General features: G+C 47.5%; 1 protein-coding gene and 1 pseudogene across 1 annotated transcript; one reads left to right on the top strand and one right to left on the bottom strand.

Annotated features, from left to right (window-relative positions):
• Positions 1–24,331: 24,331 nt before the first annotated feature.
• LOC144890820 (repressor of RNA polymerase III transcription MAF1 homolog) lies at positions 24,332–31,174 on the bottom strand (annotated as a pseudogene).
• Positions 31,175–35,316: 4,142 nt separating this feature from the next.
• On the top strand, positions 35,317–108,582 carry LOC137417405 (disabled homolog 2-interacting protein-like; the record flags this gene model as incomplete). The annotated part of the gene is made up of 13 exons (XM_078772662.1): positions 35,317–35,585; positions 79,287–79,339; positions 80,364–80,461; positions 85,615–85,752; positions 85,977–86,195; positions 87,441–87,594; positions 87,655–87,845; positions 92,219–92,363; positions 96,762–96,906; positions 102,422–102,658; positions 102,916–103,117; positions 106,900–107,141; positions 108,390–108,582. Coding segments are annotated over exons 1-13 (2,286 nt in total), but the record flags the coding sequence as incomplete, so codon positions are not given.
• Positions 108,583–144,179: the final 35,597 nt, after the last annotated feature.

Genomic DNA, 144,179 nt, shown 5'->3' with positions numbered 1-144,179 from the left:
TGGTGAGCTCCATTCTCTGCTGCTTGGTTCGATGATGTCATTCTCCAACATATACTGAACCTCCTTCCAAAGATAATCCATCTTCACAGGGTTCATCCGATAGGGGTACAGGAATTTTTCACAGGAGTGGCTTCCCCCACCTCAATATCATGATATACCAAGTCAGTACGACCAGGTACATCTGCGAACAAATGTGCAAACTCAAAAATTAGGCTGGATAGTTGTCCTTGTTGTTCCCTCGTAAAATGACCTAATTTCTCGTCTAAACTACTCAACACTTCCGTGTTCGTCAATCTGGGACAAGCCTGGTCATCAATGTTATCAAACTTCACACCGGCCTCAACCTCTGGATTCTCTTGCACCCCGACTACAGGCACGACAGGTGAGACAAAAACCATTTTTCCCACAGGCTTCCTCTCATAATATTTCTTCAGTCGGTTGACGTGACACAGCTCCCGCTTTTTCCGTCGGTCGGGAGTTGTCACCACGTAATCTGTTTCATTAACCCTCCTTTCGATTGCATAGGGACCAAAATACCTAGCCTGTAGTGGCTGACCTGAAACAGGAAGCAACACTAACACCCGGTCCTCAGGACTGAAATTTCTTATCTGAGATTTCTTGTCATGTCTCACTTTCATTTTATCCTGTGTCACTTTCAAGTTTCCTCTCGCAACTTCACAAGCCTTTGCCAATCTGTGCCTATCCGTTGACACATACTCTCCCACTGTTGACTGCGACTCCTCCTGTAGCCACTGTTCTTTCACCAATTTCAATGGTCCTCGAACGGTGTGTCCAAACACAAGTTCAAAAGGACTGAATCCCAATAACTCCTGAACAGATTCACTCGTAGCAAACAACAATAAGGGTATTCCCTCATCCCAATCCTTGTCACATTCAAAACAGTACGTTCTGATCATATTCTTCATTGTCTGGTGAAACCTTTCCAAGGCCCCTTGGCTCTCGGGATGGTAAGTACTTGATCTTACTTGCTCCACTCCCAACAGGTGTACCACTTGCTGAAAAAGCATTGACATGAAATTGGAACTCTGATCAGACTGGACGACCTTAGGTAAGCCAACCAAAGTGAAAAATTTAATCAAGGCCTTCGCAATAACTGCCGCAGTAATTTTCCTAAGAGGCACTGCTTCTGGGAACCTTGTGGAAGCGCACATGATGGTCAGCAGATACTGATGTCCAGCCTTAGTTTTAGGTCAAGGGCCTACACAGTCAATAATGACACAGCTGAATGGCTCTTCAAAAGCTGGAATTGGTTTTAAATGTGCAGAAGGGACTTTCTGATTAGGTTTTCCCACCAGCTGGCAAGAATGGCAAGATTTACAGAACTCCGCCACATCACGTCACAATCCTGGCCAGAAAAAATGTACCAAAATTCTGTCACATGTCTTGTTCACTCCAAGGTGCCCGGCCAAAGGTGTCTCAATATCTCCTTCCGGTACGGCGGTGGCACCACAATTTGGTAATGAAGTTTCCACTCGTCATTTGCTGGCACCTCCGGTGGTCTCCATTTTCTCATGAGTATTTCCCCTTTCATGAGTAACCAACAGGTACCTTCATAGCCTCTTCCTCTGTAATGGCTTTACCAATCAAACTCCGGAGCTCCGAATCTCTGTGTTGTTCTTCAACAAGTCTCTTTCGGACAAGCACCGTTTGTTCAGCCTCGTTCCCAGATGTCTCCGACGGACACTCCATTTTCTCTTTTGGTCCAGATGGCACCTTTTCCTTAAGTTCCTTGATGTCACTCCCTTTCCTATTACCTCTTCCAGACTTTTCCTCCAATATCTCTATGGAACCCATATCCGCATCACCTTCCGTCTCCTTCTCTTCAGAGCACTTCCTACCCATAGCACGAGTCACTGCACAGGATGGAAAGATACCCGGAATCTCCTGCTCTAACTGTGCTGTGTTATTTTCCATACTGGGCTTTTCAACCAACATCGGATTTTCCAGAAACTCTACCCCTGGCCAAATCATTCCCGATAATAAGATATTCCCTCTATAGGAAGAGTGGCTTGTAACCCCACAGTGACCGGTCTTGACACCAACTCAGACTTTAAATGGATGACATGAAGAGGAGCTTTAACATAGCCACCAACCCCCTGAAAGAGAACACTAACCCCCGTTGCCGTCTTCTCCGACAATGGCAAAATGCCCTCAAGCATCAAAGATTGATGTGCTCCTGTGTCCCTCAATACCCTAACCCTCTTGGACAAGGTCGTTCTGTGATGCCGTAACTTTGGCACGGGAACCTTCACAAGGCACTGTCCTCCAAGGACGATTTCTCGCATTGGCCAACGCATTCGGAGTTGCACTAGTCTGACTCCGCTCCTGATTTTTCCTTTTCAGGGCGTAACATTGGGGCATCAAATGCCCAGGTTTCTTGCAAAAAGTGCAAGTAGGCCCGGAGGAAAAACTCGTGGTCTGCCTCGGGCCCCCCGGAAGATAGGTCTGCCTTGGAACTGCAGTCTTCTGATCCCTAAAAGTCGCGGTATCAGATTTTTCCCCATAGTCCTCTCCAGGCCGCCTCCATGAAAATTTGTTCTCTGAACGTGATTTACCGTAACTCCCCTGGCTAACTCTAGGCGGGAAGTTAGGTTTGTGGAACCCCATCCGGTGTGTCAAGGCATAGTCATCTGCCACTGTTGCTGCCTCATACAACTCCGGTACCTTTTTTTCATCCAGATGCACTTTAATGTCCATGTGGACACACTGTTTGAATTCCTCCACCAATACAAATTGTCGAAAACGGTTGAAGTCTTTCCCAATATCCTTCGAGTCACACCACCTATCAAACATAGTTTCCTTCATTCTGGCAAACTCCACATGGGTCTCACTCTCCCTCTTCCTGGCATTCCTACATTTTTGTCGGTAAGCTTCAGGGACCAATTCATAGGCCTTGAGAATGGCTTTCTTCACTATCTCATAATCTGCACATTGGTCAATCGGTTAGGCCGAATAGATATCTTGAGCTTTACCCACCAGAACACTTTGTACTAACATAGTCCATGACCCCACAGGCCATTTTAACATTTGAGCCACCTTCTCAAAGTGTAAAAAGAACTTGGCTACCTCCTTTTCATTAAAGGGTGGAACCAGCCTCACATGCCTACCAACATCCCAAGAGTTCTGACTGGTTGTCGAACTAGCCGGCATGGATAATACTTCTCTCCGTTCCCCCAGTAATTCAAGCTCCTTGAGTTTCAGTTCCCTCTGATACTCCATGTCTCGTTCCCTTAACTCCCTTTCGGCTCTCCTTTCCTCTGCTCTTTCCTCTGCTCTTCTCTCCTCGAGTTCGAGTTCCTGTTCTGCTCTTTCCTTTTCGGCTCTCCTTTCCTCTGCTCTTTCCTTTGCTCTTTCCTTTTCTGCTTTCCATTCCAACTCTTTTAACCTTTCCTGGCTCTGCAGTTGCATCTCCATTTTCCAGAGCTCCATATTTCCTTTTTCCTCTGGTAACCAATCCAAGGCTACCTCTTCCCATGCTCCTTGTCCCACCAGAGATTCTACCACCAATGTCTGAATCTCTGCTTTCTTCATACTAACTCGGACCTCCAAGTTACAATATTTGGCCAATATCGTGAGTTCCGATATTTTTAACGCCTGGAACTGTGCCTCGTTAGGGACGTCGCAAACTTTTCTACTTGAAACACCATGGTGACTATTAGTTAACACCTGTTAACCTTCACACAAAAAATTCCAAATTTTCAGAAATACAAATTTGGGAATGTTAGAAAATTCCAAATTTTGGGAATGTGAGGGAATTCTATCCCGGACGAGCCCCCAATTTCTGTTACGTGCTCCTCCCCAAACCCCGGTCACGGTGTACCTCCGAGCCCCGAAAGGAGTCACGGCAGAAAGATGTGCTATTATGTGTGCCAATGACCAATGGTGAAACCACACCAATCAGTTGTTACAAAACCCACGTATTGTATTAACATCACACAATAATAACAACTTGCGCAAGTACAAGAACCTCAATTGCACAGCAAACACCATATAATTCCTATGATGGTACCACCAGTTTCTTAACTCAATAACTCACGGTACTCCACGTGAGCGAACTGTAACACCCCCAAAGTCACTGTCACGACACCAGGTCAAAGTCAATCCACGCTCTGGGGATCACAAGAAAAAAGGTCGCACCGAGACCTGAACCCAGGACGGCCGACAGTCGACGCTGCAGAAGAGCCGCTGGGTGCGGTGTCGGGCCGACATCGGTCAGGCAAAAGTTCACCCAAAAGGCGACTGGGAATTCACACCTTCGGTTCACCAGACAATGACGCTGACATGAACGAACAGCAGTTCCCAAGCGGAGAACCGTGAATTCCCAAGCGAAATCCACGACACACACGAGCACCAGGCTAACGGCTGGTGCGAGGTGAAATGGCTGGTGCGAGGTGAAATGACGTACCGGCTCTCCCGCGATGATTCACTTTCGGAACCAACAGCAAAACCCATCACGCAGGTTTATCTGCCCCAGCAATAACGACACTGTCACAGGAATCCCTTTCCTGGGGAAACCAATATTCGCTCGTGACCAGCGTCCGCTCGACACCTCAAAGCAGATCGGCCTTTCTTTCCTGATCTCACTTGATCCGCTCCAGCCTCTTCTTCCTCCTCTTCCGGTTTCTCCCGATCCATTTCGTTTTTCTTTTGAAACACTAATTTTACCTTTGAAGACAGTTATCTCCATTTCACACCGAAACTGTAACAATAATAATACATGAAACTAAAAATGCTTCAAGTGGATGACAACCACAAAGATGGAAGTGACGAATCCGTAACAATATATATATATATATATACTATTATACGAGTGGGGTCACCCGTGGGAATTCCATGGGCATGGGCGTGTGTGACATTTGGACGTCTTGATTTAGATGCTGCACATTAAATTTTACAAAATGGTTACTGGCAATTCATCAGATCCAGAAATGGTGCAATGAACACAATTTATTTATTTCACATCATATGTGATCCCCTCACTCCTCTCCACCTGACACTCTCCTCTCTCCACCCTCACGCCTCTCCAATCCCTCTCCTCCTCACACTCCCCTCCCATACCTCCTCACACTCCTCTCCAATCCCTCACACTCCTCTCCAGTCCCTCACTCCTCTCCAATCGCTCCTCACTCTCCTCTCCAATCGCTCCTCACTCTCCTCTCCAAACGCTCCTCACTCTCCTCTCCAAACGCTCCTCACTCTCCTCTCCAAACGCTCCTCACTCTCCTCTCCAAACGCTCCTCACTCTCCTCTCCAAACGCTCCTCACTCTCCATCTCCTTGCTCCTCACTCTCCAACCCCTAGCCCCTCGCCCTCCAACCCCTCGCTCCTCGCTCTCCAACCCCTAGATCCTCGCTCTCCAACCCCTCGCTCTCCAATCCCTCACTCCTCACTCTCCAACCCCTCACTCCTCTCCAATTTCTCGCTCCTCTCCAACCCCTAGCTCCTCACTCTCCAACCCCTAGCTCATCACTCTCCAACCCCTAGCTCCTCGCTCTCCAACCCCTAGCTCCTCACTCTCCAACCCCTAGCTCCTCGCTCTAAAACCCCGAGCTCCTCGCTGTCCAACCCCTAGCTTCTCGCTGTCCAACCCCGAGCACCTTGCTCTCCAACCCCTCGCTCCTCGCTCTCCAACCCCTAGCTCCTCGCTCTCCAACCCCTCACTCCTCGCTCTCCAACCCCTCGCTCCTCGCTCTCCAACCCCTAGCTCCTCGCTCTCCAACCCCTCGCTCCTCGCTCTCCATCCCCTCGCTCCTCGCTCTCCAACTCCTCGCTCCTCTCCCGTCTCATTCATTTTGGAAATGGAAGTTTCCACACAATGCATGAATTGTCACAATCCTCAAGAGGAAGTGTCTCGTAATCATCAAATGGCAAGTAAATTACATTGTGAAAATTAAAGATTTAAAATAAGCCTATTTAAAGTGTATGCGCACAAAACTAATTAAAAAAACGAAGAAATATCTCTCGGTAATTTCCTGAAGCATATTTTAGTTTTTACTTCCGGATAATAATGTTGAATGAAATAAGAACGAAGAAATATATGTCGTTTTGTGACGACTGTCATCAAAAGTAAAAGTAATATATCTTAATGGAAAAGAAAAAGCGAATTTTTAATATTTGTCGACATTTTCCCCGACTGTTATTTTAGGCGGTGTATTATCGTGTATAATCGTGGCGCGATTTTAAAAAATATATCTCGGCAATTTCCCGTGTGTGCGTGAATGTTCTCAATTATTTTTGACACCGAGTCTAAAACCATCGATAAAAATTAAAGCAGATGATGAATTCGAGATAAAATCGTGAGGGTGACTCAATGAATGGGCTTTATTTTACAGGCCTTTGAGAAATCATTTCGTTCTATAAACGGAAACTTTCATGGGATTCTCTTCCCGTTTTTTTTCAACCGAGTCGAAAACTATGTTAGCGACTGTTAAAAATGAAATGATATATCGAATTAGAGTTGAAATAAACCTGTGTGAGAGAGAAAGACAGCACGGGCCTAACTAAACAGGCCTCAAAGCTATTTGAGGTAATAAAATGGTGGATATTTGTTTACATGAAGCCTCTCCAAGAATGGGTGGAGCTACTGTCTAAACGGAGTAAGCCACACCCCCGGACAGACAGACAGAATCACCTTCGCCTAATATATATATGTATGTATGTATGTGTATAGATATATATATATATATATATATATATATATATATATATATATATATCGATATATATATATATATATATAGTTAACAAATCGGTCATAGAACGAATTAAACTCGTAAGTCAAGGTTTCACTGTATATATATATACAGTGAAACCTTGACTTACGAGTTTAATTCGTTCTGTGACCGAGCTTGTAACTCAATTTGCTCGTTTCTCAAATTAAATTTCCCCATTAAAATGAATTGAAATGCTATTAATCCGTTCCAGCCCGCCAAAAACCACACCAATTTTTTTTTAAATATACAGTATATATATAAATATCTCGTGCTTTATATTTCACCTGTATGCAGCATACAAGTTGGCAGGATGGCCTGGACTGGAGGTACGCACACTTGACTCTAAACTGTCCAGCCTGGGTTTGAATCCCGACCCAGCTATAACCTGTCATGGGTGAATCACAGGCAGGGTGATTCATCAATGTGTGTACCGCTAAACTGGGCGCCCCGTTTGCGTCCCATTAGTTGTTGGATGTTAAGGATCTCACCGTGTTTTCCACAAAGAGAAGGCGAGCTATCGCCGGCACTCTGAACAAGTTGTGGCCTGGCATGCTCTTCTCCTCTGCCGTTATATACGTCCTCCTCGGCATCTTTTTCCAGAAGAGCCCTGTCTCGTCACAGTTGAAGATTTGCTGGGGGATGTATCGTTCGGCTTCTATCAGTTCGGCAAAAGTTATAATAAAATCTTCAGCTGCCTTCACATCCGCCTCACCAAGTCGACAACACGCACACCTCGCTCATGTTTTTCGACGATTGCGTGTTTTATATCCAAGCACATCATCCTCTTCTTCTTCTCAGTACTGCCCTTGGCATTCAATTTCTTAGAACCCATGGTTAAAACTAAGAAATTTTCCAAAATAACCAAAATGCGAAAACAAAGCAGCAGCTATATATGGCAGAGCTGCTTGCACGGCAAGATAACCACGTGACCGGAACCCACCTGGTGGCGGGTGACGTAAGCTCCAAAATAACCAAAATGCGAAAACAAAGCAGCAGCTATATACGGCAGAGCTGCTTGCACGGCAAGATAACCACGTGACCGGAACCCACCTGGTGGCGGTGACGTAAGCTCCAAAATAACCAAAATGCGAAAACAAAGCAGCAGCGATATACGGCAGAGCTGCTTGCACGGCAAGATAACCACGTGACCGGAACCCACTTGGTGGCAGGTGGCGTAAGCTCGTAACTCAGATCTCGGCTCGCATCTCAAAGCAATAAACCGCCCGAGCGACGGCTCGTATCTCGGAAAACTCGTAAGTTGGTGCACTCGTAAGTCAAGGTTTCACTGTATATATATATATAATATATATATATGTATGTATGTATGTATGTATGTATGTATGTATGTATGTATGTATGTATATATATATTGTTGCGGATTCGGGGGTCGGCACTCCCCTTATCAAGGGGGGGGGGGGGTTAATCCCCTTGTCCGTGACTGACCGACCCGAGTCCTTTGAAGTTATAACGCTCCTTCCGGTCGGTATTAGCTAGGGTCATTGGTCAAGGAAGTCCCAAATACCTACTTACTAACCCGACGTAAAGCAGGAATATAACTCCTGCTCGAACCACGGACGTGATGGTAAATGCCGAGCGGTTAGCAATCCGCGGTCCGAGCCGTTAACAAATGACTAAACCCGATTCTGAGCGGTTTCCAAATCATGCCACAGGTACTCAATTGAGAAAAGACGAAATCGATCAGGTAAGAAGAAACCAGAGTATAGGAAGAACAGGTGAATTTATTTACAATCAAGAAGAAGAGGAAACGAAAGGAATATACAGGAGGAAGAAGAAGAAGAAGGACACAGGGCAATCTTATCTATGCAATCTTAACTTAACGACCCCAGGACAAACAGACACACTCACACGGGATGGTAGCTGGTAGGGGAGGAAGGTCCAAGCAGATGTCCAGGCTCCTCGTCCAGTCCCGACTCGTGCAGTGGTGGTGATGGAAGCAGGCCGGCAGCGCGTCGTTGTCGTTGACCGCGAGCGGACCTTACGTATATCGGGGGGACTGGGAGGCTACGGACGTTATACGTATTTCATGCCAACACTCTCTCTCTCCCGATTAATGTTTGTCAAAAAGGGCAGTTCGTATCAGAGGCAGTTCGTATCAAACGCAGTTCGTATCACAGGCAGTTCGTATCAAACGAGCTCCCTCACGCAGTTCCTCAAGTCCCCAAGTTCGTGCAAAAGGAGCCCGCCGAATGAGGTCCGTGGAAAGAAGTCCGTCAAAGGGCTTTGCGCGCGCGCTTATATAATGCGCTCACAGATCAATGCGCGCTTCATCAAACCACGCCTGCCAGTGAGCTCACCTCAGCCCTGGTTGGTTGGCGAGGGCTCACCAGCTCCACCCTTGACGGCGAGTTGACAGGGCCACGCCTCGTTCTTGTGTCCCGCCCCCTTTTTCCTCGGCCTGAGACCCCATGTTCAATGGCGTTTGGAGCGAGCGCTAAGGCGACGAAGGCTCAATGCAGCGAACGCTGCTAATCAAACCACGTGACAATTTGGGGAGAGACAAGCCCCGACTGTAGGGGCGCATAATGGCGTAGCTTGGAGAGAGCAGCTACAAAATGAACGGAAGGGCCTATTCTTATTTAATTGACACAATGCAGATTCAACTATTGGGAACACGGCCTTATCTGACACATAATAAGGAAATAACTAAAGTTCCTATGGTGGCCTTCGTGTTGCATATGGACTAATTAAGGGTGCAACCTTTAACCTTTTAAATGATGGAATATTTACAAGAATTATTTACAAGTGTGGGTTCTAAAAACTGCAACACTGCACCCTCCTTTCCTCCAGGCCTGTCCCGGGCCGAAACAACTTTAACTTAGTGTGACACTTAGGTGTGGTTACCCTCTACTTTTAACCTCACCCTGAGTGCGACAGTTTTAACACTAAATATGTCCCACCTGCTGCATTGCATCCTATCTAACTGACTCATGCCCACAGACTAACCGAATTGCGGAATTATTTCGAAACTACACATTTAGCCGGTGGGGAGCATTATTTACAAAAACACTAATTATTTACAAACTGTCACCCAGGACCTGTCTTTTGTGGGAAACAAGAACAAGATGTTTTGAGAAGAGGAAAATCATTGCACTGCACTGCACTGCACTGATACACCATACCATATGCACCAAAAATAATGAATGCACCAAAAGCACCATAAATGAAAAAGGCACAAAAACAAACATTTTAAAAATAATAAATGATGCCTTGTGATGTCTTCTCTGCTGGGCCGCTGCTTCTGGTTGTCTTCTTGCTTGATGTTGTTTATTAAAAGGGCACACACCGCGTCCGCTTTTTATTACTCAGGGCCAGCAGGGCCACCTCCGGAGGTCCACCTGCATGGCATGGAGGCCACTTTGAAAACAGTGGTCCGCAACCAGATACCGCTGGCAACAATGGTTGGTCCCAGCAGAGGTGCCAGGCCACAGTACGCGTGGTCCATAAGGTGGTGCTAGGCCACAGAACGTGTGGTCCATAAGGTGGTGCTAGGCCACAGAACGTGTGGTCCATATGGTGCATCAGTGCAGGCCGGAGGCAGCAAAGGTGCGGGCACACAACTGTGGTCACCTGCACACTCCCCACCCCCACCCACCCCCCCGCCCCCCCCGCCGGGCTCAAAATAACAATGGTCCGTGAGTGGGGAAGGAAGGACAAGCAGATCAGCGGGCAGGGGCGCAAGGGTACACATCAATACAAAGCAATGCAACATGAAGGGCGCGGGAGAGCGAGCCGAGAAAGCCCGTCCCTATCCGTTCGTCACCCCCCATGTCACCTACTCTACCCTTGCCCCTACCCCGTATTTACACAATTTACAAATTACAAATTCGTCTCTAACGTCTTGTCTTTCCCATCCCCTCTAAACCGAATCCGTCATCAATCCCTCCTAAGGAGGAAGAGATGGAATATCGAACAATGTCTCACCCACGTCGAGATGTGTCTTTCATTCCAAATGCTTGCAAAAACATGGTGTGGAGTCTCATCACCTTAGTTGAGTGGATGCGGATGGTGCGAAGAGATTTTCTCCTATCTACCTTCTAAATGACATTAACACTTTATACTACCCGGGGTCTTGCCCTGCCAAACCATTGGCCACTTTACACTATGTGGTTCTAAAAACCAATTCCCATTGACCAAACTGTGGTGCCTCCCAATTTGGGGTCTCACTCCCCCGATTTTCTACCTGTGCCCTCGCACAATTTCTGGGCTGGGTCGTGTGGCTCACCAGCAGGTCCGCTCACCTGCACACCTCTGCCACTGCAGTTGCCACCCGAGCTTACCTGCTCCTCACCCTAACCTGGGGAAGGCCCTCTGGCTCTCTCACCCCGCTACCGCCTTCTCTGGCGTCGGGCTACCCGGGTCCTTCTCTGGATCCTCGGGCCCCATTGAACTCTAGCTGGCTCCCAGAGTCTACCTGCGGCCTCACCTGGCCGACAGACTACCAGTGGCGGAGTGCTCAACCAATCACACACACTAACAGGCCACACGCCCAGCCATTCCATACACTCCTGCACCCATTCAAGCAGTACTCTGCTACTTCCGCACTACAGATGTCAATATCCAACCACAATTTACCTACTCCCTCTACCTACCTTTACACTACCCTCCCCGGGTACTCATGAAGGGGTCCATCCTTCCCCCATCCACTCCTTCGCACCATACACTCCACTCCACTCATTCCACAATACTCACTCCACACCATTCATTCCACACACCTGTACTGCACTTGCACACCAAGCAAGCCAATGCACTCAATGTCATCAATACACACACATCTTTAATAAGCATTGCCTCTCAATTCCTCATGTCATCCAAAACTTAAAGCTCATACACACCGCATCATCTGGCTATCTATTGCCCTTCTAAGATTAATGCTTCCCTGTCACCCCTTATACTATTGCACATCCCTCGTCGTTATCAACCATCTAACCTGGCTACGTCCCCACTACCTATACAATGTTACTATTTAAATCTTGGTCACCTATAGTCATCTCTAGTTCCCTATACATTATCCTAACCCTCCCGAGCTAGTTTGGTACTGCCAATCCCCATAAATCTATAGCTCCTTTGCCCAAATTAGTGGAGGTGAGGGATGGTAGAGCCACCATCCCTCTACCTCGGGCATCTCCCACTATCACCCCCCAGTCCTCTCACACTACGAGCCTCCTTCGTTAGAGGTACTGGGTCCCACCTCGGCATCTAAAGCCGAGGCGATCCATGAGGGCGCCTGCTCACCGGTGTAGGGTCTTATCTGGTCAGCATGGACGATCCGAGGGAGGGCTCATGGCCCCATCTTGATCTTAACGACCACGTCACAGACTTGCGACAGGACGACCCCCGGGCCTTGCCAGGGAGAGGTGAGTTTGGGGCACCTACCCTTCCACCTCCGGGGATTGAAGAACCAAATCTTCATCCCCGGAGCGTACTGACTCCCCTGGCTCCGGTGGTCGTACTTGTGCCTCATCCTGGCCCCCACCAGCTGGAGCTGGCGGCGGGCGAAGGCATGGACCCTCTCCATGCCTTCCTCTTAAGTGACGTGCATAGCCCTCCCTCGGCGGGATATCCGTGGTGTCTGGCACGGGACCGCAGTGCAAGTCGGCGGGAGCCCCAACTCCCGCCCATACATAAGCAACGCCGGACTGCATGCGGTGGCCCCATGCTGGCTGGTTCGGTAGGCCATTAACAAATACGGGAGATGTTCGTCCCAGTCATCCTGACGGGTGGTGGTGAACAATGCCAGTTGTTGGATCAATGTTCGATTAAACCGATCCACCATCCCATCAGATTGTGGTATTGAGGGCGTTGTTCTAGTCTTTCTAATTGACAGGAGTCTGCACACATCTTTTAGCAATTGGCTCTCAAATTTTCGACCCTGATCGGTGTGCAGCTCCTGTGGAATCCCATGCCGGCATGCAAATCCTTCCACGAAGGCCTGTGCCACCACCCTGGCTTCTTGGTTGGGGAGGGCGTAGGCCTCCGGCCACTTGGTGAAATAGTCCATTACAACGAGGATGTACTTATTACCTTGGCGGGTGTGTGGTAGCCGTCCTAGAATATCCATGGCCACCCGCTCAAGGGGGACCCCCACCTGGTGTAATTGAAGGGGGGCCCTCATCCTCCGTGCTGGTCCATTTTTAGCAGTACAGGCGTCGCATCTCCGACACCAGTCCTGTATGTCGCGCCCTATATTTACCCAATAGAACCTCCGGCGGACCCGAGATGTTGTCTTTGTCCTGCCCAAATGGCCGCCGGAGCGGGTACCATGCACCTGCTGTAATATTGTGTTCTTAAATTTGTCAGGGACTATTACCAACCAGGAAGTTCTCTCAGAGGGAACCTCCATCCATTTGCGATACAAGATGTTGCCTTTCAATTCCAGGGTCTGCCACTGAGCCCAATATGCCTTTGTTGGCGCCCCGAGGGGGGTGACCTCTTCCCCATTAGGTCTTTGTCCCAATCGAACCCATTCGTACACCGGGTCCAGGACGGGATCCTCCCGCTGGGCCGTGCTCCAAGCCATTGTTCCAAATTCTTCATCTGCGGTTAGTGGCAAAATTGGCCCTCTCACCCGGGTTGCACGGACGACGAGGATAGGGGTGGAATCGCCCAATTGTTCCTTCTCCTCGTGTCTCACACAAAATTTGCAGTTTTCCCCCAAACAAGGACGCCGAGAGAGTGCATCAGCATTCCCATGGGCCCTCCCGGCCCTATGGGTCACACTAAAATCGTACTGCTGCAACTTTTCCAACCACCTTGCAATTTGGCCCTCCGGTTCCTTGAACCGAAGGAGCCATTGCAAAGAGGAATGGTCAGTTCGAACCAAAAATTTCCGCCCGTACAAGTCAGGGTGGAAATGGCTCACAGCAGCCAGCATAGCCAATAACTCTTTGCGAGTGACGCAATAATTTCGCTTGGGCCTACTCATGGCCCGACTATAATACGCGATCACTCTCTCCACGCCCTCCTGTGTCTGAGACAAAACTGCGCCCAATCCCTCCTGGCTTGCATCCGTGTCCAGGGTAAATGTCCCGTCACTAGTGGGGTAATCTAAAACGGGTGCAGTATCACACACCCTTTCAATGCTAGGAAGGCCTCTTGGCACTCCCTTGTCCAATTAAATCTCGTCCCCTTCTCCGTAAGCCGGTGAAGGTGCCGGGCCAACTCTGCAAATTTCGCCACAAAACGCCGGTAATAGGAGCAGAGTCCCAAAAATCCCCGCACGTCCTTGATGGTACGTGGTGCGGGCCACTCCTCCACCGCTGTAATTTTGCCTGGGTCTGTTTTTACCCCCTCGCGACCGATAACGTGACCTAGATAGGCCACCTCTCTTGCAAACAAAGTGCACTTACTCGGGCTAAACTTCAACCCTGTCTGTCTGAGGCACCCAAACACCTGGTCCAAATTAGCTATGGCTTGGGGAAATGTTTTAGCATGCACCAGGACGTCATCCCGGTACACCCGGCATGACTGCCATGGCATGCCGCCCAGTACATGCTCCATCAATCGTTCAAAGGTGGCGGGGGAGTTACACAAACCAAACGGCATCACAGTGAACTGATACAGCCCCTTACCTGTGGAAAATGCCGTTTTCTCCTTCCCTGCCCTATCCATCTCCACCTGCCAATACCCACTGTTGAGTTCCAAGGTTGAGAACCAATTTGAGCCCGCAACGGCATCGAGGGTATCGTCAATTCTTGGCAGGGGATATGAGTCCTTGAGTGTCAAGTTGTTTAGCTGGCGATAGTCCACACAGAAACGCGTGGTCCCATTCTTCTTTTTGACCAGCACAACAGGTGACATCCAAGGACTTCCCGAGGGCTCGATGACACCTGCATCGAACATTTTTTCTACCTGCTCGTCAGCTTCCTCCCTCTTGCTCCAAGGGAGCCGTCAGGTGGGCTGACGAATAGGCCGGGCCTCACCGGTGTGGATCTGATGTTTCACCAGGCCCGTACGTCCAATATCCTCGGAGGACAAGGAGAAGATATCCAAATGGGATTCAATTAATTTGTGTAACGCCTCCCTCTGGGTACCTCCAACTCTACACTACTACGATTTACCATCTCACAAATGCGATCGGGCCAATTCCTAATACTTTTTGAAGGTTCCCTCTGGGGCCGACTCGGCTGGACGTTCTCGCCCCTCACTGGCGCGACTTCGTTAACTGGGGTGCAGCCGGCTGTATTCGTGCCCCTTACGATGGTGCATGGTTCTGTACTAATATTAATTACCCGGACGGCCACCACCGGCCCGTCCGTTTTTACGAGGGTGTGGCCCACGATTAAACCAGGTATGGATTGCGCTGCCACCGGTTCGACTAGGCCGCAGGACTCCTGCCATGTTGGGCGAGCTGACCACCGGGCCGGCACTATGGCCTCGGCCCTCGGAGGGATGGTCACGGCCTCAGGAGCCTCCAGCTCCGCCCTTTCGGCCGTGCTCACCCCTCCAATGGTAGCTCCTCGACTCCCACTTGCAGGGTCCCCGGCACAAATCGATTTTACAACCGCTAGCAGTCAACAAATCCAACCCTATTAGGCATGGGTCGCACACCTCCGCCACCCAAACCTCTATCTCGCTCTTTACTGACCCCAACTTGAGGGTCACAAAACCACGCCCTATGATCGGAGCCGTTACCCCGGTAGCCAGCTGCAAACTATGATTTTCCAGACGCTGGATTTTATCCCAGCCGTCTGCACTCGAATTAAGGATCACAGGGCTGATGATCGTGGCGCCAGCTCCTGTGTCCACCGACGGCGTCACATGGCGAGCTGTTGTCGGAGCTTCGGATCCGGAAAAGCCTGGATAAAGTGATCCAGCGCCAGGCTTTCCTGGGAACGCGCTGCCATGTCAGCGTGTGCGATTCCTACTGTGCGGCGAATTCCATGGGCAAGTTCCCCGATGGTCTCCTGGGGCTTGCATTTTCGCTGAGCAAGCTGAGCTTTAACAAGCTCGCTTTGCTGTTCAATGCCGAAACGATTAATTAAGGCTGCGCGGAGGGCTGACAGGGTGAGAGCACCCCGTGGTAAAGCTGTCAGCACCTCCGCCGCCGCGCCGCGCAGTGCCCCCACAAGGTGTACTCCACCTTCGTCTGGATTCCAACCGTTGCCTCCACATACATATTCGAACTGCGCCAGGTACGCCCTCAGATCACTCTTGCTGTCATATGGCGCGAGTAGGACCTTGTGGGTGCCCGAAGGCCGGACCCCGTGCGTCGCTCCTTGCGGGGTTAGCGCGGGGCCGAACCGTTCGGGCCCCCACAGTACACTATTCCCGGGGGGCTCTCGTGCATCCCCCGTCCCTCTGAACACTACCCCTGTCAGTGTCGATGCCTGGGTCGCCCCTCCGCAACCCGCTACCCACTCCATACCCGCACACCCTTGCTCACCAATACCTCTCGCACTCCCCATGGTCGGACATCCTTGCACACACCCTCTTTCCACGCACTCTGCACCAGTCGCACAACTCACCAGCGGCCCCTCACGAACGCCCGGGTCTAGACCAACACCCAAGCTCGCTGAATCTCCCCTCACACCATATACATTGCCGAGCATATCGCCACTCACCTCGGCACCTCTTCTCCTTCGCTTCTCCTCCGCCACCTGCAAACTCTTTATTTGGTCAGTAAGCACATCATCACTCTGTGAGCACAGACCTTGCACCAATTCCATCACCTCCTCCTTTATCGCTTTCTTAGTCTCCCTCCGTCTCTTCTTAATTTCACTTACCCCCTCTTCCACTTCCTCTAGCTTCTGCTTCACCTCCTTTATTTCCCGGTGCGCCCCCTCAATTTCTTCTTCTAAGCCCTAAGGCCACCTTGGTCGTTTCTATATGCATCCTGACTTCCCGTTCTTTTGTCTCCATTGCCTCTACCACCCCCTCTAACCTCTTCGTCAGTCCCTCATGTACCATCTGACATTCCCTCTTCGTCGCTATTAATTCTTTCTTTATTTCCTTCTGGGTCGCTTTCAACCCTCCTATCACCGCCGTGTTCTTTTCCACCTTCTCCCCAAGCTCCTTCTGTCCCACTGTCAGCTGCCCTACTCCCTGCGTCAACTCCTCGATACCCCCCTGTAACCTAGCCGTGCTGTTCCTCACCTCTCTCTCCATGCGCTCCTCACCCCGCTTCACCTCGTCGCGTACTCCCGCGACCTCTTCGCTCACTCCGCGCCTTATATCCTCTCCCATCTCTTTGGTAGATGCCGCCCTCATCTGCTCCAAATCATTCCTTTGGGCATCCAATTTACTTTCCAACCCATTTTTTACCTACTCTATCTGATTCCCCATCTGTTTAATTTCCCGGGTGGATTGCTCCCCTATTTCCCTCAATTTGCCTTCCATATTGTTTTCTAGCCCCTCTAACCCATTCTTCACCCTTTCCATTTGGTTCTCCTGGGTGGCCATTCTATTTTCCAACCCCGTTAACCCATCCTTCATTTCCCCAATTTGATTACCCACGTCCTCCAATTGGCCCCCTAATTTGCCTTTGAGCCCCCCTATTTGGCTTCCCATGTCATTTCTCAATTCCCCGATTTGGCTTCCCATCTCATTTCTCAATTCCCCGATTTGGTTTCCCACTCGTTCCAATTGTTCTCCCACCTTATCCATACTGTCGTTCTTTTTCTGCATTTCCGCCATGAATTGGGCCATGAAGGCTTGCATTTCGCCCACCCCCATTGGTGCAGCGGGTGCGGCCCTCGTCGCCGCCATGTGCGAGGCGCCGCCATCTTGTGCGCCTGCAACCCCCGCTACCGCCTACTCATTGCTCTTCTCCTCCCTGGGGTCCTGGATTGCCTCTAACTCCTCATTCTCCCCTACCGGCACCCGATCACCTTGACTATCCATGGCACGATTTTAATTTAGGACATTAAATAAAATTTCGGCCGCTCAAAATTTCGACCAAATTTTTAGATGGTTTTTTTTTTTTGGGGGGGGGGGGGGGGGGTTCGGGTCCAAATCCACTCCACGACACCAATTGTTACGGATCTCAGAGACGGCACTCCCCTTAGCAAGGGGGGGGGGGTTAATCCCCTTGGCCTGTTAAGCTGGCCGTCTCTAGTCCTGGTACTTATAACGCTCTTTTGCGGGTGAAATTGGTCAGGGTTATTGGTCAAGGTGTTCTCCCGAATACCTTTACCAATCCCTCCGCAAAACAGGGAGACAAGTACCGCTCGAACCACGGACAAGATGGTATTTGCCGAGTGGTTTAGCAATCCGCGATTCGAGCCGTTAGCAATTGACCAACCCGATTCCGAGCGTTGGCCAAATCGTGCCACAGGTACTCAATTGGAGACAGGACGAAAGCGATCGGGGGAAAGAAGAAACCAAAGGTAAGAAATAACAGACATTTATTAACTATATACAAAACCAGAACCAAAGAAGAAACGAAAGTAATATACAGAAGAAGAAGAAGAAGATACACAGGGCAGCCTTAAACAGTCTTATATTATCAATGCCCAAGACAGACAGACAGACAGACAAACAGACTTACATGAAAGGGGAATAGCAGGCAGGAATGACTGGAAGAAGGAGAAGGGTCCAGGTGGGACAGCAGGGCTGGAAGGTTTGGCAGAGGCACAGCAAGGAGGTCCGCTCCAGGTCCATGCTCCGGGCTGGAAGCGAACAGCCAGCGGCAGCTTCACGTATTCGTTCACGCGGTAGGGCTTTCCAAAGCAGCTTGGCAAAGGGCTCCGCGCAGCTTCGTCTCTCTCAGCCAGACCTCACCACGTGCCGTCTCCAACCCAAGTCGACTCTCGTTCATCTCCGTTCATCTCCGTAAAAAGGCTTCGCGCTGGCGCTTATATTACGTGCTTCTAAATCAATGTGCGCTTCATAGAGCCACGCCCGTGATGGTCTTTCGTCAGCCCTGGTTGGCTGGTGGGGGCTCGCTGGCCCTGCCTCTGGTGGTGCGTCGGCGTGCCATGCCCGTGACCTGGCGGCTCCGCCCCCTTCCTCCTCGGCTTGACCGCATGGCTAATGGCGGTTTGGGGCCCACAACCGAATCAAGGCAAGGAGCAGCGAACGCCGCCCGACTGTTACTTTGCGGAGACGATTGGGGGAATTGAAAGGGACCTATCTTATTTGATTAATGCAACGCAGATTCAACTATTGGGAACAGGTCCTTAACTGAAACACATAATAATGAAATAACCACGGAGAGGTCCTATGGTTCGCTGCGTGTTGTACATGGACTAACTCAGGTGCGATCTTTAACAAGCCAATTGATGGGGATATTTACAGGGGAACATTTATAAGGGAAACATTTACTAAAATTTACTACTCGTGAAGGTTCTAAAAACTGTAACAGTGTGTGTGTGTGTATGTGTGTGTGTGTGTGTGTGTGTGTGTGTGTGTGTGTGTGTGTGTGTGTGTGTGTGTGTGTGTGTGTGTGTGTGTGTGTGTGTGTGTGTGTCGTTCTGCTTGATTCATGTTCTCACTCTACCAGCATGACATGCTAACAAATATTAAATTTTGTCCTTTTTTGACACATTTAGATGTCCTTGCCTTGCGTGTACCAGAAGAAGGCAGTGGCTGAAGCTGAGGAGCCACAGACAGAGACACTTGAGCACCACTGGATCGTAGAGGACATGTATACATTTGAAAATGTGGGTTTCACAAAAGCCGCAAATGGAGCTGCAGTTGGTTCGGAAACCATGCTCCGCTACTTGGCTTGTGGAGATTGTGGGACCGGGCCCATTGGCTGGCATTCCCCCTCCATTGTACCACACGAATTTTTCGTGGCCCTGAGTCGAGTCAAGCACGAATGAGGGCTTTAAGATATATTGTGGGTCATTAAATGTGTACACAATGGAGCCAACTAACCCTTATAACAGCCCGAGGATGAATGTTCCAATGTGAGAGCCTGGTGTTTCACTGACCACCGCTAGATTTGTACTCGACGTGGAACTCGGACTTGTATACTTTGCAACTTTAATAACATTTGAGCATTGTCGGTCCATTGAGCGTGGCAAAGCCGTGTGGCCACGATCTCATCACACCATTACCGAGTCATCTTCCGCCATTTGTAAAAGACCTGTACGTGACACCCTCTGCTTAACTCTGCATAATAATTTGATGGCATGCACACAAAGTTGATAAATGTTTTGTTTTTTAATCATATGAAAATAATAAATGTGCACACATTTATATAATTGTCAGACAAATGTCAATGCTCTTCAAAAGAATGCAACTATTTGACACAAGTCACTCGGGGAAAAAAGGAATCCATTTTTGAGAAGAACAAAGATTGGAGGTCTTAGGTCGGGTCGGGAGAAATAGGTTTAAGGGAGGAAATATTGCCAAGGCAGCGTTGGGGACTGTCCAGTATTTTTGTGGTACCAACTAGGCCATCAAAACACTTACACACGCTATTTGTACTGAGTCCACTATGCCCCACTTGAATACGACTGCCATTGGCTAGTTTTCTCGAATTGCGTGGGACGTTGTTACTGCATCGAGAATGAGTTTAAAAATCAAGACCGTTACCTCCTAATGTAAGAAAAGTGCACTGTGACATGTTTAAATTCGTACAACGTTACGCATACCTGCTCGGTCCATCAATAGAGGAGGGTGCAGATTGTGGTATTCAATTTGAAGCGAAGAAATAAACGATCGATTTATTGTCCCCGTCGCACCGCGGAGCGAAAGGGGGACTATGGTTTTCCCCTCCGTCCGTGCGTGCGTGCGTGCGGGCATGTGTGCGTGCGTAAGTGAAGGACCGAATTCTAATTTTGTGTGTGGGTGCAACCCACGTCAAAATCCAAGATGGCCGCCGCCATGTATGTCTGAACCTTGTGAGCGGAATATCTTGAAAAATAAGCGAAGTACCAACTTCTAATCTGGTGTGTGGGTGTATCTAGGCATAAGGAAGAACGCTATTGAAAATTGGGTCGCCACGTCAAAATCCAAGATGGCCGCCACAATATATATGTCTGAACCTTGTGAGCGAAATATCTTGAAAAATAAACGATCGACTAACTTCTAATCTGGTGTGTGGGTGTATCTACGCATAAGTGAACGCTATTGAAAATTGGGTCGCCACGTCAAAATCCAAGAAGGCCGCCTTGCGTCTTCCACTTTGTCAACTCACATCACTTCACCGACGGGGGACCTAGGCGTAACGCTTGTTTGTTTGAATCTGGGGAGCCTCCGCCAAGACCCTACGAATATCCACGCAAGCCCTGGTCTTCTCTGCAGCCGAATACTGCACCCCAGCTTGGAGCAGAAGCCCACACGTGAGAAAGGTTGATGTTGCCATGAACAACACCCTCCGCATTGTAGCTGGTTGCTTGAAGCCTGCCCCGGCATTCCACCTGCCAGTCCTAGCGGGACTCGCCCTGGCCGGCCTCCGACGGGAGGCTGCTACCCTCGCCCTGGCAAGGAATGCCCAGAAACACGACTGGCACATCCTGCACAACACCACAACGATAGTGGCGCCTCCAAGCAGACTCAAGTCCCGCCATTCCTACAACAAGGCGGCACAAGAGATGCTCAGTTCTATCCCCGAGGACCTGTCTAGAAGCGCATGGCTTGCGGCATCTTGGAAGCAGGTGTGGGAAACGGCCGGGCCCACCCGCATCCACCGCTACATCTGGGACCCAGGGAGGTGGTGTCATAGGAGAAGACCTACCACGCCTGCAATGGACCTTGCTGAACCGTCTACGTACGGGGGTCGGCCGCTTCAAATCATCGCTGAAGATGTGGGGCCTGGCAGACAGCGCCGCGTGCGAGTGCGGCGAGCCTGAGCAGACTGCCGAACACATAATTACCACCTGCCCCCTATACAGACCACATTCAGAAGCCGGCCTCTTCGACGTAGGACCAGAGACGAGGGCATGGCTGCACGACACTGAGCTGGCCATCTGATGATACACGAAAGAAGAAGAAGTTTGAATCTGCTTCCCTTGCCGGAACGGTCGACTCATCCAAAGGAAACCTTTTTTTTTTTTTTTTTTTTTTAATGTCCTGGAACCAGCTAACGAATCACTGGAAATTCCAAACAAGAATGTCTGATGACGTTTTAAAGCTAGCGAATTCTCTCAAAGGATAAAAGTTTTACGGACGGCGCGACGCTGGGCTTCACAATTTGTCGGTGGTCGTGGCTTCAATGGCAGGAGGATCAGAGGATCCTCGCCGAGCTGGAGACACTTTAAAGCAGTTAATATCAAATCAAACAAAATGCACATTTTTTTAAAAAAAACTCAACAACTTGCGGTCTGACACCACTATGCCTGCATTAGCTGCATCACCAAACAATTGCCTGTTCTCATTCACGAGTAACTGTTTCCTGGAAGCTGGACTAGTCTGGAGCAAGTGTCTAAAATTACAGTGCGGAGGACGGGTTCTGATCTGAAATTAGCACGGACGATCAATTTGTTCATTAAAATAATGTTGCCAAAACAACATTTGTAAATCCAGTACCATAACCCCAGCTGCACATGTCGCGGCGACAACAGAGGTGCATCCTCACTATCACGTGGCTGAAACAAGCTGCTTATAAAAGGAAAACAACCTAACAGTACTAGTACCCCACTGCAAAGCCGCAATGAGCCGGCGAAGCCAAAGCCTCTTGCCACTATTTTACCCATCACTATGGCTTACATAGGTTAGGTAGTAGGTAGGTGTAGTAGGTACCGTACCTTGTTCAAAATTACACCATTTGCATTCTGGGTGAGATTAAAATTTATAAAATTTCCTTCTTGATTAATTCGGTGAATTCCGTCTCAACTTCGGATATTTCTGGCCGTGAAAAATTACCCCCTACGGCCGCGAGATTTCGAAAAAATATTTCTTCGTCAATTTTAGAATATTTGACGCCGTTTTCAGCCTCCGAAACGCGGTACCGGTAAGCTTTTTTGAAATGTTTTTTCAAATGCTCGAATCTCATTTGTTCCGGTGTTTGGTGACGATTTTCGTTGAAAATAACCAGGGCCCATGCGGGCCAGTGGAACTAGGTTGGTCTTAAAGTATTTTAATTACAAATTAGAGGTGCATAAGATTGTGAATCAAAAAAAGATGGGTGAAACAAACTCCTATTGAACTTTTTCTCAATTTTTATGCATAATTCTGCATCCGCAAGATGGCGTCCTCCATGGAGTGATTTGGTTTTTGAAATATTTTTTCAAATGCTCGAATCTCATTGGTTCCTGTGATGGGTGACGATTTTCGTTGAAGATAACCAGGGCCCATGCGGGCCCGGGAACGAGGTTGGTCTTAAAGTATTTTAATTACAAATTAGAGGTGCATAATATGGTGAATCAAACAAAGACGGGTGAAACTGAAACAAACTCCTATTGAATTTTTTCGCAATTTTTTATGCACACTTCCGCATCCGCAAGATGGCGGCCTCCATCGAGTGATTTGGTGCGTCAAAGCTTGGAATTCTCAAAGGATCCAGCAAAATCTGGCTTTTCAACATAATACGTACGCGTTCATTCACAACACCGGCTTAGCCGGCTACAAACCCAAGCGGTATTCAAACAATTTGCTGAAGGTAAGTGTTAGAGATACCCAGACAGCACTACTTTAAGATTGCACGCGGTCACTCAATGGGTGAGGAAGAGTCGTGTTGGAACATCGGCCCGGCTCCACTCCTGGACTGCTGGGGAAAAACAGTCTGTTAGCTGCTGCACAAACGAACCCGATGAAGAGCGAAGTTACATGCACAGGGCGACGATTTAAAAGTTCACGTGATGGAGGAAAATCGAAAAAGGTTCATGCGGGTTTTTGTCCCCCATCGCACCGTGGAGCGAAAGGGGGACTATGGTTTTTCCGTCCGTGTGTGCGTCCGTGCGTAAGCGAAGGACCGAATTCTAATTTGGTGTGTGGGTGAAACCCACATCAAAATCCAAGATGGCCACCGCCATATATGTCTGACGCCATCCATGTATGTCTGAACATTGTGAGCGGAATATCTTGAAAAATAAGCGAAGTACCAACTTCTAATCTGGTGTGTGGGTGTATCTAGGCATAAGGAAGAACGCTATTGAAAATTGGGTCGCCACGTCAAAATCCAAGATGGCCACCACCATATATATGTCTGAACCTTGTGAGCGAAATATCTTGAAAAATAAACGAACTACTAACGTCTAATCTGGTGTTTGGGTGTATCTACGCATAAGTGAGAACGCTATGGAAAATTGGGTCGTCACGTCAAAATCCAAGATGGCCGCCTTGCGTCTTCCACTTTGTCAACTCATCATTTCACCGACGCGGGACCTCGGCGTAACGCTTGTCCCTAGTCCTCGTGGATAATCGTCTGCCTCCATTTCCTGTACTACTACAACTAATGATCCTCCACACCCCCCAAAAAATACCAAAAATCATTTTGTTTTGCAAATCATGCTTGAATAAATCTAACGGTCAACCTGGACAGGTGCAATATAGGTAATCTCTACATTGTTGACTTCCTGTGGCAGAGTGGACCGAGAGGTGCAAAAGGTAAATACTCAAAACGAGGCCAGTTTCGAGTCAAAAGGTCACGTAGTCATTTGACTTCTGATATTCAAAACAAACGGTATAATGCTCTCCAAATGTAAAACCAGGAAGTAGAACATCGTCCGGTGAAGGTGAACGATGAGAGGCCATGCCAGAATGGGGAGCAGTTGGGTGGAGTACGAGGGGAAGCACATCCTGCGGTGAAAGCACAAGTCAATGGGCATCTTACACGGCAAGGCCTGTCAACTTCACTTTCATTTAGCAACCGCATTCACCCAATAAATAAATAGATATGGATATACAAACAAACATTCTTCGACAGACGAAATTGGGTGCGAGCATTCACCTCCACAACATTCGTTAAATACAAGGACGCTACTTACCATTAAACTACCCTTCACATTGTAAGTAGTCTTCCTCGTCCAATACCATGTCGAGACTCCAGGGTAGACGAGAGTCACACAGCAATGAGAAACTGCTGCACACGATCATTCGCGCATCCAGGTGTGATGGAACATCCGCACGTCTCATGAAAAGACGGACTACACTTGCAGTGTCACAACGCATTTCAAAATGGCGTGCCTACCCGACGGAGCGGCAGGTCAGGAAAACGATCCTCTTCAACTTTTTGTTGTAAAAAAAAAGTAGTTGAAGGACCAGAGGCTACCCTCTTCACCATAGCGGTCAGAAGCCAAGTCAGGATTGTAGCTGGATGGGGTGGGAGCACAGGTGATGCAAGCCAAATCACGACCGACAATCAGTCCAAAGCACAGGGGAAGATGTCATCAGTTCCAAAATGAACATCCTCCATGAACCTCTAAACTTGGAGGCAGAGGGTTAAAAAAAATTGCTCTCACCTGTAGATGTCACACTCAGACAGCACAATCTCATCGTCGATAGCCTTCCAAAGCGCAGGTCCGAGCTCGGTGAAGCGGGAGCCAGCAGCAGAGCCAAGGGGACTATTCACTGCATTCTCCACCTGCAGACACGGCCCACAAGCGCCGACACATTACCTTTCACTACTTTGTCCCATCTTACTCGTGATGCCCAAAAATCAAACTGCACACAAACCCAGGACAGCGACGGTTCACGGCTGAACACGTGCGAGCGGGCATGGCTGAAGTCGTGCGAGCGGGCATGGCTGAACTCGTGCGAGCGGGCATGGCTGAACTCATGCGAGCGGGTATGGCTGAACTCGTGCGAGCGGGCATGGCTGAACTCGTGCGAGCGGGCATGGCTGAACTCGTGCGAGCGGGCATGGCTGAACTCGTGCGAGCGGGCATGGCTGAACTCGTGCGAGCGGGCATGGCTGAACTCTTGCGAGCGGGCATGGCTGAACTCGTGCGAGCGGGCATGGCTGAACTCGTGCGAGCGGGCATGGCTGAAGTCGTAATGTGGTCGAAAGGCGGAATTCAGAGTCGACATCAGGTAGTACAACGTCTTTCGACTGCAAGTGTCACACAAGGGGCCGTCTCCACCTTCCTCTGCACTCTGACACGCGACAAAAAGTGGGGAATATTTTTGTGTCGAGCGAACAAAAGCTTGAATACGCATCAAAGGAAGCAGGACATTGCATTATGGGAACATTTTAGCTCTGATTGTGCACAATAATTAGGTATTGTAGCGGCTGCCGCTGGGGTTACACAATCGCCTTGCACCTATCAAGGACGCGGAGCGATCACCAGGCCGGGCTCGTCCAGGACGCCCGGGCAGGCCCGCGCTCGACTTGCCAGGCCTCGGTCGGGACGCCCGGGCAGGCTCGCCCTCGGCTTGCCAGGCCGCAGCCGGCCCGCGGGGCCACGCCCCCTGGCGCCAGGCCTGGGCAAACCCCCTGGCGGAATAGATATATATTGCCGACCGTAAAACGTTTTTCCCAGAGTGCCTGAGTGTTTGATTCTAATAAAGCAGCTCAGATGAATTCAAGCTTTTTGTCGCGTCCATTCTTTCGATCGACGTGGGAGCCACAGCTCCTTCATTGGTGACCTATCGACATGGACACGGCAGTCGCCCTTAAACTGCCTACCTTCTGGGAGGCTCACGCGGCGGTTTGGTTCGCACAAGCGGAGTCCCTGTTCGCCCTGCGAGGCATCACGGCGGACGACACCCGCTTCCACCACGTGGTCGCTGCGCTCGGTTCAGCCACCGCAGCCCGCGCCCTGAGCCTCCTCGAGAGACCGCCAGCCGCGGACAAATACGGCGCGATTAAGAAGCTTCTCCTCGATGCTTTCGCCCTCCCAGCGGCGGAACGCGCACGGCGCCTGCTCGATTTGCCGGAGCTCGGCGACACGCGCCCTTCCGAGCGAATGGACTACATGCTTTCGCTGCTCGGCGAGCACTCTCCGGCATTCCTGTTCCGGGAGCTGTTCCTCCGTCAGCTGCCTAACCCGGTACGCCTCGCCCTGGCAAGCACGACGATCACAGATCCCCGGGCCCTTGCCAGAGAAGCCGACAAAATCTCCGCCGCGGGACAGCGCATCGCAGCGGCGACATGGGACCCGCCGCCGCCTGATGCACCATCCATGGCGCCCGAGCACCCGGCGCGTTCGACGGCCGAACTGCCGACGCAATTGGCGGCCGCTATACCGAGCCGACCACGTTCAGCACGACGTCCGAAGCCTCCACCCGACCAAGCGTGGTGTTCCTATCATGCCAGGTTCGGACAGAAGGCCCGGACATGCCGACCCCCGTGCACCTTCGGCGGGTCGGGAAACGGCCAGGCCGGCGTTCATTACCTGCCATGAACGCCGGCCACAGTCACACGGGCAACTTACTGTTCATCACGGATAAAGCGTCCGGACGGCGCTTCCTGTGCGACACCGGCGCCCAAGTGAGCGTCATGCCCGCCTCTGACCAGGACAGGCAATCCGCGGTTTGCGGCCCCTCCTTGGTTGCGGCCAACGGATCGACTATCCGCACCTTCGGCCCGCGCAACGTCACCCTCTGCTTCGGCGGCCAACGCTTCGCTTGGACGTTTGTAACCGCCAACGTGCCCATGGCTCTGCTCGGCGCCGACTTCCTCTGCGCACACGGACTGCTGGTGGACGTCCAACGGCGTCGTTTAATCAACGCTGAAACCTTCAGCTCCCTGGTATGCACATTGAGCAGCTCCGCGCCGACCGAGCTGGCATGCACCGTCCCGGCGGCGAACGAGTTTGCTCGCCTGCTCGCGGAGTTCCCGGCCCTCACGCGGCCGACGTTTTCGGCCGTCGCAGTACGGCATGGGATCGAGCACCACATACCAACCACGGGCCCGCCGGTCTACGCCAGGGCCCGCCGCCTCGACCCAGCCAAGCTTGCCGTTGCGAAGGCCGAATTCGACGCGTTGGAGCACCTCGGCATCGTGCGGCGCTCCGATAGCGCGTGGGCCTCGCCACTGCACATCGTGCCAAAGCCGGGGGGTGGATGGCGCCCGTGTGGCGACTACCGCCGTCTTAATGACGCTACAACACCCGACAGGTACCCGATCCCGCATATCCAAGACTTCTCCGCCCGTCTGGCGGGACGGGTCATTTTTTCAAAAATTGATCTCATACGGGGATATCACCAGGTACCTGTCAGGGCGGCCGACGTCCCTAAAACGGCAGTCATCACGCCGTTCGGCTTATTCGAGTTCTTGCGGATGCCGTTTGGTCTCAAGAACGCGGCTCAGGCGTTCCAGCGCTTGATGGACGGCGTGCTGCGTGACCTGCCGTTCCTTTTCGTTTACCTGGACGACATCCTCGTCGCCAGCACGTCCCGGGCCGAGCACCTCCTCCACCTCCGAACACTGTTCGGGCGCCTCAGCGAGCACGGCCTCATCGTCAACCCGGCCAAATGCCACTTCGGCACGACGGCCGTTGATTTTTTGGGCCACCACATCACCAAGAACGGGGCTGTGCCACTGCCAACCAAGGTCGAGGCCATCACCACTTTCCCGCGTCCCCGCACCATAAAGGCCCTGCAGGAATTCCTGGGAATGGTGAATTTTTATCACCGCTTCGTGCCCCGCGCTGCTCAACTCATGCGGCCCCTCTACGAAGCCCTCCGGGGCAAGCCGGCCAAGCACGACATCGCCTGGTCCGCAGCAATGGATGCGGCCTTCCAAAGCTCAAAGCGGGCCCTCGCCGACGCAACACTGCTCGCTCACCCGGTGCTCAACGCTCCCATCGCCCTCACCACGGATGCCTCCGACTACGCGGTGGGCGCCGTACATGAGCAATGGGTGAACGGGGTTTGGCAGCCACTCGCTTTTTTCAGCCGGCAGCTCCGGCCGAACGAGCTCAAATACAGCACGTTTGACCGGGAGCTCCTCGGTCTACACCTGGCCGTCCGCCATTTCCGCCACCTCCTGGAGGGCCGACCTTTCACGGCGTTCGTCGACCACAAGCCGTTGGTTTACGCCATGGCCAAGGTCACGGAGCCATGGTCGGCCCGCCAACAGCGCCACCTCTCCGCCGTGTCGGAGTTTACCACGGACATCCGGCACGTCGCCGGCAAAAACAACGCCGTGGCCGACTGTCTTTCCCGGGCCAGCGCGAACGCGGTCCACCTGGGCGTGGATTTTGCGCTCATGGCGGCGGACCAAACCACCGACACCACGGTGCAAGCCCTCCGGGCGGCGGACACGGGCCTCCGCCTGGCCGACATCCCCTGCGCGGACACTGTCCTGCTCTGCGACGTCTCCCAAGGCCGGCCTCGCCCCATCGTGCCCGTCACCTGGCAACGCCGCATCTTCGCCTCCCTCCACGGCCTTTCCCACCCGGGCCGGAAAGCTTCCCAGAAGCTGGTGTCGGCGCGTTTCGTCTGGCACGGCCTTCGTCGGGACGTCCGCGATTGGACCAGCGCCTGCACCGCCTGCCAACGGGCCAAGGTCCACCGACACACCCAGGCCCCGCTGGCACCTTTCACCGTGCCCGAACGACGTTTCGACCACGTCAACGTGGATCTGGTGGGCCCCCTTCCCCCATCACGAGGGTTCACACACCTGCTCACCATGGTGGACAGGACCACCAGGTGGCCGGAGGCCGTTCCCCTCGTCTCCACCACCACCGCCGACGTGGCGCAGGCCTTCATCGCCACCTGGGTCGCCCGCTTCGGCGCACCGGCGGACATCTCGTCAGACCGCGGACCACAGTTCACCTCCGAGCTGTGGGGCGCGGTCGCCCGCAACCTGGGGGTCAAGCTCCACCGTACTACGGCCTACCACCCCCAAGCAAACGGGTTGTGCGAGCGATTCCACCGCTCCATGAAGGCCGCGCTCATGGCCGGCCTTCAAGACGGCGGTTGGGCCGACCGGCTGCCGTGGGTCCTTTTGGGCCTTCGCACGGCCCCCAAGGAGGACCTCCAGGCATCCACCGCCGAGCTGGTCTATGGCCAGGTGCTACGCGTCCCGGGCGAATTCGTGCCCGACGCTACCAGCCCCTGGTCCGCAGCTCGCCAGCGCTCGGACCTCCAGGAGGCCGCCCGACGGTTTGCCCCCGTGCCGACATCCCACCACGGTGACCCCCAGTCCTACGTCCCCCCAGCACTCCGCACCGCGGAGTATGTTTTTGTGCGTCACGACGCACATCGGCGGCCACTCCAGCCGCCGTACGACGGGCCCTTCCGGGTGCTGCGACGGGACGACAAGTCGTTCGTCATCGACATCGGCGGCAGGTCGGACCGGATTGCAGTGGACCGCCTCAAGCCGGCGCACGTGGACGTCGACCACCCACCACGGGTGGCCCTCCCGCCGCGGCGAGGCCGCCCCCCGTCCACGGTGCCCCCCACTCGACCGCCCACCACCTCACCGGACCCCCTCCCACGACCCACCAGGGGTCGCTTCGGCCGGGTCATCAGGACCCCCCTCAAGTTGACCCTGTCGGTGCAAGTCGATTCTGGGGGGACGTGTGTAGCGGCTGCCGCTGGGGTTACACAATCGCCTTGCACCTATCAAGGACGCGGAGCGATCACCAGGCCGGGCTCGTCCAGGACGCCCGGGCAGGCCCGCGCTCGACTTGCCAGGCCTCGGTCGGGACGCCCGGGCAGGCTCGCCCTCGGCTTGCCAGGCCGCAGCCGGCCCGCGGGGCCACGCCCCCTGGCGCCAGGCCTGGGCAAACCCCCTGGCGGAATAGATATATATTGCCGACCGTAAAACGTTTTTCCCAGAGTGCCTGAGTGTTTGATTCTAATAAAGCAGCTCAGATGAATTCAAGCTTTTTGTCGCGTCCATTCTTTCGATCGACGTGGGAGCCACAGCTCCTTCATTGGTTAAACTGCACACAAACCCAGGACAGCGACGGTTCACGGCTGAACACGTGCGAGCGGGCATGGCTGAAGTCGTGCGAGCGGGCATGGCTGAACTCGTGCGAGCGGGCATGGCTGAACTCATGCGAGCGGGTATGGCTGAACTCGTGCGAGCGGGCATGGCTGAACTCGTGCGAGCGGGCATGGCTGAACTCGTGCGAGCGGGCATGGCTGAACTCGTGCGAGCGGGCATGGCTGAACTCGTGCGAGCGGGCATGGCTGAACTCTTGCGAGCGGGCATGGCTGAACTCGTGCGAGCGGGCATGGCTGAACTCGTGCGAGCGGGCATGGCTGAAGTCGTAATGTGGTCGAAAGGCGGAATTCAGAGTCGACATCAGGTAGTACAACGTCTTTCGACTGCAAGTGTCACACAAGGGGCCGTCTCCACCTTCCTCTGCACTCTGACACGCGACAAAAAGTGGGGAATATTTTTGTGTCGAGCGAACAAAAGCTTGAATACGCATCAAAGGAAGCAGGACATTGCATTATGGGAACATTTTAGCTCTGATTGTGCACAATAATTAGGTATAACACCTTCCTGGGCTCACGGCCAGAGCCTGTGGTGCAGACAAGGCCTGCATGAGGTGAGGTTCTCCTTCCAGACAAAATTGCTTGAACATCTGCTTGTCATCTCCAGCCATCTTGCAAGAGTAGCTTTCAATCCTGTTAACAGAGACAGACCGTTGGCAGCAATAGCATCCCAGCAGCTTCCGAACAATGTCCATTTCTAAAATGCCGCACAGAACGTGAACCCACGAGCAGATCAGTGCACCGTTTCAAACCCTCCTTTATTACCCTTATTATTATCAAACTTAGTACATAGAAAATGAATTATGGCTTACATATGCACGCCATTGTTTTTCGAGATCAAATCCACGATGGCCGACTGGCGGCCATTTTGTTACTTAAGCATGTCTCCAACAATTTCTCGAACATGCATGGTCCAATTTTGTTCAAACTTGGCACAATCACAGCACATGATGACAAACACGTGCACCTCACTTTATTTTGCAATCTGATGAAAGATGGCTGACTGGTAGACTGGCGGCCATTTTGTTACTTAAGCATGTCTCCAACAATTTCTCGGACATGCATTGTCCAATTTTGTTCAAACTTGGCACAATCACAGCACATGATGACAAACACGTGAACCTCACTTTATTTTGCGATCTGATGAAAGATGGCCGACTGGTAGACTGGCGGCCATTTTGTTACTTAAGCATGCCTCCAGCAATTTCTCGGACATGCATTGTCCAATTTTGTTCAAACTTGGCACAATCACAGCACATGATGACAAACACGTGAACCTCACTTTATTTTGCGATCTGATGAAAGATGGCCGACTGGTAGACTGGCGGCCATTTTGTTACTTAAGCATGTCTCCAGCAATTTCTCGGACATGCATGGTCCAATTTTGTTCAAACTTGGCACAATCACAGCACACGATGACAAACACGTGCACCTCACTTTATTTTGCGATCTGATGAAAGATGGCCGACTGGTAGACTGGTGGCCATTTTGTTACTTAAGCATGTCTCCAACAATTTCTCGGACATGCATGGTCCAATTTTGTTCAAACTTGGCACAATCACAGCACATGATGACAAACACGTGCACCTCACTTTATTTTGCGATCTGATGAAAGATGGCCGACTGGTAGACTGGCGGCCACTTTAGTTGTAAAAAGCCTGATATTGAAGAAGTCCTCAACCATTTCTCGGACATGGATTCACCGATCTTGTTCAAATTTGGCACAGATATTGAATGATGGGTTACATATGCGCGGTGGGTTAGAAAGGCTCTTCTTCATATTTGATGGGTGAATGGCAGGAAGGACAAAGCCAAATATTGAAGCGGTTTATCCGCTTAAATAAATTTAAGGATTTAGACAAAAGAGAGGAAATTTTAAAACAGTTAACCATAATTGTTCTGTTCCTGAATGCAAATCAGACTCACGGAAATAGAGGAAATACAAGAAATATCCATGGATGAGAGGAGTCAATTTCCTATTGGCTAGTTAATACTATTGATACAATTAGATTCGTAAACAGGATTATAAATGAAATTGACATATGTGGGAAAATTACGTGCCAGGACCAGGAATCAACCCAAGGACCTCTGGTGAACCGTACCAGTGCTCTGCCATCTGAGCTATCTGAGCGACCCTGACTGAGCATGTCATTTTCCCCACACATATTTCTCACGTATATCAATTTAATTATGTTCATTAATCAAATAATTGCTTCACTACGCCCCCAGTGGTGTTTACAATAGAGGACATGGATTTCTCGCCCCCCCCCCCACCCCCCCCCCCCCCCATTGGAGGAAGACCCTCTCTTGTTCATCTTGCACGTTGGTTTGGCTGATTCCAGGTATGGATGACGGATTATGCAGAGTTGTGGGTTCAAATCGACATGAAGGTGACAATAATAAATAAATAAATATATATATGTACTAATCTTTTGGAAACCATGCATGGATTCACCTTTACTCTGATTGTTGATGAACACCCACCTGGCTCACCAATGACTAATGTAATACCTGCCCAATTCAAACCACTTACTCAGACTGCAATTCCACCTTTTGTGGTCGACGCTAATGTCACCATCACACGGATCATCGTGTTTAATATTGAACACGTTTCTCAAGATTGCCATTGTTAGATAAAGTTGTGATATGGATGGAGAATTAGCACCGGCTACGTTTATATTTACGGTCGTAGTTTTTCGCCTATTTTTATGTTATTTTGTTTCATTATTTTTTGTGTTTAATTTCATAATCGTAAACATCAGGTGAATTCTTGTTCGTAAACGCAAAGCCATGGACAGCTCCGCATCGCACGGTGACGGATGCTTGTCGATTACAGAATCGTCGTCACAACCCAAGTCATCAATGTGGGTCACATGGTTTACTGTTAGTAAAATGACTAGTGAAACGACATCAGGTGTTAACTTCGTTATGATTATTTTGTTAACAATGTCCTTCTCCAAATTTGGAATTGTTACATCATAAGAACCACACAGAATTCCACGCAGCCAGTTAGTTCATGATAAGGCCAAGATCCAGAAGGATAGGAAACGTGACTTGGCGTATGGCATCGGATGTGGAGACCCATCACACACTGAGCCCTCCGCATGGGAGAACGTTGGCAAAGTCTTCAGGCCCGTATGAATCACCATCGTCGTCCGGCTTATGAAAAGGCTCTGCTGTGAATACCCATTTGAACCTGCACGGTCACAGCTTCGATAACAGTCAAGTCGTCTTCTTGGGTAGAGAAGAAAAGTGCTTTGCTCGTGGTGTAAAAGAATCAATTTGAGAAAGAGTTGAATCACCATCTCTCAACAAAAGGGGCGGTTTGCGATGTAACCTGTCACGGACGTGGGACAAGGCTATTACATCTGTCCCACGTCGTCTACAATCATCACGGGACGCTGGATTGGTCAACAGACCACGTGGCAATGACTTGGAAATTTCCGAGGTTCCTCTTCACTTGAACGTCTGCTGTGAACAAGACGAGTGGATTCTTGCTGAAACGTCGGCTCCTCCAACTTGCAAGTCCAGCTTTTTCAATTATAAACTTTTACTGATTTATTTCCACCGGATGAATCACAACAACGTGCAAGCATTTCCATGCTGTTTCTGCAATTTCCATAATTGGAACGTTTCCATCTTGTCCACCCCATGCCCATTTTCCCCACATCCCTAATTTCCTCCAAGTCCCCCTCGATTTTGTACCCCAACCCTGTTGTTGGTGTTTCCCCTCTCTCCTTCTCCTGTTCCTTTTGCTCCGTTTCGTCCTGATCCATTCTACGTTCGAGCTCCTTCACGAACCTCGTCATTATACACAAAAAAGCATTTGTAACTCGACTCCAAGAAAATAAGTTGATTATATTTTATTATTTTCCAGTTTGTAAAAAGGTTTGGCTTCAGTTTGAAAAATCCCATAGGAAGGTCGCCCTTCCTTTAATTGTCAAATCATTCCTTTCCATTCGATTCAATTCCCTCCCCTCATTCTTTAGCTTCCCCTGCTGGCCCACAGCAGTGGAGTTAGTGATTGGCCTTTTGTATTTTCTGTGTTTCGTTTTCTGTTTGGATGTCGATAATAAGTTATTCATTTATAATCAAGGTGGAGTGACGTGTTCACTTCCATGGTGAAATTAGACTCTAAAGCAAATAAGTTTTGAAGTTAAGAGAACAGGTATCCACCAGACCAGTTTGGCAGGCCAAGCTTGCTGTGCCCTCTGGGTGTTGCAAGAGTTGCTTAATTAACAATAATGTGACGGATCCTGGAACCAACCTCACACAAAATGACCTGCATTCGTCATGGGCGCAAACACCATACGCAGCTTCTCTCACAGCGGGTGGACACATGGAGAAAGTGAGACGGTTACATTCCCCCCCCCCCCCACGCCTCCCCCCACCCCCCCCCCCCCACGCCCCCCCCCCCCAGCCAGTGAGCATCACCATCGATGCTGCGTGGTCCAACTACCTTGAAATATCCGAAGCCCTGGAGCAGCTTCGTGGCAGCAACACCGAGACACAGGACACACAGTCAGATGCAGCTATTTGGTTGAATGGCATGATCACCTGACCGACATTTTCACTGTATACCTATTCTTTTGGAAGCCCTTTCTAACTGAGATGAATGACACCCACAAAAAATTCTTTTATAAATGCACAATAGTCATTGTTGATAATTGCTTTATCTGTGTGTAAACCACGTGATACTAAATTGATAAATAATCATTCTCAGCACTCTTTTGAAGGCTGATAATTATGAAAAGAACATCAGTGAGTGAAAATATGGAGCAGGCAATTTAACAGAGAGGATATCCTGGTCGTGGTCGTGGTCGTCGTAGTCGTGGTCATGCTCGTAGTGGTCGTCGGGGTCATGCTCGTAGTGGTCGTTGTGATCGTGGTCATGGTCGTGGTCGTGGTCGTGGTCGTGGTCGTCGTAGTCGTAGTCGTGGTCGTGCTCGCTGTGGTCGTCGTGGTCATGCTCGTAGTGGTCGTTGTGATCGTGGTCATGGTCGTAGTGGTCGTCGAGGGCATGGTCATGGTGGAGGCAGGGGTCAAGACAATATGTAACAAGAACAAGAAAGAGCAATCAGAGATAGCAAACCTTCACCAGGATGTGTCAGTGGTTTTCAAGGCTTTTGTGTTAAAACAAATATGACGGCCGAACCACGTGACCGATGACGTCATCATTATATTTTTTCTCCACCAATTTATCCCAAGATCATGCTCAAGAAATTTCATCTTGATCGGATGAAGTTTTGTACTTGTCGAATTATGACGTCATAATGGAGGCACCTATGACATCATCATTAACAGATGTTCTTCCAAATGTAGAGTTCTTTACAATGAGTCGTCAATTTTTTTTCTTTTCAGCGCTTTCGGAGATATGGAGGTGCAAAGTTTTTCGGTGTTTCCAAGATGACGGTCGACCCACGTGACCTATGACGTCATAATTATCATTAAAAAATACCGCAGGTGGAGTTGCACCTATGGTGTAAATTTCCTGCCAATCGGACCAACGGTTGTAGAGAAAATCATATTTATTCTGTGCGGACAAACAGACAGACAAACAGACAGACAGACAAACAAACTCAAATGCAACGAGAACGCCACTCAGTAGAGCGCATACTCCCGCCGTGAGTCAAGTTGGAATAGTACAATTTCACAACAGTTTGAGGGAGTAGTTCAGTGACAACACAAGACAACACAAGACAGACACTGCACAGATATATATATCGATATAATATATAGAAGATAATGTTAAAAAAAACAAGGCAATTTCACTTACATTTTCGGATTCAGCGTTCAATTCTACATAAGTGAGTGTATTTTGAGGCATGTGTGACTTCAAATAAAATTGTAAGCCAGGAAAACGTGCGTTTCATTCCTTAGGGATACAATTTAGCGGCTACCGCTGGGTATACACAATCGCCTTGCACCTACCGAGGACGCGGAGCGATCACCATGCCGGGCTCGCCCAGGACGCCCGGGCACGCCCGGTCTCGCCTTTCCAGGGCTCGCCCAGGACGCCCGGGCATGCCCGCTCTCGACTTGCCAGGCCTCGTCCAGGACGCCTGGGCATGTCCAGACTCGCCTTTCCAGGGTTCGCCCAGGACGTCCGGGCACGCCCGGCCTCGCCTTTCCAGGGCTCGTCCAGGACGCCCGGGCATGCCCGCTCTCGACTTGCCAGGCCTCGTCCAGGACGCCCGGGCATGTCCAGACTCGCCTTTCCAGGTTTCGCCCAGGACGCCCGGGCACGCCCGGTCTCGCCTTTCCAGGGTTCGCCCAGGACGCCCGGGCACGCCCAGCCTCGCCTTTCCAGGGCTCGTCCAGGACGCCCGGGCATGCCCGCTCTCGACTTGCCAGGCCTCGTCCAGGACGCCCGGGCATGTCCAGACTCGCCTTTCCAGGGTTCGCCCAGGACGCCCGGGCACGCCCAGCCTCGCCTTTCCAGGGCTCGTCCAGGACGCCCGGGCATGCCCGCTCTCGACTTGCCAGGCCTCGTCCAGGACGCCCGGGCATGTCCAGACTCGCCTTTCCAGGTTTCGCCCAGGACGCCCGGGCACGCCCGGTCTCGCCTTTCCAGGGTTCGCCCAGGACGCCCGGGCACGTCCAGCCTCGCCTTTCCAGGGCTCGTCCAGGACGCCCGGGCATGCCCGCTCTCGACTTGCCAGGCCTCGTCCAGGACGCCCAGGCATGTCCAGACTCGCCTTTCCAGGGTTCGCCCAGGACGCCCGGGCACGCCCAGCCTCGCCTTTCCAGGGCTCGTCCAGGACGCCCGGGCATGCCCGCTCTCGACTTGCCAGGCCTCGTCCAGGACGCCCGGGCATGTCCAGACTCGCCTTTCCAGGTTTCGCCCAGGACGCCCGGGCACGCCCGGTCTCGCCTTTCCCGGGCAAACGCTCCGGGATAATGTGTATATATATTGCTGCCCGATAAACGGGCTTTTCAGAGTACCCGAGTTGATTTGACACAATAAAGAAACTCGGACGAATTCCAGCTTTTTGTCGCGTCCATTCTTCCGATTTACGTTGGAGCCCAGCTCCTACAACAACATGTAAAACTGGCCCAAACGTGAAAACAAAACTCGCTTATTTTAAGTCGTACGAGCTAATGCGACCAGTCATTCTTCTGGGAAGAATCCCGTGCACATGCAGGTCACACTTATAACTCACCTAAGTCTTTATAAGTTCATCAAATACTGACACCGCGATTGACATTCGCTGAGGTAAATGTTGATATCTCTTCTGATGTAAAAAAAAAAAACAGTTTTAAAGCATTATACGTATCAAACGATACATTTTCTGAAACGGGGAAACCTAATACACACTTTGGTGGTTTCAAAATGACAGAATATGTCTTCATTAGAAAGAAAAAAAGAACCTTGAAGATGACGCTGCTAACACAATACACCACTCTAATGCATAACCACGAGTTTAAACTACATTTACAACAAATATGAAAACTATTTTCATAACACAATGTTATATATAGAACACATAGAAGATAATGTTTTTAAAAATGAGCCCTGTCTTCCAATGGTAAAAAAATCCTTCAACAAATTCCTGGATCCGGAATAATATCCTGAGCTTCACCAAAAACTAATCAATTCTTCCTTATCCCAAGGGCAATCATCCCACCAACTTTCATCCAAATCCGTTCAGAACTTTTCCAGATATCCTGTTCACAAACACACGAACACACACGCATGGACACGATCGAATGCATCACTCTCTGGCGGGAGTAATAACCTCTCAGGCGAGGGTAACTAGACGGAGGCTGTCTGCTGTCACTAATGAAATATTAAAGGGCAACAATAGTTATCAGAGGTTTGACCATGAGATAAGCAGGTTGTCATGTATGAAGCTGCAAATATTCATCGTTGTATCCCTACACCGTGACCGCATTGTATCCCTACGCCCATGCTCGGATGGCGCTGAGGTGAATCGGGCCTGTATTGGCAGAGTGAATAAACGTGCATGACAATCGATCGTAGTTTGTCGAGATACCTTCCATAGCGACGAGGATAAACATCTGGACCATGACTTCTTTCGGCCATATCGATGAATTCGCCCCTCATGAGGGGGAGTATTCTGAGCGGTTGTCTTTTTACTTCGAGACGAACGGCATCGCGACCGAAGCCCGGATGAAGGCCGTCTTCCTGTCCGTTTGCGGAGGTGAGACGTTCACACTCGTTAAAAACCTGATTCGGCCTCGGACAATCCAGGAGCTCACGTATGCAGAGCTCAAGGCCGCTTTGAAGGAACATTGTAATCCATCTCCTTCAGTCATCCTGTGTCGGTTTAATTTTTACATGTGCAGACAACAGCAAGGTCAGTCGATCGCAGACTTCATTGCACACCTCAAAAAACTGTCACATCTGTGTGAGTTTGGGGACACGATTGATGACATGCTCCGTGATTTGCTGGTGGTTGGCATGTCCGATGACCGCACTCGTAGACGCCTGCTTGCTGAGAGAAGACTGACGTTCCAAAATGCCAGAGACACCGCCATTTCCATGGAGAGTGCTGAACGCAACGCTACAAGCATCGGTGCCACTCGCTCGTCTGGTACCAGCCCTGCTGTGAATCGGTTGGATCATGTTCAGCCAAAACGTTGGAACAAAGCTCCTCGTCAGAAGCCAGTGCAGTCTCAAACACACAACAAATGTTTTCAGTGCAACGGAAAGCACCCTCCGGAGACGTGTCGGTTCAAAGATGCAACCTGCCATTTCTGTTCGAAAACTGGCCATATTGCTCCAGCTTGCATCACTCGCAAATCGGGAAAAGGGAAAGCTGCTGACAAGATTCATCAGTTTATCGATTCGGAGGAACCTGAGCTTGACCAGGTGAGCTCTGTTTCTGACAACTCAGAATCGTATGACCTGCTTCATATTGATTCTCACCATAGGCGGGACCCTCTTCTTGCCACTGTTGTCGTCAACAATCGACCATTGCAAATGGAGGTCGACACTGGTGCGGCCATCTCGCTCATCAGCCATGCTGTTTTCACAAACCTGTGGAGTGATGCTGACCGACCCCATCTGAAACCTACTACCTATGGACTCTCCACCTATACAGGTGAGAAGATTGTTCCCTGCGGTACATGTGACGTCACGGTGGGCTACGATAACCGTGACTTTCACCTACCCCTGATCGCCATTCCTGGAAAGGGCCCTTCCTTACTCAGCAGGAGCTGGTTGAGCATAATTCGACTGAAGTGGAAAAGCATTCATCAACTCCGGGCAGTCAACGTTTCTGCTACCGCAGCATACACAATCAAAAATGTGCTGGATACGTACCCGGATGTCTTCAAGGATGAGCTTGGAACCTTGAAAGGACATACGGCTAAACTCAGGGTTGACCGGGATGCCAATCCTATATTTTGCAGAGCTCGCCCAGTCCCTTTTGCCCTGCGTGAGCGGATTGACAAGGAACTGGATCATCTTGAAAATCTCCTTTTCTTCTCAATTTGCCCCCTCTCACTCCCTCTCCTCAAAGCGTCCTCCCCGCTTCTTCCCCCTTCCAACTCTCACCTCCATCTCCCCCAACCTTCTGCCTCGCTCTTCTCCCTCCTCAAATAACACCTCATTGTGCCTCACCCAATCACCATCAAACCTTTTGTCCGCCCCATCCTTCCCTTTCTCCGAGCTATTCTGAAATCTCTGACACACCTTCAACAGCTCTCCCTACCTCTTCCACCTCTTCCACATCTTACCCTACCCCTCCTCCCCCCTGTTCTGTATCCGATGCTCCCCCTTCCTCTTCATTAACGGTATGGACCTCAAACATCCGGGCCTTCGTTCAAACTTAACTGATCTCTCCATACAGGTTGCTTCTGTCAAACCAGACGTGATCTGCTTAACAGAAACTTTCCTCCTTCATGATGTCTCTGATTCCTTAGTATCTCTCCCGGGTTACTCCCTCTTCCGGTATGATAGACCTGAGCCTCGTCCTGGAGGTGGGGTTGCTATCTTTATCAAAAACTCTCTTCCTCACTCGCCCTGCACTGCACTCTCTCCACCTCACCCCCAGGAATACCTCTGGCTACGGCTTCCCCTTCGCTCCCACCTCTTGTTCATATGTGTGTTGTACCGTCCACCAAACAGTGATGACTCCATCTACATCTCACTGTCTGATAATATGGACCAACTTCTATCTACTCATCCCAACTCTCTCTTCCTCATATGTGGTGATTTCAACTGTCATCATGCCAGTTGGCTGGGTGTGGGTACCTCTCTCACCAGCCATGGCTCCTCAGCAAAGGACTTCTGCGACTCACTGGGACTGACACAATCTGTCAATTTCCCGACCCGGATCTCAGTCAACGGAGCATCTTCTCTTCTGGACTTGGTTATGACTAACTTCCCTGAAAATGTCTGCTGCTCTTCTTCTGCTCCAATCGGATCATCTGATCATGTCCTTGTTAAAGTGGACATCTCTCTGACCATTCTCAGGGAGCCTGCTCAGCGTCGACGAGCCTGGCATTTCACTCAGGCCAACTGGCACGGTCTTCAAGCAGCCATCAATCATCTGGACTGGTCTCCCATCTCTACCACCTCTGACATCAACTCATCCTGGGAATTCTTCCAAAGTAAATTGCTCTCTCTCATGCACAGATTTATCCCATCTCGTCTTCAGTTGTCATACCCTTCCTCAAGTCCATGGTACACGGAATCTTGTGGTGAGGCTGTTGCCCAGAAACAACTTGCCTTCGTCTCCTGGAAAGCAAATCCAACGGAAGGAAATCTCATTTCCTTTCACAAAGCCCGAAACAAGTGTGTGTCCACCCTCAGGAGAGCCAGGAAACAATATCTCTCCGTTCTCAAGACCGAACTCTCTTATCTGTCTCCCTCTTCCAAATCCTGGTGGCGTCTGGTCAAATCCGTTTCTGGTGTTTGTTCCCCCTCCATCCCCTCCCTTACCTCAAACGGCTACACAGCTGACTCCGCACGTGAAAAAGCTGAATGCCTCAACTCTGTGTTTGCCTCTAAATCTTGTGTCCCAAACCCATCCCTCTCTGTACCCACCATACCCAGTCGTACCCAGCTGCTCCTGGACTCCGTGTCCTTTCCTCCTGACAAGGTGGAAAAGTTTCTGTCAACCCTCGACTCTGATTCTGCAACTGGACCCGACGGCATCAGCCCACGGGTCCTAAAATCCTGCTCTGCCGCTCTATCTCACCCTCTCTCTGTTCTCTTCACCCTCTCTTTTGCTCAAGGTCAACTGCCATCTGCTTGGAAATCAGCCAACATCACCGCTTTGCACAAAAAAGGTGCAAAAACAGATCCTAGCAACTACAGACCAATCAGCCTTCTCCCAATTATCAGCAAAGTCATGGAATCCATCATTGCTTTGGATATGAAATCTTTCCACTTCTCCAATGGCTTGATCTCTGATCATCAATTTGGTTTCAGACCAGGTCACTCTACTCTGGACATGCTGCTTCTGCTGTCTCCACAATGGATGGAGGTCCTCAATGCCAAACAGGATATTAGAGCTGTCTCCCTCGACATATTAGACTGGTTCAATTTCCAGCAAATGTGATTGCATGAGGCATTTTTGAGGAAAAGCAAACAAATAGGTTTTTCTTAAAGGGGATTTTGTGCTGAATATGAATATCTTGTTTGTGTTTCCCAAAATTGCCTAATTAGGTCATTAATTAAGGTCAAAGGTCAATAATCCTCCCCGAATATGAATATCCTCCCCGCTTCTTCCCCCTTCCAACTTTCACCTTCATCTTCCTCAACCTTCTGCCTCACTCTTCCCCCTCCTCAAATAACACCTCACTGCGCCTCACCCAAACACCATCAAACCTTTTGTCCGCCCCATTCTTCCCTTTCTCCAAGCTATTCTGTAATCTCTGACACACCTGCAACAGCTCTCCCTACCTCTTCCTCCTCTTCCACATCCTGCCCTACCGCCCCCCCCCCCCCCCCTGTTCTGTATCCGATGCTCCCCCTTCCTCTTCCTTAACAGTATGGACCTCAAACATCCGGGGCCTTCGCTCAAACTTAACTGATCTCTCCATACAGGTTGCTTCTGACAAACCAGACGTGATCTGCTTAACAGAAACCTTCCTCCTTCATGATGTCTCTGATTCCTTGGTATCTCTCCCAGGTTACTCCCTCCTCTGGTATGATAGACCTGAGCCTCGTCCTGGAGGTGGGGTTGCTATCTTTATAAAAAAACTCTCTTCCTCACTCGCCCTGCACTGCCCTCTCTCCACCTCACCCCCAGGAATACCTTTGGCTACGGCTTCCCCTTCGCTCCCACCTTTTGTTCATATGCGTGTTGTACCGTCCACCAAACAGTGATGACTCCATCTACATCTCGCTGTCTGATAATATGGACCAACTTCTATCTACCCATCCCAACTCTCTCTTCCTCATATGTGGTGATTTCAACTGTCACCATGCCAGTTGGCTGGGGGTGGGTACCTCTCTCACCAGCCATGGCTCTTCAGCAAAGGACTTCTGTGACTCACTGGGACTGACACAATCTGTCAATTTCCCAACCTGGATCTCAGTCAATGGAGAATCTTCTCTTCTGGACTTGGTTATGACTAACTTCCCTGAAAATGTCTGCTGCTCTTCTTCTGCTCCAATCGGCTCTTCTGATCATGTGCTTGTTAAAGTGGACATCTCTCTGACCATTTTCAGAGAGCCTCCTCAGCGTCGACGAGTCTGGCATTTCACTCAGGCCAACTGGCACGGTATTCAAGCAGCCATCAATCATCTGGACTGGTCTCCCATCTCTACTGCCTCTGACATCAACTCATCCTGGGAATTCTTCCAAAGTAAATTGCTCTCTCTCATGCACAGATTTATCCCTTCTCGTCTTCAGTTGTCATACCCTTCCTCCCGTCCATGGTACACGGAATCTTGTGGTGAGGCTATTGCCCAGAAACAACTTGCTTTCGTCTCCTGGAAAGCAAATCCAACGGAAGGAAATCTCATTTCCTTTCACAAAGCCCGAAACAAGTGTGTATCCACCCTCAGGAGAGCCAGGAAACAATATCTCTCCGTCCTCAGGACCGAACTCTCTTGGCTGTCTCCCTCTTCCAAATCCTGGTGGCGTCTGGTGAAATCTGTTTCTGGTGTTTGTTCCCCCTCCATCCCCTCCCTCACCTTAAATGGCCACACGGCTGACTCCGCACGTGAAAAAGCTGAATGCATCAACTCTGTGTTTGCCTCTAAATCTTGTGTCCCAAACCCATCCCTCTCTGTACCCACCGTACCCAGTCGTACCCAGCTGCTCCTGGACTCTGTGTCCTTTCCTCCTGACAAGGTGGAAAAGTTTCTGTCAACCCTCGACTCTGATTCTGCAACTGGACCTGACGGCATCAGCCCACGGGTCCTAAAATCATGTTCTTCTGCTCTTTCACTCCCCCTCTCTGTTCTCTTCACCCTCTCTTTTGCTCAAGGTCATCTTCCATCTGCTTGGAAATCTGCCAACATCACCGCTTTGCACAAAAAAGGTGCAAAAACAGATCCCAGCAACTACAGACCAATCAGCCTTCTCCCAATTATCAGCAAAGTCATGGAATCCATCATTGCTTCAGATATGAAATCTTTCCTCTTCTCCAATGGCTTGATTTCTGATCATCAATTTGGTTTCAGACCTGGACACTCCACTCTGGACATGCTGCTTCTGCTTTCTCAACAATGGATGGAGGTCCTCAATGCCAAACAGGAAATTAGAGCAGTCTCCCTTGACATATCATGTGCCTTCGATACGGTCTGGCACCCCGCTCTGCTCACCAAACTCTCCTCTTTTGGTATCCATGGAAATCTCCACGCATGGCTGGCGCACTTCCCCTCTAGTCGTCGTCAACGTGTGGCCCTGAATGGGTTTCTCTCATCTCCTCTTCCTGTTCAGGCTGGAGTTCCACAAGGCAGTGTTCTGGGCCCTGTGCTTTTTCTGGTCTTCATCAATGATCTCTCTGACTCTCTTGAAAATCCTCTCTATCTCTTTGCTGACGACTCTACTCTCTGTCGCTCCATTCTTCATCCCTCAGATCGGCAGTCTGCAGCCTCCTCACTCTCTGCAGACCTTGACAAAATCACAGACTGGGCAAACAAGTGGAACATGTCTTTCAATCCTGACAAATCTCACACTCTTACGATGCCTCTCCGAAAAGACCGACTGGAAAACCCTCCCATCCACTTTCTGAATAATCCTCTCCAAGAAGTTCTGTCACTCAAGCTTTTGGGTCTCACTATCTGCCATGATCTTTCCTGGAAAACCCACATTTCAAATCTGGCCTCCAAAGCCAGTCGCCGACTGGGCATCCTCCGTCGTGCGAAGTCCTTCCTTGGCACACCTGAGCTCCTCACCACATACAAGGCTTTCATCCGCAGCTCAATGGAATACTGCTCTCCCCTCTGGGCTGGTGCTCCTGCCTCACACCTAGCTCGCCTTCACGCTGTTGAAACCAAAGCATTCAGAATCATTGGAATCTCCCACGATGAAGCTAACTCCAAGGGCCTCTCACTCACTCACCGCAGGCAGGTTGGTGGTCTTTCCGTCTTCTACCGACTCCTCTCTGGCCTTGCCCCCCCAGCTCTCTCTGTGCTCTGTCCCGCAAATATTCCTACAGGTCGCACAAGATCTGCCTGCAACCCTCTTTTGGTTAAACTGCCAAAATCAAGACTCTCTGCTCACCTTCACTCCTTCATTCCTCTTTTCTCCTGCCTCTGGAACAAACTCCCTCACTCTCTTCAATCCCACTCCACCCTCCAAGTCTTTAAAACAGCTGTTCACCACCATCTCTTATCTTCCCCCATCCAAAACCTTGATCTTTTCTACCCCCGCTAATTCACCCCAGATCCACCTTGTTTGGAATTCCAAGTTCTTTCCTGGAAGTCCTGGCAGTGTCCATATGTTTTATACCTCTCCCACCTTCCCATGCCCCCCCCCCCCCACAAAGCCCTCGCCCTCTCTCAGATCTCTCGATGTCTCCACGTCTCTCGGTCCCTGCTCTCAAATGTTGTGTTCGTGTCCTTCCCCCTCTCTCCCCATCTTGTCTACCACTCCCGATGTTATATGTTTTATGTGTCGGTTTGTCTTTCTGTGTGATTAATGTTCGCTCTTTCACGAGCCTCGATTTTGTATACAAGAAAGAAAAAAAAATCTGGGGATCATCGAGCAAATCCAGCATGCCGAATGGGCGGCGCCCATCGTTCCGGTCATAAAATCGGACCAGTCCATCCGCATATGTGGAGATTATAAAATGACCGTGAACAAGTGTTCTTCATTGGATAAATATCCAATCCCGAGGATCGAAGACCTCTATGCTCGTCTCACGGGAGGCAAGACTTTTACGAAACTCGATCTCAAATCCGCCTATCTACAGCTCCGCTTGGACGAGAATTCGAAACAGTATCTTACCATCAACACGCATCGTGGGTTGTACAGGTACCACCGACTCAGTTTTGGAGTGAAATCTGCACCTGGAATTTATCAGCGTGTCATGGACAGTTTGTTTGCCGCCGAACGCAACGTCGTTTGTTACCAGGATGATATTCTGGTTACTGGTCGTACGGACACGGAACATCTACAAAACCTGGATAGAGTTCTGAAGTAGATTTCGGACTCCGGCCTACGTTTGCGTCGAGACAAGTGCAAGTTTATGGTGCCATCAGTCACGTACCTGGGTCATACGATTGATGCCGAGGGTCTACACCCGACAGATGAGAAAGTCCGAGCTATCAAGGATGCTCCTGCTCCACGAGACGTGACCGAATTGAAGTCATACCTCGGTTTGCTTCAGTTCTATGGTCGTTACATCCCGAATGTGACCGGCGTTTTGGGCCCCCTTTATCGGCTTTTGAGGTAAGGAGTCTCCCGGAGCTGGGGGTCTACTGAACAATCAGCATTCCAGACCTCTAAGGATCTGCTCAAATCGTCCAATGTTCTCGTTCATTTTGATCCAGAGAAGGATCTTGTGCTGACATGCGATGCCTGTCGGTATGGAGTGGGGAGTGTATTATCACACGTGATGCCTGATGGTACGGAAAGACCTGTTGCATTTTCATCCAGAACGTTGTCCCTGGCAGAGAAGAACTATTCCCAACTTGACAAGGAAGGATTGGGAATCGTTTTCGGCGTCAGCAAATTTTGCCAGTACCTTCTTGGACATCATTTCACGATTCGCACTGATCACAAGCCGCTGATCAGTCTGTTTGGTCCAACTAAGGCGACATCTGACACACTACCGCCCAGGATCATCCGCTGGTCCCTGTTTCTCGCTGCTTATGACTACACCATATGTCATAAGCCCGGTTCGTCTATCACAAATGCAGATGCCATGAGTCGGTAACCCCTTCCAGAATCCGTTGATGATTCGCCTACACCAGGATCCATTATCGCACTGATGGATCATCTGGAAGATTGTGCTCTCGATTCCAGCCAGATCCGCACTCGTACTCGACGAGACCCCGTTCTGTCCAGAACTGTCCAGGCTGTACAGCTTGGATGGAATTTGCTACCTGAGGGTGACCCAGCTTTTGCGGCTTTTAAAGCACGTAAAAACGAACTCAGCGTGGAAAATGGTTGCCTACTCTGGGGATGTCGTGTCGTGATCCCGGGAAATCTGCGTTCCAGGGTCATGGATGAAATCCATGACTGTCACCCCGGGATTGTGAAGATGAAGTCACTCGCTAGAAACTTTGTGTGGTGGCCGAATCTTGATGCTGATATCGAACATCATGTTCGACATTGTTACCCCTGCCAGAGCACCCGGAATACACCTGCGAAAGCACCACTGCATCCCTGGGAATGGCCCAGCGAATCGTGGCATCGCCTTCATCTCGATTATGCCGGGCCTATTAACGGCAGCATGATTCTAATAATTACGGACGTGCACACAAAATGGATTGATGCCTATGTGACGCGTGGTACTACGTCAGCCATTGTCATCGAAAGATTCAGATGCTGTTTCACCACTCATGGTCTGCCCAGGATGATCGTGAGTGATAACGGTTCGTGTTTTTCCAGTCCCAAGTTTGCTGAGGTCACACGTCGGAACGGCATCAAACATAAGTTTGTCAGCCCAGATCACCAGGCTTCAAATGGCTTGGCCGAACGATCCGTGGGAATCATCAAACCCGGATTGCGGAAACTTCAGGAGGGAATCCTGGAAAGAAAGCTTTCTCGTCTCCTGTTCAAATACCGCATCACGCCACAATCGACAACCAGTGCAGCTCCGTCTGAGTTATTGATGAAATGACACTTGAGATCGACACTTGACAATCTCAAACCAGACATATCATCAAATGTTTATCAGAGCCAGCTTAATCAAAAGTTGGTGCACGATAAGACGTCCAACAGTCGATGTATCAACATCGTAGATCCAGTGTTTGCCCGAAATTTTGGTGCAGGTGCAACGTGGCTACCGGGGGACATCATCGAGAAGCCAGGTCCACTGTCCTGTGTGATTCGCCTGCAGGACGGCCGCGAAATTCGTCGACATCAGGACCACATAACCTACCATCACTGTGAGTCGATAGAGCCTGCAGCATCGTCACAGTCAGGACAACAGTTCGACCCACCACTGCCAGAGATCGTCGTGGCCGCTCCAGCCGGCTCGGATGCCCCGAAAACCTCTGCGAACGCTATACCCTTCGTGGAGACCAAAGGAATCACCTCGGACTCTGTATCCACTGGTACACCGTGACCCAAAGGAATCACCTCGGACTCTGTATCCACTGGCATACCGCGACCCAAAGGGATCACCTCGGACTCTGTATCCACTGGTACACCGCGACCCAAAGGGATCACCTCGGACTCTGTATCCACTGGTACACCGCCACCCAAAGGGATCAGCTCGGACTCTGTATCCACTGGTACACCGCGACCCAAAGGGATCACCTCGGACTCTGTATCCACTGGTACACCGCGACCCAAAGGAATCACCTCGGACTCTGTATCCACTGGTACACCGCCACCCAAAGGGATCACCTCGGACTCTGTATCCACTGGTACACCGCCACCCAAAGGGATCACCTCGGACTCTGTATCCACTGGTACACCGCCACCCAAAGGAATCACCTCGGATTCTGTATCCACTGGTATACCGCCACCCAAAGGGATCACCTCGGACTCTGTATCCACTGGTACACCGCGACCCAAAGGAATCACCTCGGACTCTGTATCCACTGCTACACCGCGACGCTCAATGCGTGAGAGAAAAGCACCCGACCGGTTGAATCTTTGAAGATGTTTTTTTTCACGGTGACACATGTTCTATTTTCACGGTGACACACGTTCTATTTTCACGTTGACACATGTTCTATTTTCACGGTGACACATGTTCTATTTTCATGGTGACACATGTTCTATTTTCACGATGACACATGTTCTATTTTCACATTGACACACGTTCTATTTTCATAGTGACACATGTTCTATTTTCACGATGACACACGTTCTATTTTCACGTTGACACATGTTCTATTTTCACGGTGACACATGTTCTATTTTCACGGTGACACATGTTCTATTTTCACGTATTTTCATGATTCTCATAATCGTTTGCACACATATTTTCACATGTTTTGGAAATGTTGCTTTTGAAATGTCAATTCTTGAAATCTAGCAGGTATTGCTCTTGGTAATTTTGGACTTAAAGGGGAGGATGTCATGTATGAAGCTGCAAATATTCACGATCCCACACCCCCTCTCGCACATTTCCATCCCTCCTCCTCGCACGATCCCACACCCCCTCTCGCACATTTCCATCCCTCCCCCTCGCACATCCTCATCCTCTTGCACATCTCCATTCCCCTCCCCCCTCGCACGATCCCACAATCCCCTCTCGCACATTTCCATCCCTCCTCCTCGCACGATCCCACACCTTCTCTCGCACATTTGCACCTCCTTCCCTTCGCACGATCCCACACCACCTCTCGCACAATTCCATTCCCCTCCCCCCCCCCCCCCCACTCGCACGATCCCACACCCCATCTCGCACATTTCCATTCCCCTCCCCCCTCCTCGCACGATCCCACACATCCTCTCGCACATTTCCACACCTCTCCTCGCACGATCCCACACATCCTCTCGCACATTTCAATCCCTCCACTCGCACGATCCCACACCCCTCTCGCACATTCACACCCCCTCCTCCCTCCTCGCATGACCCCACGCCTCCTCTCGCACATTCCCACCGCCTCCCCCTCGCACGATCCCACACCTCCTTGCACATTTCCATTCCCCTCCTCCTCTTCGCACGATCCCACACCCCCCTCGCACGATCCCACACCCTCCTCGCACATTCCCACACCCCCCGTCGCACATTCCCACACCTCCCCTCGCACGATCCCACAACCCCTCTCGCACATTCCCACACCCTCCTCGCACGATCCCACACCCTCCTCGCACGATCCCACACCCTCCTCGCATGATCCCACACCCTCCTCGCACGATCCCACACCCTCCTCGCACGATCCCACACCCTCGTCGCATTTCAATTATCCTGACGATTCGCCGACTACGTTAATTAGCAACGTTAGTTTTAGTGAGATATATTGAACAACACGTTTGTTACCTCCGCCACCAAAGGTGGATGGATGGAGGTTTTGTCTTCTCCACTGTCTGTTTGTCTGTTTGTCTGACAGTTTGTGAACAAAATATCTCAAAAAGTTGTGATTCGGCCGAAATTTGGGAGAGATGCAGCGTAAGTGACAAGGACGAAATGATTCGATTTTGGTGAAGATCCGGATCCGGATCCGGCTAGTAGAATGTTTTTAGATGATTCTTCACCATTGGGAGATCGGGCCCAAACGATACATCGCAAGATATCACAATAAAAATATGGATGGATTTGGACGAAACTTATTGGACAGGTTGTGTCTGTGATGAGGATGAATCGATTCTATTTTGGTGAAGATCCGGATCCGGCTACTACAATTTTAATAGTGATTCTTCACCATTGAGTGACAGGGCCAAAAACGATAAATAGCAGGATATCACAAAAAGTTGTGGACGGATGATTTTGATTAAATGTGATTCTGTTTTGTGATTTTCTGGTCTACTCTGGGATATAAAACCTAAACTGTTCATCTGGCTGAGGTATGCTCTCCACTGAGGGACGTTCGACTTTCCTGATTGGGGCTTTCTTTCACCATCATTGACACTTTCATTTTGCAATTTATCATTTATTTTCCTTTCAACGTCTGATCTCTGGGAACATAAAACAATTTCATAACATTATTTTTGGCAATAAGTGTGCGGATGACGAAAATTGACACTGAATTGTTGGCAGTAAACATAAACTTCTGGGAGCATGCGAGACAGCACTTTGTTGCCTATACACTGCCCAAACAAAGGGAGGGTTTTCTGTGGAACCCTGTTCTTCGGGTCCCTGCTAGTTTCAACAAAAGTAGAAACGATGATACAATCCACGTGGTTTCGTTTAGTTTGCTGTCCCTGGTAATCAATTATCCTCACGATGTCGCTGGTAAGATGGATCCAACATGGCGGATCGCAAGAATAGTCGGGGGAGGGGTGTTCGTTCGGGAAGGTTGAACTTGATGAGGTTAAATGGAAATAACACCTTCTATTAAAGGAATTATTGTAGCGGCTGCCGCTGGGGTTTCACAATCGCCTTGCACCTATCAAAGACGCGGAGCGATCACCATGCCGGGCTCGTCCAGGACGCCCGGGCAGGCCCGCGCTCAACTTGCCAGGCCTCGGTCGGGACGCCCGGGCATGCCCGGGCATGCCCGGGCAGGCTCGCCCTCAACTTGCCAGGCCGCAGCCAGGACGCTGGGCCACGCCCCCTGGCGCCGGGCCTGGGCAAACCCCCTGGGTTAATAGATATATATTGCTGACCGATAAACGGGTTTTCAGAGTGCCTGAGTGTTTGATTTCAATAAAGCAACTCAGATGAATTCCAGCTTTTTGTCGCGTCCATTCTTCTGATCGACGTGGGAGCCCCAGCTCCTTCATTGGTGACCTATCGACATGGACACGGCAGTCGCCCTTAAACTGCCTACCTTCTGGGAGGCTCACGCTGCGGTTTGGTTCGCACAGGCGGAGTCCCTGTTCGCCCTGCGAGGCATCACGGCCGACGACACCCGCTTCCACCATGTGGTAGCTGCGCTCGAGTCGGCTACCGCAGCCCGCGCCCTGAGCCTCCTCGAAAGCCCGCCAGCCGCTGACAAATACGGCGCGATTAAGCAGCTTCTCCTCGATGCTTTCGCCCTCCCATCGGCGGAACGCGCACGGCGCCTGCTCGAACTGCCTAAGCTCGGCGACACGCGCCCTTCCGAGCGAATGGACTACATGCTTTCACTGCTCGGCGAGCACTCTCCGGCATTCCTGTTCCGGGAGCTGTTCCTCCGTCAGCTGCCTAACCCGGTACGCCTCGCCCTGGCAAGCACGACGATCACAGATCCCCGGGCCCTTGCCAGAGAAGCCGACAAGATCTCCGCTGCAGGACGGCGCATCGCAGCGGCGACATGGGACCCACCGCCGTCCGACGCAACAACCATGGCGCCCGAGCACCCGGCACGGTCGACGGCCGAACTGCCGACGCAATTGGCGGCCGCTCTACCGTGCCGACCACCTCCACCCGACCAAGCGTGGTGTTACTATCATGCCAGGTTCGGACAAAAGGCCCGGACATGCCGACCCCCGTGCACCTTCGGCAGGCCGGGAAACGGCCGGGCCGGCGTTCATTACCAGCCATGAGCGCCGGCCATACGGGCAACTTACTGTTCATCATGGATAAAGCGTCCGGACGGCGCTTCCTGTGCGACACCGGCGCCCAACTGAGCGTCATACCCGCCTCTGACCAGGACAGGCAATCCGCGGTTTGCGGCCCCTCCTTAGTTGCGGCCAACGGATCGACTATCCGCACCTTCGGCCCGCGCAACGTCACCCTCTGCTTCGGCGGCCAATGCTTTGCTTGGACGTTTGTAACCGCCAACGTGCCCGTGGCTCTGCTAGGCGCCGACTTCCTCTGCGCACACGGACTGCTGGTGGACGTCCAACGGCGTCGTTTAATCAACGCTGAAACCTTCAGCTCCCTGGTATGCACATTGAGCAGCTCCGCGCCGACCGAGCTGGCATGCACCGTCCCGGCGGCGAACGAGTTTGCTCGCCTGCTCACGGAGTTCCCGGCCCTCACGCGGCCGACGTTTTCGGCCGTCGCAGTACGGCATGGGATCGAGCACCACATACCAACCACGGGCCCGCCGGTCTACGCCAGGGCCCGCCGCCTCGACCCAGCCAAGCTCGCCGTAGCGAAGGCCGAATTCGACGCGTTGGAACACCTCGGCATCGTGCGGCGCTCTGATAGCGCGTGGGCCTCGCCACTGCACATCGTGCCAAAGCCAGGGGGTGGATGGCGCCCGTGTGGCGACTACCGCCGTCTGAATGACGCTACCACCCCCGACAGGTACCCGATCCCGCATATCCAAGACTTCTCCGCCCGTCTGGCGGGACGGGTCATTTTTTCGAAAATTGATCTCATACGGGGATATCACCAGGTACCTGTCAGGGCGGCCGACGTCCCTAAAACGGCAGTCATCACGCCGTTCGGCTTATTCGAATTCTTGCGGATGCCGTTTGGTCTCAAGAACGCGGCTCAGGCGTTCCAGCGCTTGATGGACGGCGTGCAGCGTGACCTGCCGTCCTTTTCGTTTACCTGGACGACATCCTCGTCGCCAGCACGTCCCGGGCCGAGCACCTCCTCCACCTCCGAACACTGTTCGAGCGCCTCAGCGAGCACGGCCTCATCGTCAACCCGGCCAAATGCCACTTCGGCACGACGGCCGTTGATTTTTTGGGCCACCACATCACCAAGAACGGGGCCGTGCCGCTGCCAACCAAGGTCGAGGCCATCACCACGTTCCCGCGTCCCCGCACCATAAAGGCCCTGCAGGAATTCCTGGGAATGGTGAATTTTTATCACCGCTTCGTGCCCCGCGCTGCTCACCTCATGCGGCCCCTCTACGAAGCCCTCCGGGGCAAGCCGGCCAAGCACGACATCGTCTGGTCCGCAGCAATGGATGCGGCCTTCCAAAGCTCAAAGCGGGCCCTCGCCGACGCAACACTGCTCGCTCACCCGGTGCTCAACGCTCCCATCGCCCTCACCACGGATGCCTCCGACTACGCGGTGGGCGCCGTCCATGAGCAATGGGTGAACGGGGTTTGGCAGCCACTCGCTTTTTTCAGCCGGCAGCTCCGGCCGAACGAGCTCAAATACAGCACGTTTGACCGGGAGCTCCTCGGTCTACACCTGGCCGTCCGCCATTTCCGCCACCTCCTGGAGGGCCGACCTTTCACGGCGTTCGTCGACCACAAGCCGTTGATTTACGCCATGGCCAAGGTCACGGAGCCATGGTCGGCCCGCCAACAGCGCCACCTCTCCGCCGTGTCGGAGTTTACCACGGACATCCGGCACGTCGCCGGCAAAAACAACGCCGTGGCCGACTGTCTTTCCCGGGCCAGCGCGAACGCGGTCCACCTGGGCGTGGACTTTGCGCTTATGGCGGCGGACCAAACCACCGACACCACGGTGCAAGCCCTCCGGGCGGCGGACACGGGCCTCCGCCTGGCCGACATCCCCTGTGCGGACACTGTCCTGCTCTGCGACGTCTCCCAAGGCCAGCCTCGCCCCATCGTGCCCGTCACCTGGCAACGCCGCATCTTCGCCTCCCTCCACGGCCTTTCCCACCCGGGCCGGAAAGCTTCCCAGAAGCTGGTGTCGGCGCGTTTCGTCTGGCACGGCCTTCGTCGGGACGTCCGCGATTGGACCAGCGCCTGCACGGCCTGCCAACGGGCCAAGGTCCACCGACACACCCAGGCCCCGCTGGCACCTTTCACCGTGCCCGAACGACGTTTCGACCACGTCAACGTGGATCTGGTGGGCCCCCTCCCCCCGTCACGGGGGTTCACACACCTGCTCACCATGGTGGACAGGACCACCAGGTGGCCGGAGGCCGTTCCCCTCGTCTCCACCACCACCGCCGACGTGGCGCAGGCTTTCATCGCCACCTGGGTCGCCCGCTTCGGCGCACCGGCGGACATCTCGTCAGACCGCGGACCACAGTTCACCTCCGAGCTGTGGGGCGCGGTCGCCCGCAACCTGGGGGTCAAGCTCCACCGTACTACGGCCTACCACCCCCAAGCAAACGGGTTGTGCGAGCGATTCCACCGCTCCATGAAGGCCGCGCTCATGGCCGGCCTTCAAGACGGCGGTTGGGCCGACCGGCTGCCGTGGGTCCTTTTGGGCCTTCGCACGGCCCCCAAGGAGGACCTCCAGGCATCCACCGCCGAGCTGGTCTATGGCCAGGTGCTACGCGTCCCGGGCGAATTCGTGCCCGACGCTACCAGTCCCTGGTCCGCAGCTCACCAGCGCTCGGACCTCCAGGAGGCCGCCCGACGGTTTGCCCCCGTGCCGACATCCCACCACGGTGACCCCCGGTCCTACGTCCCCCCAGCACTCCGCACAGCGGAGTATGTTTTTGTGCGTCACGACGCACATCGGTGGCCACTCCAGCCGCCGTACGACGGGCCCTTCCGGGTGCTGCGACGGGACGACAAGTCGTTCGTCATCGACATCGGCGGCAGGTCGGACCGGATTGCAGTGGACCGCCTCAAGCCGGGGCACGTGGACGTCGACCACCCACCACGGGTGGCCCTTCCGCCGCGGCGAGGCCGCCCCCCGTCCACGGGGCCCCCCACTCGACCGCCCACCACCTCACCGGACCCCCTCCCACGACCCGCAAGGGGTCGCTTCGGCCGGGTCATCAGGACCCCCCTCAAGTTGACCCTGCCGGTGCAAGTCGATTCTGGGGGGACGTGTGTAGCGGCTGCCGCTGGGGTTTCACAATCGCCTTGCACCTATCAAGGACGCGGAGCGATCACCATGCCGGGCTCGTCCAGGACGCCCGGGCAGGCCCGCGCTCAACTTGCCAGGCCTCGGTCGGGACGCCCGGGCAGGCTCGCCCTCAACTTGCCAGGCCGCAGCCAGGACGCTGGGCCACGCCCCCTGGCGCCGGGCCTGGGCAAACCCCCTGGGTTAATAGATATATATTGCTGACCGATAAACGGGTTTTCAGAGTGCCTGAGTGTTTGATTTCAATAAAGCAACTCAGATGAATTCCAGCTTTTTGTCGCGTCCATTCTTCTGATCGACGTGGGAGCCCCAGCTCCTTCATTATCATGTATTAATTCAAGAAAGGATTTTAAAATCGACATTACGATCATCATCCTGATGATCAAGTTTAACATCGAAATAGTCTCAACACCCTTCAAGTGCCCCAAGCGACCCTGAACGCAACTTCCCCAAAATAAATATATAACGATTGATTTATTTTAAAAACGTAATAAATAACGATGATGAAGATTTAAAATCTACCAATCGGATCGTGTTTAAGCGCCTCAATATTTAACGGCTAGGAAGGCTGACGTCACAAATGTATCATGTGGTAACCATGGAACAACAACATTAAAATCATCTTGATGCAGATATCTCGTGGTGTGGGACGTGTGTTCGGCATCTTGCGAATTGTTTCATAGATATTCTCTCTGCCCTCCCTCCCCCATACGTTTTTTTATTTCCCACGATGCCTCTTTTCAACAAGAGATCGCAACGAAGGTATCGCACACGGGTTTCACAGCATTAAGTGAATTTTATCTTTTCATATCGAGTTGCAGCAGGGGCATTGTCGTGTCAGTTGTTTAAATGGAGAATGTGTATATGTATATGTATATGTATATGTATATGTATGTATATGTATATGTATATGTATATGTATATGTATATGTATATGTATATGTATATGTATATATATCCGGTTCAGCACATTTGCACTCATTTGTCGATTCAAGGGTTCTGTTGTTTTTCAGGGAACTAAATATGAACAAGTTGACTTGTTCGGACGATGACGGCATGAACCATCCTTCGCTGTCAAGTTCCCCGAAGAACACCAATTTATGGAAACGTCTGAAGTAAATAATTTTGTTTTCCTCCTCTCGACTTTTTTAAACTTGTTTTTGACTTCATCTACCACAAGAAATGTCGAAGAAGCTAACATTTGAATGTTTTTCAACCTAGGCAAAAGTTTACCACACAAAAGAAGACCAGGTGTGTTGGTGACATTGCACATGACGTGTAAGTATGAGAAAATATCCCTTTGGAATGCCCTGACATGACCCATGCTCGCAATGGAAATGGTATTCCTTTAAGGAAATTCAAGCTCTCCCTGTCGTATCTCCATCACATTTTGCTCTTGAAATATTTTCTGTGCCATTGTTTGGAAGTTTCAGGGCTGAGGGATTCCACTGAGTTGTTACCTCCACCACCAAAGGTGGATGGAGGTTATGTTTTCACCCCTGTCTGTCTGTCCGTTTGTTTGTGAACAAGATATCTCAAAAGGTTGTGGACAGATTCGGACGAAATTTGGCAGAGATGTAGCGTATGTGACAAGGACAAAATGATGAGATTTTGCTGAAGATCCGGATTCGGATCCGGCTACTAGAATTTTTTTGTTATGTTAGGTTATGGACGGATTTGGAATAAACTTTGTGGACAGTTTGTGTTTGTGACGAGGAAGAATCGATTCAATTTGGGTGAAGATTCGAATCCAGATCGTATAATTTTTGATGTGATTCTTCACCATTGAGTGATGGAGCGAAAACCGATACATCGCACGATATCTCAAAATGTTATGGACGGATTTGGACGAAACCTGATGGACCGGTTGTGTGTGTGACGAGGACGAATCGATTTGATTTTGGTGAAGATCTGAATGTGGATTTGGATTTGACAATTATTTGATTATCAAGTGATTCTTCACCATTGAGAGATCGGGTGAAAAGCGATATAAAACATGATGTTTAAAAAAAGTTATAGACGAGTGATGACGAAACATGGGGGATGAGTTCGTTGGGTGACAAAAAAGGCGATTAGATTTTGGTCCAGGTCCGAATCCAGATCCGGCCCATCGGTGGGATACAAAACGTAACTGGCGGAGGGATGCTCTCTACTGAGTGCAGTTGTAGTTTAACCGGGTTGGCATGTCTCTTGTAAAGAGTTCACAAATTATTGCCGGTACCCTGAACAAATGATGAATTCCTGCCAGTCAACAAAACGATTGGTCAACCGATTCGTGAAAACCTTGTGCTACACCTGTTCCCACTGCCACAACTGTTCCCACAGCCAGACTCCAAAATAAGGGAGAGGTATCTGATGAAGAAGAGAAAGTGTAAGGTGGGGATACGAATGTCTATCGAGAAATGCAAATGAGAAGCGTCATGAGGTACCTGATCTGAGGAGACGGATGTGATACACGGAATACCACTTAAACCAGACGTATCAAAATATTAATATTCGATTGCAAATATTTCATTAACAACGAAGAACGCAACAACTGCTTTGTACAATATTATATCAGAATAATACCAGCAATACTGTCAACCAATACAAGGGACTTTGAGGAGGCCATTTCTCCCGTAATGCCTGCTCTCGATGAACACCGTATTAATTAAATTGATCAGTTCATGTACTTATCACTGAGATGGTGTTGAGGTGGTGTTGGAGTTTATGGATATGAGAAGGTGGTGGAGGAGCTGCAGAAATATCACCTGGCGATGAACAAGCATATGTTATGGGTACATCACCTGGTAACTAGTGGCCTCTCTCGGACCTGCTTCCTGACGTTGGATCCTGAAACCAATGAGTCGTGGATAAATCCGCGACCCGACGGGTTGCGAAGCAACCACGGACGCCGTCTAAGGTGATTAAAATCTGGCAGAGTCCCTGCGGCCAACTTTCACTTTACTTTCCCGGTGACGAACTAGTTACATCAGATCGGACTATGCTCTCGGCTCCCACCTTTATCTTTTTATTACATAAGGCCGAGCAAAACCGTAGGCGGGATTCCGGCTAGACTTGCGTGGTGAATCAGTGGGGTACAACCTCCCTTCTATTTATTGTTTGCTACGTCTAACCAATGAAGGAAAGAGACAATCAAGCAGGTTTGGAAACAACAAATCTAGCATGAAACAGGCACGTATTTACAAGAGAATGCAGTGTCACATGAGAAACAGTCCTATCCCGAGCATTCAACGAAACCCCTTGTACAACTGGCTTTAAACAAAATACAGATAGGTTCCACGTTCATCCTGGGAAATTAGACAGAAGAGGGGACATAAAGTAAGAGGTCGGGGGCGTGTTGGCGACCCATTCCTCACCCTCATGTAAATAGGCTTGGCGCCGTCGGGCTCAACGAGGTGTCAATGCAGGAAGACGAGTGGTGCAAGCGAGAGGTGTGCTGTCGTGGAGTGTATCGTGGGTGTTTAGCGCTGACAAATATTGGAGGTCTTGTGTCGTTCAATGTTGCTCCACAACAGGTGAGCCCTGAGGTGTATGCGCTGAAAAATGTAAGGTTGTGCGGTGCGTGTGCGAAAGCCATGCAAGATGTCAGTCTTACCGGGATGAGGTCATTGCCTGTTCTGCTCGGCAGTTTGGGGAGCACCGTGTGTGGCGCCTTTTGCGTTACCAGGAAATGAGGAGCGAAAAACAGTTACCAGAATGTGAGGAGCTTTTGCGTTACCCAGACGTGAGGAGGTGGAAAGAATGGTGAGGTGATGTGATTTGAGAAGGTGTGTTTGAGAAGGGGGTTTCAAATCCGGGTGTCGGGAAATAACGGTTTGAGAATGGGTGCTTGAAAATGGCGGTCAGTTCAAGTACAGGTGTCGGTAAATACGAGTTTGGAAATGAGGTTCGAATAAAAAGAGGAAAAATGAAGGTTTGGGAAAAATACTGAAGGAAAATGAAGGTTTGGGAAAGAGGATTTAAGGAAAATGAAGGTTTGGGCATGAGGAAGAGAACAATGGGAAAGGCTCAAACCACAATCACAACGCATCTCCCTTTCCCCTGGTACGAGGACGGTAACCTGAAGAAGCAATCACTTTGGAAATATCTGAACTCCAGGCTCATCTTATGTGTTGGATGTTACTCTGCGAGGTCTTTTCCAAATCTGAAACGCATTGATTGCACATTCTCTCGTCTGTCCGCCCATCTTGCCAAAATTGTGGGGTTTTTTTGTTCTCTTTTATACACCGTTGCCCAAATTGTTTTATTTTACATGATGTTTCTGGAGGGGACATTATTATGTCAGTTGTTGAAATGAAGAATGTATGTGATACAGATTCACACATTTATTACCATTATTCACCATTATTACATACCAGCAGAAGTACCCGGCGTTGCTGGGCGGGGGAGGAGTGGGGGAGGGGAAGGGGAAGGAGGGGGGAAGGAAGGGGAGCAGTCAGAATTGGAAGCTCTTTTACAGAGTATTTATATCTTAAAGGGGAGGGGAGGAGAGGAAGGGAAGGGGTGGAGGAAGAGGATTGGGGGAAGGGGAGGGGGGGAAGGAGGGGGGAAGGGGAGTGGCTCACGTTTCTTAGTTGAGTGTGATGCCGATCAGGAAGAAGAAGAAGCCGTACTAATGAATTACTAATACTAATTACGTACTCATTCGTACACTTCCGGAATTGTTTGATTTATTTGTATTCAAATGTCTGGTAATTGTTTTGTATTTATTGATGCGAATGTGTACTTGTATATAACTCTCATTCATTTTAAAAGGCTTCAGCACTATCGAGCGATGTTTTTTAAAAAAAATTATTTTATTTTTGTTAACTCCAAAAAAACGAACTTTATTTTTTCAATTTTTTTTTTGCCTAAAACACTCCCAGGCACTCACTGATGAAAGTTTGATGAAAATGCGTTCAGCCATCTCTGAATAATACGCGGACACACACACACACACACAGACAACTCACGTTTATATACAGACTTGGCATTTAATATGGAATATTTTTTTTGTGGGGGTGAACATACTTTTCAAGATGACTTAGAACCAAAAGTTCATTGGAATTATGTTGAAATTATTCTAGATTTTGTTAATGTGACCTTTAAAAGAAACAAAAACCACATTTGACATTTCGAAACAAATAAATTGATCCTTGAAAGTGATGTAAACTGATATCGAACTCAATTCACGGACAGTACTGTACTGTGTTAAACTTCTGTACGTTTTCCAGAAGTATCTCTTTATTTTGCACATTAGCCAAAAAAAATTTCAACAAAAACAAAAGCGAAATTATGACTGGGATTACGGACAGTAAAATTACAGTTCAGTACTTCGTGTAACCCCCACGAGCATTCAGGAGAGCACGTACACGTCGAGGCATGCTGTTCACGAGATTTGCCAAGGTTTGGACAGGAATCGCTTGCCATGCAGTGACAATAGTCTGCTGCAATTCACGCACAGAGGTAGGCTGCTGGTCCAAGTTGTCGATTTGACGCGTTAATTCTGCCCACAAGTTCTCTATCGGATTCATATCTGGGGACATGGCAGGCCACTCCATATGCTCTACACCACGGTCAGCAAGAAAGTGTTGGATCATGCGAGCACGATGAGGCCGTGCATTGTCATCTTGGAAGACAAAGTCTCCTCGAAAGGCTGCACGAGCAAATGGAAGCAATGTTTCTTCCAGAATGACCCTGTACTTGAACTGGTTCAGGTTTCCATTCAGAACAACCAGGTCAGTTTTGCCCCCTGCATGAAAAGCAGCCCAAATGGTCACCCCACCACCTCCAGCTTGGACTCTTGGCACTATACAATCTTCGTTGTGGGCTTCATGCACTTGTCTCCGCACTCGGACACGGCCATCTTGACGAAAGACCAGAAATCTAGACTCGTCACTGAAGGTCACGTGAATTCCAGTTTCCTGGCTGCCATTGACAGTGCTCTCTGGCCCACTGCAATCGGTGCTGGCTGTGTTGTCTGGTCAGATGTGGCTTTATCAGGGGACGCCTGGCACGATAGCCTGCTTGAACCAGTCGTTGGTTGACTAGCCTTCTGGATACAGGCACATTTGTCAGTTGCTGCCACTCAGCCTGAAGCCGATTAGCTGACTTGGCCACGGCCATTGCAGACTAACCGGTGCAGCTGGCGATCATCTCTTTGTGGTTCTGCGTGGACGTCCTGGCCTCGGTATTGGAGTAGGGACATCCCTCTGAGCATTTCGTTTCAGGATCTTTGACACCTGACCTTGAGTGATGCCATACTGCCGAGCAATAGCACGCTGTTTCATGCCAGAATTTCGTAAAGCCACCACTCCATGACAAACAGCATTGTCAAGTTGACGGACCATCTCCAGAGGAAGCGGCAATAACTTTTGTAGACGTGCAGTAGTTGTTTTCCACTAATACAGAACGCAATAACCCATATATACCCGATTGTGAAGCCAATCGTCAAATGTACCTGTCCTTACATTTTGTCACGCCACCTGTGATATAATCTTGTTATTGACTTCTTGCTGCGAAAGACAATCGGTGACATGGTTCTTTCAGCAAAGACATCACCGAAGGGTAAAATAAACTCACCAGATTGATATACTGAGTTCAGAAAGTAAACTCAAGTTAAGAAAAAATATATATATATTCCATATTAAATGCCAAGTCTGTATATAGATTAGGAGCATTATTACCATTTATTATTATTTATTACCATTATTACATATTTATTTATTTGAATTCATTCATTTATTGATTATTCACCGGTTTAGCACATTTGAACTCGGTTTTGGATGAAGAGATCTGTTCTTTTGCAGGGAACCAAAGATTAACACGTCTTCGTCATCGAAGACGAAGAAAATGAGCTGTTGGAAGCGTCTGAAGTAAATAATTTTGTTTTCCTCCTCTTGACTTTTTTAACTTCTTTTTGACTATATCCACCACAACAAATGTACAAGAAGCTAACATTTCAATCTTTTTCAACCTAGGCAAAAGTTTACAACACATAAAAAGAACAAGTGCGGTGGTGACATTGCACATGACGTGTAAGTATGAGAAAATATCCCTTTGGAATGTCCCGACATGAAACTTGCGCGCAATGGAAATGGTATTCCTTTCAGGAAATTCAAGCTCTGTTTGGAAGTTTCAGGGCTGAAGGATTCCACTGAGTTGTTTAAACTGAGCTGGCATGTCTCTTGTAAAGAGTTGACAAATTATTGCCAGTACCCTGAACAAATGATAAATTCCTGCCAGTCAACAAAACGATATTTTTTTTTTTTTTTTTTTTTTGTATACTGAATCGAAGCTCGTGAAAGAGCTAACATTTATTTCACAAACAAATCAACCAGACAAACAAGATATATAAAAAGAGGGAGCGGAAGACAAGATGGGGAGAGAAGGGGAAGCACACAAACATTACATTTGAGAGCAGGGAGATGTGTGGGAGGGAAGGGCTTGGGGGGAGGAGGCGTGGGAAGGGGGGTGCGGGGGGTGGGAGAAGCATAAAACACAAGGACACCAAGGACTTCCAGGACAGAAGTTGGTATTTCAAAAAAGTGGATTTGGGGTGAAATTAGCAGGGGTAGAAAAGATCAAGGTTTTGGATGGGGGAAGATAAGAGATGGTGGTGAACAGCTGTTTTAAAGACCTGGAGGGTGGAGTGGGATTGAAGAGAGTGAGGGAGTTTGTTCCAGAGGCGGGAGAAAAGAGGAAAGAAGGAGTGAAGGTGAGCAGAGTGTCTTGATTTTGGCAGTTTAACCATAAGAGGGTTGCAGGCAGATCTTGTGCGACCTGCAGGAATATTTGGGGGACAGAGCCCAGAGAGAGCTGGGGGGGGCAAGGCCAGAGAGGAGTCGGTAGAAGACGGAAAGACCACCAACCTGCCTGCGGTGAGTGAGTGAAAGGCCCTTGGAGTTAGCTTCATCGCGGGAGATTCCAATGATTCTGAACGCTTTGGTTTCAACAGCGTGAAGACGAGCTAGGTGTGAGGCAGGAGCACCAGCCCAGAGGGGAGAGCAGTATTCCATTGAGCTGCGGATGAAAGCCTTGTATGTGGTGAGGAGCTCAGGTGTGCGAAGGAAGGACTTCGCACGACTGAGGATGCCCAGTCGGCGACTGGCTTTGGAGGCCAGATTTGAAATGTGGTTTTCCCAGGAAAGATCATGGCAGATAGTGAGCCCCAAAAGCTTGAGTGACGGAACTTCTTGGAGAGGATTATTCAGAAAGTGGATGGGAGGGTTGTCCAGTCGGTCTTTTCGGAGAGACATCGTAAGAGTGTGAGATTTGTCAGGATTGAAGGACATGTTCCACTTGTTTGCCCAGTCTGTGATTTTGTCCAAGTCGAGGTTGATTGGTCAAGCGATTCGTAAAAATCTTGACCTACACCTGTTCCCACTGCTACAACTGTTCCCACAGCGAGACTCCAAAATAAGGGAGAGGTATCTGACGAAGAAGAGAAAGTTAAAAGTGACATGAATGTCTATCGAGAAGTGCAAATGAGAAGCATCAGGAGATACTTGATCTGAAGAGAGGGATGTGAATTATTATTATTATTATTATTATTATTATTATTATTATTATTATTATCATTTTGTATACAAGATCGAGGCTCGTGTAAGAGCCAACATTAATCACAAAGAAACATAAATGGACACATAAAACATAAAATAAAAGGAGTGGGAGACGAGATGGGGAGAGAGAGGGAAGCACACAAGTACAACAGTAGAGAACAGGGACATCGGGAGATCTGTGGGAGGGGGGGCAGGGGAAGGGGAGGGGGTGGGAGAGGTATGAAACAAATGTACACTGGTGGTGAACAGCTGTTTTAAAGACCTGGAGGGAGGAATGGGACTGAAGAGAGTGAGGGAGTTTGTTGCAGAGGTGGGAGAAAAGAGGAATGAAAGAGTGAAGGTGAGCAGAGAGTCTTTATTTATGGCAGTTTCACCAGAGAGGGATGCTAACAGATCTTGTGCGACCTGAAGGAATATTTGTGGGGACAGAGCACAGACATCGAGGGGAGCAAGGCCGGAGAGGAGTCTGAAGAAGACAGAAAGACCACCTACTTGCCTGTCGTGAGCGAGTGAAAGGCCCTCGGAGTTGGCTTCATCGTGGGAGATTCTAATGATTCTGAAAGCTTTGGTTTCAACAGTGTGAAGCCGAGCCAGGTGTGAGGCAGGAACACCAGCCCAGAGGGGAGAGCAGTGTTCCATTGATCTACGGATGAAAGCCTTTTATGTGGGGAGGAGCTCAGGTGTGCCAAGGAAGGACTTTGCACGACGGAGGATTCCCTGTTGGCAACTGGCTTTGGAGGCCAGCTTGGAAATGTGGTTTTCCCAGGAAAGATCATGGCAGATAGTGAGACCCAAAAGCTTGAGTGACAGAACTTCTTTGAGAGGATTGTTCAGAAAGTAGATGGGAGGGTTGTCCTGATGGTCTTTTTGGAGAGACATAGTGAGAGTGTGAGATTTGTCAGGATTGAAAGACGTGTTCCACTTGTTTGACCAGTCTGTGATTTTGTCCAGGTCTGCAGAGATTGACGAGGCTGCAGACTTCCGATCTGAGGGATGAGGTATGGAGCGGCAGAGAGTGGAGTCATCAGCAAATAGAAAGAGATAATTTCCCAGAGAGTCGGAGAGGTCATTGATGAAGACCAGAAAACAGCACAGGGACCAGAACACTGCCTTTGGGAACTCCAGCCTGAACAGGAAGAGGAGATGAGAGAATTCCATTCAGGGCCACACGTTGACTGCGACCAGAAAGGAAGTTTGCAAGCCATGCGTGGAGGTTTCAATGGATACCATAGGAGGAGAGTTTGGTAAGCAGAGCGGGGTGCCAGACCGTATCGAAGGCACGTGATATGTCAAGGGAGACAGCTCTAATTTCCTGTTTGGCATTGAGGACCTCCATCCATTGTTGAGACAGCAGAAGCAGCACGTCTAGAGTAGAGTGACCTGGTCTGAATCCAAATTGATGATCAGAGATCAAGCCATTGGAGAAGAGGAAGGATTTGATATCCGAAGCAATGATGGATTCCATGACTATGCTGATAATTGAGTGCAGGCTGATTGGTCTGTAGTTGCAAGGATCTGTTTTCGCACCTTTCTTATGTCTGCCTTACCTTGACCTGGTGGTGGGGTGGCTATCTTTATCAAAAATTATCTTCCTCACTCTCCCTGCACTGCCCTCTTTCGACCCCACCCCCAGGAGTACCTGTGGCTATGGCTTCCTCTCTGCTCCCACCTTTTGTTCATATGTGTTCTGTACCGTCCTCCAAACAGTGATGACTCCATTTACATTTCGCTGTCGGACAACATGGACCAACTTCTATCAACTCATCCAAACTCTCTCTTTCTCATATGTGGCGACGTAAACTGTCATCATGCCAGCTGGCTGGGTGTGGGTTCATCTCTCACCAGCCATGGCACCTCAGCAAAGGACTTCTGCGACTCATTTGGACTGACACAATCTGTCAATTTCCCGACCCGGATCTCAGTCAATGGAGTATCTTCTCTTCTGGACTTGGTTATGACTAACTTCCCTTCAAATGTCTGCTGCTCTTCTTCTGCTCCAATCGGTTCTTCTGATTATGTGCTTGTTAAAGTGGACATCTCTCTGGCCATTCTCAGAGAGCCCCCTCAGCACCGATGAGTCTGGCATTTCACTCAGGCCGACTGGCACGGTCTGCAAGCAGCCATCAATCATCTGGACTGGTCTCCCATCTCTACTGCCTCTGACATCAATTCTTCCTGGGAATTCTTCCAAAGCAAACTGCTCTCTCTCATGCACAGATTTATCACATCTCGTCTTCAGTTGTCTTACCCTTCCTCCCGTCCATGGTACACTGGAAGTTGTGGTGAGGCAGTTGCCCTGAAACAACTTGCCTTTGCCTCTTGGAAGGCAAATCCAACTGAAGGCAATGTCAGTTCCTTCCACGAAGCTCGAAACAAGTGTGTGTCTAACCACAGGAGTGCCAGGAAGCACTATCTCTCCACTCATAAGATTGAACTCTCAAACCTGTCTCCTTCCTCCAAATCCTGGTGGCGTCTGGTCAAATCCGTTTCTGGTGTTTGTTCCCAGACCTCAATGGCTACACAGTTGACTCCGCACGTGACAAAGCCGAATGCCTCTCTCCGTTCCCACCTTTCCCAGTCGAACCCAACTGCTCCTGGACTCTGTGTCCTTCTCTCCTGACAATGTGGAGAAGTTTTTATCAAACCTCGACTCTGATTCTGCAACTGGACCAGACGGCATCAGCCCACGGGTCCTAAAATCCTGCTCTGCCACTCTATCTCACCCTCTCTCTCTGTTCTTTTCACCCTCTCTTTTGCTCAAGGTCATCTGCCAGCATCTTGGAAATCAGCAAACATTACCGCTTTCCACAAAAAGGTGCAAAAACAGATCCTTGCAACTACAGACCGATCAGCCTGCTTCCAATTATCAGCAAAGTCATGGAATCCATCATTACTTCGGATATCAAATCCTTCCTCTTCTGCAATGGCTTGATCTCCGATCATCAATTTGGATTCAGACCAGGTCATTCTACTCTGGACATGTTGCTTCTGCTGTCTCAACAATGGATGGAGGTCCTCAATGCCAAACAGGAAATCAGAGCTGTCTCACTTGACATATCATGTGCCTTCGATACGGTCTGGCGCCCAGCTCTGCTCACCAAACTCTCCTCCTATGGTATCCATGGAAGTCTCCACTCATGGCTTGCTGACTTCCTCTCTGGTCGTAGGCAACGTGTGGCCCTGAATGGATTTCTCTCATCTCCCCTTCCTGTTCTGGCTGGAGTTCCCCAAGGTAGTGTTTTGGCCCCTGTGCTATTTCTGGTCTTCATCAATGATCTCTCCGACTCTCTGGAAAATCCTCTCTATCTCTCTGCTGATGACTCCACTATCTGCCGCTCATTCCTCATCCCTCAGATCGGCAGTCTGCAGCCTCCTCACTGTCTGCAGACCTGGACAAAATCACAGACTGGTCAAAAAGTGGAACATGTCTTTCAATCCTGACAAATCTCACACTCTTACAATGTCTCTCCGAAAGGACCGACTGGAAAACCCTCCCATCTACTTTCTCAACAATCCTGTCCAAGAAGTTCTGTCGCTCAAGCTTTTGGGTCTCACTATCTGCCATGATCTTTCTTGGGAAAACCACATTTCCAAGCTGGCCTCCAAAGCCATTCGCCGACTGGGCATCCTCCGTCGTGCGAAGTCCTTCCTTGGCACACCTGAGCTCCTCACCACATACAAGGCTTTCATCCGCAGCTCAATGGAATACTGTTCTTCCCTCTGGGCTGGTGCTCCTGTCTCACACCTAGCTCGGCTTCATGCTGTTGAGGCCAAAGCTTTCAGAATCATTGGAATCTCCTGCGATGAAGTTAACTCCGAGGGCCTTTCGCTCACTCACCGCAGGCATGTTGGTGGTCTTTCTGTCTTCTACCGACTCCTCTCCGGCCTTGCTCCCCCAGCTCTCTCTGTGCTCTGTCCCCCCAATATTCCTTCAGGTCGCACAAGATCTGCCTGCAACACTCTTATGGTTAAACTGCCAAAATAGAGGCTCTCTGCTCACCTTCACTCTTTCATTCCCCTTTCCTCCCGCCTCTGGAACAAAGTCCCCCACTCCCTTCAATCCCACTCCTCCCTCCAGGTCTTTAAAACAGCTGTTCACCACCATCTCTTATCTTCCCCCATCCAAAACCTTGATCTTTTCTACTCCCGCTAATTCGCCCCAGATTCCTTGCAGTGTTCATATGTTTTATACCTCTCCCACCTCCCCCCAAGTCCTCCCGATGTCCCTGCTCTCAAATGTTTTGTATGTGTCCTTCCCCCTCTCTCCTCACCTTGTCTGCCGCTCCCCTTGTTTTTTGTGTTTTGTGTGTCGGTTTGACTCTTTGTGTGATTAATGTTAGCTCTTTCACGAGCCTCGATCTTGTATACAAAAAAAAAAAAAAAGTGAAGCGGTGATGTTGGCTGATTTCCAAGCTGATGCTGGCAAATGACCTTGAGCAAAAGAGAGGGTGAAGAGAACAGAGAGAGGGTGTGAAAGAGTGGCAGATCAGGATTTTAAGTCCCGCAGGCTGATGCCGTCTCGTCCAGTTGCAGAATCAGAGTCTCGGTTTGACAGAAACTTTTCCACCTTGTCAGGAGAGAACGACTGGGTAAGGTGGGTACAGAGAGAGATGGGTTTGGGACAATATTTTGAGGTAAACACAGAGTTGAGGCATTCAGCTTTTTATTGATACACGTGACACACTGAATACCACTTAAACTAGATGTATCAAAATATTAATCTTCGTTTGCAAATATTTGAACCATAACAAAGGACGCACCAAGTGCTTTGTACAATATTATATTCGAAAGATACCACCAATACTGTCAACCAATACAAGGAACTTTGAGGAAGCCATTTCTCCCATAATGCTTTCTCTCAATTAACGCCACATGAATTGAATTAATCAGTTCATGTACTTATCTTTGAGAAGGTGTTGGGTGTTGAGGTGGTGTGAGTAGTAGGAAAATGTTGGTTTTGGGACAATCACCAAAATAGCTCACTCGCTGCACTCATTTTACCATTTTGGCGCTTATCTCAAAACCAACATTTTCCTCCGACAAGCGCCCCCTCTCCTTTCCCCTCCCCACCCTGCCGCTCACCCCTTACACCCAAATTTAATTTTTTCCCGTATCACACTGTCTAAATTTCGAATTGAAAAACTATTTGGCCAAAACCCCATATCCCTCAAATAATTTGTCTATTTCTCCCTTCCCCATCGAAGCCATCAACAAAGGTTAACTTCTCAATGGACCCCCATATTTCCTTTAAACTCACACAGAGAGCCAACAAATGTTTGTTTGTTCTATTTTAGGGAATAACTGAATTTTCTTTTTTAACTCATCACCATCGAGTATATTGACAATTAGTATTGTTATGTTTGTGGGGTTAAGGATGAATCTCATCGGAAATGTAGGAATGTATTAATTAACATGGACCTTGTGACGCGAAGATGCAGAACTTCAATGTACATAAGCAGGGTAAATGTTCAGGTTAAGAGTGTTTACGTGTCACCACACAGACGGTGGTGTTTTATGTTCGTCAGAAAGGGCACAACATTAATAATTCCCAGTATGTATTGCATCCTGCGATTTTTACCTCCGCTGCCAAAGGTGGATGGAGGTTATGTTTTTACCCCTGTCTGTTTGTCTTTCCGTTTATCTGTGAACAAAATATCTCAAAAAGTTGTGGACGGATTCAGACGAAATTTAGCAGAGATGTAGCATACAGTGCAACCAGAAAGTATTCAGACCCCTTCACGTTTTTCACATTTTGTTATGTTGCAGCCTTATGCTGAAATTGTTTAAATTCATTTTTACCCTCATCAATCTACACTCGATACCCCATAATGACAAATAGAAAACAGGATTTTATAAAGTTTTGCAAATTTATTAAAAAGAAAAAACTGAAATATCACATTGACATAAGTATTCATACCCTTTGCTGACACTTGAAATTTAGCTCAGGTGCCTCCCATTTCTCTTGATCATCTTTGAGATGTTTCTACACCTTGATTGGAGTCCACCTGTGGTAAATTTAATTGATTGGACATGATTTGGAAAGGCACACACCTGTCTATATAAGGTCTCACAGCTGACAATGCATGTCAGAGCAAAAACCAAGCCATGAGGTGGAAGGAACTGCCTGCAGAGCTCAGAGACAGGATTGTTTCGAGGCACAGATCTGCGGAAGCCTACAAAAAAAAATTCTGCTGCATTGAACGTTCCCAGGAGCACAGTGGCCTCCATAATTCTTAATTGGAAGAAGTTTGGAACAACCAGGACTCTTTCTAGAGCTGGCCGTCCGGCCAAACTGAGCAGTCGGGGGAGAAGGGCCTTGGTAACAGAGGTGATCAAGAACCCGAAGGTCACTCTTGCTGAGCTCCAGAGATCCTGTGTGGAGATGGGAGAAACTTCCAGAAGGACAACCATCACTGCAACACTCCACCGATCTGGGCTTTATGGCAGAGTGGCTAGGCGGAAGCCAAACAGTTCAATCTTGATTTCATCAGACCACAGAATCATGTTTCTCGCAGTCTGAGAGTCCTTTAGGTGCTCTTTTGCAAACTCCAAGTGGGCTTTCATGTGTCTTTCACTGAGGAGAGGCTTCCCTCTGGCCACTCTGCCATTAAGCCCAGATCGGTGGAGTGTTGAAGTGATGGTTGTCCTTCTGGAAGTTTCTCCCATCTCCACACAGGATCTCTGGAGCTCAGCAAGAGTGACCTTCGGGTTCTTGGTCACCTCCCTTACCAAGGCCCTTCTCCCCCGATTGCTCAGTTTGGCCGGACGGCCAGCTCTAGAAAGAGTCCTGGTTGTTCCAAACTTCTTCTATTTAAGAATTGTGGAGGCCACTGTGCTCTTGGGAACCTTCAATGCAGCAGAATTTTTTTTTGTAGGTTTCCTCAGATCTGTGCCTCGACACAATCCTGTCTCTGAGCTCTGCAGGCAGTTCCTTCCACCTCATGGCTTGGTTTTTGTTCTGACATGCATTGTCAGCTGTGAGACCTTATATAGACAGGTGTGTGCCTTTCCAAATCATGTCCAATCAATTAAATTTACCACAGGTGGACTCCAATCAAGGTGTAGAAACATCTCAAAGATGATCAAGAGAAATGGGAGGCACCTGAGCTAAATTTCAAGTGTCAAAGCAAAGGGTCTGAATACTTATGTAAATGTGATATTTCAGTTTTTTCTTTTTAATAAATTTGCAAAACTTTCTAAAATCCTGTTATCTCTTTGTCATTATGGGGTATTGAGTGCAGATTGATGAGGGAAAAAATGAATTTAAACGATTTCAGCATAAGGCTGCAACATAACAAAATGTGAAAAAAGTGAAGGGGTCTGAATACTTTCTGAATGCACTGTATGTGACAAGGACGAAATGTTAGATTTTGGTTAAGATCAGGATTCGGATCCGGCTACTCGAATTTTTAAAGTGATTCTTCACCACTGCATTGGGAGATCGGGCCAAAAAGAATATATAGCAGGATATCTCAAAAAGTTATGGATGGATTTGGACGAAACTTGTTGGACAGGTTGTGTGTGCGATCAGGAAGAATCAATTCAATTTTGGTGAAGATCCCGATCCGGCTCGTATTATGTTTAAGTGATTCATCACCATTGAGTGATATGGCCAACCAGGCGGAGGTTTGCTCTCTTCTGAGTGCCGTTGTCGTTCCCTTCGTTTTTATTTCATCAAAAAGGGCCGCCATTACAACAACCATAATAGCCGACAGTATACCGGACATTCCGATCGGCAAGGGAACCCCACCCAGCCAAACATTCCCGAAGGATGGCTGGACTCCACCTCTCTGACTCGAGACGGAGAAACCACGCCCCGAGATTCGTGACTGGTTGAGGAGCCATGGGATGATGTAATGGGATGTCAGGATTGGTCAGGGAGTGACGTCAGCAAGGGGAAAAGGAGGATGCGTCGTTGCGTCCCTTCCTAGTTCCTGTCGCTGTCTCTCGAACTGGTGCTGCGGTCGCGTTGGTCGTGGATCGTGGAGGAGGAGGAAGAAGAAGCAGTTTCTAGTTCTCTGATGCTCGCTTTGTGGTCGACGGTCGCTCTCCTCGTGTGCGCTAAAAAGAGAGCATTCGTGGCTTTGTGGAGCCTTTGCCAAGTTGATGTAGCGGGGGAACGTTGGCCGCCTGCTGCACTGCTCGGTGCGCTGCACGATCGACCAGCGCCATTGTTCGGACGTTTTGACGTGCGGTCGTCTCAGCGACCGATCCCAACGAAGTACTCGTCGACACCGGAGCTCAGTGCCACGTCGAAGGGTGCATTTTATTTTTATTTTCTTCAATCATCCCGTTGTCTGTTTCGTGTATCTTAATAGTGCAGACATCTCAAATTAGGAATAATAGGTTATTTTTAACCTCAACATTAATTTTGCCTTTTTTTTTATTTTTATACAATATGGAGGCTCTTGAAAGAGCTAAAACGTTTATAAACGTTTCCTGTTTATTTTAATAAATTCATTATTGTTGCATTTCACTTTTGTGTCGTATTCGTTTCCTCCTTTGTGGGTCGAGGAATAAAATCCCGTGGAGACCGTCTGACTAGATTAGGCCTTTAACGTTTCCCGCGCGCGCCAACGATAATCCCGCCAAGTTTCGAAATACACCTCGGAGTTAACTGGTCGGCTGGTTTGGTCCGGTCCAAGGCCAAGGTCAAGACTGCTCTGGTCCGGTCCAAGGCCAAGGTCAAGACTGCTCTGGTCCAAGGCCAAGGTCAAGACTGCTCTGGTCCAAGGCCAAGGTCAAGACTGTTCTGGTCCAAGGCCAAGGTCAAGACTGCTCTGGTCCAAGGCCAAGGTCAAGACTGCTCTGGTCCAAGGCCAAGGTCAAGACTGCTCTGGTCCAAGGCTGGCCACGGACGTGACAGTATGTTTGAACTTGGTTCTTGGTTTAAGTATCTTTGTTAGGCAGAGATGAAATGATAAACCTCTCTTGTTGCTCTTGTCTGAGAACCCCCTGAGTTGTACGTTTTCCATTTTTAGACCAAGGATGTGATTTTCTCCATTCTGTGGTTTGGTTATTGCTGGTTATACCATTTGTATGCCACTAAAAAAGGTGGGGGGAGCCCGTTAACCCCCCCCCCCCCCCCACCCCCATTTCCTTTTTAAACTAATTCATATTTATATCTTAACACTCATACTTATCTTTTAAATATCTTAACTCATGTTTATCTCAACACTTATACTTATCTTAACACTTATACTTATCTTAACACTTATAACCATTAGGGAGGCTGTCAATTCCATTGTCTAAAATAAACCTCTCATCAAAAGCCCCCAATACCTTCTTATTTACCTCCTCTGAAAATAATTGATGTTTATAACTTCTTATTGTATTCATTTTTCTGTACTCTTCTTTCTCAAAGGTTAAACATTTGTAATAATGTTCAAAGTTTATTGTTTCTTTGATTACATTTTTCTTTTCCCCCTTTAACTTTTTATCACTATTTTTGGTTCACGAGTTGTCAAACAGAGTGACCACTATATTCGTCATGGGTGTGTGTCTGTGTGTCTGTCTGTCCGCAGCATAACTACCCGATGATATCATCCGATCTTGATGAAATTTGGGTGGGAGGTCGATATCATGATCTAGTTGTGTCATGCCGAGAGTGGGCGTATTGCGCCATTGTGGGCGGAGCCATGCCCGAAAAAGATGTCTTTTTCGGGGGTAACCGATTTCAAGCTACATCTTCTCCGAGGGAGTTGGTGGAATCTGACAGGGGTTTCGATATTTGGTTAGGCCAATGTCACGTGTCTAGCCCCACGGAGCTCGATTTTTCATTTTCGCCCCAAGGTCAAGGTCACAAGGTCACAAAATTTAGAAAAGTCGATTTTTGATGGTTTTATTACATTCTTCGCTTCCTGATAGGGTGAAATGTCATACATGTTTTTATATTATCACATACATCATGAAATACAAGTTTTCCAACAAATTTCAGAATCTTCGACCTTTGACCTTTGAAGGTCACAAAGGTCAAATTTTCAAAGTTGTCAGAATCGAACCCAATTTTTGGTATTGTGTAGCTAACTAACGTCATAACTGATTATAATAATAATAATAATAATAATAATTCATTTATTTTGTATAGCGCTTTTCCAGAAGCCCAAAGGCGCTTTGACAGAGTGGAAAACATAATGCATAACAATACATGAAAACAACAATTGCAAAAAGACAAGAATCAAGAAAACAAACAGCAGCGATATACGGCATATATATAAGACAAGAATCAAAAAGACAAGACAAGAATCAATAGGGAAATATTTAAAGCAAAAGGAGGGAGAAGGAGAAGAGATAGTCAGGGGTTAAATGCTGTGGGTTGAATGTTGAATGCAGCGTTGAACAGGTGGGTCTTTAGTGATGTTTTGAATGTGGTGAGTGAGGAGGAGTCTCTGATGGTGTGAGGTAGTGAGTTCCAGAGGGTGGGAGCAGCGATGGAGAAGGCCCTGTCCCCCCAGGATCTGAATTTGGTCCGGATGGAGGGGGTCAGGAGGTTGGTACCAGCAGAGCGGAGGTTGCGGGTGGGAGTGTGTCTGGAGAGGAGGTCAGCCAGGTAGGATGGGGCCAGGTTATGGAGGGCTTTGTATGTCAAGAGGAGGATTTTGTACTGGATTCTCTGGGGGATGGGGAGCCAGTGAAGCTTGTAAAGGACGGGGGTGATGTGGTCACGGGTCCGGGAATGAGTGAGTAGACGGGCAGCGGAGTTCTGAATGTATTGGAGTTTATTGGTGATTTTTGAGGGTGAACCATAGAGGAGGCTATTGCAGTAGTCCAGACGGGAGGTGATGAAGGCGTGGATGAGGGTTTCTGCAGCCGTGGAGGAGAGGGATGAGCGGAGACGGGCAATGTTTTTCAGGTGAAAGAAGGCTGACTTTGTGATCTGTTTAGTGTATTTGTCGAAGGAAAGGGTTTGGTCAAAGATGACGCCAAGATTCCGGATGTGAGGGGAGGTGGATACTGGGATACCGTCGATGTTGAGGGCAAAGTTATGGGTGGATTTTGTGAGCGTTTTTGGGCCAATGATGATTATTTCAGATTTATCACAGTTAAGCTTGAGGAAGTTGATTTGAAGCCAGGATTTTATTTCAGTGATGCAGTTTGTCAGGATAGAGTGGGTGTCGGTGGAGACGGACTTGGTGGAGATGAAAAGCTGGATGTCATCGGCGAAGCAGTGGAATTGGAGACCATGACGGCGGATTAAGTGACCGAGCGGGGACAGGTAAAGGATGAAGAGGAGGGGGCCAAGAACTGAACCTTGGGGGACACCTTGGGGGAGGGGAGCAGTGGGGGATTTGCAGTTATTGATGGAGATGAACTGGCATCTGTCAGAGAGGTATGATTTAATCCAAGAGAGGGCAGTGCCGGTGACGTTAAAGGTGGATTCAAGTCGGGTGAGGAGGATAGTGTGATCGATGGTGTCAAAGGCAGCGCTGAGGTCGAGGAGGACGAGAATGTTGAGGTTGCCAGCGTCAGAGGAGAGGAGAAGGTCGTTGGTGATTTTGAGGAGAGCAGTTTCAGTACTGTGGTTGGAGCGGAATCCGGATTGGAATGTTTCATACAAGTTATTGGCAGAGAGATGATGTTTGAGTTGAGTGGCTACAGCGCGTTCCAAAACTTTTGACAGAAAGGGTAGGTTGGAGATGGGTCTGAAGTTGTTTAGGGTGTCAGGGTTTAGACCAGGTTTTTTTAGAATGGGGGTAACAGCAGCAATTTTGAGGGAAGGTGGGACGATGCCTGTAGACAGGGAGGAGTTTATTGTTGTAATGATAAGTGGAGAGAGAGCAGGGAGGGAGGCTTTGACAAAGCTGGAGGGGATGGGGTCAAGAGTGCAGGTGGCAGTTTTCATTCCTATGAGGAGTTCAGAGAGGTCAGTAGGAGAGATTGGGGAGAACCGAGACAGGGGATGGCAGGACAAGGGGGGGCAGGTGGTTGGAGGGGGAGCGGGTGCGGCGGTGGTCAAGCTGTTGTAGATGTTGTCAATTTTGCGTTGGAAGAAAGAGAGGAAGGAGATGCAGTTGTCTACTGTGAATGACTGGGTGGTGGTGTTCAGGGGGCGGAGGAGTTTGTTTATTGTCGGGAAGAGTGCTTTTGGGTTTCCGGAGCCAGAGTGGATAATTTGAGAGTAGTAGGCAGAGCGGGCGCGGGAGAGGGCATCTTTGTAGTGTTGTATGTGGTCCTTGTAGGCTTGGGAGTGAACTGTGAGACCCGTTTTATTGCGGAGTCTTTCAAGTTGGCGAGCACGAGTTTTCATCAGGTGGAGTTCAGGGGTAAACCAGGGAGCAGAATGGGTGAAAGAAACTGTTTTGGTTTTTACAGGCGCAAGCTGGTCAAGGCAGGAGGAGAGAGTGTGGTTGTAGTAGTCAGTGAGGTCGGAAGGGGTGTGGAGGTCAATGAAGGGAGAAGTGGACATTTTTTCAGAGAGGGTGGATGAGAATGAGGTAGGTGAAAGAGCGTTTAGCTTACGGAAGTTGATTGTGCGATAATGCCTTGGTGTTGGGGCGGGGATGTTGATGGTCAGAGTGATGGCTAAGTGGTCAGAGAGGGTGAGGTCGGAGCCATAGAGATGGTGCAAATTTAATCCAGTGGAGCAGACAAGGTCCAAAATGTGACCACGGATATGGGTAGGAAAGTCGACATGTTGAGTGAGGTTAAAGCAGGTGAGTAAATCAGTGAAGTCAGTGGTTATTGTGGAGTCAGTGGAGTCCATGTGGATATTGAAATCACCAAGGAGGAGGATTGAGGGGGAGAGGGAACATAGCTGGGTCAGAAAGTAGGAGAAGTCAGACAGGAATGATGGGTGTGGTTTGGGAGGGCGGTAGACGACAGCCATGACTGACTGCGTGTGACCAGAGAGTTTTAAAGCCAGGTGTTCAAATGATGGAGCAGATGAGATGGAGATGAGGTTGGTCTTGATGTCTTGACGGTGGATAACGGCAATTCCACCACCTCGGCCCTCCGAGCGTGGTTTATTGACGTAGGAATATCCATTGGGTGTGGTGAGGTTGAGTGTGTAGTAGTCCAGAGGTTGTTGCCAGGTTTCGGTGAGACAGAGAAAGTCCAGTTTGTTATCCAGGATGTATTCGTTCAGGATGAGGCATTTATTGTTGAGGGACCGGGTGTTGAACAGGGTGAGTTTGATGTTGTTTTGAACAGCAGGGATGAATTCAGGTGATTTAGCCAGGGTTCGTAGGCAAGAGGTGCGATCGTGTGGGTTGCTGTGACCAGGTGCGCTGGGACGAAGAGTGAGAGTGCGCTGAGCCGACCAGAGGACGGGGATGGAGTGACCTGATTGCAAATAAACAAACTTGCGACCGGAGCCACGGTGAATGTACCTGGGTCGTCGGAGGAGTCCATTTGATTTGATGGCAGAGATGCATGATGGGGTGGAGCGGGTATTGAGCAGAAGAAGCCTTGCGGCGGAGTACTTCAGAGCCATGCCAGGCAGGAGCGAAGGGACGAGTACGAGGCCAAGGTCGAGGAGGCAAAGCGGCAAACGCAGCGGCAAACGCAGCGGCAAACGGCTGCAGCCGCTAATCAAGACCACAGCGGCAAACAAGGCCACAAGGCCACCGGCAAACAAGGCCACGGCCACAATCAACGGGAGTGGGCCTTTCGAATTCCGTATTCCGTACCATCAAAAGCAGATTCCGTTATCCAGCCGGAGAACACGCGGCACGTGCGGGTGTGAAAAGGCAGGACAGGTGTGAGATGTCAGGTCAGAAAGGTAGAAGCAGACCCTGTACATCCATCCAGTCGGAGAAGCGGCGAATATGCAACGCCAGCGTCCTCTCGCAACCGAACCCGAACTCCTGCCTGACGGCATTTATACATTATATTCTATCTCATTTCAAGGTCAGGAACCTTCGTTTTGACATTTCCAGGCCAAAACCCGACACAATTACGTACAGCTGGCTCTTAAAGGCCTGCGCATGCAGCGCATTGCGGCCCTTTGTAAATAGGCATGTACACCGCAATCCAGGGGCCGACACCTGCCACGTGGGCCCCCGACCCCCCCAGTCCGGGCCTGTTTCGCTTATAGTCCGTCCTTTGTCATTGAATACCGCTCGCTCGTGAACCATCGTCGTCTTCTGACTTGTCAATATTATTATCAATATATTTATAAGCATAAGCCTTTGCTCTCAATCCTACAAATTCACTCATTATCTTTCCACCCAATTCATCTTTAAACTTTCCAATAACCTTTTTATTCTTTGTCGAGAATAGTTTGTTATCTGATTTATAATTGCTTGTATCATAATATCTATCATAATATCTATCATTGTATCATGTTGAAACATCCTGAGACATATCCTCATAAATATCTTCCGTATTGATTTTGAAAATAAAACTCTGTATCCATAAAAGTAGATTAATATCATCCACATATCTCCTCTTTAAGTTGTTGTAAAAGTAGTGATACATTAACAACTTTGACAAGTCAATAATTGATGTTCCCATATAAATAGGTTTATCCATTTCAATGCTCTCTTTATTCAAATGAAAAGCACAATAAGTTCTCTGAAAACACCTCCAACCTTTGAAAACTTGGTTTATTAATTAATTTAGATGCCTGTTTCCGGTATGTAACAAGTCTTATGTTTTGTCCATTCCTAACATTTTCCATAGTTTTTCCAAATACAGCATTATTGATTAATTTGTAAAAGTCCTTCTCAAAATATGTTTTTGCTTCCGTTCTCCTTTTTGTATTAACATCAATATAGGTCTTTTAACAATGACTTTATTTACATTCTAAAATTCTATTAACTTTCTTTACTCTAAACCCAGCAGATAAATATTGTCTTAAATTCCTTTTTTTATTATTATTTTTTATTCAAGATCGAGGCTCGTGAAAGAGCTAACAATCACACAAAAAGTCAAACTGACACATAAAACATATAATAAGGGGAGCGGCAGACAAGATGGGGAGAGAGGGGGAAGGACACAAACACAACATTTGAGAGCAGGGACATTGAGAGATCTGTGGGAGGGAGAGTGCTGTGGGAGAGGTATTAACCATATGGACACTGCAAGGACTTGTAGGAAAGAAGTTGGAATTTCAAAAAAAGTAGATCTGGGGTGAATTAGCGGGGGCAGAAAAGATCAAGGTTTTGGATGGGGGAAGATAAGAGATGGTGGTGAACAGCTGTTTTGAAGACCTGGAGGGAGGAGTGGGATTGAAGGGAGTGGGGGAGTTTGTTCCAGAGGCAAGAGAAAAGAGGAATGAAAGAGTGAAGGTTAGTAGAGATATCAGGTATGAAGATACTTGGTAGGGTAGCACAGTGTAGTGGTGGTGTTTCTGTCTGAATGTAGAAAACACAAAGAACCGATGCAGCTGATTTTCTCCTGCCTGACGGCATTTTTATTCTGCTATTGTTTCTTATTTGTGACATTTATTTAACGACAGCTTTACAAAATCTGTTTTCTGCAGGAATGCGGAGCATAAAGTGTCGAATGGTTCTGTTGATGAAGAGCTGCTTCCTGGTGAGTTTTGAGAATTTATCTTTTCACAAAATATACACTTATTTACAAGTCCAAGAAGAGAGACCTGAAAATGTTTTGTTGTTGTTTTCTTTATTTTCCAATTTGCCGGTGGTGGCTGCTTGTTCCTCACGACAGTGACGCAAACAACGTCCTCTCATCACAGCAATCTTTCCCGTGAATGCTCCAAACTTTTTGTTTTGATTCTCCAGTCATGCCATGGCAGTGTTTTAGCAGCTTCACTCGGTCACAGGTGTAACTATCGTTCAGAGGGACCCAATGTGTAATATTTGGCCACGCTGAGAATCACCTCAACCAATACAAAACAATACTGATTGGAAATGTTGATGGAAGAGGAGGAAGGCAAGGATTAAAATGGACAGACAAGATGATGGAATAGATGAGGAAGTTAAAGATCGAGCTGCTGGATAGACATTTGAATGGTGTTCCTGAAGAAGCAACCTCTGAATCGTAGACGGTACCAGATGATGGTGAGAGTGCAAATCAATTTCAATGAAAATGTAAAACGACGTGATCATTGAGGTGGAGGAAACGCTGAAAGGAAGCAAGTGATTGGTTTGGGTTGGGAAGGGTTAATGCGGTTCATATAGATCATGGTCATGAGGATGGATGACGTGAGATGGTGCTTAAACTGGGTATCCCGTGTGCCGGCATGAGGTGGTGAGCGTTAAAGATCACATGGTGACCTTCACCAAGAGTAGTGGAGCTATCACTGGCACTCTGGACAAATTCCAAATTCCTGCCTTTATCCACGACGATGATGTCAGGCCTAGCCAAACAGTTGCTCAAGGACTTGGGCCAATTCTGCATGTTCTGAGCCCTTGATCTCTTACTAGGGGATATGGTATGTGAACACCTGGCTGGCAAAGAAGAAGACGAAGACTAATTTATGAAATTGATGTCTTATTTCCACAATGCACACACACCTGAACTTCGTGATATTCTGTCCATTGATCTTTTTCTGTCACAATATCTGTTTCATGTCCATTTTGCTTCTTCTTTCCAGGATCTTCTCTCCGTCATGGTGAAGACGATGAGAGCACTTCCAGTGATGGTCGTTATTGCAGACCTGATTTTGAAGAGTACGAGCTGCCGGAGGTGGTGGTAAGCAAGACATTAGATTTACTTTTTGTGCCTCCGTTATCGAAGTCGCGGGAGGCATTATGGTTTCAGGTTGTCCGTCCGTCCGTCCGTGATAGGCTTTCATTACTGCGATAACTTGAGAACTGCTGAAGGGATCTTAGTCAAACTTGGTGCAGGTATGTATAATGATGTAAAGATTAACTGATTAGATTTTGGGGTCACGGGGTGAAAGGTCAGAGGTCATGTTTGGTAAAAATCCTGTTACCGCAATAACTTGTGAACCAGTGATGTCATTCTGCCCAAAGTTTATGCAACAATGTATTATGATGCAAAGATGAAATTATTTGATTTTGGCGTCAAGAGGTCAAAGGTTAAAGTCTGGGATAGGTCTATAACTTGAGAATGACTGAAGCTATCTAATTCAAACTTGGCACAGGTATGTATAATGATGTAAAGATTAACTGTTTAATTTCAGGATCAAGACGTCAAAGGTCACAGGTCATGTTAAGTAAAAATTATGTTGCTGCGCCAACTCGTGAACCAGTAACGGGATTTTGAACAAACACTGGTATTCGTGTTTATGATACAAACATGAACTGATTGGCTTGTGGCATCAACAGATCAAAGTTCAGAGGTCATGTCAGGTAAAAATATGATAACTTGAGAACAGCTGATGGGATTTAAATCAAACTTGGTACAGGTATTACAATGATGTAAACGTGAACTGATTACATTTTTGGATGAAGAGGTCAGAGGTCACATTAAGGAAAACATCTGTTGCTGTTCTAACTTGTGAACCGTCGATGGGATTTTGCCCAAACTTGGTATAAGTATATATTATGATGCAAAGATGAACTGATTCTTATTATTATTATTTTGTTTTTGTATCCAAGATCAAGGCTCGTGTAAGAGCTAACATCAATCACAAAAAAACAAACAAAAAAACCGGACACAAAACATACAATAAAGGGAGCGGGAGACACGATGAGGAGGGAGAGGGAAGCGCACAAGCACAACAGCAGAGAACAGGGACATCGGGAGATTTGTGGGAGGGAGGCATGGGAAGGGGTCGGGGGTGGGGTGGGGGGGTATAAAAGATCAAGGTTTTGGACGGGGGAAGATAAGAGATGGTGGTGAACAGCTGTTTTAAAGACCTGGAGGGAGGAGTGGGATTGAAGAGAGTGGGGGAGTTTGTTCCAGAAGTGGGAGTAAAGAGGAATGAAAGAGAAGGTGAGCAGAGAGTCTTGATTTTGGCAATTTAACCATAAGACGGTTGCTGGCAGATCTTGTGCGACCTGTAGGAATATTTGGAGGACAGAGCACAGAGAGAGCTGGCGTATTCATTTGAGCTGTATTCCATTTGAGTATTCTATTGAGCTGCGGATGAAAGCCTTGCATGTGATGAGGAGCTCAGGTGTGCCAAGGAAAGACTTTGCATGACGGAGGATGCCCAGTCGGCGACTGGCTTTGGAGGCCAGCTTGGAAATGTGGTTTTCCCAGGAAAGATCATGGCAGATAGTGAGACCAGATGGCAGAAGTGAGGTTGTCCAGTTGGTCTTTTCGGAGAGACATTGTAAGAGTGAGAGATTTGTCAGGATTGAAAGACATGTTCCACCTGTTTAACCAGTCTGTGATTTTGTCCATGTGTCCAGAGAGTGAGGAGGCTGCAGACTGCCGATCTGATGGATGAGGAATAGAGTGGCAGAGAGTGGAGTCATCAGCAAAGAGATAGAGAGGATTTTCTAAAATCTTCTAAAACCATCATAAAAATTAAAACATCATAAAACCATCATAAAAACTTCCCCATGCAAAACCTTGATCTTTTCTACCCCCACTAATTCACCCCAGATGCACTTTTATTGAAATTCCAACTTCTTTCCTGGAAGTCCTTGCAGTGTTGATGTTTTATACCTCTCCCACCTCTCCCCAAGCCCTCCCCCTCCCACATTTCTCTCGATGTCCTTGCTCTCAAATGTTGTGTTTGTGTCGTTCCCCCTTTCTCCCCATCTTGTGGTCCGCTCCCCTTATTTTGTGTGTTATGTGTTGGTTGCCTTTTTGTGTGATTAATGTTAGCTCTTTCACTCGATCTTGTATTGCAAAAAAAAAAAAAAAGTTGGAGATATTCGTGTTAAAATGGTAACGTGACTTTCTGAATGTTATCTGAATGGGTAATATGACTGACGTGCATCCACGTGTGTCTGGTATCAATGGATTAGCGTTCACATTTGTGCCCATAGCTTAAATATATGTTGTGCTCCTTGAGAATCTACTATAAAGTCGATGAAAGGTAACTTTCGACATTCTTTGAGCATTTCAACACCATTCACAATTTTGTTGAAAGCTCATGGTTGATTAACATTATTGTGAAAGGCCTGTTACACGTTGACTGCTCAAAATATGGCCATCACTCCTTCTGTCATCGCCATCAGCACCTGCTCATCTGGTATCTTTTCTCTTGTTAATCCTGCTCAAATCGGAGCTGTATACTTTCATCTATTCCTTTGTGGTTTTTTTTCACTTGTATATTGATTTGCTTCCTTGTCTTTGTCCAATGCCGTTACCTTCTCCATTCCTTCAAAATGGTGACTCATCACCATCTCAATTGACCCACCCTCCCCTCCCCTGTACATCTCTTTAATGACCTACAAACTCTGTGTAAAAGCACTATACTTTTAAAAAAAAACTTTCCAGATGAATAAGAGTTACCAGTGGTTTTTATAACTGGTTATTTGTCTTTTAATGCATCTCAGATACAGCTTTGCGAATGCTACCACAATTAAACAAGCGCTTCTGTCTGTGAGGGACAGCAACATTGCCCCGTACAGTCTAAAACTGAGTTGATGTCCTCAGGCTGCACAGTTACAGATTGGAGCCATGTTGGCAATAACAACAGGAAAGCACATAAAGGCAAAACGCTGGTGGCATTGTGGAAACTAGGGCATGCCCGTACTATATATAAGCTAGGACGTGCCCGTACGTGGGTGCCCGTTCCTTGCAAAAAAAAAAAAACTGCAAAAAAAAAAAAAACTGCAAAAAAAAAAAAAACTGCAAAAAAAAAACAATGGTTTGGTCCATTCGCAACGACCACAGAACCCCCACCCTCTATTTACATGAATGGTTTGGTCCATTCGCAAAGCCAAAGCGAACGACCACAGAACCCCCCCCTCTATTTACATGAATGGTTTGGTCCATTCGCAAAGCCAAAGCGAACGACCACAGAACCCCCCCCCCCCCTCTATTTACATGAATGGTTTGGTCCATTCGCAACGGCAAAGCGAACGGCGAACGGCTAAATCGCCATAGCTCGGTAAGTACTTGTCCGATTAATTTCAAACCTTGAAAAGGCACATCCTCGGGTCCCCAGCAATATACCTGGCAAGTTTCAAGTATATCGGACCGGTAGTTGTCGAGAAACAGCGGTCACAGACAAACGTACAGACGTACAAACGTACAAACGTACAGAGATTACTGGAATTATAGATAGATGAAGGTTGTAGGATGTGGACCTGACATGTCTGTGTGTGTGTGTGTGTGTGTGTGTGTGTGTGTGTGTGTGTGTGTGTGTGTGTGTGTGTGTGTGTGTGTGTGTGTGTGTGTGTGTGTGTGTGTGTGTGTGTGTGTGTGTGTGTGTGTCTCCGTGTGTGAAATATACATCGGGGTTCGACCTCAACTCCGAAGGTGTGCTGTGATGAGTGTCCGTAGATGTCCCGAGGAGCTGTATTTTTCAATATCACAAGCGGCGAATGACCTTTACGGTGTGGAAGGTCACCGATGATTTAGCCCCTTATAAATGTCTGTGAAGGAACCAAGCTCTTTGTCATCGTGACATGTGTTGGCGTTGTATTTTAGTGGCACAGCATCCATATTTGCATGCCACACTGGCCAGAGTTAATTTTTCGTGATGACGATGCATCTATGAGCTGCACTAATAAGGAACTTTCTCCGAATAAATTGAATCAAAATCCTTCAACGACGACCTGCATTGGGTTTGGAACTACAAGTGTGCAGCTGCACTTCCTCGTCACCAAACAAACCTTCATTGAAATATGCCCTCTACGATGAATGAATGGCATCAAATCCCTTGTCAAACCATCAGAAGACTCATTTGCTCCTCAAGATATTGTTGTTTGTTCATGTATCGATTCCAATGGTGGGCCCTCATGAAATCCAAGCAGCTGCCTACTTTACGCTCGGGTAATGCTGGAGATTTATTGGCAAAGCAAGCTGCCTCCATTGGCTGTTTCTTATGGCACAATAGCCTGAGTTTTACGCCATGCCGGTGTCAATCTACCGTTTACCTCCCATCGTCAGTATGTTTGTATGCGACATATGCTCACCAATTGTGTCCGACTGAAGAAGCGATGGCGTTCGAGCCATCGGGGATGTCTCCCCCATCTTTGATGTTCCTCACCTTATTTTAAATCCATCATTTTACTTTCACTACCAAGCACTTTAAATGCTTTATGCTCATCTCCAATTCTATTGAACTCCCATAAGCAATCCGTTTTCACGTGGTAATGTTTTCTGGATATGTCGTGTCTCGTGTATTTTTGTAAAACGGGGGGAATTCACGTAAAATCCGGAAAATCGTGGGGAAAAAATCCTCCAGTGTACCAGCACAGCCTTACTTGAAAGTTGGCCTCCTATTATTGTTCGGGTGGTATATAATATGTTTTTCTTGTGCAATTCTTGCCGTAGTCGTTGCTTTGACACATCTTGGAATGTCGCTCATTGTGTTTCACGACAAGTGTTCAGAAAGTTTAAATTCCGTAACTTGGACACATCATCCAACCAGGCAGCAAAATTGGCCAAGCATCCATTTTGGCCTTGTCTTGAGCGTGCTGCATGTAAACGACATCAATAATTCAGGCAGCGCACAGTAATTGGAGCCGAGCCATCAGGCGAGACGTCCACAAACCTCTCCCTCGTCTCCACCTGCAGCCGGCTTCCCACCGCGTCCCTGTCGCTCCACTGCCTTGCAGGCAAACAGGAGGGACCAAGACAAAGTGTGTACGGCTCTGGGTTCTGTGTTTTTAATGAAACGTGGCATAAAATGAGGCTCATTGCTGGTGATATGTATATCCGACAATTGCTTATCAATTTATCGAATAATAACAACGGAGAGGTGAACAAAATGATTGAATCCACAAAGACCACTATCGATAAACCCACAGTGCATACCTCGAAATATTGCTCACGCCACCGAGCATAAAGTCGCCAAGTTTAAGAATTTCCATGTGGACATGTTTGATTCTCACGGTCTGTACACGATCTTCTTTTTCCGATTGGCGTTTAGCATTCTGAGTTGGCAGGTGGGCCATTTGGAATCGGCAACCTCGGTGACTTAAAGCGGTTGCAGTCGAGGATGCTTTATACAAAATGGATTCAGGACTTCTTCATCTTTGATATCATTTTTCGAGTTATACCCAAATTTAAGCTGCACAGGTAAACATGCAAAGATTGCAACGGTGTGGATTGCTCCGAAGGATGTTCCAAGCCATGACCTTTTTGTCCAATTCCACCGGCCGCCTGACAGGACAACACTCGGCGTGTGGAGAATTCCCTTCGGGTGTGGGTGATCGAAGCGAGAGACCTTCCACCGAAACGCCGCTACTTCTGTGAGGTGTGTGTGGATGACGCCCTGTGTGCACGAACCACGAGCAAGGCGCGGCGTGAGAACCTCTTTTGGGGAGAGCAGTTTGAGTTTGCAGCTTTACCGTCTTCCGCTCGACACTTGACCATACACTTGTACAAGGTACGTAACAAACGGCTAATTGGCCAAATAGCAAATCAAATCGTTGGACAATTTGGGAAACAGGAATGCCTTATACCGACGGTAAAAAGCTAACAAAAATGTGGAATCGACAAAGTGAAAACACTCATGCCATTGCAAAAGCAGTCGGCAACCGACTGACCAAGTTGTCGGCAGGTACTGCCATAATGACCTCCGAATAGAGTGCGCATATAGCCAGCTCGCCAAAGGCATATTACCATAGTTCATTTGAAAAGGCATCCCTGAAAGGTATTTGTGGATTACCAGCGATGTGTGAAAACATATAGGCTACAGGGGATCCGTACACAAGAATCCATCCAGAAAATAATGCACCATCATCTCCTGGGTCTATCACCTGGTTAGGGCAAGAGCAACGGCCTAAAAGTTTTGCGGAGCTGGCTTAGCAGCTATGCACGGACATTGCTCATTGTCACACGGGGTTTGCTAGCCCCATTGGCCTGAGGTAGAGCCCGGAAGGATTGAATTTGAATCCAAGTCTTGTCAGTGCAGGGGGTTTTCGCTCTGAAGCTTTAAAGGTGATCACGGGCGATGCTCCTTTGTGAACATTGCAACAACATAGGTAAACGGGCTCCTGTAACAATTAAAGGATTCATTCCTCCCGAGTGCTGGATCCGTACAGCTGATCGGACAGTTGGCGGTTAAACACAGCAAACTTGGTACAGCTACGCTGCTGATGCATTGCGTCCACACTCTATACCAGCCCAAGAATGCAGAATTTGGCCAGGGCACCGGCGTACATCGGCATGCTCTTTTTGAAAGACCGCGAGATATTTAACGTCCGTAAGTCACAAGAGCAGGTGGAACAACAAGCGTAACATCTCCCATGAAGGGAGGCGTCCTCCTTGATGCAGCATTCTGATCACAACACAAGAGATAACATGCAGCGAGGTAGCATAATGAGATCTACAATGACTTGTGATGACGATAACTACACCGTATTGATGATGCAACCAGCTGATCGTATCTGTGATCTAATCCTAATCCACAATTTGTTCCTTAAATAATTACAATCCCATATTGCACTCAGCGCCTGCTTACCTGAACTCGCTATTTATTTTTATCTCTCTTGTTTGTCGCTTATTCACCATTTTTTTCCACTGTTCTTTGTTCTTTTCTTCTTATGTCCATTGTTTTTTTGTTTTTTTTTCCAGAGAACCCATCCATTTTTTTTGGTCTTCATCATGCCCTCTTTCACCTCTTCCACAGGAACAAGAGAAAATCAAGAAGAAGAAAGACAAGGCGAGTGGTTATGTGGGGCTGGTCATGATACCGATGATGGCGGTACGGGGCCGCCAGTTTGTTGAGAAATGGTACGCCATTTCAACTCCCGGTGGCAGCGGGCCCGGTGGTGGCGGGGGTGGTGTGAGTGGGGCCGCCACTAAGCTGAGTGGTGCGGGTAAGGCTGCATCCCCACCTGCAGCCCTACGCATAAAGGCACGTTTTTTGAGCATCGCGGTGCTCCCCATGGAGTGCTACAAGGAGTTTGCGGAGCACATAACAACACGGCACGGAGCACTATGTGCTGCTCTCGAGCCCCTACTGTCAGTAAAGAGCAAGGAGGAGGTGGCACGTGCCCTCGTTTACATTTTACAGAGCACCGGGAATGCCAAGGTGAGACACAGCTGGCCCGACGAATGGACCTTCCTTGTAATATTTTGTGGACTTTGGGATCCTCTACCTATCTCTCCACCTAGATCCCTTGTCTTTTCTTCCTGCTATATTCTTTCCATCCTCTTCTTGATCGCTAGTTTCCCACTTTTGACCTCCGCCACCAAAGGTGGATGGAGGTTGTATTTTCACCCGTCTGTCTGTCTGTGAGCAGGATATCTCAAAAATTTATGAATGGATTTGGATGAAATTTGGTGGACAGGTTGGTTGTGTGACAATGACGAATTGATTCGATCTTGGTGAAGATCCCTGGTGTTGGGCTAGCGGCTAGGGTGCCGGCTTAGGATACCTAGGATCCTGGGTTCGAATCCCGGTCAATCGCTGAATTAACGCCAGGGGGGTTGACTCAGCCTGTCATACCTTCCGAGGTCGGCAAATTGAGTACCAGTTCACTGGTAATTCCCTGCTTGTCGTTAAAGGCGGCAAAAAGGGTTGGCGTCAGGAAGGGCATCCGGCCGTAAAACATTGCTTCAAAAAGGGGACCGAAAAACAACAACAACCACAGTTCCCGAAAAAGGCCAACCCCCGCTTGCGGGGAAAAATGGCCTCTAAAGGTGGTTTTTTTTTTTGGTGAAGATGCGGATCCAGATACGAGACTTTTTAAAGTGATTCTTCACCATTGAGAGATAGGGCCAAAAAGTATATATAGCACAATATTTCAAAATGTTATTGGCAGATTTGGCCGAAACTTGGTCGATAGATTGGGTGTGTGATAAGGGCACATTAATTAAATTTTGGTGAAGATCCGGATCCGGATACAAGGATTTTTAAAGTGATTCCTCAGCATTGAGAGATGGGACCGAAAACGATATATAGCACGATATTTCCAAAAGTTGTGGACGGATTATGACAAAACCTGGTGGATGAATTGGGTAGGTGACAAGAACAAATCGATTCGATTTTGGTTCAGGTCCGGATACAGATCCGGCCTATCAGTGGGATACAAAACGTAAACTGCTCAGCCTGGCAGAGGTATGCTCTCTACCGAGTACTACCATCGCTATTCGTCTCAATGATGAACATTATTTGAGATTAATCAAAGGAAATTTGGAAACCACACTGAAATGTAAAAACACACAATAGCTTCATTTCATTGCCATATAATTTGCCACTTCCCATTATTGTATGAAAACTTCCACATTAAGCAAAAAATGCAACTTCATTGAACTCCCCATCTGTTTCTGTGCAGCCAGCCATGCGTTCCTATCTGACGTCTCTGATTGGCTCTGAAAGCCGCATGAAGGTATGTCTTTCGCATCCAATCAGGAACCAACAAAGGAAATGCGTGGCCACATGCACAGACATTGCCAGCAGATTCATGAAGTTACATTTGCTGCTTAATAGTGCTTCTGCCTTTTTGTTCTCATACAAGGGTGTAAGGCAGAAAATTTCAAATGATCACATCTTGCAATTCTCAGTTTTTGAAACGAGTGTGGTTACCCTTTAATAACTTCCTTTACTTACTGCAGCGATAAGAAACTTGCACACGTACTTACTTTTATCATTATTTTTTGCTTTTATGCTCGCGTTATTGCCACACAGTGTGACGTCATAGTCTAGAAATTTGAAATGGATCACGTGTCGATAGGCTTTGTGATCATCACGCGAGTGAAAGCTTGTATTCTTGTACCGTCCTCCAAACAGTGATGACTCTATTTACATTTCACTGTCTGACAACATGGAACAACTTCTATCCACTCATCCCAACTCTCTCTTCCTCATTTGTGGCGACTTCAACTGTCATCATGCCAGCTGGCTGGGTGTGGGTTCATCTCTCACCAGCCATGGCACCTCAGCAAAGGACTTCTGCGACTCACTGGGATTGACACAATCTGTCAATTTCCCGACCCGGATCTCAGCCAATGGTGTATCTTCCCTTCTAGACTTGGTTATGACAAACTTCCCTGCTAATGTCTGCTGCTCTTCTTCTGCCCCAATCGGTTCTTCTGATCATGTGCTTGTTAAAGTGGACATCTCTCTGGCCATTCTCAGAGAGCCTCCTCAGCGTCGCCGAGTCTGGCATTTCACTCAGGCCAACTGGCACGGTCTTCAAGCAGCCATCAATCATCTCATCTGGACTGGTCTCCCATCTCCACTGCCTCTGACATCAATTCTTCCTGGGAATTCTTCCAAAGCAAACTGCTCTCTCTCATGCACAGATTTATCCCATCTCGTCTTCAGTTGTCTTACCCTTCCTCCCATCCATGGTACACTGAATCTTGTGGTGAGGCAGTTGCCCTGAAACAACTTGCCTTTGCCTCTTGGAAGGCGAATCCAACTGAAGGCAATCTCAGTTCCTTCCACCAAGCTCGGAACAAGAGAATGAACTCTCAAACCTGTCTCCTTCCTCCAAATTCTAGTGGCGTCTGGTCAAATCCGTTTCTGGTGTTTGTTCCCCCTCCATCCCCTCCCTTACCTCAAATGGCCACACAGTTGACACCGCACGTGACAAAGCCGAATGCCTCAACTCTGTGTTTGCCTCAAAATCTTTTGTCCCAAACCCATCTCTCTCTGTTCCCACCTTACCCAATCGAACCCAACTGCTCCTGGACTCTGTGTCCTTCTCTTCTGACAAGGTGGAGGAGTTTTTGTCAAACCTCGACTCTGATTCTGCAACTGGACCAGACGGCATCAGCCCACGAGTCCTACAATCCTGCTCTGCCGCTCTATCTCACCCTCTCTCTGTTCTTTTCACCCTCTCTTTTGCTCAAGGTCATCTGCCAGCATCCTGGAAATCAGCAAACATTACCGCTTTACACAAAAAAGGTGCAAAAACTGATCCTTGCAACTACAGACCTATCAGCCTCCTCCCAATTATCAGCAAAGTCATGGAATCCATCATTGCTTTGGATATCAAATCCTTCCTCTTCTCCAATGGCTTGATCTCCGATCATCAATTTGGATTCAGACCAGGTCATTCTACTCTGGACATGCTGCTTCTGCTGTCTCAACAATGGATGGAGGTCCTCAATGCCAAACAGGAAATCAGAGCCGTCTCCCTTGACATATCACGTGCCTTCGATACAGTCTGGCACCCAGCTCTGCTCACCAAACTCTCCTCCTATGGTATCCATGGAAATCTCCATGCATGGCTTGTGGACTTCCTCTCTTGTCGTAGTCAACGTGTGGCTCCAAATGGAATTCTCTCATCTCCTCTTCCTGTCCAGTCTGGAGCTCATCAAGGCAGTTTTCTGGGCCCTATGCTTTTTCTGGTATTCATTAATGATCTCTCCAACTCTCTGGAAAATCCTCTCTATCGCTTTGCTGATGACCCCACTCTCTGCCGCTCCATATCTCAACCCTCAGATTGGCAGGCAACAGCCTCTTCACTCTCTGCAGATCTGGACAATATCACAAACTGGTCACACAAGTGGAACATGTCTTTCAATCCTGACAAATCTCACACTCTCACTTTGTCTCTCCGAAATGACCGTCTGGAAAACCCTCCCATCTACTTTCTCAACAATCCTCTCGAAGAAGCCCTGCCACTCAAGCTTTTGGGTCTCACTATCTGCCATGATCTTTCCTGGGAAAACCACATTTCCACGCTGGCCTCCAAAGCCAGTTGGCACTGGGCATCCTCTGTCATGCGAAGTTCTTCCACGGTACTACTGAGCGTCTCACCACATACAAAGCTTTCAGCCTCAGTTTGATGGAATACTGCTCTCCCCCCGCCCCCACCCCCCCCCCCCTCCCCAAGCCCTCTCCCTTCCACATCTCCCGATGTCCCTATTCTCTATTGTTGTGCTTCCCTCTCCCTTCCCTTCTCGTCTCCCGCTCCCTTTATTGTATGTTCTATGTGTTAGCTCTTACACAAGCCTCAACTTCGTATACAACAAAAGAAAAAAGAAGAAGCAGATCCATTAACCTTATCTTGGCCCCGAATTCACCGAAATGATCACTCGATCACCGCAGAATGTGTTGTGAACAGCCAAGCCCACTTTTAACACACAACGACAATAATTATACAATTGTTTTGATCTGTTGTGTTGTGATTATATATCCCGTCATTATGGCCAGTGCCTGTGGAAAAATGCATCGTCCAAGTGTGCATGGATTAAAGCATAAAACCCAACAGCAGGCGATAAAAATGTTTTACTATTTATAAACATAAGATTTATCTTTCGTAACTTGTATTTAATTCAAGCAACAAGTTCATTGTGTTCACCCGTTAATTTTGTCACGGATATTATTGATAGTTCAACTGAAATGGGTGTCTTCATTTTGTCTGCTCCTTTAAACATTATAAATTGGTATCAATGACATTATATTTCTCTGCTCACCCCATCCCGCTCCCCACACCTTCCATTGTGCAGGAATTTCTTTGTGAGATGGTGCTGTCAGAGATTGAAAGGTGCGGCGAGAACGAACACCTACTCTTTCGAGAAAACACGTTGGGTACCAAAGCCATTGAGGAGTTCCTGAAGCTCGTTGGGCACAAGTATCTCCAGGATGCACTTGGTGCGTATGTTGAGTAGTGAGAACTTGAGTGTATTTTATGTGTGTTTGCTTTGTGTGTGTACATTTATCTGTTTTGTGTTTAAGGCTCATGAAGGAGCTTGTTTCTTATGGAGGAATATGGGTAGCAGAGTAGCTGTTTTTATGAACGGCACATTCACAGCTTTTTTTTTTTTTTTTTTTTTTTTTTTTTTTTTGTATACTGAATCGAGGCTCGTGAAAGAGCTAACATTTACTTCACAAACAAATCAACCAGACAAACAAAATATATAAAAAGAGGGAGCGGAAAATAAGATAGGGAGAGAAGGGGAAGCGCACAAACACAACATTTGAGAGCAGGGAGATGTGTGGAAGGGAGAGGGCTTGGGGGGAGGAGGCGTGGGAAGGGGGGGGGGGAGGGAGAAGTATAAAACACAAGGACACCAAGGACTTCCAGGACAGAAGTTGGTATTTCAAAAAAGTGGAACGAGGGTGAAATTAGCGGGGGTAGAAAATATCAAGGTTTTGGATGGGGGAAGATAAGAGATTGTGGTGAACAGCTGTTTTAAAGACCTGGAGGGTGGAGTGGGATTGAAGAGAGTGAGGGACTTTGTTCCAGAGGCGGGAGAAAAGAGGAATGAAGGAGTGAAGGTGAGCAGAGAGTCTTGATTTTGGCAGTTTGACCATAAGAGGGTTGCCAGGCAGATCTTGTGCGACCTGTAGGAATATTTGCGGGACAGAGCCCAGAGAGAGCTGGGGGGGCAAGGCCAGAGAGGAGTCGGTAGAAGACGGAAAGACCACCAACCTGCCTGCGGTGAGTGAGTGAGAGGCCCTTGGAGTTAGCTTCATCGCGGGAGATTCCAATGATTCTGAATGCTTTGGTTTCAACAGCGTGAAGACGAGCTAGGTGTGAGGCAGGAGCACCAGCCCAGAGGGGAGAGCAGTATTCCATTGAGCTGCGGATGAAAGCCTTGTATGTGGTGAGGAGCTCAGGTGTGCCAAGGAAGGACTTCGCACGACGGAGGATGCCCAGTCGGCGACTGGCTTTGGAGGCCAGATTTGAAATGTGGTTTTCCCAGGAAAGATCATGGCAGATAGTGAGACCCAAAAGCTTGAGTGACAGAACTTCTTGGAGAGGATTATTCAGAAAGTGGATGGGAGGGTTGTCCAGTCGGTCTTTTCGGAGAGACATCGTAAGAGTGTGAGATTTGTCAGGATTGAAAGACATGTTCCACTTGTTTGCCCAGTCTGTGATTTTGTCCAGGTCTGCAGAGAGTGAGGAGGCTGCAGACTGCCGATCTGAGGGATGAAGAATGGAGCGACAGAGAGTAGAGTCATCAGCAAAGAGATACAGAGGATTTTCAAGAGAGTCAGAGAGATCATTGTTGAAGACCAGAAAAAGCAGAGGGCCCAGAACACTGCTTTGTGGAACTCCAGCCTGAACAGGAAGAGGAGATGAGAGAAACCCATTCAGGGCCACACGTTGATTACGACTAGAGAGGAAGTCCGCCAGCCATGCGTGGAGATTTCCATGGATACCAAAAGAGGAGAGTTTGGTGAGCAGAGCGGGGTGCCAGACCGTATCGAAGGCACGTGATATGTCAAGGGAGACTGCTCTAATTTCCTGTTTGGCATTGAGGACCTCCATCCATTGTTGAGAAAGCAGAAGCAGCATGTCCAGAGTAGAGTGTCCAGGTCTGAAACCAAATTGATGATCAGAGATCAAGCCATTGGAGAAGAGGAAAGATTTCATATCTGAAGCAATGATGGATTCCATGACTTTGCTGATAATTGGGAGAAGGCTGATTGGTCTGTAGTTGCTGGGATCTGTTTTTGCACCTTTTTTGTGCAAAGCGGTGATGTTGGCAGATTTCCAAGCAGATGGAAGATGACCTTGAGCAAAAGAGAGGGTGAAGAGAACAGAGAGAGGGAGTGAAAGAGCGGAAGAACAGGATTTTAGGACCCGTGGGCTGATGCCGTCAGGTCCAGTTGCAGAATCCGAGTCAAGGGTTGACAGAAACTTTTCCACCTTGTCAGGAGGAAAGGACACAGAGTCCAGGAGCAGCTGGGTACGACTGGGTACGGTGGGTACAGAGAGGGATGGGTTTGGGACACAAGATTTAGAGGCAAACACAGAGTTGAGGCATTCAGCTTTTTCACGTGCGGAGTCAGCCGTGTGGCCATTTGAGGTGAGGGAGGGGATGGAGGGGGAACAAACACCAGAAACAGATTTGACCAGATGCCACCAGGATTTGGAAGAGGGAGACAGATAAGAGAGTTCGGTCCTGAGAATGGAGAGATATTGTTTCCTGGCTCTCCTGAGGGTGGACACACACTTGTTTCGGGCTTTGTGAAAGGAAATGAGATTTCCTTCCGTTGGATTTGCTTTCCAGGAGACGAAAGCAAGTTGTTTCTGGGCAATAGCCTCACCACAAGATTCCGTGTACCATGGACGGGAGGAAGGGTATGACAACAGAAGACGAGATGGGATAAATCTGTGCATGAGAGAGAGCAGTTTGCTTTGGAAGAATTCCCAGGAAGAATTTATGTCAGAGGCAGTAGAGATGGGAGACCAGTCCAGATGATTGATGGCTGCTTGAAGACCGTGCCAGTTGGCCTGAGTGAAATGCCAGACTCGTCGACGCTGAGGAGGCTCTCTGAGAATGGTCAGAGAGATGTCCACTTTAACAAGCACATGATCAGAAGAGCCGATTGGAGCAGAAGAAGAGCAGCAGACATTTTCAGGGAAGTTAGTCATAACCAAGTCCAGAAGAGAAGATGCTCGGTTGACTGAAATCCGGGTCGGGAAATTGACAGATTGTGTCAGTCCCAGTGAGTCACAGAAGTCCTTTGCTGAAGAGCCATATCTGGTGAGAGAGGTACCCACACCCAGCCAACTGGCATGGTGACAGTTGAAATCACTACATATGAGGAAGAGAGAGTTGGGATGGGTAGATAGAAGTTGGTCCATATTCTCAGACAGCAAGATGTAGATGGAGTCACCACTGTTTGGTGGACTGTACAACACACATATGAACAAAAGGTGGGAGCGAAGGGGAAGCCGTAGCCAAAGGTATTCCTGGGGGTGAGGTGGAGAGAGGGCAGTGCAGGGCGAGTGAGGAAGAGAGTTTTTTATAAAGATAGCAACCCCACCTCCAGGACGAGGCTCAGGTCTATCATACCGGAGGAGGGAGTAACCTGGGAGAGATACCAAGGAATCAGAGACGTCATGAAGGAGTAAAGTTTCTGTTAAGCAGATCACGTCTGTTTGAGTGAAGGCCCCGGATGTTTGAGGTCCATACCATTAAGGAAGAGGAAGAGGAAGGGGGAGCTGTTGAAGGTGTGTCGGAGATTACAGAATAGCTTGGAGAAAGGGAAGAATGGGGCGGACAAAAGGTTTGATGGTGATTGGGAGAGGCGCAGTGAGGTGTTTGACGAGGGGGAAGAGCGAGGCAGAATGTTGAGGGAGATGAAGGTGAAAGTTGGAAGGGGGAACAAGCGGGGAGGACGCTCAGGGAGTGACCTCCCTGCCCCATGCGAGTCCCGTGCTCAGCTGGTTCTGGCTAACAGTACCTGGTATGGGCCCCTCCCTTGTCCAGGGTAACGGATCCCCACTGCCTTGTGGGGGAAGCCTCTTTCGGCTAAGGCTATGAGAAGGACACTCAAATATCAAACCGCACTGGTAGGTCAGCCTGGGCAGCACAACATCGTGGATAAATGTGCCCATGAAAGTCAGTGGTGGCACAAATTAAGGCTTCACTGCGCAGCATCTGCAGACAGCTGTGTCAACTTCATGCTGGTTTTTCCCTTCATTGGCACCAGCTCACCTGCTCACCATCCATTTTTACCTATTCAGCCATCGCACAACGCACAATGCTTTGTGAGCATGCCAACAAAGTGAAGAGAGTCGTAGAAAGCGACGACTCACACCATCGTCATCACATACATTACATGTTGACAATGACGTCCGGGTCACAGTGAACAAATCAACACGTTGTATTGTATTTGAGCCGAGAATCTCAATATCGTAAGCCAAGTGCTCACATCGGAGTGCCAGAGAGGTCAAGCAGAATATAATTTTCTGAAATAAATCACAACCATCCTTGCTGTTCTACAGAGTTTTCAAAGACCCGAAAGCTCATCCATGTTAATGGTTGTTTACATTTTGGTGTCACAATCCTTTTGTCCTTTGTGTTCTTCATATATATACAATTATACATGCTATGTCCCCTATGTCACTGATGATGTCATTGATGGTTGTTGGTATTTCGCTAAGTTTATATTTATGAAATTTGACCTTTTATCAAGATACTTGGTATTCTGAACTTGTCTCCATTATTGAGAGATCGAAAGATCCTCCTTCATCACACGATGCGAAGCAGATGATGCTGATTAACAGTGCGTTTTGTTTACACCGTTCAGGGGAATTCATCAAAGCTCTATACGAGTCAGATGAGAATTGCGAGGTGGACCCAAGCCGCTGCACACCCGATGACCTGCAGATGAACCAGGATAACCTGCGCATGTGTTGCGAGTTGGCGTTCTGCAAAATAATCAATTCCTATTGGTGGGTGATTAAATGTGACTCACCCATAAAGGTCTTGCTTCCTCCTTCTTCTTCCTCCTCTTCCTCTTCTGCTTCTACTTCTTCTTCTTCTTCTTCTTCTTCGTCGTCGTTGTTTTACGGCCATTTGCATGCTTGAATGTGTAAGCCGTGTTTCACCTAATGGCTGCTTTCCAGGCAGCGCAATCCGTTGCTAGCCCTCTTGTTAGGATTTTAACTCTGAGATCATCTCTCAGCAACTCATTCCATGATTTCCTCGGACAGCCTGGAGCTCTTCTTCCATTCACATTCATATTTATACACTTCTTCACACAGCTGCCCTTCCCCATCTTTTCCATGTGTCCGAACCACCTCAACCTACCCCTATGCATAACCTCACTCATGCTCTCTATACCTAACCTACCTCTTAATTCCACATTTGGTTTCCTATCCTTCAGTGTCACATTACACATCCATCTCACCATTCATATTTCATCGTTTTTGATCGCCCAGGTTTCACTGCCATACATCATCGCACTTCGAACGCAAGCTGCATTAAGTTTTCCCTTTAGTTGGAGAGAGATATCCCCCTTGATGTCAACAGGGGTAACAACTCCCTAAACTTCCGCCAACCACTTCTATTTTTTGCAGTCACTGCTGCCACTGCACCGCCACCTGCAGCAATCATAACACCATGGTAACAAAATCTATCTACACATTCCAGGGATATGTCCCCATCAACTAATCTTTCCACTCTGACTGGTACCAGTTGTTTACCTGCACAGACAGCACACCTAAAGTCAGGAACCACCTGCAGTCTACCCCTGATGTCACTACACCTCTTGTGCACCCAGCAGTTACAATATTTACACAATATTGAGTTGCTACCTGCACCCTTTTTACAGACAACACAAGGCCACCTCCCACTTTTTTTCCACAGTTCATTCTCCCACCGCAGTAATCAGTGCTTTTGTTTTTGTTCTCTTCACTTTCAATCTTCTGGCCTCCAAACGCTCCTTCAATACTGTATATTTACCCATGACCTCTTCCACACTCTCGACTATCAGCACTAAGTCATCAGCGTACATGAGCTCGCAAGGTAAGTCTCCTCTACGTTCCTGTGATATGGCTTCAAGAACCATGATGAACAAGATTGGGCTGAAGACTGACCCCTGGTGAACCCCCACTTTCACTTCAAAGTCCTCACTCTGCACTCCATTTACCCTCACAGAAGTTTTTGGTCCATCATACATCACCATGACTACCCTGACTAACCAATCCTCCACACATAACTTTCTCATTGACCATTGCACCACTTCCCGAGGCACCTGAGGCACTGTCGAATGCGTTCTCTAAATCCACAAATATAAAGTACAGCTGTCTCTTCTTCCCCAGATATTTTTCCTGTATTTGCCTAATTATAAAAATAGCATCGAACGTGCCCCATCCTGGCATAAAGCCAATTTGAATTTGATGTATATTAACACTCCGTCTTATCAATTTATCCACGACTCTCTCGAACACTTTCATTCCATGGTCCAGCAGCTTCAAACCCCTATAATTATCCCTAACTCAGGCATCACCCTTCCCTTTATAAATATTCACTCATTCCTTACAGGAGTGGTCAGAGAATAGGGGTGAGTGTGGAGGGTCATCCTGTCACCCTTATTATTATTACTATTATTAATATTATTCCTTAGTAATAATGTGAAAGGGCCAGCAGGATGGCCTAGAGGTATGCACACTCGCCTTTAAGCTGTCGAGCTTGAGTTTGAATCCAGACCCAGCTATAAACTATCATCCTGGTGTTTCATTGGGAGGATGATTCATCAATGTGTGTGTCGTCCCTCGGATGGACACGGTAATCTGGACGTCTTGTCTGTTTGCATTAGTTGTTGACGTTACAGATCCCACATTGTCCTTCACGAAGAGTTGGCAAGTTATTGCCGGCACCATGAACACATTACAAATTCCTGCCCAAATTACTCCTGAAAAGGCAATGGCAAACCACCTAGTCCTTGCCAGGAAACTGCTTTGGCAACACTGACACTCTGAAACATAGCATGGTGCATCAGAATCAGAATAATGTTAATATTATTATGCTATTATTGTTATTGTTGTTATCACTTTTGTTCTTGGGTGCGCCATGTTATGGCCTTGGAAAAATGCCACAACATGAAATGACACTCAAGCTGCTATCTATACACGTTAACATGGCATTTTCCAAGGTGGAAAAGCTGATAAAAAATGGAAATTCCTCCAGATTTTGTTGAGGTCGAGTCAAATTATTATTACGATTATTTTTGTCAATATTATTATTATTATTAATATTAATATTGCAGCCTTGCCAGCGGCCTACTTAGAAGGCTCACTCACTCTCCTCAATGCGACTCAGGTACGTTAGTCTTTGGGGGACGTGCTCGATGCTTGATGTTCTTCTTCTTCGTGTGATGTATGGATGGCAGCTTGTTAATATTATCATTATTTTTTATTATGCCATTATCAATGGACAGAATTAACTGAATAGTTTGTGGTTATAATATTTTTAAACTTCTGGTACGTGAGCCCCACAAAATGCCACAGTAAGCTGTACAGTCATGTGAAAAAGTAAGTACACCCCATGTAAAGTTTTGACTTTTTCAACATATTTCAACATACAGCTATTTGATCTTCATTTCAACAATATTGATAGATAAAAGTGATATAATATGACAAATATCATGAAACATTTACATTTTGTAGTCCATTGTATAATTTAAATAAACATAAATGCAAATACCGCATGTAGAAAAAGTAAGTACACCCCTACGTTTATCACTACTTCAAATACCTAAAATTAGAATCAGGTGCACCAGCTCAGGTGCAAATGATTAGAACATTGTTAGAGAGGATCTTGCAGGAACCTGTCTTGTTTAAACCTCAGACATTTAGTTGGGTTTGCTCTTTGTTGTTGAAGTATGCAGCGTCACCATGCCTAGATCAAAAGAGCTCTCTGAGGCCTTCAGAAAGAAGGTTATAGATGCCTACAAGGCGGGGAAGGGATTTAAAAAGATCTCCAAACAATTTGAAATCAATCATTTGACTGTCCGGAAGATCATCTACAAGTGGAGAAGATTCCAAACAACTGCCAACTTGTTCAGGCCAGCCCGCCCCAGCAAATTCAGCCCGAGAGCAGACCGCAAGATGCTGAAAGAAGTCTGTAAGAACCCCAGAATGTCATCATGGGACCGACGTAGCTCTTGCCACTGTTGATGTCAAAGTGCACGAGTCTACCATTAGAAAGAGGCTGCACAAATTTGATCTCCATGGGAGGTGTGCCAGGAGGAAACCTTTGCTCTCCAAAAAGAACATTTTAAAAAAGAACGAGCAGGGACCCGTGGAACAGAGTTCTGTGGAAAAGCCTCGCTTTATTTGGGTGGTGTATAAGCAACGAAGCGGTGCCTCGCATGCTTTCAGAAGTTTATGTTTACTGCTAAGCCAGCGTTAATGTTCGTCGTCTGCACACTTATTACCAAAAGATAATGTCATGAATTTGTTTTATGTTCCCAGAGATCAGATGTTGAAGTGGAGATAAATGATGAATTGCAAAATGAAAGTGACAATCAGGAAAAACAAACGTGTTGTTTTATACATCTGACCAAAACAAACGTTGCAAATTAGCCTTATAGGGGCATCGCGTTTGTTTCCATTGGCATCATTTATGCTTTGTGACGGTGAACAATAGTTAGGTATAGTCAGTTGTAATGAACAAAAAAAAGTTTTATTTACTGAGCCAAATTAGTCCATTTTTTTTAAAGCATCATTTTCTTGGGAGCTATTATCCCTCAAACTTTCACTCTGTATCTGCCCCTGAGTTCGTAGATGATCTCCCCATAAACAACGTTGCGGGTTAGTCGGCCTGCAGTAAGCTCAGTCTCTCTCCTTATCCGCAATTAATTCTGGTTGGCAAAGACACGCAGATAATGTGGGTCTCCTACTCTACTCGGTGCAACGTAAAAACACTGGTGGGAAGCAGCACTCCAGCAAGCTCTGACCCTGGCTTTTGTTGATTGTCATCGCAAAGACCGGCCTGACCGGAAACTGTCCTCCGCGGAGTTGTAAAGGATGATCCGTGTCAGATGGAGAAAGAAAAATTCTAGGAATAAGGAGAATAGACCCGGAACGATCACCAGCGAGCTTCCGCGCCTGAAGAACACGTTCAGTGGGTCATACGAAGCACCGCCCGGAGACACCTTTTTAACAGTCGGAACTGCTGCTAAGCTCAAATCCACAGTTAAAATTTTGAAATTTGGTTCAGGTTAGAAAATTTTACAGCGTGTCACTCTATTGTAGAGCGGAGCGGAGCGGTGCTTTGTATGATTGGCTGTCCCATATATGTTTAGGTCCTGGACATTAAATATCCCATTGTGTATTTTAAAAAGAGCAGACCGTTGTGGCCTTGGGATGTGAATATGACAGGCTTGATGGGCCAAGTGGTCCTTTCCTGTGCTTTAATACCTCCACCACCGAAGGTGGACGGAGGTTATGTTTTCACACCTGTCTGTCTGACTGTTTGTCTGTGAGCAGGATATCTCAGAAAGTTGTAGACAGATTCGGATGAAACTTAGTTGACAGGTTGGGTGTGTTTCAAGAACAAGACGATTCGATTTTGGTTCAGGTCTGGATCCAGATCCGGCCTATCAATGGGATACAAAAGGTAAACCGTTCAGCCTTGCGGAGGTATGCGCTCTACCGAGTGTTCTAGTCGTGTGTGCGTATGTATGTGTGTGTGTGTCTTTGGCTGTCCGGGCGGTAACCTTTTAACATTTGAACTTTTGTCATCAGATTTTCTTAAAGTTATATTTATAATATGGAGAAAACAAATTAATTATTTGGTCAAAAAGTTAAAGGTCAGTGTCATAAAATCGTCAATTTTCATCCAATTTACCTGAAGTTTTAAGAATTTGCATATTGGGTCATTGAAGCCTATTGCTTTTGAGGTCAAGAGGTCAAGATCACCTAAAATGGGTTTTTGGGGGTGGGGGTTTGTTATCCGTTTTCGTCATGTTTACCATCCGGAAGAAGAAGTCTGAATACAAAGCAGACGCGGACGGGCTTTGCCTTTTCAGATGCTTCTAGTTTAATTTGTGGAGCATTGTGGGTTTATCAGTTGAGATAAACACTCAGCTTAGAAAACGCACCTTTTTCTTTTCAAGTGCAAGTACTGTATAGTAAAAGAAATAGGGTGGTAATACTCCTGTGGACCTTATGAAGCTCGTCAGGCCACCATAGTGGTTTTTCTTTGCACAGATATACCCAGTGGTGCCCATCTCCTCCGGTCGAGGTTTTTTTCTGAGCAGCCTTGAGAATTGAAGCTGGACCAGTGATGACAATGCAACAAAGTTTCAGGAAATGCAACCACCACAAACTTTACACTTTAGCTATACTTACCCTGTAACAAGAGAAATACTGTTTGAGAGGCCTTGCATACTTTGTTTGGTTTAGATGAGCCCATGGTACTTTAATTACAAACTTATAATCTTGTGCATTTCCTTCACAGCGTGTTTCCTCGAGAGCTCCGTGAAGTGTTTGCATCTTGTCGGCAGCAATGTGGCGGCCGTGGGCGCCACGATTTGAGTGAGCGCCTCGTAGTTGCCTCCCTCTTCCTGCGTTTCCTGTGTCCCGCCATCATGTCCCCAAGTCTGTTTGGTTTGACCCAGGAGTACCCAGATGAGCGCACCGCTCGAACACTCACACTCATTGCCAAAGTCATCCAGAACCTCGCTAACTTCACAAAGTGAGTGCTGGGTATCCGGCCTTCAGATATACTTAACCATCATGCTTGCAATTATTAGCTTATTGTCTTCAGTCTAGATCTGTTTACTCCTGGACATAATTCCACCTTGTCTTACTTTTGCCATCCATAATTCCTTGACTTTCAACTTCTTTTTACCTGTGCATTTTGTTGTGCTCTCATACCCTGCACCAAAGCCCCTATCTTCCCCTCATTTCGTATTTCCTCAACCCATGCCACATTTTCTCATTCCATGTCAGGTTTGGAAACAAGGAAGACTACATGGCCTTCATGAATGACTTTTTGGAAAACGAGTGGGGAAAGATGAAGCGGTATCTGCTGGAAATGACCAACCCAGATTCAGGGCCTCACTCTGAGAGCTTTGATGGCTACATAGACCTAGGCCGTGAACTCTCCTTCCTCCACATCCTCCTTTCAGAACTCCTCGCTCAAGGAGATGCGGTACGTAGCCAAGAACATGGGGATACAGTACATTACAATTCAATCATTCCGGAGTTACGGTGACTATATAATCGGTGTTGAATTCTTCAAAGCAGGTGCACAGCCTCATTTCTTCTGCCAGTCCAGACATTGTGGAGGAAGAATTATGGTTACTCCAAGTAATAAACCTTCCACACTGTTAAGTATGAAATATCTAGGATTTTAAATCTGCAACATGTACCAACTAGAACGCCACTCAGTAGAGTGCATACTCCCGCCGTGGGTTTAGTTGGAATAATACGTTTTGTTTGACATCCCCTCTCCCCAAAACAATAAATGAAAAAGGAAGTAAGCCCTAACTGTCAGAATTTATTTTGATATATCTCGGAATTAGAGGAGAAAAACATCATTTAAGAATAAGAATAAAAGCTTTAATGCTGTAAAACAGAAAAAATCTTTCCCAAAAAAATTTCCAAAAACATTCCTGGATCCGGAATAATATCCTGAGCTTCACCAAAAACTAAACAATTCTTCCTTATCCCAAGAGCAATCATCCCACCAACTTTCATCCAAATCCATTCAGAACTTTTCCAGATAACTTGTTCACAAACACACGAACACACACACACACACACACACACACACACACACACACGGACGGACAGGATCGAATGCGTTACTCCCTAGCGGGAGTAATAAACCTGAAAATCGCAGAGCCAGAACCAGAATTATTTATTTGGTCGGGGAAGCCCATGCGAGGTTTCTTCTTCTTCAGCCTCTCGCAACCCTGAGTGAATGTGCGATCTTTTTTTAAAAAGGTGAAATTTTGCCAAATCTGTTTTAATTCGTTTGTTAATATACCTCAGCCATTGACAAATCTGGAACTAAGTCTTTATAAGTTCATCAAATACTGACACCGCGAATGACATTCGCTGAGCTAAATGTTGATATCTCTTCTGAGGTAAAGATTTAAAAAAAAAAAAAAGTTTTAAAGCATTATACGTATCAAACGATACATTTTATGAAACGGGGAAACCTAATACACACTTTGGTGGTTTTAAAATGACAGAATATGTCTTTATTAGAAAAACAAAAAGAATATTGAAGACGACGCTGCTAAAAGAAAATACACCGCTCCAACGCATAACCACGAGTTTAAACTACATTTACAACAAATATGAAAACTATTTTCATATCACAATGTTAAATATAGAATATATAGAAGATAATGTTAAAAAAAACGAGCCCTATCTTCCAATGGTAAAAAAAATCCTTCAAAAAATTCCTGGATCGGGAATAATATCCTGAGCTTCACCAAAAACTAATGAATTCTTCCTTATCCCAAGGGCAATCATCCCACCAACTTTCATCCAAATCCGTTCAGAACTTTTCCAGATATCTTGTTCGCAAACACACGAACACACCACACACACACGGACGGACACGATCGAATGCATTACTCCCTGGCGGAGTAATCATGTCAACAAATCACGAGTGTTACCTTCGACCTGTTTCAGCTGAGCAGGAGGTGTGCGTAGCTTGCCAATCATTGTCATGGTGAATTAACAGGGTCTCGACGAGTTTGCAAAGGACATTGCAATAGGTGCTTTTGCAGCATCTTTTCTTGAAGATGCAAAAGCAGATATACATCTACCATGTTTTTCAGATCCCTTTTTAGAAAACCACTATAGATTTGAGCAAGTTTAGTGCAATGCAACCATTTGCACACATGCTTAGTTTAGTGCATACATGTGCAAAATACGACAAGTAACAGACATGTCACAGTTATTTTGACTCGTTAACATACCGTATTTGACCTTTGGTGGCAGGCCTGCTCAAAACAGATCAGACCAAAGGCAAGCAGAATGCCAACAAAACTACCACAGTGACGTGGCGAGTGAAACAGATGTGCTTTGGTGGTGTTTCGTTATATGTATGAGTCGGAATGTTTACCAAAGGCCTTGTGTTGATTGCTCGCCATTAAACATCGCCCATACATTAGTAGTTACATAGGTTCTGTGAAAAGGACAGTGTGCTTAGACTTTAGAGCAACAACAACAAAAAAAACTCCAATTTATGTAAGCTGAAGAGGAAGCCTTTGTTCTTTCTGAAATGTTTATCTAATTACTGGCGTTTTCAAACAGCCCTTGTCGACCCAATTTCAGGCCATCGAGGCTTGGTCTTCCAAAATGCTTTTATGAGAACGAATGCAAATTACCAAGAAATGCACGTTGTAGAATCCCCACCAAATTGTGTAGAATCTGGCATTTGGATTAAACGCTGCTCTTGTACCCGCTGTTTAAGGGATTCACTTTGTGGCCAAGTGCTATATTAATTGTGGCCTTCTCTTTGGTTGTTTTTTTTTGGTTTTTTTTCCCAAATACACAGAAGGAAAGAAGTGCAAAAGGCTTTTTCATCCTACGTTACAAAATTTTACTCGCAGTGTGTGGTGGCTCCATTCCATGCGCTGCGTTGCGTATTTCTGAAAGCCCACACCATAGCTGCAGTTTCATTACTGTTGCCATTTTCATGAATGCACCCATCGTAACTATACAGTGATCCAAGACAGCTGGCATACCATTTCTGTTAGTGACATGGGACATCCTTTGGGAAGAAGAGATGGTCAAATAATTGGCTCATTTGCGCACGCACTGCCACAGTGGCAGAACTAGCCTCAACTCAGAATTCTGCTGGTACTGCGATACCACAAAGCTGAGCTGCATCCTTCGATGGTGATCGGACCTGTTAATGAGGCATGGTCACCTCTCTCTCTCTCTCTCACTCCCCCCTTTCCCCTCCCCTCTCCCTCCACTCCCCCTCTCATCCCCCTCTCTCTTTTCTCCATCTCTTTCCCCATTCTCTCTTCACCCCCTTTCCCTTTCTCATTCCTCCTCCTTCCCCCCTGTCCTTCTTCCCCTTTGCTTCCTCCCCTCTGCTTTCTCCCTCTCCTTCCCCTCTCCTCCTCCCTATCCCCACTCTCCTCCCCCAACCTCCCTCTTCTTCCTCCTCTCCGCCCCCCTGCCACCACCTCTCTTCTTACCCCTCTCATTCCCCCCTGCTTGCCTCCTCTCTCCTTCCTCCCTTTCTCCCTCCCCCTTCTTCCCTTCTATCCCCCTCTCCTTCCCGAACCTCTCCTTGCCAACCTCCCTCATCCTTTCCGAACCTCTCCTTGCCAACCTCCCTTTCCTTCGTTCCTCTCTTCCCCCATCTCCTTCTAGCTTACTCTTCTCCCATTTACTTCCCCTCATACTCTCCTTCCCGTCCCTCATCTCCTCCCACATCTCCTTTCCCTCACCATCTCTTTGCTTCCTTTCGTTACTCCCTCGTCCACCTTTCTATTGATTGGTTACTTCATTTAATCATTCATGATGACATTGCTGAGGATCTGTTGGTATATGCAAATTAGTATACAGGTTGACTTGAAAGCTCTGCATTTTAAGCCAAGTTTTACATGTTGCTGGTGCCTGTAGCTTGCTGTAATTTGTCGTGGGGTACCACGTGAATTGATATCTCCTGAGAGGAAAACACAAAATTGAGCTTGGTGGTGGAGATTTGGTGATTTAATAGCCACTGAAGTTTCCCAACCACTTGCAAAGAGGATGAAACACGGATATGAAAAACTTATAAACCCAATTGCACTTCGCACCCTGGGAAAATTATTTAAAAGCCTAAAATCTGCCCAAAACGTCATGTTGATTTGAGTTTTGGCAATACCGTCTGATCACTGTACATTCGTGATAATTGTCTGTGAAAGACTCCGTTTTCTTCCCTAACCTTCTCCCACCCCCAACCCCTTGCCTTAGACTCTTGCAGCCAAACTCGGTCCTTTGCCACGGATCCTGGGTGACATCAGTGCAGCGCTCGCTTCAACGAGCCCCCCAGCCCCACCTGCGCCCTTGGTATCTATGCACGGACCCGGCACGGCATGCCCGGGCCTGTTGATAACGGGTGTTGCAGGAGATCGGCTTGCGAGTGGGCCCGCCATCAGCAGCATGAGCTTGGCTTCAGGCCTCCATCGTATAGTTGAAGATGGAGATATGGCCGGGTGAGAGATTGGTGGCATAAATGGGATTGATGGGATCTATTTTGGTTGGCACTAGGAAACCGAATCAATGTAATGTGGATTAGGCAAGCATTGATCTCCTTCGTGCATACCTGGCAGTCCCATTGTGGCCCCAAAGCTGAACAAGTCAGGATTCATCGTAACTATTTTAACACGAGCACATCCAAGCCATTAAAACACTTAATTCCCAATGTCGATGGTAAGTAATAACATGTTCTTCTGCTCATGAGTAATTTACAATATTAATGACATGATATTGTCAAATGTTACTCACTGGTCAGAAGAGTAGATTTTGAGCACCAAGTATAAATTATTGTACTATTCCCAATTGTGAATTTTATTTTTTCGATTGTGCTCAGGAGGCACATTTGTGATGGAGGAGCGACTGCTGCCAAATATGTATGTTAATTTAGAGATAATATGGTTCGAGAATGGAACTACTCAAAGATAGCAAAGGAATATGCACATGAATCATATGTACAAGTTACGTAGTCTCCGAGCCTCAGATACAGGATAACTGATAACACAACAATGGCTCTTTGTCACCGCCCTCTGTAGTACGGTGTCCAATTAACATTCCTATTGTGTCCTGCTGGATGATTGTTATTGTTCATTTTGACTCGATATTAGCCATACTACAATGGCCGTTGCCCGGAACATAATTGTAGGGGACGTTGGCGGCGTAGTGGGTCAAGACATTGTAATGGGATGCCGAAGCCAGCAGCATGAAGGATTTGGATTCAAATGCAGTGTTCGCACAGATTCATCTGCAGAAGCTTGTCAGTATTTATTACTGGCAATTCTGATCCACAGTAAGTAGTCCAGGAATAATAGATTTAACCCGGAACAAATTCAAACAAAGCTGTAAATTTCAGGATATGTTCAGAAAACTGTCCTGAATAACATACTAAAAGTCCCCAGACATCCGCCTTGTGCTTCAACGGAAATTCAAGATGGCGTCCAAAATGGCGGCAATTTTGGCATTTTATCATATTACCACCTAAAAACATGATAGAAATGCAAACAGGGTGTCAAAATACATGTTTTCAAGCACGAGGATTGTTTTAAAGATTACATTATGAGTTTATATGACATATGTGTCATTCGATCGATTATGAACAATTTCAAACTACCTTTTATGAACATTATGAACAAAATGATTATGAACAAACAATATTTTGAATGACTACCTTTCGTTAACGACTATCTTTCACCTCTATCCTTTCTCAGGGGAGTCACTCGCTTACCATCACCGACACAAGAGAACCGTGAAGCTTTCTTCGTAACGCGTCCCGAACCGCCACCATTATCCTCTCCACCCGCACCGCACAGCCACCCTCCCTCTGATCGTGATGGTGATGTGGGTGGTGGAAGCAGCAGCAGCCTCCACAGTGGTGGCGTTGACCTTGGTTCGGCCGATGAGAGCACGGGGCCAGGTGGGAAGCTGTGGCCTAAAGGAGGCTGGTCGCAAACTTCTGGTGGTGTTTTGGCTCGCAGACCCGAACAGCTAGCGTTGACCATGGCAGAGGTTGGCAGGTATGGAACCAATGGTTCGCTCTGGTCCAACAACCCTTCCTTAATTTTTTCCCATCTTACATGTGTAATTTTACTTCCCCTTCCCCAGGGATATTGGCCACTCAGTTGCACCACCACCCCTGCTTCCGTTGTCTTTTCACAATCCGCTGTTCCATCTCGGCGTGCCGCCCGACTGCACCCGCGGCTCTACGTCCGGGTCGGTCACCGAGGGGACGTCTGGCCTCCGAGCCCCAATGCTCGATTTTCCTGCTGGCGATGGTGTCGGGTGAGCTTCTAATAATAATAATAATAATTCATTTATTTTGTATAGCACTTTTCATGAAGCCCAAAGGTGCTTTGACAGAGTGCAAAACATAATGCATAACAAAACATGAAAACAACAATTGCAAAAAGACAAGAATCAATAGGGAAATATTTAAAGCAAAAGGAGGGAGAAGGAGAAGTGATAGTCAGGGGTTAAATGCTGTGGGTTGAATGTTGAATGCAGTGCTGAACAGGTGGGTCTTGAGTGATGTTTTGAATGTGGTGAGTGAGGAGGAGTCTCTGATGGTGTGAGGTAGTGAGTTCCAGAGGGTGGGAGCAGCGATGGAGAAGGCCCTGTCCCCCCAGGATCTGAATTTGGTCCGGATGGGGGGGGTCAGGAGGTTGGTACCAGCAGAGCGGAGGTTGCGGGTGGGAGTGTGTCTGGAGAGGAGGTCAGCCAGGTAGGATGGGGCCAGGTTATGGAGGGCTTTGTAGGTCAAGAGGAGGATTTTGTACTGGATTCTCTGGGAGATGGGGAGCCAGTGAAGCTTGTAAAGGACGGGGGTGATGTGGTCACGGGTCCGGGAATGGGTGAGTAGACGGGCAGCGGAGTTCTGAATATATTGGAGTTTATTGGTGATTGTTGAGGGTGAACCATAGAGGAGGCTATTGCAGTAGTCCAGACGGGAAGTGATGAAGGCGTGGATGAGGGTTTCTGCAGCCGTGGAGGAGAGGGATGAGCGGAGACGGGCGATGTTTTTCAGGTGAAAGAAGGCTGTCTTTGTGATCTGTTTAGTGTATTTGTCGAAGGAGAGGGTTTGGTCAAAGATGACGCCAAGATTCCGGATGAGAGGGGAGGTGGATACTGGGATACCGTCGATGTTGAGGGCAAAATTATGGGTGGATTTTGTGAGCGTTTTTGGGCCAATGATGATTATTTCAGATTTATCACAGTTAAGTTTGAGGAAGTTGATTTGAAGCCAGGATTTTATTTCAGAGATGCAGTTTGTCAGGACGGTGGGGAGCATTCTAGCTCACCCCATCCGGAAAACTTCACAATAACTACTAACTTAGCCGTTTTTCCTTGGCTTACTGCCAAGTAAATGGAAGCAACTTGTATACCACATAGGTGGTACATATTTTTATACATTTTACAATAGTCTCCTTCTCAAGCCACCATATGTTGGCTGTGACATCCTCCCTCTTGCTGTTCTCTCTCTAGCACGGGGTTCACAGCTGGCGATGAAGCTAACCGCGGTGGAGAGTATGCACGCCGGCAGACATTGCCCGACAAAAACCCCCCACTTGTCGCAGCTCGTCCGCGCCGCTCTGAGCCACCGTCACTTTGCCTGGGCCCAGGCAGCACTTTAGCGTCGAATGCTGCATCCGGCCGTGTGCAGTGGGATGGGCCCAGTGTCGCTGAGGTGAGAAAGATTGAGGGAAATACAAATGTGGGAGAAACGGAGAAAGGGAAGGAAGCGATTGAATAGCTGTTACTTCATTATTTTTTTGTGGTTTTGATACGATTCTCATTGTTTGTTACAACCCATTGGCATTATATACACATGGGAAAAAGTTAAGCTCTAATTTTCTTCAAACATCGAAGAAAGAGCCGTCCATGTGCAGGCTGTGTTTTCCATTCATCACTAGGCCAAGGCAATTTTCACACCCAGCACGTACCGCACAGTTATAGAAGTGTCAACTAAAAAAAAAAAACACCTGATCAAGATTTGGAGAAGGTAACATTGCGTAATTCCTTTGGTGGACTGTGTTACGATGGCAAGTAGAATACTTAGTGAAGCCTAAAGATGACAAATCATTGGGACTAGAACTGACTCGAGCTCTCCATGCAGACGAGATAATAGTAATAATTGTATTTATATAGCGCCTTTTACCTATAGTGGAGCGGATAAGTGCAAAAGTTGTGCACTTCTGGCAGAAAGCATGAAATTTAGCACATGGGGGTTTTCGAGTATGCTAAATTCAATAAGAAGAGGCAAGTCGTAAAATGATTGCTTCCGGTTCAAAATGGCTGTTTTCAAAATGGCCGCCAAGTAAACCGATAAAAACGTTTATCTCATATATTGGTTACATAGCGATGTGTTTGCAAAGCCAAAATAAGTAACATATCATGATGCCAACTCTACATTGCTTCTGCACACTAAGATTTACATTTAGTGCTGCCCGAAAGAGCATGAAGGCATATGGATAATGCTTACGTCTGTGCGCCGAAAAATTGAAACAATTGGTACAATATCGACACAATTTTTTTAATTAAACATGATTGATTTTACATAGAATTATGTTGAATAATATCACTTGAACTGTGAAAATACATTGCAACCTTAACGCTTATCTAATATCATTAAAATATACAAATTGTCCACAACAAATATGGTAGCTTAAGGAGAAATACATTATATACACGTAAACGTCCAGTGTTCTCAGTCCCTGGAACATTGGCCTGCACATAAACACAACTGGGTACACGGAAGGCTTGCTTTAGAACATTTGCACCTCCTAGAGCAGCTCTTTTTGCACTGACAAGTGTAAGTTGAATAGTGGTAAGTGGTAACAATTGTTACCACGAATAGTGGTAACAATTGAATAGTGGTAAGTTGTTTTTGGTGATGGTGTCATAGAAAGGAGTACGCGTGCTTGCAATTCGCAATTCGATCGTCGACAAAGCTCTTGTACTGGGTTTTGCCAAGTTCTTCTACAGTTCGTACACCGTTAACCACTTCTTCCGACATGATTACTTTCGTGTCCAAGGAATACAATTCGTCACTATCATCTGTAAAGGGATTACCCATTCCATCAATCACGTGCACCACATTTGTCACATCAGAAGCAAATGATTTCTGTGTACTGGGTATCTGTTCATGTTGACGACTGTCTGTACTCCTCGACAATTGACTGTCCTCATACTCGTTTAGAATTATTGATACCTCCGGCCCAGCTACCATCCAACGTCGCAAAGCTCCTTCGATACCAATCGCTCCTCCTTCACCTTTGACCATAGCATTGAGCTGTTCATGAACGTGGTCATGGGCCATCGCAGAAAATTTGTGACAGGTCTTCTGAGTCACGAAATGTCCTTTGTAAAATTGAGATAAAGCATTCGGGCATTGTTCCTGGAGCTGTACGAGATCACAACCATGTACAGTGAGCCATCGGGAATAGTGGTAGTGGTCCAAACCGAACATCCATGGAATGATTTTACCAAGTGCTTCCACATACAATTTGAAGTTCCCCTCGCGTTGTGATCGAAGAAACTGCAGGAAGAGGAGCTCTAGTTGGAGAGTTTTACTCCAGTAACAGAACTGTGGATGGTTGAGTTCCATCTGGTTACACCATTCACGAAAAGGCAAAATATCATCTGGTGCAGTAGTCTTTATTGCAGCGCTATATGATTTCATCTGCAGCATGAAGAGAGCAGCGGCTGTTACCTGGTGTGCCCACTGTGCGCTAGCTGTATCAATCCCTCTGCAAATTATCAGCTCGGCCTTTGGGAGTAACGTTTGCACTTGACAAAACAGCCGTCCAACCACTTCCTTCTAACCAGTCTCCCATGAGGTTGAGCATTGCCATCTCTCTATGAAGGCCCCCTAGTAATACAACGTACTTGTCCTCTCCATACAATGAAGGCCAAGACCACTGAACCTTCTTTGCAAGAGCATATAGTGGTTGGTCCAGTGTGATAACAGGAATTTGTCCTCGATTGACGTGTTCTGTAGATTTTTTTGATGAGATCCATGCCATGTTTTACCATGGTCAACGTGTGGGCACAGTCACGGAACAAGGGCATCAGTCCTATGACGGCTGGAGGACGTGGAACCGAATCTTGTAGACTTGCAAAATATGCCGACCAAGATATATTGCCATGACTATCCAGGTCTTCTTTATGAATGAGTTCACGAACTTTGGATAGCCATTGATGCTGGGTCTCATCTGCCTCCAGTAGTGTGGTATCTGGTATACGGCTGTGATATATTTGACATGTAGGCTCAGGCTTGGCCACTGGGAACTGTGCTGGTGGGACATATGTATAAGCATCTGGTAATGGTTTAATCGTTCTGGATTTACACACAGAAGTTTCACTTTGAACAACTTGCTCATTCCGCTCACAAGCAATACCAGGATTGTCATGTGTCACATGTTGCGTTAGAGATAATGCAGTGCCATGAAAGGAATCTTGAGCTGATGATGACGAGGGATTGTGGTCTATATTGTCGAGGTTCCCGGTAGTATAGAGTCCGGTTCTGATTAAAGTAGGGCAAACAACACCATCTCGCTCAAATTGATCAATCACTTTATTAGCTTCGTCAGTGGATACTTGTAGTACCCTATCGTACGACACTGATATACCTTTCTCAAACATGATGTCTACCAAATCACGCTTTCTGGTCTTGTTATGGACCAGAAGACCCAAGTATAGTGGAAGTTGTCTCACGATCGGGATTGTGCCTTACAAGTTTAGTTTCCTTGCGAAATCGTTTCACAGCATTGTAGCATAACAACTGGGACTACGATGATACGGTGCTCTGTATCTGTAGCTCTGTATAGCTCTGTCCTGTGTTGCTGGCAGTTTGACTCTTGATATTTGTACCACAGAGTATCATCTGGACCAAGGCTAGCAAGGATGACGGAAGGTTGCTCTAGTGAGTATCCAGTAAAGACCCTGAGAAGGACTGTTTTACCTCAAACAACTTTCTGCGTACAATTTGTGCGGCCCTCATGAGTGTGACAGCATCACTATCTGGGTCTGTCTGACTAGCAGTAAGTATTGCATCACCTATATCATCTTTGAATGAAAGGATCACATCATTTGATTTGGTCTTGTTTGCCTCTAAGCCTGGTAATATAGCGAGGAGCTTTTCCTTGAGTCTAGTGGCATGAATATACCCTAGTTTATCAGCTGTGAGCTGATGTAGGCGATCCTTGTACAAAACAAAAAGATCTGCCAGTTTAAAAATCTTGTTTCGTTTCTCATCGCTCTGGTGTGCATCTTCTATGTACGAGACCAATTCTGCTCGAGCCATCGAGTCTGGCGTAATATCGCGAGCTTTGTTTGTAGTGTCTTGGTGTCGTTGATATGATCTGTACCTCGTATACAAATCAGTCATACAGATCTTGTGATATGTAGCGTCTTTAGCTGGCATGTCGCCAGAACTAAGTTTAGCTAGCAACTTTGTATCATTCAGTGCTGTCGCCATTAGCCGAACATTCTGATCGACATTCATTGTCTCTCCACAGTGATATTTGTGTTCAGTTTGTATAGGTTGATCGCAGAAGAAACATACGGTGGCGTCATCTGACTGACCGAAGGATAAGTTGCACCGAAGTTTATTTTTAACAGGCGTTGATGCTTTTGGCGAAGTACCTGTGTCCTGTTTGGCATTTCGTTTCCGAACCCTGTCAATTTGTTGTTTGTTACAGGATAGATAACATGTTTTGTGCCATTTAGCGTTATTTCTAGTAAGCGTTTCTTCAATACCAGATCCATCGTCCAATTTGGCAATATTCATGGAGAATGGAACAGCGTCTAAATCCTTCAATGCGTGGAGATTCTCTGATAAAGTCTGGTATCCTATAGATCTGTAGGACACATTGCGGTTCCTCTTTGGATCTACCAATACTTCGGTGCTGGCTTCTTGACATAGAACACACAGTGACCAGTCTGTGCCTTGACCTGGTGTGTCTGGTAACACGAGCTTGATTTTCTTTGACATCACTGCAGTGTAGCGTGGAGACTACCACCAAACACCAAACCCTGGAAAGATAGAACACACCTCAATCAGTGCAGATGAATACTATTCATAGACTTCAACATCATTTATCATTTATGTTATGCAAATATAAGATAATAACCAGTGGACTGTTCGAACCATATATCGACTGTACCAAACTGTAGAGAAAAACAACAACACAAGTTATTTTTACCACATTTTAATGACCATGGCACTTTCACTAAACATACCAACGGCGCTGTTAGCTCACCAACGTTATGTCAAAATTAACGTGATGACAAAATTAAAACCTCACAAAAATTCATGGTGTGATATTAATGAAAAATATTGTGTCAATATGGTGTCAGTTGTCAATTTTATAGGCGCGCAGGGTTGAACGTTATTAATATGCCTTCAGGCCCTCACTGGTACCAAATGTACATCTTGACATGAAGAAGCAATGTACAGTTAATAATAATGATATTCTAGCTATTTTGGTTATGCAAACACATTGCTATATGCCCGATATATGAGATACACGTTTTTTATCGGTTTACTTGGAGGCCATTTTGAAATCCGCCATTTTTAACCGGAAGTAATCATTTTGCGACTTGCCTCTTCTTATTGAATTCAGCATACTCGAAAACCCCCGTGTGCCAAATGTCATGCTTTCTGCCAGAAGTGCACTACTCTGGTGTTTTTTGGCACATATCCACTCCACTATGAGGGAAAAAATGAATTTAAACGATTTTAGCATGAGGCTGCAACATAACAAAATGTGAAAAAAGTGAAGGGGTCTGAATACTTTCTGAATGCACTGTGTATATATATACAGACTTGGCATTTAATATGGAATATATATTTTTTCTTGACTTGGGTTTACTTTCTGAACTCAGTATATCAATCTGGTGAGTTTCTTTTACCCTTCGGTGATGTCTTTGTTGAAAGAACCATGTCACTGATTGTCTTTCGCAGCAAGAAGTCAATAACAGGATTATATCACAGGTGGCGTGACAAAATGCAAGGACAGGTACATTTGACGATTGGCTTCACAATCGGGTATATAAGGGTTGTTGCATTCTGTATTAGTGGAAAACAACTGCTGCACGTCTACAAAAGTTATTGCCGCTTCCTCTGGAGATGGTCCGTCAACTTTACAATGCTGTTTGTCATGGAGTGGTGGCTTTACGAAATTCTAGCATGAAACAGCGTGCTGTTGCTCGGCAGTATGGCATCACTCAAGGTCAGGTGTCAAAGAACCTGAAACGAAATGCTCATAGGGGTGTCCCTACTCCAACACCGAGGCCAGGACGTCCACGCAGAACCACAAGGAGAGATGATCAACAGCTGCACCGGTTAGTCTGCAATGGCCGTACCAAGTCAGCTAATCGGCTTAGGGCTGAGTGGCAGCAACTGACAAATGTGCCTGTATCCAGAAGGCTAGTCGACCAACGACTGGTTCAAGCAGGCTATCGTGCCAGGCGTCCCCTGAGAAAGCCACGCCTGACCAGACAACACAGCCAGCGCCGATTACAGTGGGCCAGAGAGCACCGTCAATGGCAGCCAGGACACTGGAATCACGTGACCTTCAGTGACGAGTCTAGATTTCTGGTCTATCATCAAGATGGCCGCGTCCGAGTGCGCAGACAAGTGCATGAAGCCCACAACGAAGATTGTATAGTGCCAAGAGTCCAAGCTGGAGGTGGCGGGGTGACCGTTTGGGCTGCTTTTCATGCAGGGGGCAAAACTGACCTGGTTGTTCTGAATGGAAACCTGAACCAGTTCAAGTACAGGGTCATTCTGGAAGAAACATTGCTTCCATTTGCTCGTGCAGCCTTTCGAGGAAACTTTGTCTTCCAGGATGACAATGCACGGCCTCATCCTGCTCACATGATCCAACACTTTCTTGCTGACCGTGGTGTAGAGCATATGGAGTGGCCTGCCATGTCCCCGGATATGAATCCGATAGAGAACTTGTGGGCAGAATTAACGCGTCAAATCGACAACTTGGACCCGCAGCCTACCTCTGTGCGTGAATTGCAGCAGACTATTGTCACTGCATGGCAAGCGATTCCTGTCCAAACCTTGGCAAATCTCGTGAACAGCATGCCTCGACGTGTACGTGCTCTCCTGAATGCTCGTGGGGGTTACACGAAGTACTGAACTGTAATTTTACTGTCCGTAATCCCAGTCATTATTTAGCTTTTGTTTTTGTTGAAATTTTTTTTGGCTAATGTGCAAAATAAAGAGATACTTCTGGAAAACGTACAGAAGTTTTACACAGTACTGTCCGTGAATTGAGTTCGATATCAGTTTACATCACTTTCAAGGATCAATTTATTTGCTTCGAAATGTCAAATGTGGTTTTTGTTTCTTTTAAAGGTCACATTAACTAAATCTAGAATAATGTCAACATAATTCCAATGAACTTTTGGTTCTAAGTCATCTTGAAAAGTAAGTTCACCCCCACAAAAAAAATATTCCATATTAAATGCCAAGTCTGTATATATATATATATATATATATATATATATATATATATATATATATATATATATATATATATATATATATATGTATATATGTATGTATGTATGTATGTATGTATGTATGTATATATATATAATTATATAATTTTATATATATATATATAATTATATAAATAAATAAATAAATAAATAATAATAAAAAAAAAAAAAAAAAATATCACAATGAATAGATTGATGCAAGATTTTATGACTTGACCTGGTGATTTATATGTTTGGAGAGTTTTTTTTTCTCAAACCATCCAGGTTATCCCCATTTCTTGTGTAACTTCTGATCTCAATGGCTACATGGACTTTACAGCACCAGTCTTTGTGTGCATGAAAAATGGATATACTGTGACGTTTCATTCAGTTTTGTTCTGAATTAAACAGGCTTGATGATAGTGAGTAAATGTACAAATGTGATGTTGAAATGACTAAGATTCTGCAACTGGACCAGAAGGCATCAGCCCATGGGTCCTAAAATCCTGCTTTGCCGCTCTATCTCACCCTCTCTCTGTTCTCTTCACCCTCTCTTTTGCTCAAGGTCATCTGCCATCAGCTTGGAAATCAACAAACATTGCCACTTTACCCAAAAAGGGGGCAGGAAAGAACAAAATTCATATTGTTGGGTGAAACCTACAATGGAGGGAAAGAGGGCGGGATCTGTCACATATGGACCCTTTTTGTGTTCATTATAGAATGATTTAAACTTCAAATATAAATAGAAATTAAGAAATCAAAATTAAATACCCATTCCAGCTCGGTTGTAGTCTGTGAAAAAGACTGCCACCCACTGTTGGAATTTGTGTGTAATTTTGATATATATTGGATATCTATTGGTGTGTAAATTTGATATCTATTACGAGTCTACACACACTATCTTGTGGTCTCTTGTCCATAAATGCTGCGTCAGGCCTGGTGAACGGGGGGGGGGGGGGGGGGGGGTGGGGCACCTCCGGTCCGTGTATTTGAAGTGAGGTATGGGGCCGTCCCGATTTGGAACATTTATCTTTTGTCGCGTTTCATTGTTCTCAGTTCCGTTTAATAAATATTTCTTTTTGTGCCATAAATTCCGTATTGGTCGGAAGAAGAGTGGACATATGTTGTGTGCAGAAGACGAGATGGAAGGGAAGTGGTGTGAGAATGGTGAAGGGTAGGCAGGGACAGAAATACAAGTTTGTGTGGCAAGGGTGCCCAGAGGGCGTGAATGGTGTTGGTGTCCTGTTTTCTGAGGAGTTTGTAGACAGTGTGGTGAGTGTGACTAGAGTGAGTGAAAGGTTGATGATGATTGGAAAGCTCTTGGTGAACATCATCTCGGGATATGCTCCACCGGAGCGATGAAGAGAAGGACAAGTTCTGGTGTGCTATAGAGAAGCTGATGGAAAATGTGAAAGATGAGGAAGTTGTTGTGGTAGGAGGAGACCTAAATGGACTTGTGGGAAGGAGTATGGATGGTTTTGAGGGAGTTCATGGGGGTTACGGATATGGTGTGAGAAATGGAGAAGGTGAAAGGATTTTGGAGTTTGCTGATGGAGCTGATTTGTTCATTTGCAATACTCAGTTCCAGAAAGAGGATAATAAGCTTGTTACATACACGTCAGGTGGGTCGATGACAACCGTTGACTACCTGCTGATGCGTAGGCGAGATAGGGGGCACCTCCAGGACACAAAGGTGATCCCGGGGGAGGAGGCTGTTTCACAGCACCACTTGGTTGTCTGCGACATAAGGGTGAAAGGTGCGAGGAGAGCTCGGCGGGTGAAGTACCAACCAAGAATGAAGGTGTGGAGGTTGAAAGAGGTGACAGTGAGGGAGGCATTAAAAGAGAGGCTGAGTATGGTGGAGGATGATGTGGTTGAGCTTGAAAGTGGTTGGATGTCAATGAAAGATAGTCTGTTGGGAGCCGTTGGTGAGGTATGTGGATGACAAAAGGACCACCGAGGCACTCGGAAACATGGTGGTGGCGAGATGAAGTTGGAAAGAAGATTGCCGAGAAGAGGAAGAAGTTCAAGGAGTGGCAGAAGGCGAAGGGTATGGGGGCAGAAAAGGCAGAGCATGAAAGTTATAAGGCAGCCAAGAAGGCTGCAAAGAAAGAGGTAGCAAAGGCACAGGAGGCATGTAGGAAAATGTTCGGAGAACGCTTGGATTTGGAAGAGGGTCAGAGAGCGCTATGCAGGATTGCAAAGCAGATAGCGACAGAGAGGTGTGATGTGATGGGGGTGAGTTGCTTGAAGGATGAAGTGGGACAAATCGTTGTGGACCCAGATGGAATTAAAGGAAGATGGAAGAGATATATGGAAATACTGTTGAATGCAGAGAATGAATGGGATGGCAACATAGAGAGTAACCCAGTTTTAGGACCGGCAGAGAAGATAACCAAGAAGAAAGTTGAGGAAGCGATAAAAGCAATGAAGAGTAGAAAAGAGGAAGGGCCGACGGGAGTTGTGGGAGATATGTTGAAGGCAGCGGGAAATTGGGGTGTGAAGAGAATGACAGAGATCTGCAATCTGGTGGTGAAAGAAGGCCGCATTCCAGTGGATTGGGAACTGAGTACCCTCGTCCCTCTATACAAGGGGAAAGGTGACCCTCCGGACTGTGGCTCGTATCGAGCGATAAAGTTATTGGAGCATGGAATGAAGGTATTGGAAAGGGTGTTGGAGAGGAGGATAAGGAAGAAAGTGAAGATTGACGAAATGCAGTTTGGATTTATGCCAGGAAGAGGAACGACAGACGCGCTTTTTATTGTGAGGCAGTTGCAGGAGAAGTATATGGAGAAGAGGAAGAAGTTGTTTCTTGGGTTTGTTGATCTGGAGAAAGCATTCGATAGGGTTCCACGTGAAGTAGTGACGGGCATTGAGGAAGTTAGGAGTGGAGGAATGGTTGATCAGAGTAGTGATGGCAATGTACAAAAGAACGCGAACAGCTGTAAGGACGAAGGACGGGAACAGTGGTGAGTTTGAGTTGAAGGTGGGAGTGCATCAGGCGTTGGCACTAAGTCCACTACTATTTGTAGCTGTGATGGAGGTGCTGGCTCAGAACGTAAAGGAGGGTTTATCGTGGGAGTTGTTGTTTGCAGATGATCTGGTGTTGATTGCAGAAAGTATGGATGGACTGAAGGAGAAGATGAACAAGTGGAAGGAATGTATGGAGACAAAAGGTCTGAAGGTGAATATCGGAAAAACGAAGGTGATGGCAAGTGGTAAAGCATGTGGTGAGGTGGAAAGAACTGGGAAATGGCCGTGTACTGTGTGCAGGAAGGGTGTCGGAGTGAATTCCATTCAATGTACAATGTGCGCTAAGTGGGTTCATCAAAAATGTAGTGGTTTGAGAGGGTCATTAACCAGTGTGGCAGCTACATTCAAGTGTAAGGTGTGCACAGAGGGAGCTGCAGATGGAGGAAATGTTGAGTAGGATCTTGGAGATGGCGTGAAGCTGGAAGGTGTGAAAACATTTTGTTACCTTGGAGACATGCTGAATGGAGAAGGTGGATCAGACTCGGCAACGGTTGCTAGAGTGAGATGTGCATGGAAGAAGTTTCGGGAACTGAGTGGCGTGCTGATGAGGAGGGGAGTTTCATTGAAGCTGAAGGGAAAGGTGTATGCTGCATGTGTGAGAAGTGTTATGATTTATGGGAGTGAGACATGGGTAATGAACGTAGAGCAGCAACGAAGGCTGGAAAGGGTGGAAATGCGAATGGTTCGGGGGATGTGTGGAGTATCGTTGAGAGAGAGGAAGACAAATGATGAATTGTGAAAGATGATGGGAATAGAGCCTGTGATGGATGCTGTGAAGAGAAACAGTTTGAGCTGGTTTGGTCATGTGTTGAGGAAGGATGAAAGTGACTGGTTGAAAAGAGTGATGGGAATGAATGTAGAAGGAAGTAGAGGAAGGGGAAGACCGAGAAAGACTTGGCTGAAGATGGTCGAAGAAGAAATGCGGGCAAGGGGGTTAACAAGGGGAGATGCAGAAAATAGGGCAAAATGGAGAACATTGTCATGGGGACCGCAAGGCTAACCCCTTCTCTTGCAGGGAAAATGGCCTTAAAATGCCTGTTGTTGTTGTTTGTTTGTGCCATAAATTCCGTGTTCGTTCGTGAGTTAATTTCCACAGGGAGAAGACATCGGACCGTGAAGGTAATCGGCATAATCCCCCAATCCCCATCTCATGTATGATCCGCCATCAATTGGGAAACGCCTCGTTCGTTAAGCTCGATTATATCCATCCGTGGCATGCTCTCGGTGTTCACTGAGCCAGCCACACGACAATACTTTTTGAATTCTTCATGAATCTTTCAATATTACTCTTCCGTCACACCAGGAGCCTGATTATACGTGACTAACTACTCTTCCATCCCTAATCTCTATCCACACAGAACACTCTTCATTAATTCCATGCTTCAGATCGCCTTTTTCTCTTGATATAATATTGTCCCTTACCGAGATTGCGAAATTTATTTTGAGTTTCTCTTTCCTTTCACACCTCCACAACTTGTGGCCTTCGATTCCTGTCATTTAGCTCAACAAAGTCTCACTTCCTGTGACTTTGTACTCCTCATTTGGATATCGTTTGTAAACCTCGCTTTCTACTCTCACTTCAGCTGCCTCCATATTATGTAAACTCCTGACAGAAATTGATAGAGGATGTTTTTATAAAACCTTTCCCTTTCTGGAATTTTTTTCCTGCCTTCCCTTCACATTTACATTTACATCTTTCCTTCAGTGTAATATATCACCAAAGGTTTCATGTTTTTTCACATATTGACTTCTGTTTATTCTCTAGCTACAAAACGTGCTCTTCAGCAATGAGGGGATCGTGAAGGTCATCGACTTCAACATGGCCACACCTTTCATACATCGTAAATTTTTTTACGATGACTGGGGCACACCTGGCTATATGGCACCAGAGCTCACAGAGCATGGATACGAAGGTCCCCCAGTCGATGTGTGGGCACTTGGCATCCTCTTCACAAAATTATTTGATGGACTTCGATTTGATGGACATAATATTATTGAAGTGAGTATTCTTACCTCCGCCACCAAAGGTGGATGGAGGTTATGTTTTCACCCCTGTCTGTCTGTTTGTTTGTGAACAAAATATCTCAAAAAGTTTTGGACGGCTTCTGACGAAATTTGGCAGAAAGGTAGCGTATGTGACGAGGACGAAATGATTAGATGTTGGTGAAGATCCGGATTTGGACCCGGCAAGTATAATTTTTTAAAACGATTCTTCACCATTGGGAGATAGGGCCAAAAACTACATACAGCAGAAGATCTCAAAAAGTTGTTGACGGATGATTTTGATGAAATGTGATTCTGTATTGTGATTTTCTGGTCTACTCTGGGATACAAAACGTAAACTGTTCACCTGGCGGTGGTATGCTCTCAACTGAGTGCCGTTCTAGTTTGTATTGGTGTCATGATTATGATTATGAATGTGGTGTGAAAGGAAATGCTGATACTATGAGTGTGTTGCACGAAGGGAGTCTTGAGTGTTTCACACACAGTGCCTTGAGAGGGTATTGTCGCGTCCACCCTGTCGTGAACACCTCAGGGTGACAGATGGCCAAAAACGAGCTTCACACTCCGAGGCGAAGACTCCAATCTCTGGCGGAATTGTGTTTGGAGCTCGTGGGAAAGGCTTGAGGCCTTATCTGATCGGAAACACACGTGGTCATCCGATTACACAGACACAGTGAATAAAATGTACAAATAAATTTATTTACACTAATAATGAACAAAGGAAAACGTGAGGTAACTCATAAAACTAAACAGACGTCTCCACACTCTGACGCACACAACCAACAAGGGGGAATGATAAAGTAAAGAAAATAAATGTTTTATTATCGGCCAAACTCAGCTCTATGTCCAAACAAGGGCGTCAAATTCCAATCGGCGTTCACAGCGACCCAAAGCCATGCGCAGGGAGGTACCCAAGATGGCGCATATCACCTCAGCCCTTTTTCTCCTTCCTTAGCCGTTCCGAGCTCCAGCTGTTTTGAAACTAGCGTCTCAGCACATGACGTATCCAAACGCAATCGTCCTCGACCCACAAATCACTCCAAACACGAGCGTAAGCGACCTCCGTGGCCCACTCAGCAGGAGAGAAGCAAGAATGCGACCGCTCACTATCTAGCACCGAGAAGATGACAAGATGGCGTGGCCTCTCAGCTACAGGCCATCGAGGGGGCAGAGCCTAGTCTTTTGGGAATGTTCGCATGACGTTCCCTTGCCAATTGGCGAATGTGCTAGGTTTGTCGGACCTAGTTGCGTTGTGAGTGAACTGATCCATTTACCGTGCTTGTTGCAGTTTGCTTGTCAAGTGCCTTTTTTGATTCAATAAAAACGAAGGGAAAAATCACAGGGCAATTACACACTGGGGTTATCCTTATGGACCCTATCTTGTCAGCATAGCTCCACACATGGAGAGACATACAATCTACCCCGAACATTCGGCCTACTTAGATACAGAAGTGGTTCTACACGACATTCGGAGAACGCTAGCTGACACAATTTATATATCAAATAAGATATGTCATGCCTACACCCACACACGTAACACAGCCCCCCCCCCCGCCCCCCCCCCCCCAGGTTCAATGCAGGCATTACCGTTCCAGCCTTAACACTTACCGATTCACACTTAATTAGCCTTTGAAATAAATTAGGAGGGGCTGTGGGAAACGAGCAGTAGCTGACTTACCTGTTCTCCTTTCCGCTCTACACCCCTTAGCAACCATTCAAAGATTTGAGTTGAGTTGAGTCCTCGCTCCTAACTCTTGGGCGGGAAGAAAAATGTCACCACACAAAACCACTCTTTCTTACTCACACACTTTAATGAAAGACCATGAACATTTGTACAACCCCTGTATCTCTCTAAAGACCACGTTCCACAATGCCCAACAAAGATGCCACAATGCCCAACATTACCTGCGGAGCCATCCCAATGTACGCAAATTTCTGTGGGCCCTGTCCTGGTAGTACAGGTGAGTGACATGATGCGCTGGATCTTCCCCCATTCACTCACATAAACCCACAATAATTAATCATACACATTTCAATAATCACAACACTTCTTCCAACCCCCCTGCAAAACCATGCTTCCGTGTCATTACCCACAAGTGTGAACCTCAATTACGTAGATTGGAGGTACCGTACACGCAAGATGGTGGGGGCACTTCAGGCTTTGGTGCCCGCAGTCCAAAAGGCGTACATTTTGGCTGACTTCTTCACCCCCCTCCCCCTCTTTCAGCTATAGGCCCCTGACACCCAAACAGCTCCTTATCTGTCATCCTGCCAGGAAGGGTATCCACACCAGACTCCCTTGACCTCAGGCTGTCATAGCCTCTCGGTCGCCAGGGGTCTCAATACCCGCTGGTGGCCCAACCAGACCCCCTCTGACGGGTTTCCAATTTCCGACACCACCGGCTGCCAGGGACCAATTACCTCGGGGGGGGGGGAGAGGGGGGAGGCGCAGTCACCGCTCATCCAGAGTTTGATCCATTCTTACAGACACACGCACCTTTCCCACCCACAAAATCCAAAATGATATTCATTCCCCTGCTGCCATACAATTCTCAACACAGTCACGCAATAAAGATGTTGGTATTTGTTGGTGTACTGCCATGGCCTGCTTACATGTTGTATTTCCCATATTCACTCTTCCAAACACAATTCAATCTCTATTCTCACGACAATACAAAAACACCAAAACGTTTACACATATACAATCACCACCCAAAAGACACTTTGTGGCGCTCAAACCGATTCCCTCAACGACCATGTCGTCACTCTAGTCCTCCCCATTCCAAATGACTCATTTTCCAATTTGTGAGCAAGTACCAAATACTTGGGACAGTAAACATGAAGGCCTTACCTTAAGTGCAGGTAGTCACAGGTTGGTTGGGTCCAAGAGTGTCATCCACCCTGCCGAATTTCCAAATTTACCCATGGGGCCAACCAATTTCCTACAAATTTCCTTTTATCCAACTGTACTGGCAAACATGTGGACCCGCCTCCTCCGGTGACCTTTATTACGCGACTAAACTTGGCTACGACAGCTCTGCCCCTCTACCGTGCGAGGGCTATCGGGACAAGTTGAACAGCCAGACCGCCAACATGGTCAACAAGTGTCCACAAGGGCGTGACCCACCATCCATCCTTCAGCCTCCTGTGAGGACCACAGCTCCACTAGCCCAAGCTGGCCAACGTGGTGAGCACCTGCCGCCAACTCCGCCATTACCAAGGCCTCAGACATGAGGAGCACTGTCGTAGTGCATGGCATCCCCATTATGTCCCCTGCACCTCCTCACATCCCCCAGTTCGACCAAATGCGCAGCCCCCCATGTCAAACCACATTTGACCTCACCAAAGGTGTAGTTGACAGTCGTATTCAACCAAGAAACTCAATCCCAGAAGACATGGTCGCACACCTCGGCCACCCATACCACCACATTGACCTCCAGACTGCCCAACTCTGTTTTTACAACTCTGCATCCCAATATTGGTGCCGTCACCACCATAGCCATTTGAAGGTTGTGTCCTGAATACCTATCAATTCTTTTCCCAGTCTCCAACACTTTGGTCTAACGAGGATTAATTGCGATCATTCGTATTAGGTCAACACAATTGTAATGAAATAATCGATTGTCCTCTGCATGGGATTACAATGAAGAATATTTTAAATTCTCGGTGTGGTAGAATTTTAAATCCACAACCTCTCTCAAGATATAGAGCTTTATGGAAATCAATCTCCACATCATCTACAACATGGAATAAGCAATACATTAGAACTCTAAACATAATTCCCGAGCACTTCTCAAGCAAGCCCATAAGCAACATTAGTCAACTTACCAACTCAAGTCCAGTCACATTTAATAGCGCAGTAATCCCTCACTCCCAAAGCCGTCCTTCTTATAGGGAAGCCCCTCCACAAGAGAGGGAATTACAATGAGGATCTCCTCCTTCATTTCATCACACTCGGGAGAGGGGGTCTGGCACAAAGAACATACCAAAGATACAGAGGTACGTGGAGTACCTTCAAAAGTACATTAAAATAACATCAAATACAGAACATTAACAATATTTAGGCCAGGACCTCTCTCACCCTCCCTCTCTCAGTGGTCTCAATTTTATACTCTCGAACATGGCCGATTATCTCATCATCAAGGCCACAGCAGATGTAATGTTTTAAATTATGCCGCAGTAGACCAAAGGTTGTGTCACGTACAAGCGATAGGGATTGCAGACATCTTGGAGCCCAGGGCGTCTTGACCTTTGTATGGACATTCATATATTTAGTTATAAGAACATTTTTATTAACCACAATACAATTAACTAGTTTGCCAACATTTTAATTCGAATTCACAACCATGTAAAACGCCACACTATTTCGTTTAGCATTTAAGATGTAACATATAAATTGCATATGAATAGGGCAAATGTTTCCTTTTGTGAGATGTTCGTACAAAGGTGTTTGCATTTATCAGTTCAAAACAGGCCGCTGTGCTCCAGACATCTCCTGCAAACACCAAGTGAGGAGTTGGCTGGCCTTCACTCCACCCTGCCATCTCACCAACAGCACTGCTGGGGCACAACACTCTTAGAGGAGATTTCATGAACTAAATAGTCTCCAATAATCAATCACCTTTATAATTATCCAATTAAAATACGTTTCGCCTTTGTAACATCCTTACTGAGTTAAACAATGTCAGTGTGTCTGTTGGTGTGTGTCTGCCTGTACATGTGGATTAAAATCTTCGACACACCTGGATCAATAATGGTGTCACTGGCCCCATTGTCCACCATGGCTTCACAAAATTCTCCCTCAATTTTGCATCTCACCCTCAAATTATCCAATTATTGAGTTGACAGGGTTTTTTTTTCAGCGAAAAAAAAAACTTTTGTGTTGTACACCATAACTTATTTGATGAATGAAAATGTATTTTATTAGTTTCGAGTCAAACCTTGGTTATTGCATCAGTTAGTGCTTGTTTGGAATGTTCTTATTATGCAAATGTTCGTATTCGATTGCGACGATTGTTTGGGATTCAGTCATGAATACATTTGTTTTACTTCTTTGCAGATGTCACATGACAAGACTGACTTAAATGTGGGAAACAGTCCACCAACCTTTGCAAGGGAAACATTGGTTTCCCTTCTGGCTGCGATGCTTCGGGAGGATCCAATGGAGAGGCTCACTATGACGGTGAGGGATTGATGCAGTTTTCATCTGCAGTGTTTTATTTGCATAAACATGAATGTTCACACATGCTGGGGTAACTGACCACCTGTTATTGTGGATCAAAATGCAATTGCTCACCAGTGGAGGTGTTTCATGATCGTGTTCATATTTGATTCCAACACATCCATTGTTTTGCAGGAGATTGTGAACCACACTTGGTTCAAGGAAAATGACCCTCTGACATATTTAAGGTAACCGGCGCTCCTTTTGTTCTGTTTTTACATCTTCCATTGTTATTGTTTCTCTGCAACATGGAGTCTCATGGAAGAGCATGGTGAGAGAGAGCGTGAACTGATGATAGGGCAGCAGGTCAAGTCTTGAACAAAATTAACATGTACCTCCGTCCAGCTCACGCATCACCACACTCTTAATGGCTTGAATCGTGCCATGTGTCCTTCAAGTTTATCAAAGCTAAGTGTTCGGACCAGATCCGTTGTCTCTCCATGTTTGTAGCTCTGCCACCATCGGTGGGCACAGGTTATGGAATTTCACTCCTGCCTGTCTATTTGTTTGTTTGTCTGTGAACAGGATATCTCAGAGTTGTGGATGGATTCGGAGAAATTTGGTGGAGGGTTTGAGTGTGTGACAAGGATGAAATTTTGGTGAAGATTCAGATCTGAGAGTTTAAAAAGTGATTCCCACAATTGAGTGATAAGCTCATGCTAAATCAGATATATTGCAGAATTGATTCAAATTTGATGAATATCCGAATACCAATATGAGAATTTTTAAAGTTTAAGTGATTCTTTACCATTGAGTGATAATGGCAAAAACGATTTTTAGCATGATATTGTGGACGAGTTATAGCCAAACTGGGTGCATGATTTGCATAAGTGTCAAATACAAGCCAATTCAATTTTGGTTCACATCCGGAATCGGATCTGGCCTGTTGGTGGGGTACAAAACATAAACTGCTGAACCTTGCAGAGGTATTGGCTCTACCGAATGCCCTTTCTAGTCTATTTATCTGTTCTCCGCCAGTCTGTTTGTCTGTCCGTTTAGGAAGGGGCTTCAAAATCAAGTCACCACTGTTTTTACGCGGTGAACCCGCTTCAATATGGATGGCTATGTTCGTAAGCCTAAATGAAGAAGAAGAACCTCTTTTTCATTCTGAAGGTTCCAAAGGGTAATTTTAATTGGTTCTAAGGTGCAATTCTAAAGGTATCTAAAGGATAATTCTAGCAGGTTCGAAAGTGTAATTCTAAAGGGTTTGAAAGGCTGGTTCTATCGGTTTATAAAGGGCAATTTTAACGGATTTTGTGCGTTTCTCGGCTTTGCCAATTTCATATGAAAAATGCCAAACTGAACCGCTTCCTACGGACTGGTGCGATATATATATATATATATATATATATATACATATATATATATATATATATATATATATATTTCTGTTTAAAAAGTCAAATGTTTTCCGAATTCTCGGGATTTGTTTGAGTCGAGTCTTAAACTTTGTCAGCAGCAGTGAAAAATGATATCACAAAACGAGGACATCATAAGAATAAATCGTAGAAGAGCCCAAAATGCTTTAGCTTTGTGAGGCCTCAAAGCATGGAACTTTTAAACATTGATAAAATCAAAACCTGAGTCCCCACAAACACACCAGTTTTTACGGCGTCGGGCAAAGCCGTCTGGAACAGTGTTTGAATGTCCGTATGTATGTATGTCCTTCACAAAAGTACACCAATCAGAGCTGAGGATCTGGTCACATGACAGGGATGATGTGATGTGATTATGTCTGTGATGTCATTGTGGTGTACGATGGCTGACTCCACACACCACCATTTTGATTTAAATTGCCATTCAGGACAAACATATTGTTGAACCTGTCATATATCAGAATCGCTATGCTCTACCTTTAGATTTTTATTTCTGTGTGAAACACAAACAAACCGATTGTTTAAACGACCATCAAATATTGAAAGCATATGTGTTATGGGTCTTCCAACGATAGTTCGTATAAGCCTTTGGCTTCATCCCTTCATGGCTCGCCTTCAGGCCGTTTCGGACAAATTAGCCCAGGTTTCTTCATAAAGTAGTATCGTTTTCGTAATAATAATAATAACATAAATAAAAATGATACAGTAAATATAATTGTAACACTGCAATCCCTTTGTCGTGACTGCAAAGTTACTGGATTGAAGCGCTGTATCGTTCACTGATGACTCAAAACATATGGAATAAACCACTGTATCAGTGCAGTCTCTTTACTTCTATGGTAACAGACAGCTTAAAGACTTACAGTACTTCAAAAAATTTTTAACACTTACATTATTTGCTAACTGGTATCCCTATGCAGGTCATACTATCCTTTTCACCTGAAGTATCAAACAAGTCCAGCTACGCCGCTGGTAGACTTTCAATCTTGTTTTCTTCTTCTCAGAAAATACTCGCCTCTCCAAATATCCACACATGCACCCAATCACGTAACCACAGCACCGATGCTGGTAACCTGCAGCGGTTCATGTACACCAGAGGCCTTTGAGGCCTGAGAACCAACACGGAGAGAAAAAACAAAACCCATAAGAATTACCCTTTGGAACCCTGTATAATTATCCTTTTTCAGCCTGTAGAATGACCCTTTAGATCTTTAGAACTCTCTCGGATTCAATTCCAGGCAAGACAGCTCGGAGGTGAGTGTGGGAGCTTGGGACATGAAAGGGGAAAGAAAAAAGTGTGGTTAAAAATAATACTCTTTGGTTATCTTCCCCCCCCCCACCCCCTCTTTACCATGTGTCATTTCTTGGCTTCATTGTCAACTGTGTTTGAAAATACTTGGGAGGGTAGCCCAGTGCAGGGTGTGGTTTGCTGTCTGAATGTAGAAAACACAATGAACCGATGCAGTCTGATTATCACCTTCCTGATTGCATTTTTATTGTGACATTGTTTCTTATTTATGACATTTATTTAACGACAGCTTTACAAAATCTTTATTTTCTGCAGGAATGCTGAGCCTAAGGTGACAAATGTATCGGTTGAGGAAGAGCATGCTGAACCCCAAGTGACAAATGTATTTGTTGAGGAAGAGAATGCTGAACCCCAAGTGACAAATGAATCCGTTGATGAAGAGTATGCTGAACCCCAAGTTACAAATGAATCTGTTGAGGAAGAGAATGCTGAACCCCAAGTGACAAATGAATCTGTTGATGAGGAGAATGCTGCACCCCAAGTGACAAATGTATCTGCTGAGGAAGAGACGCTAACTGGTGAGTTTTGAGAATTAATCTTTTCACAAAATAAATTATCTCATTTGCAAGTGCAAGAAGAGACACCTGAAAATGTTTGTTGTTGATTTGTTTATTTTTCAATTTGCTGGTGGTGGCTGCTTGTTCATCATGACACTGACACAAACAACTTCCTCTCATCACAGTAACCTTTCCCATGAATGCTCCAAACTTGTTGTTTTGATCCTCCAGTAATGCCATGGTGGTGTTTTAGCAGCTTCACTTGGTCACAGGTGTAACTATAGTGCAGAGGGACCCACACTGAGCATCACCTGAACCAATACAAAACAATACTGATTGGTAATATTGATGGAAGAGGAGGAAGGCAAGGATTAAAATCGAGAGACAACATGATGGAATAGATGAGGAAGTTAAAGATTGGTTCATAAAGGTCATGGTCATGAGGTTGGATGACATGAGATGGTGCTTAAACTGGGTGTCCCGTGTGCCGGCATGAGGTGGTGATCGTTAAAGATCACATGGTGACCTTTCGCCAAGAGTCGGGGGGCCTTTGGCATGAGGTGGTGAGCGTTAAAAATCACATGGTGACCTTTCGCCAAGAGTCGGGGGGCCTTTGGCATGAGGTGGTGAGCGTTAAAAATCACATGGTGACCGTCGCCAAGTGTATCATTGGCACCCTGGACAAATTCCAAATTCCTGCCATAACCAGCAGACGGCACTGCATCAGCGGGACATCCGCCTTCTCAGCCGATGGTACTTGCTCCTCCACAGTCTTTTGCTAAGTATGAACATGGAAGAAGACTTCTTTGTCTCATTCTAAAATATAAATCCCTTTCATATCCATCTATAAACCTAAATTTGCCTTCATTTATTGATGTCCAACACTGTTTCAGATGCATTTCTGTGTGTTTTTTGTGGGAGAGGTAAAAAAAACATATGAACACTGCAAGGACTTCCAGGAAAGAAGTTGTAATTAAAAAAAAAAAAGAAGGTGTATCTGGGGTGAATTAGCGGGGGTAGAAAAGATCAAGGTTTTGCATGGGTGAAGATAAGAGATGGTGGTGAACAGCTGTTTGAAAGACCTGGAGGGATAAGTGGGATTGAATAGAGTGTGGGAGTTTGTTGCAGAGGTGAGAGAAAAAAGGAATGAAAGAGTGAAGGTGAGCAGAGAGCATAGAATTTGGTAGTTTCACCAGAAGAGGGTTGCCTGCAGATCTTTTTCCTCCTGCAGGAATATTTGGGGTGCAGAGCATAGAGAGAGCTGGGGGAGCAAGGCCGGAGAGGAGTCGGTAGAAGACAGAAAGAGCACCTCCCTGCCTGCAGTGAGTGAGTGAAAGGCCCTCGGAGTTCGAGTCATCACGGGAGATTCCAATGATTCTGAAAGCTTTGGTTTCAACAGCGTGAAGCCGAGCTAGGTGTGAGGCAGGAGCACCGGCCCATAGGGGAGAACATTATTCCATTGAGCTGCGGATGAAAGCCTTGTATGTGGTGAGGAGCTCAGGTGTGCCACAGAAGGACTTCACACGACGGAGGATGCCCAGTCAGCGACTGGCTTTGGAGGCCAGCTTGGAAATGTGGTTTTCCCAGGAAAGATCATGGCAGATAGTGAGACCCAAAAGCTTGAGCGACAGAACTTCTTGGAGAGGATTGTTGAGAAAGTAGATGGGAGGGTTGTCCAGTTGGTCTTTTTGGAGAGACATAGTAAGAGTGTGAGATTTGTCAGGATTGAAAGACATGTTCCACTTGTTTGACCAGTGCATGATTTTGTCCAATCTGCAGAGAGTGAGGAAGCTGCACACTGCCAATCTGAGGGATGAGGAATGGAGCGGCAGAGAGTGGAGTCATCAGCAAAGAGATAGAGAGGATTTTCCAGAGAGTCATTTCCAGAGAGATTTTCCAGAGAGTCATTTCCAGAGAGATTTTCCAGAGAGTCATTTCCAGAGAGATTTTCCAGAGAGATCATTGATGAAGACCAGAAAAAGCACAGGGCCCAGAACACTGCCTTGGGGAACTCCAGCCTGAACAGGAAGAGTAGATGAGAGAAATCCATTCAGGGCCATACTTTTACGGCGACCAGAGAGGAAGTCTGCATGCCAAGCGTGGAGATTTCCATGGATACCATAGGAGGAGAGTTTGGTGAGCAGAGCTGGGTGCCAGACCGTATCGAAGGCAGGTGATTTGTCAAGGGAGACGGCTCTGATTTCCTGTTTGGCATTGAGGACCTCCATCCATTGTTGAGACAGCAGAAGCAGCATGTCCAGGGTGGAATGACCTGGTCTAAATCCAAATTGATGATCGGAGCTCAAGCCATTGGAGAAGAGGAAGGATTTGATATCCGACGCAATGATGGATTCCATGACTTTGCTGATAATTGGGAGCAGGCTGATCGGTCTGTAGTTGCAAGGATATGTTTTTGCACCTTTTTGTGCAAAGCAGTAATGTTTGCTGATTTCCAAGATGCTGGCAGAAGACCTTGAACAAAAGAGAGGGTGAAAATAACAGAGAAAGGGTAAGATAGAACGGCAGAGCAGGATTTTAGGACCCGTGGGCTGATGCCGTGTGGTCCAGTTGCAGAATCAAAGTCGAGGTTTGACAAAAACTTCTCCATGTTGTCAGGAAAGAAGGACACAGAGTCCAGGAGCAGTTGGGTTTGAGTGGGTAAGGTGGGAACAGAGAGAGATGGGTTTGGGACCCAAGATTTTGAGGCAAACACAGAGTTGAGTCATTTTGCTTTGTTACATGCGGTGTCAACTGTATAGCCATTTGAGGTAAGGGGGGGGGGGGGGGCGGTTGGAGAGGGAACAAACACCTGAAACGGATTTGACCAGATGCCACCAGGATTTGGAGGAAGGAGACAGGTTTGAGAGTTCATTCTTGAGTGTGGAGAGATAGTGCTTCCTGGCACTCCTGAGGGTAGACACACACTTGTTCTGAGCTTGGTGGAAGGAACTGAGATTGCCTTCAGTTGGATTTGCCTTCCAAGAGGCGAAGGCAAGTTGTTTCAGGGCAACTGCCTCACCACAAGATTCATTGTACCATGGATGGGAGGAAAGGTAAGACAACTGAAGACGAGATGGGATAAATCTGTGCATGAGAGAGAGCAGTTTGCTTTGGAAGAATTCCCAGGAAGAATTTCTTTCAGAGGCAGTAGAGATGGGAGACCAGTCCAGATGATTGATGGCTGCTTGAAGACCATGCCAGTCGGCCTGAGTGAAATGCCAGACTCGTCGATGCTCAGGACGCTCTCTGAGAATGGTCAGAGAGATGTCCACTTTAACAAGCACATGATCAGTAGAACCGATTGGAGCAGAAGAAGAGCAGCAGACATTTGCAGGGAAGTTAGTCATAACCAAGTCTAGAAGAGAATATACTCCATTGACTGAGATCCGGGTCAGCAAATTGACAGATTGTGTCAGTCCCAATGAGTCGTAGATGTCCTTTGCTGAGGTGCCATTTCTGGTGAGAGAGGAACCCACACCCAGCCAGCTGGCATGATGACAGTTGAAGTCACCACATATGAGGAAGAGAGAGTTGGGATGAGTGGCTAGAAGTTGGTGCATGTCGTCAGACAGCGAAATGTAAATGGGGTCATCACTGTTTGGAGGACGGTACAGAACACATATGAACAAAAGGTGGGAGTGGAGAGGAAGCCGTAGCCAGAAATACTCCTGGGGGTGAGGTGGAGAGAGGGCAGTGCAAGGAGAGTGAGGAGATAGAATTCTGCAATTGTAAGAGAAAAAATTCTTTTTTTTTTTTGAAGTGGAATGAGTTGAAGAAGAAATTGAAAGGAGCCTTTTAAATAGGAAGAAAAACAGCATGTTGCAATATACCACTGAATAAAACACTGCAGGGGAAAGTTTAAACATATTTAAATAATATTTAAACAGAACCGTGAAGAACAATCTTATATTCACAAAATACCAACGGGGAGAGGACCCAGAGGGACAACCACGAGGCACGTGAACAGGGCAAAAGGTGGAAGACAAGGAGATAATGGGGGCGGCACGAGACAGCGCACGTGGACAGAAGCACACGAAACAGCACACGTGGAAAAAAGGAAATAAATGTTTGTTTTTTTGTTTGTTTTTGGGCGGGGGGGGGGGGGGGTTCAAACCGTTAGACAAAGAGTAGATGTTCGGGGGAGAAGGGAAAAATCTAAGAGCCAAGCAAAACACGAAGTAAGGAACTTAAGTTAACAACCACTGACGGGGGTAGCCTCAGGGTACAAGGCCGCACACGCGGAGCAAACAGAACACGATTAATGAATTACGAGTCACAGGAAATTCAAACCAAAACGAACTGGAAACAAACAATAATGCATAGACGATGAAATAACGAGTGGAAATTTGACAAACGCACGAATGGAAAAATAACTTCACTTTTGATGTCCAGAGAGAGCAAAAGTCGCCACCTCGATCGAGAAACCGGAAGCGGAAGTCAAAGGGTTGAGGTCACAGGTGTAACACAGGTCACAGGTGCCCTGGTCACAGGTGCCCTGGTCACAGGTCACAGGTGCCACTTGGTCACAGGTGTAACCATGGTGCAGAAGCACCCACACTGAGCATCACCTGAACCAATACAAAACAATACTGATTGGTAATATTGATGGAAGAGGAGGAAGGCAAGGATTAAAATGGACAGACAAGATGATGGAACAGATGAGGAAGTTAAAGATTGGTTTACAAAGATCATGGTCATGAGGATGGATGGCATGAGATGGTGCTTAAACTGGGTGTCCCGTGTACCGGCATGAGGTGGTGAGCGTTAAAGATCACATGGTGACCTTCGCCAAGAGTAGGTGACCTTCGCCAAGAGTAGGTGACCTTCGCCAAGAGTAGGTGACCTTCGCCAAGAGTGTCACTGGCACCCTGGACAAATTCCAAATTCCTGCCATAACCAGCAGAGGGCACTGCATCAGTGGTACATCCGCCTTCTCAGCCAATGGTGCTTGCTCCTCCACAGTCTTTTGCTAAGTATGAACATGGAAGAAGACTTCTTTGTCTAATTCTGAAATATAAATCCCTTTCATATCCATCTACAAACCTAAATTTGCCTTCATTATTGTTGTCCAACACTGTCTCCGATGCATTTCTGTGTGTTTTTTCCACCATTATTCCTTTATCCTTTTCCTGAAGGGAATCCCCCATTTATAAATTGTACTGTGTCCAACAGGGCTGGACAGACGTAGCGAATTTACCTCTGAACTGTCCAGTCTGCTTTGCTTCTCATCCTGACCATGCACTGTCGAATCAAGAGCTAGTCTTGCTCGTGAGGCCCTATGTCGGACTGTTTTGGCTTTTATGGTCCGACGAAGGGTTGATGCCAGGAATGTCAGCTTCCCCTCGCTTCTGTGGAAAGCATAGCCTGATCAATGTCTTTCCTGGTGATTCCATCCGTTTTATAAAATCAAATGGTGCTTCACAAGTCGTGTGTTTGGTCACAAATGTGTGGTCCCTCAGATGGACCTTGTGCTGGGTATTCTGTCTGGTAGCATTAGTTTGGAGACATGAAACATCTCTCAGTGTCTTTCATGAAGAAAGAGTTGGCAAGTCAATGCCAGCACCTTGAGCAAACTACAAATTCCTGCCTTTACCCACTACAATCATGTCAGGCCTAGCCAACCAGTTCCTGAAAGACTTGGGCCAATTCTGCATGTTCTCAGCCCTTGATCTCTCACTAGAGGATATGGTAGGTGAACACCTGGCTGGCAAAGAAGAAGACGAAGACGAATTTGTGAAATTGATGTCTAATTTGCACAATGCACACACATCTGAACACGTGATTTTCTGTCCATTGATCTTTTTCTGTCACAATATCTGTTTTATGTTAATTTTGCCTCTTCTTTCCAGGATCTTCTCTCCATCATGATGAAGATGATGAGAGTACTTACAGTGATGGGAGTCCTGACAGTGAGGAGCATGAAGAGTACAATTGCGGGGAGGTCGTGGTAAGCAATACATTATATTCCCTTTTTACAGTAATTGTTCGGTTTGCATTGGGGATGCGTTCTGAAAAGTGCGACGATTATCAAAACGACGTAAATCAAAACAGTTTTTATGCCTCCGCGGACAAAGTTGCGGGGGGCATTATGTTTTCATGTTTCTTATCCGGTCGTCCGTCCATCCGTCCGTATGACCATCCGTTCGTCTGTGCATTCGTCCAAGATATAATTTCGTCACCGCGTTAACTTGAGAACGTCTGAACGGATCTTAGTCAAACTTGGTGCAGGTATGTATAATGAGTTAAAGATGAATTGATTTGATTTTGGGGTCACGAGGTCAAAGACCAAAGGTCAGAGGGCATGTTGGTTAAAAATCCTTTACTGCGATAACTTGTGAACCAGTGATGGGATTCTGACCAAAGTTGGGACAAATATGTATTATGATGCACAGATGAAATTATTTGATTTTGACGTCAAGAGGTCAAAGGTCAAAGTCTGTGATATGTCTATAGCTTGAGAACGACTGAAGCGATCTAATTGAATCTTGGCACAGGTATGTTTAATGATTTAAAGATTTACTGATTCGATTTTCGAGTCAAGAGGTCAAAGGTCACAGGTCATGTTAAGTAAAAATTATGTTGCTGCACCAACTCGTGAACCAGCAATGGGATTTTGAACAAACTTGGTATTGGTAAATACTAGGGCATGCCCGTACTATATATATATCTAAAATTATACCCCCCCCCTCTATTTACATGAAATGGTTTGGTCCATTCGCAAAGCCAAAGCGAACGGCTTGCGAGTACGGTGACAATCCCCCCCCCCCCCCCTCTATTTACATGAAATGGTTTGGTCCAAAGCGAACGGCTTGCGAGTACGGTGACAATCCCCCCCCTCTATTTACATGAAATGGTTTGGTCCAAAGCGAACGGCTTGCGAGTACGGTGACAATCCCCCCCCTCTATTTACATGAAATGGTTTGGTCCAAAGCGAACGGCTTGCGGAGTTTGGTAAAGAAATTGCCATAGCGTGCACAAACGCGCAGGAAAGCGAATGAATCGCAAATTAGTTTTAATTAGTTGTAAAACATAGTTTAACGCCAACATAGTTTGCCAACGTGAAATAAATGAATACGCTCTCAAATGTGCCGTCCGAGGCAGAGTCTGTTCGCCACGTTCGGCACACGTGATAACTCGCTGCTCTCTGATTGGTTGAATCGTTTTTTGGACATAGCTCGGTAACTACTTGTCCGATTAATATGAAACCTTGAAAAGGCACATCCTCGGGTCCCCAGCAATATACCTGGCAAGTTTCAAGTATATCGGACCCGTGGTTGTCGAGAAACAGCGGTCACAGACATACAGACATACAGAGATTACTGGAATTATAGATAGATGATGCTAACATGAACTGTTTGGATTGTGGCATCAATGTTCAATGTTCAGAGGGCATGTCAGGTAAAAATGTCATAACTTGAGAACAGCTGAAGGGATTTAAATCAAACTTGGTACAAGTATGTATTATGTTGTAATAATATGGGTGGAGGCATATCAGTCGATGTCATGACGTCGAAGAGTGTTGTTCTAGTTGTCATCAGCATTAATAAGATAAGCGTGGGACGCGTTCCTAACGTCGCCACTTCCCGTATTGTATTTCACTTTTTACCGGTGATATTCCTCTTATTATGATTAATGACAGCTGTAGTCAAGTACACAAACGTACAGTTGTTCTGTGTACGATTTTGCAATCTCCCAATTTTGTACTTTGCAATGTATTATGACGTTTCTATCAGTCTTGGCAGTTCTGAAACCGTTCGAGAATAAAAGATATGGTTTATAAATCGATGTAAGTGTGAGTTGAGGCGATGCAAGTCGGGTGGTGGTGTAATTACGTTACTGTGGGGGTTACCCCATTGAGACATAATCCACAGGCACAGGACCAGTGGGGCTATTGATGGTTTGGGCGTGGCGTGCGCTCGGTTGTTGGAGCCACGCCCCCTTAAGAGTGATTTTGTGTCATAAAATATGCGTGAGTTCCGGTATTAGTTCAGTTCTGTTGGAATAAAGGAGCTTTGATCAAGCCACGAAGTGTCTCGCTCTCTCGTTGTCCACAACTCCGACATTGGTGAGTCCGTCTTGCTCTCGAACGTTTTTGGTGCTTCAAACGAACATGGCGACGAGCGCAGTTTCGATCAAACTGCCGGAGTTTTGGGAACGACAAGCTGCCGTTTGGTTCGCACAAGCTGAGGCCCAATTCGCCATTCGGAGCATTTCTGCGGACGACACGAAGTATTATTATGTCGTGTCTGCGCTCAGTGGCTCCACTGCAACCAGAGTGGTGAGCCTTCTCCAAGATCCTCCGAAGGGCCGCAAGTACGAGACGCTAAAGGTGCTGCTACTCATAACCTTCGAGCTCACTGAGGCCGAGCGTGCCCGCCAGCTACTTTCGCTACCCGGGCTGGGCGGCTCCAAGCCGTCGGAGCTGATGGACCACATGTTGTCTCCTGGGCAGCCACCGGCCATGTTTCCTCTTCAAAGAACTGTTCCTGCAACAGCTGCCAGGTCAGGTACGGACAGCCCTGGCCAACTCGTCTGTTAAGGATTTCCGCGCCCTGGCTAGGGAAGCAGACAAGTATTTCTCCGCCAGACAGCAATGTAGTGCGGCTGCATGGGACCCCGGCCCCGTCGAACCTCCACCGCTCGTGGACACCATCGCGGCCGCCATTACGGCCCAGCGGCGGAAGGCCCCAGGCTTGTGCTTTTACCACGCAAGGTTTGGGCCCAAGGCCAAGGCATGCCGGCCACCCTGCAGCTTCAGCGAGTCGGCAAACGGGATGGCCGGCGCTCGTTAACTGCCAGGAGTGTCGGCCGTTCGGGCAGTTTGTTCTTCATGTCGGACACAGACTCCGGACATTGTTTCCTCTGCGACACAGGGGCCCAGGTGAGTGTTCTACCTGCGTCAGCATCGGACCGGGAGGCCGGGAGTCACGGCCCCGCCCTGGAAGCCGCCAACGGCAGTGCTATTCAGACTTTTGGCAAACGGACCGTGGCACTGTGCTTGGGCGGGCAGCGGTTTACATGGGATTTTGTCACGGCGAGGGTGTCCACCCCCTTGCTGGGCACTGATTTCTTCTGCGCCAACGGCCTATTGATGGATGTTAAAAATTGGCGGCTCATTAATGCTGAGACATTCAGTTCTCTTCCATGCTCGCTGAGCGGGTCCGCCTCGACGAGGCTTGCGTGCACGCTCTCGACCTCTGATGAGTTTGCCCGCCTCCTCACCGAGTTCCCGGCCCTTACACGGCCCACCTTTTCGGCCGTTTCCGTCAAGCACGGGGTGGAGCATCACATTCCGACATTCGGTTCTCTCGGTGAATGTCGGCAGAGTTCGGTGAATGTCGGAATGGAGCATCACATTCCGACCACCGGCCCGCCTGTCTACGCCCGGGCTTGACGCTTCGACCCGGCGAAACTCGCTATCACAAAGGCGGAGTTCGACAAGTTGGAGCGTCTTGGCATCGTGCGACGGTCCGACAGCGCGTGGGCCTCGCCTCTCCACATTGCACCGAAGCCGGGTGGTGGTTGGCGCCCGTGTGGGGATTATTGCCACCTTAACGGCACCACTACCCCTGACCGCTACCCAATCCCGCACATCCAGGACTTTTCTGCCCGCTTGGCCGGTAAAGTTTTTTTTTCGAAGGTGGGCCTCATTCGTGGTTACCACCAGGTCCCCGTCCGGCCACAGGACGTTCCTAAGACCGCGGTGATTCCACCGTTCGGGCTTTTCAAATTCCTACGCATGCCTTTTGGGCTCAAGAACGTGGCCCAGGCTTTCCAGCGCCTGATGGACAGCGTGTTGCTGGATTTGCCGTTTCTGTTCGTCTACCTGGACGATATCCTCATCGCCAGCGCTTCCAGGACGGAGCACATGCTTCACCTCCGAGCGCTCTTTGAACGCTTTAGTCAGCACGGCCTTATCATTAACCCAGCCAAGTGCTTGTTCGGGGTGGCTTCAATTGACTTTCTCGGCCACCGCATCACGAGGGAGGGGGCCGTCCCACTGCCGTCTAAAGTGGAGGCTGTGAAGAGTTTTTCCGCGCCCCCTCACCGTCAAGGCCCTGCAGGAGTTTTTGGGCATGGTGAACTTTTACCATCGTTTCGTGCCCTGTGCGGCCCAGCTGATGAGGCCCTCAAGGGCAAGCCTACCAAACGCGCCATTGACGGGACCGAGGAGATGGCCAAGGCTTTCACGGACGCTAAACTGGCCTTCGCCATCGCAACCATGCTGGTGCATCCGTCGCCCGACGCACAGATTGCTCTCACCACGGATGCTTCGGACTACGCGGTTGGCGCCGTGCATGAGCAGTGGGTCAACGGGGCCTGGCAGCCGCTTGCCTTTTTTAGCCAGCAGCTCCGCCCTAACAAACGAAAGTACAGTACCTTCGATCGTGAGCTCCGAGGCGTCTACCGAGCGGTCCGACACTTCCGTTACCTGTTGGAAGCCCGCCCGTTCACGGCGTTTGTGGACCACAAGCCCCTGGTTTTTGCCATGGCCAAGGTCTGGGAGCCATGGTCTGCCCGTCAACAACGCCAGCTCTCCTTCGTTTCCGAGTTCACGACGGACATCCAACATGTTGCTGGGAAGGATAATACGGTCGCCGATTGTCTCTCCAGGTCCATAGTTGGCGCGGTTCACCTTGGCATCGACTACGCCCGCATGGCGGCCGACCATATCGCCAACCCGGATGTCCAGGCCTGCAGGGCGGCGGTCACGGGGCTTCGACTGTCTGACATGCCGTTCAAGGACACGGGCACCACGCTACTGTGCGACGCATCTTTGGGACAGCCTCGCCCCGTCGTACCCACCAGCTGGAGATGGATGGTGTTCGATGCCGTCCACGGTCTTTCTCACCTGGGCAGGAAGGCGTCTCAAAAGTTGGTGGCGGCGAAGTTCGTTTGGCACGGGCTCAGGAAGGATGTGCGCGACTGGGCCAACACCTGTGTCGAGTGTCAACGCTCGAAGGTGCATCGCCATACCCAGGACCCATTGGCGCCATTCACAGTGCCCGAGCGACGGTTTGACCAGGTTAACGTGGACCTGGTGCCTTACGACGGGCCTTTCCGCATTCTGGAGGCAGGGGACAAGTCCTTTGTGGTCGACATCGGCGGCAAACCGGACCACCTTTCGGTGGACCGCCTCAAGCCGGCTCACTTGGACCTAGACCAGCCCCCTCGGGCGGGGCCGTCCCCCGTCGGGTAAGTCCCCGATTGGCCCGCCTACCGCCAAGCCGCTAACAGTCCCTGCTCGGGTCATCAGGTGTCGTTTCGGCCGGGTGGTTAAGGCCCCCCGAAAACTGACATTGCCCGTGCGAGTGAATTCTGGGGGGGCGCATGTGGGGGTTACCCCATTGGGACATAATCCACAGGCATGGGACCAGTGGGGCTATTGATGGTATGGGCGTGGCGTGCGCTCAGTTGTTGGAGCCACGCCCCCTTAAGAGTGATTTTGTGTGATAAAAAATGCGTGAGTTCCGGTATTAGTTTAGTTCTGTTGGAATAAAGGAGCTTTGATCAAGCCACGAAGTGTCTCGCTCTCTCGTTGTCCGCAACTCCTACATTGCGACATAATTGGTGGTATTGCTATATTTATTTATTATACCAATTATTTCCTCCTTTTTAGTTCCCATGAGATATCTTAGTCGTTGATGTGAGCTGCCTTGCGTGGGTTTGAATCCCAACCCAGCTATGAACTGTCATTCTGGTGTTACATAGGCAGGGTGATTCATCAATGTGTGTGCCGTCACTCGGATGGACGTTGCACTCGTCATCCTTATGCCGGAATTCGTTGGTGGACATAAAAGATCCCATGGTGTCCTTCACAAAGAGGAGGCAAACTATGGCTGGCACCATGAACACATTTCAAATTCGTGCCCTAGGTTCCTGAGCCGGAGCGGTGACGTGACCAGCATTGTGGCCAAGTATCTCCTCTGACGAGGCCATGGAACATGAATATGATGATGATGATGATGATGATAATTATCGAGTTGATGTGAAATAATCATTTAAACATGGCTTTGTTATTTCTATTTTATTTCAGAAGCACTGTTGTGAAGCTCTGTTTGTGCCTTTGTTTTCAGTTCGGGAAGTGGGAGGTTATCTCCAAAATTGGAGAAGGAAGTACTGGATTTGTTTACAAAGCAAAGAATGTCAACACAGCAGAAAAGGTACGAGCTTGTGGTATACGTGCTCTGTCTTCATTTCACTTTCTGGGAGATGGAACAGCTCGTGGGAGAGCGAGACAGAAACAGAACAGAACATGGTGGAAAATACAGACAGCAGGTTAAAGGGATACGGCAGAGAGACACATGGAGGAAGGATGAGAGCGAAGGGATCGGGAAATTGTCCTGCATCTGAATGTGTCTTCTCTCTTTCTGATGAGATGAACGATGCTTTTTCTTTTGACTTGCAGGCCTCACATCACTCCTGTAGAACATTACATCATAGATGTAATTACAATGAACAAATAATGTGTAATCTGTGACAGGTGATGGTTGTGTGTCAGAAATCTCACCAAACATAATGGGGAAAACCACTTGATACAAAGTCGAGGGTGCTTCTTCATTCCTACCATTGCTTTTTCTTTTATTTTTTCCCCCAATTAACACTTTGATGCCCCTCACTGCCCCCCCCCCCCCCCCATTTCCTTCTACTCCCTCATTCCTTGTACCTCAATGTTTTGTCCTTCTACCAATTCCTACCACTGGAGTAGATTCACTTGTGGTGTGTTGATGTAATTGTTTTCCGATTCCCCTTTTTATAACCCGACTTTGTGAAGTTGTTCCTTTCTCTCATTTAGCTCCTACGTTGACTACAGTATAAACAGAAACAATAATTGTACATCACGACACACCAATATCATATGTTTTACTCATTTTCCCACATTGTAGCTGAGATGCTATAATACGATCTCTTGGCCCCTCTTTCAGGTTGCTTTGAAGAAGGCAGGATCTTTGGAAGATTCAACGGAAGTAAGTTTGTGTTTATGTGGGGATAGTGGTGTTTGAACTGCTGAAGTAAGAACACAGTTTAACCCTTGAACTGTCCTGGCAGAACTTTTGTCTGTGATACATCTTTGTCTCTTGACCCCTGAGGCTGTGCGTCTCTGTGTGTTTGAGTTACAATCTTGTGGTTATTGTGATGGTGTGACTTCACCTTAATCCACCTTATTGAAGCAATGTGTTGAATTTTCTCTTTCTCTTTTCTCCTTCTTTCTTTTAATATACATGTATTTTTTTTTTTTGCAGCTTTGTTATGAAGCTTCGATTATGAAGGCGCTGAATCACCCAAACATTAGTAAGTGTGGATTTCACTCAAACATGATGAAGTTTGAGTGTAATTTTATTAATGATATAATGATATAAATGCTTAGAATGCAATGCACCTCTTTCTATCAACTTCATTGACTTCAAGAAGGAATTCGATTGTGTTCATCGAGCAAGCCTGTGGAAGATGCTGAGATCTTATGGAATTCCACAGAATATGATCACTATGATAAGCAAATTCTCTGATCACTTCTATGAACTCCATGTGCAAAATATTTATTTATATATAAATAGACTCAGCTG

Source organism: Myxine glutinosa, chromosome 2 (genome assembly GCF_964187855.1).
Source record: "Myxine glutinosa chromosome 2, kmMyxGlut1.1, whole genome shotgun sequence".
NCBI lineage: Eukaryota > Metazoa > Chordata > Myxini > Myxiniformes > Myxinidae > Myxine > Myxine glutinosa.
The sequence above is the reverse complement of the archived record's forward strand: the minus strand, read 5'-3'. Positions and strand labels throughout refer to the sequence as shown.